This window comes from Poecile atricapillus, chromosome Z, assembly GCF_030490865.1.
Source record: "Poecile atricapillus isolate bPoeAtr1 chromosome Z, bPoeAtr1.hap1, whole genome shotgun sequence".
Taxonomy (NCBI): domain Eukaryota; kingdom Metazoa; phylum Chordata; class Aves; order Passeriformes; family Paridae; genus Poecile; species Poecile atricapillus.
Window position 1 is genome coordinate 7,074,511 of NC_081289.1, and position 144,179 is coordinate 7,218,689.

Sequence of the window (144,179 nt, forward strand, 5' to 3'; positions counted from 1 at the left end):
AGTGGAAGAGCTTTTCCAGGAATATTAATAAGAAACATAATTTATTTTTCTCTTTATTTGCATGCAACTTCAACCAGTATGAACTGGACTCAGTGAAACAAATTGAGAAAGGGAATGAGGAAGAGGAAGATAAAGAGGGTAGGGCAAGGACAAGAGAAGAAGAAAGAGAAGGGGAAGGAATTTTGGTATTCAAATACTGACTTTCAGTCATGGAATTTAAAAACTGAATTGTATTTGCTGTGCTCTTGGCTCAAACAGAGCCTGGCACCCCTGATCTTCCCTTGCCTTTCACCTGGTTCCCTTCCTGCACAACCATGGAAACATTCTTATTCTCCCAAGATGCTTCATGTTAATTTCATAGGAATCACCTACTAGAGAAGATGGAAAAATAGAATAAAGCCTTGAGGATTAAGAACAGGATTCACATCTCCAGGATGATGCTTCCCTGCAAAAACGGTTCAGCCCTCAAAAACATTCATAACTAAACTACTGCCAGCAGCTGAAAGTTCATATTGCTGAAAATGCCTTTTGTACGAAATTCCTATCATGTATTTACAAAACCTCTGCCCCTGCTAGATAATAAGAGATTACAAATTACAAATGAATGCAGCTGTATTTCATTATTAATTGTTACATGTTCCCAAGCTGTTCAGTCTCATGGTCTGCTGATCATGCCTGACCCACAAATGGAACTCTGCAGCACAATAAAATTTCACACACTCTCGGTGTCCTTTCTAATTAGTGGATGAGTCATGCCCTATATCTGCAGAGCGGAACTGCACTTCCTTTCTAAGAGCATCTATGGATCGTCTGCAGATGCCAATTCAGGCTGCAATTTCGGGGAGGATCAGCAGATTGGGGGAGCTAAGTTTTATGCCAATGCTGCCATCAGCTCCACAAGTCTGGGTTTGGAGATGAATCCATCAAAATCTAGTTTGGTATTTCATTTTATCTTGTTATGTTTGGTACTCTTGGGAGGGTTGGGTGAGCCTGAGCACAGGCTGAGTCTGTGCTTGTCCTTTTGCTTGTGTGATAGTAAAGCATCCTTGAGCTTTACTTGAGGAAGGGGCTGCAGGGATGCTGTTTCTGAGGGTGCTGTGCAGGCATCACCACAAAATGTGTTGTGATGTACAAATGCTTCCCCATCTAAAGGGCTCTCTGCTGACAGCCAGGCTTGCTCTGCGACTCAAAGGCTCCCTGCCAAACAGTTCCCCTGTTCAGGAAAAAGAATAGGCTAGTTTAAATAGGGTCATTAAGTCACTTGGCCAAATTCCTATCCCAGGCATTTATCCTATATGTCTCCTCTAATTCCACAGCACAATTGTTAATTGAGAGTTGGATTTTGCCTGAGAGTAATGCAGATCTCACCACACTAGGCTCTCTGAACCACCAGGGAACTTGTAAATCTCAAATGGTGCTGGAGGCCAAAGTGACCCTGTTCCCATACACTGGGGAATTGCCTCATGGCATAGACTTACCTCCCTGGACAACACAATGCATAGGAAGCCAGGAATTTCCCATTAAATTACTCCAGCAAAAGCCAAACCAACTCCTGTAGCAAAACCTTGCAGCTGAATTTCACCTGATAACTGGTGAGAAGGGCTGGTGTGTGTCTGACCTGGCTGGCTGTCCTTCCTTTCTCTGCAGCTGCTGAGTCTCCCTCTCAGCCCACCCATGGCTGAGGAGAGTGGCAAGGGCACAGCAGAAAGGGAAAATAGCCCTAGGTGATGGATTCACTCCAGCTTTATCTGAATTGCTGGACAACAGAAGCTAAATTTTCCAAGTTTTCCAAAAAAGGGACAGTTCTTGAGAGAAACATCAGCTGAACAAATACCACCACTCATGGGTGACTGAATTTTACTACTGGCCACTCCCCAAACCCCAAGTTCTGTGAGAGCTCATGAACCACCTTCTTCTGGGAAGAGGTCTAGGACCACCCAGAAGCTTCCTTTTTTTGGCCAAATGGATGGCTTGCCCATTGCAAAACCTTCCTGCAACTTCAACCTGCAACAAAAACTTCCTGCTCAGCTGTTTTATTCTGATGTTACTTGAATCTATTATCCCTGGGTCATCCCATGGACATAATTATCACAGAAATACACACATTGGCATACTGAGGGTATGCAAAGAGAGATGGAAATTAGGCTGTCGAGGATTTTAATGGCACTAGCATAAATTAAAATGTTATTTTTCTATCAGTCCTTTTCTTTCTGCATTATTTTTTTCTATTAGATGTCTTCTAAAATTACATCTTAATTTAGTTGTGTTTCTCTCAGTTCAGTAAATTTCCCTGGTGGAATTACTATTCTCATTATTATCAGCAAGTGTAGGCTGAAAATGAGAATGAAAGGAAAATACATATAATGCAAGCATGAGACTGAGGTGAGCTCTCACACAAGGTTACCAAGGACTGTCCTCACAATAATGGGCCATAAAGAGAATCACAGAATGGTTTGGGTTGGAAGAGACTTTAAAAATCATGTGGTTCCAACCCCCGTGCCATGGGCAGGGACACCTTCCAGTAGACCAGGCTGCTCGAAGCCCTGTCCAGCCTGGCCTTGGACACAAATATGGAAAAATCAGAGAGTATCCTGTAGCCTGTGCAGTTTTTCTGGGTGCTGTCTGGACAGATGGGACAGCAAGGTGTGGGGATCTTGCTGTGGAATGACAGTATCTGGAGTCTCCACTCATCTGAGTCACTGCCTATCCTTGCTCTTCTCATCTCAGAACTTCCTGAGAATGGCCTGATTCATATAAATACATATAAATACATATAAATACATATACATGCCTTAGTCATCTCTGTATGACTTAGAGTTACATACAAGGAGTGACCCACATCTGCAGTGCTGTCTACATCTCCTGCTGGTGAGAGATTCCAATGGGGATTTTCTTAACGTCATTGGGGGGGAAAAAAAAAAAAAAGGAAATCCATAAATGTTTTCACATGACATGGGCTAAATTCTTTACTAAGACACCCACATAGGATGGCTACCCATTTTCTCAGTCTTACACAGTTAAAATTTTCTTGGTGCTATCACAGGGAAATGTCTGGTTCCCATAATGAAAAGGGACAAACAGAGCAAAACTAGAGTTAATTACACTGTGGTAGATTTAGGGCTGCAGTGATTCAGGTCTGACAAATTTAAACAGGCATTCTCATAATATATGCCTGGAAGAAATCATCTTTGATGCTCCTGGCAGGTAGAAAAAACCCAACCAAACCCTGCTGTTCTAACACCCACTCATAAATTAGGTACACCAAGTCACCAGGTTCAGCACACAGGAGCTCTGAGGATGGATAATCACCCCCATACCTAATACCAATACTAATGTCTTAATATCACAATAATTCTACAAAGATTGGGGAAATGTGCAGAATTTGGTATAAATTTGGAAGATCCTTTAAAAAATACCTCATTAAAATAAATTGGAGTTCACTCCCCAATGCCACAGGACAGAACCAGTAGCCACAGCTGCCTTCTGATAATTGGCAGCAGTTAATGAGGCAAGTCCATTAATAAGTCCATCATTTCCCACTTTAAAATTTTTGTCTAGCATCAAAGGGATGAAAAATAGCTCAGGTTCTTCTCCCTGCCCCAAAGGACCTTGTACTCTCAGTTCTGGTTGAAGGAGTGATTTTGTGTAGGGTAGGCTTGCATGGAGCCACTGCTGAAGTTGCAAATCAATCAGGTTCCTATCTAAAGGCTAAAGTGGGTTGAAATTAATTTTGTTTTTATGAGAAAAGGTTGACACAAGTCCCTCATTTTTCTAATGAAATAATAACTCTGCCACATCCCGCCATGAGCTGTGAGGCATAATGGGCATTTTAAGGTACTTAGTTATTCTGGCAGCCAGAACCATCCATTTATGAGAAATCAGCATCACATGGAGTGAGTTTTGGAAGTCTCCAGGAACTTTCTCCCACTCACCTCTAAGGAGGGTCTGGCCAGCCTCTCCAAGTGTCAGCTGCTGTTGCACCCTTGCTTTTCTCCTCCAAGTTAACCAAGACTGGGTCCCTTTGCCTCTCTATATCCTGACCATCCTAGTGGCCCTCTATTTGGCCCTCTCCAGTTTGGTAATAAATGCTTTCCTAGGTGTAAATATACAAGGTTCCTTCACCCAGCCCAGATGTCACAGCAGAGCTGCCAGACAATTGTGTGCTTGAGAGGGAGTTTAAGTTATTTCATCAGCTTCTGACTCTATTAGCTATATATGTGTCTATTTTAATCTTCTTAAGGCATGTAATTTGGACACCTGGCTTTACAGATGGCCAGACAGTAAAAATATAAAAATATTCTTGGTGCATCTGTTTAAACATTTGCAAAATGGCATCTCCTTAAAACTTATAGCCTATGCAGTTAATTTCTAATATCCCAAAGGTATAATAATTTCCAAAGGCTCCACACAGTCAGGGGTGCTGCTTTCTTTGTGCTGCACTTCCCTGCAGGAGAAAAACTGAGCTATCTCAAAGAACTCAGCCAAAATAGTTTGCAAACCAGGCTACACAAATTGCATGAGAAGACACAGAAGAGGGAGATGGAATATGTTGTTCACAGAAATTGTCAGCTGAAGACCCAGAAAAAAGACTCACAGATCACTCCTTCTGTAGGCCTCCCCTTTTGCCCATCTGCAAGGGTTCATTGGGTCATCTGGAGTGACACAGAAGGCCTCCAGAGTCTTCAGCTTTTGCAAGAATTATGAAACATGAAACAGCAATTTCTGATTTAATTCATTTTTATTCTCTCCCTCATGTATGTTTCTGCTGTGGATTCCTTCCCAGTACTGTGTTAGTACAAGGGCCAATGCTGAACACCATAATGCTACCCTAAACTCCTGGATTTTGAAGGTAATGGGGAAAACACATTCCTGGATTAATTTTATACATGTAAGTAAAGGCAATATTGCTGACCTTCAAAGTGATACTTTCCTATTGGCAGAGCAGACTGGGAGGCTGCAAGGGATTTCAGACTTCAGCAAGAAAGTCCCAGCACCAAGAGCCATCAGGAGGATGTTTGGCACTGCTCGTAGGAGCACAGGGCAGAGGGACCCCTCGACACACAAGCTAAAGATGGGGTTTGCTCTGATGGGCAGTGGTGCCCCATAATCTCATTCAAAGGTTTGGAATTTTTCTCTCTCTTCCTTTATTAGCTCTGTATTTGGCAACCAGCTTAGGTGAAGGAAAGAGGAGTGCAGAAGCCAGAGCCTCACACAGGATCACTGTGTATCAATAGCAGGACTGTGCAGCTCTCTCCTGGGGCTGTTGGGATGACAAACCAGTCAGCTGTCCCTTGGCATATCCAAGGAGCCTGCTATTTATAGCACAGCAGTCCCCCATCCCCTCTTCACATAATCTCTTCATCCCCTGAGGAAGTCTGACATATTTAATCTAAATATGCTTTTCCATACAGGGGAGAGTTCAAATGCAGATGGCTGCACGGATGTGTATGGTCTGCTGGTGTTCCAAGTGTGTGAGTTAATAATTTTCCTACATCTCCTGACATTCATTCTCCTTTTACAGAGGTCCCACTCACTGTAGTTACTGCTGCCCCTCCCTGGTGAATTGTTCTGTCTCCTTGTACTAGGAGCCCAGCAGTAATTAGAAAATCAGCTTTAAGCAGTGGCAGCTCTTTAAAACAAGTGTCAGGTTGGTGTTGCTCAGCCTGGTGTGTTTTAATGACCCTCTCTCCTACCCGTGGCACCTGCTATTGAAATTGAATCAGTTTAAGGCAAAGCAAACCACAGGCAGAATGAGGAGGGACCAGAGAAACAAATCTCTTTAATATATAAAATAAAGCTTTTGATATTGTGATGCCAAATGGATTATCCAGGAGAATGTGCAGAAAGGAAACGAGCATCTCTCCATTCAATATTTATATATCCCTAGATAACAGCCTTCATTGAGATGGATTTGCCAGAGTTACAGTACTGAGCATCCTTTTATGGTTAGTTTCTCAATTTTATGCCTAACAATAAATGGCAGCAAGGCTTTCTATTAGAAACAGAACAACAGCTGGATTTGGCATGAAGTTCAAAACCTGATTCCAAAAACGACTGCAATTTATGAAGCTTTGACAAAAATACATAAATGCAATAAGAAAACATTGATTCTTCTGACTTCCACTTCACGGATTTGACACGTGCACTTATGGCTCAATATAAATGAGTAATAACAACAGTAAGAATGATTCATTTCATTAACTCCTTTCAGACTTCACCTTTGAAACTCTGCATGGCATTTTCTTACCTCCATTATTGTTCAAATTCCCTCGCATTAATCTTTCTTTTAATATTCTTGGTTATTCTGCAACATCTCCAGAGGCTGCAGCAGCTTAAGGCTTCACTGTAAACAAACGGGACCTATTTGTTCTGCTGCCAGCAGATACAATCCCAAACTGAAGAGTTAATGACCTCATAACAGGTGAGACAGAAGTAGTCAAACATGCACAGCATGAGAACATCTCCTATTGTCTGTTGTATTCTGCTTTAATCCCTCATTTCCTCTCTTTTATTCATCATTCCATGGATGGATGGGATTTCTTCCCATTGTCTGTGTACAAGATCTGTATCTGCTCAGTTCAGACCTTATCTTAAAAAAAGATAAAGCTCTTTGGGAAGCTCCTCATTGCCAGCACACCAGAGGGAGACTTGCCCCTGACAGAAGTGTCATCTTCAATTTGGACAGACCCTCAGCATCCACCCAGGCACTGCTCATGAGGGCTGGCACTCATGATTGGATCAATCCAAACCTCACAGCTTCACCTGGACAAGAATCTGTTTGCTCCACAAATGAGTTTAGAGATAATATTGACCAGACCTGCTGATAAGAAACCCTGCTTTCTGTACCAACAGTTTGCTTTGAATTAAAATTTTGGAGTTATAGGATTTTGCTTTATTTTTCCAGTGAGATTTAAAACACTTTACTCTGAGTGAGAACTTCTGATCACTTGAAGAAAAGTGACTTTCCACAGTTCTCCAGATCAAAGGAGGAAGATCAGTGCAGTGAGATCATGCACAGAGGCCAAATCAAGCTGATACAGTTTAAATTCCTTGTCTTCTTATTTATGATTTTTCTTTTTTTTTAAATTCTCATAATTCTTGTGCCTCTTTGATGTTCCTGTAAGGGCATAGATGTTACAGCATGAGAGTTCAGATTCTTGGTCTGGAAATGCAAAGGACTTTAGGAAAACTGGGATTTGCCATGACTTGTGTTGAGTTGGAGACTGCACAGAAAAAATGGCCCATTGGATGTTCTTGATCAGTGCTGAAACTGGGAAAGTCCATAGACATTCCCAGGAGAATTAATTAAAAAGAGGCCAAGGAGCCCTTTTCTAACCACAGTTAAAGAGTTTAGAATAAAGTCTTGTGATTTTTAGCTAGAAATTATACTCTTAAAACTTGCATTTTATTAAAAAGTCTTTCAAATACTGGAAAATTAGCATAAAAGAATGAGTATTAAATGCCTAAGAGGAGAGAAGATTTTTAGTTTGTTTCCCTTTTTTTTAAACAACCAATATACTGAACACAAATATTGCCACCAGGCTCAGAATTTCTGCCTTGTTTTAATGTGTGAGTCCATTATGTTTTATACACCTTGAGGGGAAATTACTCAGAAAAAGCCTTTGATGGAATGACATTATATCCCTACTTTTTTGATAAACATTGAAAAAAAGTTTATAATATGCACCAGAGATCGCTGAGTCACTCTCCAAAATCAAAGTACTTTCTTAATACATGAAGAAGCAGGAAAAAAAAGGCATTTTTTTGATGACAAGCATGGCAAAAGTACCTCAAGATTTCTTTATGTGCATGTAGAGAAGTGAGCTGGGGGGAAAATCCCGGTCACTTTGTTCCTTTGTGAATTACCTTCACCCACTGCAGAACGTCACCCCTGAGCCAGAGGTGACAACTGCACCACGTCTGGTCCTCTCTGCTGATGTCAGTGTTTTCCCACTGCTCCCAGGGAAGGGAGGAGAAAACAGGAGCCCAGCTTTGCCTGAAGCTGCTGGCTGTCCTTGGCTTCAGCCTGAATGTTCTCATCCATTTCAGAGCCAGTCTATCGATTTCAGGCAGGGCTGGCTATTCCTTGTAAAGTGCTCCGAGCTCCTCCGACTGAAACTACTTCTGGAGTGCATAAAATTATTGCATTGGCTTTTGAGGGCGGATGACTGTGAAAATCTATGTTTTAAACCATTATTTTAGAAAGGGAGGGAGGGAGGGAGAACAACAAGCATCTGACAGCTATCTTAATCATACAACTTGCAGCAACAGGGGTTTTTTCAATGCTTCAGGTCTTTGTGTATATTTCTGATGGATCAGTCTACTCACTGGTATTCTGGAGGGGCTCTACAGGAATTCAACTCATATTTCTTCCATCAACACATTTTTTCAGCAACTCCTTAGCATGTCTGATGTATTATGAATATATTGTGGAATGAAAAATATATCGGGAGTGAGACATACACCTCTGACACTTACCATATAAACTGAAGGTATTTTACTCTCATAGGAATCCCAGAATCCTTTTGAGAAATGTCACTCATAAGAAAAGAGAACCCTCCACCTTCCCTACACCTACCACACCTTTTAAATATCAAATATAGCACTTAAACATGTAATTAATTTCCTCTCAGTGCCAGTAGCTCATATAATCCATCTTTGGGTTAGAAAAATGTATTATTTTGCTATAGTAATGAGGTTTGCAGTGCTGCAAATATGAACACAACAAAATCTTGTTTCCATTCAGTTCTATTTCCATATCACCACTTTCTACAGAGCTGAACCCCAGGAAGACCATGGACTTTTCATCTATCAATTTTTATGGGGAAATAAAGGTTTTAAAGCAAATTTGCTCTGTGCTTTTCATGGAAATAAAGTGACTTTTTCTTAGAATTTAGTGAATTTCCTACTGAAAAACCTGTATGTTATCAATACGCCCTCACAGATTAGGAAGCTGCAGGGATGGAAGCTGGAGTTAAATGTGATTGCCTGGGTAAAATCCCTTTATAGGACTGCTGAATATACTGGCTTTATAATGCAGTAGCATCTTCATAAATCCAAGGTACTTTTAAGATAGGCTTCCTTTGCTACAAGATCTGGTTTAGATCTTGCTGTCTAGTTATTACAGATTTTTGTGCAGCTTGAAGAAATGTCTTTGGCTTGCTCAAAGAATAATTGTTGTCAGTGTTTCCAGCTCAGTTTGAACAAAATTTCCTTTGTGATGGGGTCCTTCCTCCCTGGAGAAGGCTGGGCACTGAGTGTTTCAAAGGCAAGCTGGATGGAAGGGGCTGGACCTGTATCAGCTGGAGGTGACTTAGCTCAGCAGCTCAGCTTAAACTGAAGGCTCAGGCTTCCACTTACACCAGGCCTACCACATTCAGAGAGTCAATAATCCCCAGAGAGGGATTCCTGTGCCAGTGCATCATTTCCCCACCTGCATATTTGGGCTGGAGCCCTTTCTCTGAGTGATAAAACCTTGGAGCTGATAAAAGTCTCCATGGGCCCTGCAGCAATGAGGGCTAAGATAACATTCTTTAATGTGGTCTGCTGAAATGGATGTTGGATATTTTTAAAACAGATGATGCTGGATATTAAGAGAGGAGATGAGATGAGGAACTGAATGTTCCTTACCTTCACAGGGCCCCAAACCACCAGCAGCACAGTCACTGCCAAGTCTCTCAATGCCTCTGGGGTATCGTGTCTGGTGGACATCATGTCCAGGATGGATGTGTTTGCCACAGATCTGTCCAGCTTGTTTTCAAACCCAGTTTAACTCTGGATTCCCTAATAACTTGTGACAGAGTTTTGGTGGCATTTTGAGAATATTTATTTCCATTGCTTGTTTAAGATATTCTTCTTATTGTCTTGGAAGGTGACCCCTAAGCATTGTGCAATAAAAGCATAAGATGGATGCAGGAGTCAAGGCCAAAGGAGAGTCCATGAGTTTTCCATGGAAGAGGACAGGGTAGGACACTGAGAGGATTATTATGCCACCCCTGAATACTTTCCCCAGACCCAGGAATATGAAACTTAAAGGCTTCCTGACTCTGACTCAGTACTTTTGTATTATACACTTTTTAAGGAATTTTTCTTCCATCAACTTGTCTAATATCTTTTTGAACCCTTGAAAATTTTCAAAATCATCCTGTGGCAAGAAGTCTGATAATTTAAATCTATGCTGTGTGAAAAACAGCTTAGTCCCTCCAGTGCATTTTGCTGCTGCTCACTCTTACTGCAGTGGTTTTTCATGTGTAACGAACCTGCAGGTCTCTTTTGCAATGCTTGCCACCCAAAGAGAAAACATCTGTGTCTCAGGCACCTTCTTCCTTCCACTGGGACACTGCAGCTTTGCTCACCCCTCTGGCCCCACAGACACCTCTCTTCCAGCTGGAAACTGTCCTTCTGTATCCTAAACACACCTAAAGAGCTCTGACCCCCCTGTGGTGAATTACTTCTCTACAAATGTCATGCATATTCCCTTGATAAATTTATATTTGTGTCCACTCATTATTTTATATTATAGCTTTAAATTATTTTCCTGGTGTGGAAGTCAAATACACTCATCAGATACACTAGTAAACAAATATATTTGCAGTGGTATAGCAAATAGCTATTTCAGTCCAAGTAATAGTTCTCTGGACTCCCTCGAGTCCTTTTTAATGTAGAACTGATTTTTAACAGAATTTCTGCTGATATCACTGCTGTAACCAGTGATAGGTTACACACTGCTGCAGGTAGTTTAGCAATTTGCTATTGGAATTCCTTTAAACTGAAAACTTCCTTTGGCTCTCTTCCATCCACATACCCTTCAGAAGGACTGTAAACCAGGAATCTGGGGCTCTCTGAAGGTGAGCTTGTGCAAATCACAGGGTCCTTTCTGGTTCTAGACAGAATCAGTGGTGGTGGCAGAGCTCGTGTGTCCTCCAAAAGGAACTGACACCAAACCCAATATGAAAGCCAATGCAAATCCTGCATGGGAGCTGCTGAGGGATTAAGTACCAAATCTCACCAAGGCTTGGAAGCAAATGGCTAATGAAGTTGAACCTTTAGACTACGTGTTTTTGGAAGAAGAGTTTCAAGTTACCAAAGCAAAGCTCTGGTCCTTGCTGGGGACTCTCCATGCTACTTTTGGTAGCACTTTACAATCTTGAGAATGCCCCCTGTCCTTTGGAATAAAGGCACATGTCCAGTTTTGATTCTGTTTATGTAAACTAAAATTGGAATAACTCAATTCCTGGGCTCCAAAAAGGGCTACTGGATCCCCATCTGTGTGGCTGGAGGTTTAGGGGGTTTCTTAAACTGTTTGTAGAAACATTCCCAAAACTCCTGCCTTTCAACAAGCCATTGCACAGTATCCCCTTTATCTTGCCCAGAGCAGTGTGAGTCCACAGGGTGTCTGTGTCTCCCGTGCCCTCCCTGTCTGGAAGCTGGTCCTGGTGTGTGGCCTCTCCTTTGTTGCCTGGGAAAGGCAGTGGTGACTGCCTGGAGAAATGGCTTTGGGAAGGAAGCTGGAGAGACACCAGGGCACAGCCCTGTCTCCCTGGCCAGCAGCAATGGGAGGAGTTGGGAGCCCCAGCTCCCTCTTGAGCTTTGTTCTTCACCAGGGCCTGTGCTCCTGCAGCTGTGGCCATCTGGGTGGCCCTGGGCTCCCTGTGCTGTGGAGGGAGAGGTGGGCACAGCCCATGGGCCACGATGAGTCCTCGTGGGTGGTAAATGTCAGGAGTTTCCTATTCCTCTCTTTTGACCAGGCAGGAGGCTTGGGGCAGCTTGCAGACTCTGAAACCCAAACAGGAACATGAATGGAATCAGATTTTTTTTCAGAATTTTTTTGTCCCTACAGATGGGGATGTTTATAGACAGAATAAACAGAGCCACACTTTCCTCAGGGGGCATCTTGGGAAGAGGGACATGTGTGCCACCATCTATCATTAAACCCTTCACACTAGGGACACCTGGGACACAGCTGTGAAGGGCTGTATTTGGACCCTTTAGCCACTGGATTAAATGACATTTGCTACCTTTGCAATCACCCATTGCAAAGCAGGGTACCATGAGCCTCACTCATCGCTCTGCGTGGAAATGACAGCCAGTCACATAAGAAATAATTAGATCTGCACACGTGAAAAAGATCAGATTGGGTTATACCACCAACTCAGCCCTCTCCTAATTTAAAATCCCCAATTTCTTCCCAATTAATGTTCCAAATCTTTATTTGATATGTAGTGTGTGGGAGCCAGATATTCACACATCCATCCTTGTGTCTCTCCACCTCAAGAAAAGAAGTGTCCGTGTGTATCAGACACTTGGATACTGTCTGGGGTCACAAGGATGCCACACACTGACCCCTCCCTCTCCTTGGAGAATCGCCCTGATCAGGGCCGAGTCCTGACAGTCACAGGAGAACAAAGCAGCTCTGCTGCCTCCTTCAGACCTGACACCACACCGGTGTCCTCTGAAGAGCAAGACATTTGCAGATGACAAATAGGTGAGGGAAAAAGGGAGCGTAATGAGGGGAGGAGGTGTGTGGGGGAATAAAGCAAGCAGCAGTGCTCATTAGAGACACAGGGAAACGATGGCTTTCATACCTGCTTCGCTCCCTTTTGCTCCCTCCATTCTTCAGACAGATGAGATACCCACGGCGCACGGGCATGCTTCCTCAATTATTAATGGCAGATGCTTTGTTTTATTTAATGCCGTGGTTTTGATTAGTTTGTTCTCCTGGGATACACCTTTTCTTCTCCCCTCCCTTGTCTCCCTGTTTCCTTTCTTTGATCTACCTCCAATCCACGTTTCCCCCCCCAGGAATGATGCTGCTTTTGCCACCAGGTGTTTTGCGGGCTCAGGTGAGTCAGGCAGGCACAAAGGGCCAGACACTGCCAGAGTCCCTTCTTGGGAGAGAGTGAGCCTTGCTAGGAAATAATGAGAACTGGCAGGTCTGATGATCCAAAGCCGAGAAACATATGCCTGGGCTGCCTCTTTCATCTCTGTAATTGGGTTTTTCTACTCCTGTCAATTAGGGTCTTTTTCCCCTTCCTCCTGCCCCGTGAGTTCCTTTCTCAGTGCAAGAGTGAGTCTGGCTGATCACAGGGGTGGCCCTGGGGTAGCTGGCACCGGGGTGATGCACAGGGATAGGTTTGTACAGCATCCCACTGGAAAATCCTACAGTTCCTTTGACACCAGAGGGAGGCTAGCTCTGCCAGAGAGAGACAACACCTCTGGGCTCAAGGAAGTGCAGGTTTTCTTTCCTCTTAGGAAACAACAGTCTAGGTGCTACAAAGACAAAGCAATATTTTTTTTCCTACTTCCAGCTGTGGAGTTTCTTTCCAGTGGGGCGTTTACAAAGGATTACTCTTAGCCACAGCAAAGCCTACTGCTCCTGCACTGATGGTCAGAGATGGACTTAAAGTAGGCAGCATCTGTTCTGGGAGAGCAGGGTCTGCAGAGGAAGACTCCTCACCTCCCCTCATTTGACTTTGCACCTTTCCTCAAGCCCTGGCTCCAGCTCTTGACACCTGGGGCTGTGAGACTGCAGGCAGAGCCAGGGAATTACACATTCTGCTCTAATCCAGCCTGGACAGCCTGTCTCCTAGTGGGAGAATGTCAAACTCAGCAGCTCAGGAGTTGCTGAAAAAGGTGAGGGCTAAGTTTTAAATTCTGCATAATAATAATTGCTCATCTCATTTTTGAACAGGACAAAACCTCATGGCTTTTATTTCCAACACAAACAGCAGCTCACTTCAAAGGGGAATGCTTCAGCTGACAGGCTGGGGGCATTGACTCTGTCAGGAGTCTCCAGTCTGCACGAGCTGGAAAACATTGAGAATTTTTTCCATTAAGTGGATATGAAGATAATTTTGACCCATAAGAGAAAAAGAGGCAAAAGCTATTAACTTTGAAAATACTTTGAATTTCATGTTGCTTAAGATAGCCTTTCCCCCTCATTTTTATTGTAAAGGTAAAGTGAAAAAAAAAATTATTTTTAGTTTTTCTTGGCAACTGCAAAACAAAATTCAAAAAGGGCTACTTGAACATCAGTATATACAAAAATTCCAGTTATAAATACAGAATCAGCTGCAGAAAGCTGATAAATCGCTTCCATCCTATTACTCTTGCCTTGTGCTTTTAGATCCAGCGTTTGGAATTCTGTTGAAAGTACCTGATATTTTGTGATTCAGGGTAGGAGTGAGCAGCCAGAGAACAGCTGCTCCAGGACCACCCTGGACTCTCATTTCATACTTGTTTGCAGATATGGATGCAGCTGCATCCAAACCCTCTGCAGCCTTCCAAAAGGATGGATGCTGATTTTCCAGAGAATCTATTTCTACAGATTACAGATACTACAGCTAAAGCTCTCCTCTCTTAACATACACAGTGGAGTTACAAATTAGACTTAAAAGATTGCTTTTTGTATATTAAAACAAACAGACATCTGCATGAATTTTCCTGCCAGGCTGTTCCCAAAGGGGACACTTGGGGTAGGTGGCTGTGCATGTCTGTGCATGCAGCAACATGAGCCACATGCTCCTTATCTTTCATCAGTTTTTCACCTGAAAAAAATACTGCAGTGACCAAATACTGTCGTATTTCATACAATACTCATCTTTGAAGAGCCAAATAGGTTTATCTGAGTAGCTGTCAGCAGCAGACATCTGGGGGTACTTTTACATCAGCCTTGCTGCTTAAAAAAAACCAACAAATAAAATGTGGTCAGATTCAGAGAAGACAAATTATTTCACAAGCCTCAACACCAATTAAATGTGCATTTCATTTTCATATGATGTATTGCAGGTGTCTGAGGGGCCTGTTGCTGGCTGTCTCTGTGCACGTGCTCCCCTGGATTCCCCTGGCAGAAGCAGTCAGGGGGATGCAGCAGAGGAGCTCAGGTCCCTGCCCACAGCTCTGCTCTGAGCACATCCTCTGTGCAGGGATGTGATGGTTTTCCAGCCATTCACGGGCCCTGTGAAGAGGAAGCATCATTTGGAGGGCATGGCAGTAATTAATGCTCCTGAAGAGTGAACTCCAAGGAGTCTGGGACTGAGAACAGAGATGCACTGATGTGTCTGCTTAATCAGGGCAGAGTAATGAGCAGATCCACGGAGTCTGCATGGATCAAATTCCACTCGGATGCTGTGACTGAAATTACACCAGACTCTGTTGAATATTGAGGAATTATTCTAATTTAAGACAAAGCACCCCACCTGCAGGGGACTGACACCTCTCCAAATCTCAGGGGAGCAGGTGAAAATGAGAGAAGAAAACTGATTATCACACCTGAAGTCTTTCAATGACACACGACATATAGTTAAGATAAAATCTTTAAAGCTATATCAAGGTGAATATGCTGCTGTTCTTACTGGCCACTCTTACTAGCCACCAGGAACCAAAAGAGTGTGCTATAAAATCACATTTTAATCTGGCCTTCTGTATCTGTCAGAGGACAGTAGCCTGAATAATAAGCTCGGCCTTAAAGCTCTAGCTGATCTCATGCTGCCAACCCGTTCATCACAAAGTGATGATCTGCATAATTGTTTTTGAAGAATTGGCAACAAAACAGGCTATGTCATTTTAAAACATTGCCCTGATTCTCTTTGATAATAAATGAAGGCATAATTTTAAGTTTTGGGGCTTTAAATAGTTTGCACCTTTTAAAACAAATCCACTATTTGTATAATGCTTTACATTTGCTGCTCCTCCCAAGCTTTCTCTTTTATTTCCTCTTCTTCCATCATCTCAGTTACCATAGAAAGTGGATAAATGCCAGTGAAGACAGACGCAGTTTACGACATCTCAGAACGCCCAGGAGGAAGGCGGGTCCCTGGGGGGGCAGGAGCCTGAGCTCAGTGCAAATTTCAGGCGAAGCAGAAGAAGGAGCAGCACCTGGCTCTTTCACACTCCAGAGAATGATCTAATTGCTGGCTATTAGTCCTCTATATGACTCAAAAACCTGTCTGTGTCTCTTACTAAATCTTAACCCAGGACATAACCACTGGGAATTGGAATTAGATGCTGAAATTATTTGCTGCTGTAAAACTGGCAATAGGCAAAGTCAGGGGAAGAAATCTGACCCTGTCCTTTATCTTGTAGTTTGGTTGCCTACAGGAAGCACAGTGACACAGCTTAAGCTTGTTTGGGCACAACAGCCTCAGGACTTTTGGCCCCAATTTTCAGGCATCTGAGGTTCTGCTTTGGCAAGTAGATCTGTTATCCAGAAGTCACTGTTGCTCCAGAAATGCAAACATCAGTTTCAGAATAAGATTCCTGCTTCCCAAGGCTTTGATGCTTTTCTAAGGAGTGTCCCCAGATGCCCAAGTCACGTCTTGTTCTCTTCTAGCCAGTCTCAGACAGCTGCCTTGCTCTCACTTGTCTGAGTGTGGACCCTAAACAAATTCTGACCCCTGGGAACCACCTTTGGCAAAATGAAGGAGATAAAACCACAGAACATAGAGCTTTTGTAGAAATTAAGGGCTTTGCCGTCTCCTTCAAGCTCCACCAACTCTTGCTGAATAATACTCCATGTGCTATAGCCGTAAGAAACAGCAGAGAGGTTGATTTCCCACTGTAGCTCTTTATTTTTTTTATCTTCTTTCCAGCTTGTCTGAAATCCTCTGATCTGCTTCACCACATCTTGACAGCTCCAGCATCTCAGTGGCAGGAGAAGGAGCCCACTGAGGAGCAGCTGATCCCTTGCTGTGTCCAGCGTGGCCCTCCCAGGTGCCCCCTGCTCCCGGCGAGTCCCATCTGCGCTGGCTGCGCTTGCCAAGGGCAGCAATGTCTGAGCAAAGCCAGGTGCTGAGCCTGGCCTGGGCCTGTGGCACAACCCCCTGGCCAGGCTGGCTCCCCTGCACCTGCTGTCCCTTGAGAGGCACATTCCTCTTTCATCCCAGTGAACACGGGGAGGTCACGCTGTGCTGGTGGCAGCAAGGTAAACGCAGCACGGGTGTTCCATAACTGGGAAATGTGGACTCACAGCAGGCAGCAGGGAAGGAATGGCTTTGAAGTTTAGCTTCAGTGCATCCCTCTGGGGTTTTTTTTTTATTTCTTTTTTTTTTTTTCCTTACACTCATTTTTTGCTTTTTAAATATATGTATTTTAAATGGCTATGTAAATAAATGAGGATCTGGGAGAGGATCTGCCACAGCACAGAAAAGAGAGAAGTTTCCATGCACCAGACAAAGAAATAAAACATGAGAGGATGTGGTACAGCCCCTTCCCTTGGTAGCAGTCATTAATAATACCAGGTTGGAACAGTGCATGTTCACATCTTTCTGTGGTGCACTTCTCTGCACCCTTGTGTGTTTGCTATTTGCAGCTCATAATTGAAAATTTTCTCTTGCTTAAAAGCCCCAGGGAGGAAATATCAAAAAAGGAAAAATCTCCAACTAGCTACCAGTCCCAAATTCAGGGGGAAGCCACCCAAATCCCTTCCAGTCCTTCCTATGAGCTGTAGATACATACAGGAGATAGGTATATAGATATATGTAGATACATACATAAAGTATTCCTCCAGGATCTAGAGTCCAGGCAGTTAACAGATACTCTGCAGAAATTTGTCATAAAAGAAAAAGAAGCAGTAAAAAAAGCAGTGAAGGGGGGGGGGGGGGGGAAGAGATTCTTGCTCTAATTCCAGAAGATTCTATTTGTTTCTTAACTGAATAAAAAATCAAAGAATATATTGTCTTCAAACGAAAGCAATTTTTAAAAGTTGTCTTTCTGAATTCATGGGCATTTTAAAAAATTAAAACAAAGAAAAAAAAGTGTTAAATTGCTTAAAACAAACTGAACAATGTGTGGCTGAGATAACTCAGGGCTGTGATAAGCACAGTATTTACTCTTTTATATCGTCTCCTTTCAGACTGGAGACCGGAGAAGGAAAAAAATACTCATTAGATGATGAACAGCAAATCAGAACTGCTTCAACACTAGAGCTCAACACATTCTGAAAGATTTTAAGGTCATCTTGCTAGACAGAAAAGGAAATGATTACAGGAAATATTACACTTCATGCTTCTGCAGCTGGATTAAGTGTTTTATTACTTACCACTGAGGACACTTCTGTTTGACACAAATATATTTGTTGGAGTATTTTATTAAATTACAGCAAACATCTGAATTCAGAGTGGGGCTATTGAGAAGCTAAATGTAAGAAGAATTGACATTACAGTGTCTCAGCAGCAGTAAAGCTGTAATCAGTGTTGACAGATATTACTCGTGTGCTTTAGGCTCAACAAGAAGCTGTTCAGATACCACCATGGAGAAGAAAAGAATGGATTACCAGGAGTTCCCTAGGAACACAGCACCATGCAGAAAGGCTCTCCAGAGACACTTCTCCCTGTTTTTCACCAACAGCTCTACAAAACTGAGGGCTGAATGTAAGTAACTGGTAAATCCTTTGATATTCAGGAAGATTTGGCATATTTGTTAATAGTTCTGCCTCCTGACCATACAAGACTGCATAGACAGCTTATCCATCATTTTCAATGTGTCTGGCCCCTGAAGCTGTAGATGAATTGTAGGCAGAAAATTAAACTATCCCACTGAGCGTTTATCAAGCAAATTTTTAAGGCTTGTTTCATGAATTTTTTTAATTACCATTTGATTTTTTTGAGTGTTTGGAAACAGTCATTTTAGATACTTAATTTTTCTACTTCTGGCAGGAGAATTAGATTAGAAAGGGCTGGTTGCTGGTGCCTGCTGTGCCCTAAGACACCCTGCAACAGCTTGGCAGGACCAAATCCCATGTCAGGGCAGCTGAAGGGCAGCAACCCATTCTTTCCTTCTCCCATGGACATGGGAGGCAGGAAGAGAGGTACAAAACAGTACCAACAGTGGGGGATCCCTGGGGATCCTCTTACTTAAGTAATTGTTAATTCCAGGCCAGAAGGAAATTCAGCAACAATTAAACCAGTGTTCTGTAACAATGTGGGTGCAATATGACCCATTTTTCTGTTAGCTGTCACATGAGAACTGCTGTGTAGGGAACATTTTTCACATCTCCAATATGTTAGAGGAATTTTCAAAGGGTTAAAGGCCTCTTGCTCATCACAGGGCAATGAATTTCCCAGAGGAACATTCTTAGGCTTATCCCTTATTCCTTTCACTCTGCTTTGTAGTCCTGGGAGTCATTAGTGCACAGGTACATCTCAAGACATTTTTGCAATACCTTAGGAATTGCACAACTGAGATTACTTCCTCTCCCCAGCATGCAAATCATCCCTAAAAGGGTTTTCCTGGAAAACAATTCCTTACATTCTTTCCCAAGGGTATATGCTCTTTTATTTGTCAGGGATCAGAATGCTTATGTGGCAATGCACAAGGAGATATTTAAACCCAGAGTACTTTGAGGTGGCAGCAGCTTTTTCTTTGCCTCATTTTTTTCTCATTCTTTTTCCCATTCATCTGCTGAGCCAGAAGCTCAGGAAAAAAAAACCAAAAAAACCCAAACACATTTAAATGGTTGTTCAATGCCTTAACGCTGCAAGATTCACTTGGGCAGCAGATGTTTACCTGTAACTTCTTGCTGTGGACAAGATCTTTTCCTTTATAGACTCCTTGGACTTTTATTCTCCTTACTCAAAGTTTGCATGTAGCCAGGAGTGTCTCTTGCAGTGAGCTCCATCCCACACAGGGCAGCGGGGCAGGATTACCCTCAGATGTCTGCAGCACTTCTGCTGAAGTCTTTTGGCCACAGCAAGCTTGCTCTTTATGTCTCCAGCCTGTAATGAGCTGCAGGTGCCAGATGTATGAAAGAAGGTACTGCATATTTGCTCCTAATTAAAAAATCCTCATGAAGTTTCCAAATCCCTCAAGGATTTCCAGGGATCACACCCAACTGAGGACCCTCACTCAATTGCATCTCTCTGAAGACAGACACAGGCAGTCTTTCCCAAAGTTAAATGTCCTGGGTGGTGGTGTTGGATGCATGCTCATGTTCCAGGGATTTTGTTAGGAATTAAAAGCCAAGACCCAGGTCACTGATAAATTGCAGTTTGGCCATTCACATCAGGACTGAGATTTACATAATTAGGTAAGAGGCAAGGGCTTTGGTGACCAACATACAGAGCATTTCAGTCTCCAGTCTCCAACAGTTTATGAGTTCACACAGACCACCAGCTCTTTGGGCTGGTCCCTGCCGGCTGTGCCAGAGCAGAGGGAGCTGCTCCATTGACTAACCCCACAGGGAGTCCTTCCTCCAGACTCCGTTTCGCTGCTTCACAAAAATAAAACAGTTACAGTTTAGGTGGGATTTCTAGTTCCTGGAAGTCTCCCTCAAAATGAAACTGACTGATAAAATTCTGCATTGTTTTTTTCCTGGTGTTAGCTACCCCAAGACAAAGCCACTGGAAATGGTAGCACCATGTAGAGAAGTTCAAGGGTCTAATGCAACAAAGGACCTGTGTGTTCAGCTCTTTTTCTCCTTTACAGGAGAAAAGGCTCACTCTTTTTTAGTTTCCTCTCTGGAGAGAGCTTTATTTAAAATTCTGTTTGTACATCCTTTTTTTCTTTAGTGCCTCTGGGCCTTGAGAAGTCTGGAAGCTCAAGAATTCAAACTTCAAGGAGGTTGTTTAGAAAAAAACTTCAGTGTGCTACAGCATTTTGTAAACCCCAGATGCAGGCTGGTGTCTTTGATTATTCATACATCCCATTCAGGCTCTGCCCCTGTCAAACATTTTTTTATTTCCACACTATTGGATGAAAAATTCCCCATCCTACAGTTGCCTTGTGAAGCAGAAAATGCTAATGTTTGTGTCTATTGCAATGTACCTCTGGCAGGAAAAACAGAGCCTCTGTGCAGGGAAATCTTAGTGTTGTCAAACCCTTCTTTTCAGGTAGAATATGCACCTATGTCATATTTTTAAATAAACACTATAGGCTGGTCTCAGCAGAGAACAAAGAGCTTAAATTTATGGCTTGCCTGACTGTGGTTGTCCCCTGCAGCTCATTTGACTATTTATCATGCTCCACACCATCAGGCCTTCATACACCTGAGGATGTCACCTATCAGAGGATAAACCCTTTGGTCATGTCATAAATTTAACATTATACATTAAACATCTGTATTATTATAATACTGACATAAGGTGTTTTATATGTATTAAATCTTTAGAACTCTGTGCAAAGAGATTTTGATGGTCACATCCTCCTTGGGCTGTAGCTCCAGTAATTATACAATATTCCTCTTGTATTGGGCCAGACTTTCAACTGGTTCAAAAGCCAAAATCAATGCAATACCACTACAGCAGCTCTGCCATGATGGACTGGCAGCACCTCCCTCCCCTTCATCCCCTGTCCAGCTCTCCAGGGACTGAGCCCCAGCTCAGCTTTACCTGCAGCCTTGGGCAGCACAGCTCATCAGGCAGGGGAAGGAGGTTTGATCCTTGCTGGGCTTGGAAAGGTTGGGCTCCACAGACAGCATGGAGACCTCCACCAGGAATGTTTTCATGGCTTGGGCTGCCATATAATTCCAGCTGCCCCCATTTCTACTCCCCAGGCAACCCTGGGAAGGGGTTTACCTGAGGTGACATTCCCCACTGGCACTTAAAATGGGACCAGACACCAATGTTCAGCCACCTAAAATCCGCTGATGCCTTTACCTAAGTAAGCCCAAAAGAAGAACCCAGAAAAAGAAGAGGTACCCAGCTGAAGGGTGAGGAATGTGAGGAGGCTCTGGAACAGGCTGTTCTGAGAGGCAGTGAAGTCTTCTCCTTGGAGATCATGGAATCACAGACTATCCTGCAATAGAATGGACCCAGAGGGATCATTGAGTCCACTGCCATAATAAAAACTCAGCTGGAGGGGGCTGTGAGTGACCTCCCCTAAGCTGGCCCCTATTTTAGGGTGCATCAGAGACATCCAGAGGTCCCTTCCAACCCGAATTATGCTACCAACTCAGGCTGACAGATGCAATGAGGCCCAGAGGACAGGCAAGTAAGATTGGGGTCACCAACAAAAGGTCTTGCTCTTGACCCCCCAAAAGACAGGGGGAGAGGGATTTGCATCTCAGCCAGTGTCATGTTATGGTTTGATTATCCAGAGAGGAAACACAGCTTGAGAACAAGTGTATTTATTTGATTTCCATTAGCTAGGCACAAAAATAACCCATGTCAGCTGAACTCTCCTTGAGCCTTTCAGTTTTACAGATTTTTCTCAGAAAGCTTCCAAAATTTAGAAATATTCCCAGGCAACCTTCCAAAATTCTGAAAGCAGAGAATATTGAACACTATTCTCCTTCTTCTAGACTCCCTCATTAATTTTAATCAGCAGGGAATATATTTTCAAAGTGGCACTCAGAGGCAGACAAATAATGTTAAAAAGTAAGGGTATTTCCATCCCTAAATCACCATGACCAGCTTTAAATCATACCTGAAGGCAGCTCATTATTCTGCCCAGGCAAAGAGCAAGGCAGAGGAAAACTCTGGGTGCCAGAACAAGCCTGAGGACTTTTGCTTGAGGAACCCATTCTTTGCACATGCCTGAGAAGGATCCCAGGAGCAGGATCCCCATCCCTGGGACTTGTATCTCACTGGAGCTCTGTGTAATCTTCTTTTTGATGCCCACTCCCTGGAGCACCCACTCCACAGAGCATCAGAGTCTTTGTTTCTTAACACAGGGTGAAAGAACAGATGCTAACTCCACAAGTCTACACCTATATGAACAATACATCAGCCAAAATGGCATCTCAATCCATATCTTCTCACTTCACAGACAAGATGTCAGGTTAATTGGTGCTCTGGACTTGTGTTCGCACGCTGCATTTTTGTTTTAATTACACCTCATTAATTTTCACCTTCTAAGCTTACAAAGAGCAGTGAGAAAGCCAGATACTCACTCCCATTTTTCATGCACCTTCATTTCTTCCCACTCTGGGTACATGACATGCACAACACATTGACACTGGAACACTTGGTACCTGAAAACTAAGACCCAAGCACAAAAGCATTTATTCTGCTGAGTTCCTACTGAGCTCAGTGGGATGTTCAGGGTCTCACCAGGAGCAATGAGCAGCAGTGGATGGCTGAATGGGAGCCTTGAGGAGGAGGCCAGGACCACACAGTGAGCTAGAAAGTGCTCCAAGAATAAAACCCATGAGCTTCCTGGCTCTTTCTTCCCCATTCAAGACACAGGATGAGGTTTCCCCTCTCCACTGATTCCATCCAAGAGCAATAAGGGATGACACAGGAGCCCACATGGGTGATTTGGGGATGGCCTGTGCATCTCTGCATTCACAGTGACTGATGTTCCAGGTAAGCAACACAGAAAATATTTGAGGACAGGGATGTAACAAATCTGAACATACCTAACTGAGAGAAAATAAAACTGCACAATTAACTGTCTTGAAAGCTAAGACTAAAAATAATTAACCACACATAGGTCACAGTATTATCTGCTACAGTGATAGTGATGAAAACAATGAACTTCAGGGATTTGATATTTTTTTCGATTTTCAAGTGTACTAACAGCTTTGAATGAGGCTCAACATCACATTTCCTCAACCTCCTTACAAAAAAGGAATGTTAAAACACATGAAAAGGAACACTTGATTTTTTACAGAAGAAACTGTTAAAGTGGCCCTTCATGACACAAAGCCACTCATTAAAACTCTTTTTTAGCACAAAGGCAAAGAACAAACACACATATGACATGACCCAAACAGCTGCCTCTACTTTGTTTTGTTTAATGAGTTATCCTGAGGCAGTTTCCTCCTGGCACAGACACAAAACCTCACTGCACAAGCTCTCCTTGTACTGCTGAGGGCTTCAGTCACATCTCAGCACAAAGCAGAGTCCTGGAGCATCTCGTGGGCAGAGCACCCTCTGCAAACATCTCCAGCACCACTCCCAGCACCTCCTGGAAAATTCTGACATTCACATGCCTGTAATGCAAACATCTCTGAACTTAAATATCAGCTGAGAGATCTCTGAACTGCCTTTGGTGCTCTTTCCATGAGATAACCCCCCACTTCAAAAGAGGTGAAACACAATTATCAGTCAGTCATGGCTGGAGGAAGGATCAAGCATGTCTGCTAGTCCCCTTCTTCCCATGTTTGAGGTAATCATGGCATTTTGAAGACAGTGAGTGATATTTGAAACTTCCTTGGCTGAATACTGGCCTTTATGAAGACAGCTGCTTTGAGGGAGCTACACATAAAAAATGCCTTTACTGAATAACATCATTAAACTATGCAGGCATTTTCTTAGATGATTTCCTCTTATTTGGAAGCTTAGCTATTCCAAATATCTTCAATTTTATATTAGCTTAAGTTTAGGGATGTCATCATTGCTGCATATTAACTCACTGGTAAAAAAAAATCCAATTACAAACTCAGCCTAGAATCCAGAATGAAATGCAGCAGATAGTACTAAAATCTTTAGGAATTAGAATAACCGCTGATAAAAAAAAACCATTATCTTTTCCTGAATGCTTGGTTGCACAAATCCAACTCAAGGTGAGAACAAACAAATTTTGGAGAACTTCTTTGGCATAAACTTGTTGACAAGGACCTATAAAAACAGCTTTTCAGAAGCATTGCTCATGTCTGAAATCTTGCAGCAAGAGGATGAAAAAGACATTCAAGCTACTGAGCCTTAATCCCCTCCTTTCAAGCTCCTCTATGCACAACCCTGTGACTTAGAAGCTGGGAATGGAAAAAATACATGGACTGAGAAAACCACAATTTAACATAGCCTGGCAGGGTTGAAATGCCCTTGCAATGGCAGGTGGAAAGCCAGGATCCCTCACACATTCCTATTTGGATGGGATTGATGAAAGAATGATGCTTTCCCTGGAGAAAATAGGGGATGCAGGATCTCTGGTACCAAGGTGATCTGCTACTGGAACTCCTTCCATTTCACTGGGTAAGTCAGCTCAGGTCAAGGGTTCCCTTCTGGGTAACCATGCCATGTCACTGCTGAGCCAGCTGCTCTTGTCCCTGCCTCTGGAGCATCCCCACGCTGAGGAAAGCAGGCCAGCACCACTGGAGGTGGATGTGGGGCTGGGAAGCAGCAGGTTTCTCAACCAAGACAAGAATATCTGGGCCTGCTTGCTGCTGTTGGGATTGAACAGCCTGGACCTGCTGTGGAGGTTTCAGCTGAAAAAAGGGACAGCTGGGAGTCTCCACTTACAGGACCAAACCTCTCTTTGGTAAGAGAACCCACAACATTTACAGCTTCATTAAAGATATCCTCACTGCTTCCCTGAAGGATGGAAAGCACCACACAAAGGGGCACTGTCCCCTGGGGTCACAGGAAGAACATGTTTCCTCCTGATGGAGAGAGGCAGTAGCAGCTCAGGTTTGTCTGGAGCCTTTTCCCAATTATCAAAATCAGGTTCTGTGAAAAGTCCATCTGGACACCCAGCCAAAACCACTTTGCACCTAAAAGTAATTTTAAAAAAGAAGAGATTGGTAACCTTAGAGTAAGGGAGCTCTTGAATCCAGAAATCCAAGATGAACTGAAAGAGCAGGTTTTAAATCCAAAGCTCCATAGAGAAGTAAATTTATGTTGCAGTTGAGGCCACAAAAAAACCCCAAAATTAACAGTAGCAGATCTACAGTTCCAGCTGCAGACAAGAGTGCAAAAACAGTTCACTGCTAAAAGGAGCAGAAATTGCCATAAGTATTTGAAAGAGCTTTCCAGTTTGCTGGGTCTGAAGTGATTTCACTCCAGTTAGGGTGAGATATAAATTCCAAGGGGCTGGAGAATTTAAAAATGCACACAAAGGTCCTTTTAGGGAACAAACTCTCAGCAGGTCTCTTTGGCTAAGTACCTTGCTTGTCAGACAAAAAATGTTGGAGGAGAACAGCTCCTCAACGTTGCCAGCCCACTCACTAGAGGAGGCTGCACTATTTAATGTGTTTTGTGAAACCCACAGATTTCCCCTGGCCTCCAGCCTAGGAATAGAAAATGTTACAGATGAAGCAACAGCTCGAGCTGTCCTGAGGTGAGAAGATGGCAGAGGATATAGGATCATTCAGGCTGGAAAGGACCTTCAACATCATTGAACCCAAGTGTAAACTAACCCAGCACTGACAAGTCCACCAGTAAATCATGTCCCCAGGTGTCACATCTGCACATCCTTTCAAAGCCTCCAGGAATGGTGACTCCAACACTTCCCTGAGCAGTTTGTTCCAATTCTGGGAAACCCTTCTAGTGAAGAATTTTTTCCTAATATCTGATCTAAGACTCCCCTGGTGCAACTTGAGGCCATTTCCTCCTGTTCCATACCTGGAAGAAGAGCCTTGACTATAGCCCACCTGGCTATAACCTCCTTCCAGAGAGTTGTAGTGACAGGATCCCTCCCTGAGCCTCCTTTTCTTCATCCTCCACTCCCTCAGCTGTTCCTCTTCAGACCTGTGCTCCAGCCCCTGCCCAGCTCCATTGCCCTTCCCTGGACACACTCAGCACCTCAGTGCCTTTCCTGAGCTGAGGGGCCAGAACTGGACACAGCACTGAGGTGTGGCTCCTGGTGTCCCTCCACTCTGGCTTTATCTCAGGAGGCTGTCCTAGGTTTTTTTCCAGCAGGGAGGTTAGAAATCCTTGTGGTGGGCCTTGGGACAGCAGTTTGCCCAAGGAAAGGGCAGCAGAGATGCAGCTCAGGATGAGGAGCCTTGTGCCATACTCTGACACAGAGGAACTCACCCTTTCCACCTGTGACTTCCAGTCTGCTGCTGCCAGCCCAGAAAGGCTTGGAGAAAGCAGTTTTAAGTGGAGCTCATGGTCCAGGGTGGAAAAGCCACCATGAATGTCTGCTGGTAGGGTCCTCAAGGACCTCAAGGGTGGCAGGGCTTGATTCCCTGCTCTCTGTAGGACCAGCAAGCCTTGCCCACAACACCTTGCAGTGACAGAGAGGCTTTACACAGCACCAGTGGGTACTCCCTGGGCTGGATGTGTGGCTTAGGGCAGAGGGCACAGACACCCCAAAACCACTTTAGAAGAAAATTCTTACCCCTGCACCTTTGTGCTAGACACACCTTGCAACTTTCAGGATACAAAAAAACCCTGTGTTCAGGATACAACCCTGAACACATCTTTTCCATTGTATTTCAAGCAATTCTCCCCATTTCAATGAATAATTTAATCTGCATGGGGTTTATGGGCCAAAAGAGTGGTGCTTTATCTCAGAGGGTGTGTGGGACAGTGACTGTGGTCCCGGTCATGTGTGTGGACCCAGCTGGAGGGCTGCAAAGTATGCACAGAGGGGAGAGGAGGCACATGGGGGTGCAGAGGGCCAGCAGCCTCCCAAAGGGAGCAATCTCCCCCTTGCAGGCAGATGGCAAAGACTTGGGGAAGAAGAGAGTGTGTTCACACCTAGGGAGATGATTTGGATGCAGGCAGGGAAATGTGGCAGGGTCTGGCCGATTTGGCTGGGCTGCTGCTCGTTGTTATAGCAACAGGAGGAGTCTGCTGCCAGCGAGAGGATGGAGCCGAGCATGAGGGACATTTTTAGAAAGCAAAGGAGAGAGTTTGAATGGATAGAGAGAGAGAGAAGTTGTAGGTATGGAAACCAAGATGGCAAATGCAGGCTGACGAGTGGGATATGTGGGAATGGAGGATTCTCCCCACCTGCATTCTGATGGTCCCATTGCACTCCTTCCCTGGAGCAGAGGGAGGGTCTGGCTGGGGTCTCTCTCCTGCTGGGAAGGGCTGCCAGGCCACAGAGGGCACATCAGTGCTCTCTGGGGTGCCAACAGGATGAACACCCTGTGGTGAAGGCGATGGAAGGGGGCAGAGGGGGGATAGCACAGGGATGTGCTTGATGATGGATTTGCAGCAGGAGGTAAATCCTCTGCAACGACCCCAGACTGCACCAGCAGTGGCTGACAACACGTAAGGCAAAGGACCAGCTACTGGAGAAGGCTGTTCCAAACACAAGCCCGGCATATTTGGGCTTATCACATCTCCAATCTGTCCTGAGAACGCCTTGGATCTCCGCAGGGATCTGCCGGTGGATAGCCCCGGAGCCATCACAGATGGCAATTTAACACCGGACACCAAACACCCCTTTGTGAATCCAGCTCCTGATCTGAGGTCTTGAAATACTCAGTCAAGGCGTTTAAACACGGCGAATCAGCGATGTCTCAGCGAAAGTGTTAATGACATTTGCATAGAAAAATCACGAAATAATAACGCATTTCCCCAAGAAAGCAGCAGTCATTCAGTGTTGACAGCTCAGCGCTGCGGTGTTTCCAGAGGAAAGCTTTGGAGGGGGAAGGAAAGGCAGCCCCTGGAGCCCGCTCCGCTTTGCCCAGGAGAGGGCAGCAGGCGGTGGGAGATGAGCGGGGCTGCGGGAGCATCACCGGGAGCATCCCTGCGGCATCCGGCCCTGGCAGCCGGGTACGGACCCGGCAAAGGAAACGCCGGCACGGCAAATCCTTCCAAGAGGCTTTTTATGGCTTTAAGGGGCAAGTTGAGTTTCTGCACGCATTGCTTCTATGTATTTAGGCTTTTTGCTAGTCACAGAACGCCTTGGGTTGGAAGGGAATTAGATGATCACCCACTTCCAGCCCCCTGCCACGGGCAGGGATGTCACCCACTAGACCAGGCTGCTCAGGGCTCCATCCAACCTGGCCTCGAACACTTTCAGGGATGGGGCATCCACAGCTTCTCTGGGAAACCTGTTCTACTGACTCACCACCCTGTGAGTAAACTTCTTCCTAACATCTAACCTAAATCTCTCCTCTTTTGGTTTCAAACCATTCCCCCTTGTCCTGTGACTATCTGCCCACATAAAACATTGCTCTCTCTCAATTTTGTAAGATACCTTTAAGTACTGGAAGGCCACAATGAGGTTTCCTCAGAGCCTTCTCTTTTCCAGGCTGAACAAACCCAGCTCTCTCAGCTTGTCCTCCTAGGAGAGAATACTCCTGCCCTCGGATCGCCTTTGTGGTTTTCTCTGCATCCGCTGCAACAGCTCCATGTCCTCCTTGTGCTGGGGACCCCAGAGCTGGATGCAGCATTCCAGGTGGGGTCTCACAAGGTCTGGGGCAGAAGATAAGGAGTCAAGCAACAAATTTTCCCACTCTCCTTTTCATCCCCATAGGGTTTTTCTCATCATGGTCCTTTTTAAGTAGGGCTCTGAGATAAAAGCTTTGAGATGCCGATATTGGTTTCTCATTTATGCTCTGTCAGCCAGCCACTCAATTTTTATTCCCACCTGCTCCTGGTCCCTGCATATCCAGTATTTCCCATCTCCACTCCCCACAAACCAAGGGCTCAGGCTGGGTTTCCCTCCACACTGCAGCAGCCAGCCTCAGACATCCATTTCAGGATCCATCTCAAGGATTTTTTACTAATTAAATGCCATTCATTACAAACCATCCCTGGGAAATAATCCAAAGGCAGGGAGGCCTGAATAGGCAGGAAGAGCTTGGGGTGAAAGGAAACAATAGGAAAGGAATCAAAAACACAATGAGACTTCAGGGGAAATAAAAAGGCACACGGTACATTAGATGTGAACACAGATGCAGGCTGTGTGCATCATCCCCAGAGCTGCTGTTTAACCTTGGGTACAAGGTGGAAACCTTCATCAGTCAGGCACTTGCCTTTCCACTGTATGTTCCTCCTTTTAGCACCTCCTTTTTCCTCCCCAGACAGCAATCCCTGCTTTCCAGCATCAGGACTGAGTGGGTCTAACTGCAGAGGGGGGCTGTAGGTAGTTTGCAGCTCCCCTCTTGTCTGGTTATCCTAACAATTTCCTAATATAAAGGGAATAAGAGTGCGTGGTATAAAGCAGAAGCTACTCCCTTGCAACAAGAAAATGATAAAAAATTCAAGAGCTCTGAGGGGAATTTATTCCTTGGTATTTAAGAAGTTAATTCTATCTATACTAGAAACGAGAGTAAAATTTCCCCAACAAACCAGAGGGTGTGATGTATGTGGCCCACTGGGCTTAGCAAATTCCCCAAATCCACTTTGTTGCTAAGCTCAGCTCATGAAGGTGGTTCCCTGAAATTATATGGAGCAAAATTCACTGAAAGGATTAGCACTGAAACAAAGCTGGATGAAGACAAGAGCTCAAATTGCACATTAGAGAAAATCACCCCTATGACCCACAGCCACAGTGATGAAGGATGTTCCAGGTTTAACAATGTAAATTTAAGGGGTCTCTTTTTCTGCTGCTACTGATGAAAGCAAAATCCTGATCAGCTTTTCATCAGAGAATCTTTTAGGCTTCATTTACCAAAGTAAGAGTTAAAGGACAAGATAACCAGATGGACACAAGCCCTCCCTCCCAGAGACTATTCCGGATGGGCTGGGTTGCCATGTCCTGACTCCAAAGGCAGCTTCCTTTGCCTTTCTATACCAAGCAATGCATACCTTAAATGAACCCCACAAGGGGCTTAGGCTTTCTGGGCACTCTTTAATTTTTGAGCACAATAAAGTAGACTTGGTATTTCAATTGCATTATTAAAGATTTGCTTCTTTATAAAATAGCTGAAGAAGGGGAAAGAAACATGTTTCTCCTTCCCATCTAATCAGGCCAAAGTTTCCATGTGCCAGCCTTGATCTGTGTTAAATTGCTCATGCTATCCACCTGAGAGATTGGACTTGGGTGCATAATGGAAGTTAATTCCAAAAATGATTGCTCAGATAATTAAATACTATGGCTATAGCAGTGGGTGATTGTGGCTGTTGGAACCCTCTCCAGGTGCTTCACATCCTCCTCCTTCCCTCACACCACTGTGGAGCTGTGACTCTCCCTCCTGCTGGTCAGTGCTTGGCCTGGGGCAGGCCCTTTCTCTGCATCCCCCTGCAGAGGCCACGTGTCCCCTCCAAGCACCTGGGCTGACTCCATGGCACCAGAGCCACTGAGCACAGTGCAGAGACAGCCTCTTTATCACATTATGAACCACACAGACATGAAGGGCCAAATTTACTAAAGGCATCCAGGCCCCATCTGTCCTGGGGTGCAAAACTCTGTGAAAAAGAGCAGGTGGTTTGGAGGTGGCATTTGAACTGCCTGGCTTCAGAATCCTTGCAAGGTAGACAATGTTCCCTCTGAGCCAGGCGTTGTGGGCTCCTCCAGTCAAAGGAAGGCAACTACACTCCACAGGGCTGATTGCTCTGCTCTGGTAATGAAAAGTAGATGATCAGCTCAAATACATGTACTTGAGGTTCAGCAAAATCAGCCCAGAAAACAGCAGCAGCCCCTTCCAACTTCAGAGAGGCACCACAGGCCATGGGAGGGACCCAGCGCAGCCCACACCTAGGTCTGAAGCAGTGCCAGAACATGAGCTGAGAACACAAGCACTGGAGTGACAGTGAGGACATCTGTGCTCTATTAGCACAACACTTCCTCTGGCCACAGTTTCCACCAGTTCCAGTGAGAAAAGTCATCCTTAATATTGACAACAGCACCACAAACCTTTGCTCTGACAGACGGAAGATTCCGAACAGGATGAATGGTTCAAAATGGCAGGGGGAAGGAAAAAATATCTTGTATTTCCACTCCTCCAAATCTCATCAAGTGTTTGTACTCATTGCAAAGCCTTAAGAACCCAACTTAGACTCCCATTCTTCCCCCTATAAACATCAGTTCTGATCCTATGGAAACTGCACAGCAGCAGCTCTTTGGCCTCCAGTTATTTCTTAAGTCACCACAAGTGGCACACCACGCACTTTAGGTTACGGACACTATCCACAGACCCTGTAAGAGCAGCTAAGGGACCTCAAGGTACTTCTTTGCACATAGCTATGGCATGACACAACCCATCTGCCTATGGCCACAGGAGCACAGGCAAAGCCCCCAGTGGACCAGTGCTTGCAAAGCCACATGGCAAAACCTATCAGCTCAATGCAATCCAAAAAAGCAGACAAAAGGAGGATCATCTTTTCTTCTGGACATGCTACAAAAGCAGATCACATGCCCTCACCATTTTCTTTCTGGAACTGGGCTGAAATATCAAAGGATAATTCAAAACACATTTGCCTACACTTGAGGTAGGAGAGCACAGGGCAGTATCTCCAACAGGCCATAGAAATTCACCCCTTATTAACTCTCTGTTCTTTTTTACCTCCCCCACATCTGAGAGCTCCTGGAGTGAGTCCAGCGTCATTGCATCAGCAGTACTGCCAGGACCCATTCCACATGCTGAGCAGCTTCTGAAGGAAAAAAGCATTTCCTGACATCTGTTCTGAATTCACTGCTCTCCTCCTCTCCCACTTCATTTTGCCCCATGCTCCTCTCCAGCTCCCCCTCCACTGCCCAGCTGACCAGGGCTCACCAGTGCGAGCTGAGGATCTTTGTGGAGAACTGATGGCACACGCCTCTTCCAGCCCTGTCATCCCCTGCTACCTTCCCTATCTGCTGCTGACACAGGATTTTGCTCTTTGGTGAGCTGTCTGACCCTAACCCAGCAAATCATTTATGTCTGCACCTTCTTTCTCGTGCCTAAGTCTCTCCTACTAGAACCACACACTGGAGCATTGGCAAAATTAAAAGGAGCATTGTAGGACTTGAACCCAGGACCAGGCTCGTTATTCTCTTCTCACTCCCATTTGAAATGGAGCTATTGCAATGCTGATAATTCTAAGGATTGATAGGGAATGATTTCCACACTTACTTGACTCCCATCAGAAGTTTTCCCTCATGCTCTGCCTCACCTTGGATTACCTGAACAGCTGCACATTTCTGTTAAAAACTTTCTGCATCAAATATATTCAAAGGATAATAGCGTATAGAGAGACAGCAAACTCTGTCAGCTTTTGCACATACAAACAGGGATGCAGGGTTTTAAGGAACCAAGAGTCATCATGATCTTCATACTTCCCCCATTCACTGCAGAATTTTAAACAATCTGGGTATCTCAGCGCAGCCCCCAAGGTTTTGTTTTTGGCAGATATGACAGACACCACCACATACACCAAGCATGTAGTAGATTTTATTAAGCATAACTTTGGTTCTAAGTATTCCACCCTCATTCTTGTAATACCTTTAGTTAAAAACAATTATACAAGAGCAAATACAAAAAATATTAAATTATGAAAACAAATCCATTAAGGCTCCCTTTTTATATTTATATATATTTATATATGTACACTCAAACAAGTGCAGATATTAACAGAATGTTAAAGCCACAAAAATGCTAAAAAATTTACTACTATACTATCAAAAGCAAGAGTTTTTAAAAAAGTACAAAGTGGTAAGTAAGCAATATTCAGATCACTGAAGTATTTGCTGGATTGCTTCAAAACCCACGAAGTTAAAGAGCAGAACAGGAATTGCTTATGCTCACTGCCAAGCAGTTTCTTACTTGAGTAGCTGCACAGGACACTTGTGGTATGACTAACTGGCCACCCATTGAAGGGCTGCCCAATCCTGATTTCAAATACAAGCTTTTGCCTGTCAAAATTGATATGAGGGTGGTTTGGGTTCCTAGACTAAAGGATTAGCAGGACTCAAAGATGTTCTAACACACATTGATGTTCTGTTCACACAAAGTTAATTCCAATGAAAAACAAAAAACAACTTCATGCTGTATGTACAAGGGAGTTTTCTGGCCTCCTGTGTTTCAGAAAGAGAAACTCTACCCTGAATCACAAGCTAACCTGGGGAGAAAGCAGACTGCCTTTAGCCTTGAGGGCCCAATCCAACACACCCACTGAAGCCAAAAAGGGGGTCTTTGTCCCCTGTAACTCCCAGTGCCATTGATTTCATGTCACTGTGCATGAGTGGTTGCATTGCCATGATCACCAAGGAGAAATGGCTAATATAAAATGGTCTGCTCAAGCCAAAGGAAGGTTTCCTCACTCACTTCTAGACTTTTCCATACTGAGCAGAAGGTTAATGTGGAGCTGAAACCAAGAGGCAGGATGTTTGGTAGGCTGGGAACAGCTAAGATGAAGCATGAGTGGGGCGCGGAAGGCTCAGACATAGTGCTGTCTCAACAACATGAAACAAAATCAGTGCAAGTGTTGGAATGATGTGTTGCCAGAGAAGATCCTCTCCTGCCAGAAGGGAAGGAGAGAGGGAAGAACCTGCAGCATTCAGGGTGTTCTGTTGTTGAGATAATACATGGAAGAGTCTTATACTTGGCCTTTGTCTTTTGTATGTCCATAATCTGAACAGTCTGTTAGACCATCTTCACATTTAATCTTCTAGACGTGAGTCATGCTGCAAGTCTAAATCAATGGCAATACGCTTATCACAATTCAATTTACCCTCAATCTGATTATGTCCTCACAAAAAATGCCTGTATCTTAACAAATTAAAGTCTGTATCTAGGAAACATTTCTAATTGTGTTTTGTCCCAAGTGCTAATCTGAAATTGTATTTAAAATGTCCAATACTTACAGGAAAGGCAAAAGGAACTATAAAAACCAAACCAACAACCCTCCACCACACCTTTACAATACAAACATGCCACTGCTGATATTAACAAAAAGTTTTCTCAAACAGTTATGTCCAATGTAATTACAAAGTAGAAATTACTGTGTTTAGCATCCTAAGGCAAAGGCGAGGGATTAGATCCTCAGCAGGAATGTATGAACAGTTTCAGTGAGAGCTAGGACTCTTCCAACAAAGGAAGATAAGGATTTCTGCCCAGATTGTGAAGATATATCTGCACCCAATCACACCAGGTAAGAATCCAATTCTATAATCCTACATGAGCAATCTGTTCCCCGCTCCTCATCTCAGGCTCTCCTGGATAACTAGTAGTCATAAGCATTAAGGATCAGATTCTGTCATCCCTGTGCAAGCTGAGCAATATTTTATGTAATAGCAAGTCACAGGGGCAACTTGTGGAAAGGCAGAAGATGACAGAATTGGAGCCAAACTCTCAGCGGTAACACACTTCCCTTCTTTCTTGAGGCTGAATGAAGGATGGGATAAAATTAATTTCATTTTATGCCTCACTTTAGGGAAAAAAATTCCATTTCAGTAGATTCCAGTAATTGGTTTGGTCTGGTTTAAACACTTCTCTGCTGCAGAAACTGCAACAAGTGTCTGCAAGCAAAGAGTAGGAACTGATGGCAGATCAGTTCCAGCAAATGAGTTCAAACCCTACCAGGTGATGTGTTAACACTGTACTCTGTTCAGCATGTCCCTGGAGGAGAAAGGCCACAACACCAAAGTAAGCAGGATTTCAAAATATGAAAAGTAGAAGACAGATCATTTTGCTTTGAGAGGTAAATTCACAGGTAGCACTTCACAGGCCTGTACACAACAGTGTAAGTTTACAGAGATAAATCAGCCTCTGGAGTCTCCCTGTGAAAGGATCATCAGATTTTCACTCTTTCATAGCCCAAATTCTACATGCCAAACAGCAAGAAATGGGCTCTAAGGCTGCTTAACTTTTCACTGCTGGTGAATTTTAAGCATTCTCATCTTGTCCACACCTACCTATCCTAGTGGGGATGGGCAGCAGTAATCAGCACACCTCATATCCTCCTAGATTTAATAAAAATTCCAACTAAACACAAATTATTGTGGGATATACACAAACTGTAGGTCTAGATGGAGGAAATCTACCTGTGCAGCAAAGCTTGATATCACAGGAGGATTTCTGTTCAGTTTTAAAGCAAAATAGAATCTGTGTATCTCCACTAAACGAGGATCACAAGAGTTAAAGCAGTGCAACACTGAAGGAGTATCCCTGGTTAAAATCTCTGAGAAAGCATGTCAGCCTGGTCCATGACACTGAACTGACAAAGACACTCCTCATCCATTGATCTCAGGACTGTATTTGGCAAGTCGATCTGTTTACGGTACTGTCTTTTTAATCCACATGTCCCAGGAATTAAAAATCTCATCTTCAGTAAGTGTCGGCTGAATGCTCTTATTTTTCCTCTTGAGGGGCAAATAAAGGTGAGACAACTTGCAAAAGCCTCTCTCTGCAGGAAAGCTGAAGTCTAAGCAGGCGCTGGCTCTAGGAATCTGGTGCTTCTGTTGCTTCCTGGACCGTCCTCCTCAAGTTGCCCTTGACTTTGACAAATTCAGGCGCATTTTCCTGCTCTTCCTGTATCTTCTGCTTCTCCAGTTCCAGCTTAAAAGGGAATCACATGTTAAAAGTGAAAAAAAAAGTACAGAAAACACATCATTGAAATACAAGACAAAAAACTAAAGGTTTCAATACTGGCCATGCCAAACTCTTTAAATTGCTTCCTTTCTTTGTCTCATGGAAAAGATAAAATCGCCTTTCTTTGGGAGTATCTGTTCTCATAAACCAATAAATCTTTTCAAATCCTTGGCTCTAGCTTGTTCCAGATGTCAACCTTCGCCAGACAGACAAAAATTCTGCAAGCCCAGTACAAGAATAAGATGAAGCATTTTTTAAGAAATTCTTGGACAGCTTCATTAAAGAAACAACAGTAATTCCCTTCTCTGGCTTTACAACAGAACAAGGAAGAATGTGCCTTGTGGGAGAACATATGAACAGCTACTACTGAGGAAACTTGCAGAACACATTTCTAAATGTTTAGGTATGAAGTTCTGTATCTAACTGGAGCCTCTTAAGAGTATCTGGTTTGTCTATCACAAAAATCAATAAAACACCCAAAAATCTTTGTTGGCCCTTAGCCATTTATTTTTGAGAGCCCATTCACTGAGTTTTTAACCAAGCTGGAGCTCCTGCCCATGCAGACACTTGAAATTTCCATGTGAGGAATGGAAATGCTCTATGTGGCAAGTCTGTGCAGTGCCCATCCAGCACAGGCTCACACATGGCACAGAGTATGGATTGCTTAGCAATCCCTAGGGAAGGCAGGTGAGTTGGCAGAATGGGAGAAAAAACCCTTTAGAAAACTAAAAAACGTGTTTTAAAGGAGCTTTCTTTTTAAATAGACCAAGGTCTTCCTGATTAATGGGGACCACATACAGCTCACATAAATAATCTCTCCTTTGTCCCTGGTTCACTGACAAGGGACATGCCTTGTTTCTATAAATGACAACAATGTCCCTCCATGAGTCATGTTGTCAATTTATGCCATTCCTATGATGTTTACAACTTCACAGCACTGTTTGAAATGGGCAGGCTTTTCCTCTTTTTAACAGAATTTTCTAATCTACATAATCTATGCTGGATGGCTCAGTTTCAAATCAAATCTTCCCACAAGCTGAACCATTCAAAGATGGGCCCTTAAGAGAGATAAGAAAAATGACAGGATGATACACTTAAAATACAATAGCTTTCTCCAAAAATATCTCTAAACCTAATTAAAACAAAAAATCCTAACCTATAATAAAACACTAAACCCTATAATGATTGGATTACATGTAATTTTTAACAATAATTATTTGGCTTAATTGATTTATTTTGAGAAACACAGGAGGTACTGTTTTAAAGCATTTATTTAGAGCATTAATTTATTTTAAAATAAATGCATTTCTTGATGCACAGTGACTTCTCTGATGAGCTGTTTCACTGTAGAGATATTTCCTCTCAGGCACACAACATGCTTCCAGAGGCACAGAGACATCTGACTGGCCCTGTGCCTGGCAAAAAGCTTCACCACAAGGAACTCCAACTCTACATTATTTCCATGCACAGGGTCTGAGGACATTTTCTTTGTTTTCTTTGAAAACATCAACGGGCTCACACATTTTAAGACTACAAAATATCTTTTAAAAGTTATCTAGTTTCTTACATAACCCAGGAGAATCAATTGATTTTAATTCATTAAATATAATTTTGATGTACTACAGCCTAATAGCCACTTTTAGTGGATCACAGTTAGACTACAAAATTGACTAAATCATCACAGTTTCAATGGTTCAATAGCAACAGTGCTCCACACATTTTCCTGTTGGTTGGTAAAGGATTCATTTGACCAAAGGCAGACCCATATGCCTGTACATATACTGTTCCTATACAGTGAGTGACAACACGTAATTAAAGAGTGTGATTTGACTTATCCTAAGAGATACCTGAATTTAACTAGGGGAAATATGCCAAAACTTGGCTGCTGCTTCTTTTCTGCCTACAAAGGGAGCCTCAGGTGAGCAGCTCAGATGCAGATGTGTAGATGTCTGTTATTCCTCATCTTACCTGCTCCAGTTTCTGCTGCCTTTTCAGTAGCTCTATTTCAAGATCTGACTTTTTCTTTTGTGCTTCCTCTTCTTTTTGTTGTTTAATAACTTGATCTCGCTTCCTTTTCTCCATCACCTTCTGTAGCTCTGGTTTGTTCTGAGGTGCAAGACCCCTTCAAATTCCATGGGGAGGAGAAAATAGACCAGTATCAATTAGCAGGAATTCACACAGAATTGCAGGAAGCTTTACTAAAATCAAGTACTTGCCTATTTAGATACATTGGGATATAAATAAATAATGAAAGGGAAAAAACATGCAGACATTTGCCTGATTCCTAACCAGTACCCTAAGCTAGAATTTAAGCCATATAATCACCAAAGATATTTGCATGTGCATACTAGTATTTCTCCTGTATACTTCATTAACTTTCATCTTTTATCTTCTCTGTATTCTCTTGATTCCAAAAGAATGGACTGAAAAAACCATCACAGATCAAGACACTATCAGAGCTAAAAACAAATTTTAGACAAGAAGAATTTGCTTGGTGCCTGATAACTCAGGACTGCATTCAGACAGTCCTGTGCAGCCTATTCTGCCCACAGCAGTCTGCATGGACAAAACTAAAAAGCAGTCTGTCACACTGCTCCTGGAAACCATGGATTCTCTCCTTTCCTTGAAAATGTAACAGCTTTACCTATGCCTGGCTGTGAAGCTATTTCCAGTGAGAGCTCCCAGGCAATACAAAACATCACAGAGAGCCTAAGACAACAAAAATCCAGAATAAAAAAGTTGCCATCACCTTGGAGACCAGACAAAGCCTGGAGGATTCTCCCTCTGAAAAGCCTTTAGGTGCTACATGAACTGAATGTTTTAAGCCTGTTCAGCACAAATTGCTTTCCAAGCCAGCTACTCCAGAATGAGAAAGCTCACTCCTTGGGAAGATGCATGACGTTATTTATACAGGCACACACATGGATACTCACTCCTACTTATTTCTGTGATTTCAGCTATTTCTTTTATCTCTGTAACGCTGTGATGGTTTCAAAATTTGTTATAAGATTCAAAGCTCTCCCTGTTATTCAGGTATTAGCGTCACTTAAGGCAGAGCAGAGAAATCAGAAATTTGTCTTAGTTACTGTTGTCTTTCCTATGAAGATGATTATATGAAAGCAGCCAGCATTAACATCAACCATTTTTTATTTCAACTTTAAGAAATTCAATAATCTGAATAAGCTTTTAGAAAGCGTATTTTTCCCTTTCCTACTTGCTGTACCTCTGTGGTTGCCTGATTATTCATTAATATGCATATCTGACAGCATGTCCAATAAAACATTAAAATGCCATTTTATGGTGGCATCTAGGAATTACTCCATATATTATGCAACACTCTATCCCTGTACATACCCTGACAGCAAAATCAAATATTTAGCAACACCAAATGCTTTTCCCTATTTCTCATAATAGATCTCATGGCCTGAGTGCAACACAAGCTACAAGACTGTGTTCATATTTTATGTTTCATGCTATTTTAATTACATTTTAGCACATAGAACTGAAGTCAGGCAGGAAAAGCTGGAGTCATTTTTTACTACTACTGGACTGGTGAGAGCAGAGTCAGTGGAAGTACCACACTGGAAATCAGCAGTCAAAACAGCCACAAACCAGAAAGCATCTGCTAAGTAACATTACTGTTGCTGCTTTTCTTACTGAGGTTGCACCATAACAAAGCAGAGGCACAGACTGGTTCAGATGTGCTGTAACAAAGGGAAGAAGCTACAAGTAAATACAGCCTCACAGTCCAATCAGGTGGGAGTGGCAGGTCTGTAACAGAACTATAAAGTAAATCCTGTTCCCACTCTTATGCAAAAGAAAAGCAACAAACTGGTGGATACTGGATTAACTGGGGTGTTGTATCACCTTCTGGTGAGTGTTCTGGTTAAATTACAAATCCTAAGGCTTTTATAGAGGAAGCAAAGTGTGTTACACCGCAAGTGAGAGCTGATAGGATTAAAACCTCTCGAAGGGACAGCACCAATATTCAGAAGAGCTGAGGATGACTCCTAATAAATAAAAGCAATTTAAGTGACCATTGCCTTGAGGTAGCACCACCGGAATCCTTTTTAATTTTTTCCTCCCCAAAACAACTACCCTTTCTGCAGCTAACTAACTATACCAGTTGTAGACCCAACAAACACTGCTCACAGTGGGCATGGAGAATGACTGCACCAGTACTAAGAAGTATCTTCCAACATCCATTTCTGACTGTTCAGAGCTGATCGGTTCAAAAAGTGAAGCTGCTGATGACTACACTGAGTCTTCATAACAAAATAAGCAGCATGTTAAGCAGACTTCTATAAGAGCACTGGGAGTCCTCCACACATTTGACTGTTTGCTGTAACAAAGCAGAACAGAGCCTAATATCTACATTACTGAAAAGCCTCCTATCAGAGCTAGTACAGTGACACAAAGCACAGAAAACTAACACTCCTCTAAAAGATCCCTATTTTTCTGCTGGTGAAAATCCTCAAGAGTATTCATTTCTGTACCAATAAATAAGAATCTGGAATTAACAGCTACAGATAATCAAAATTACAACAAGAGAAGAGAAGATATTGAGGTCTGAAAAACTTTTCTGTGTAATAGGATATTTTCATAGAAGAAAAGAACTCTGTACTATTTAAAAGTGCTTTATGCTTTCATAAACTTAAAAGAAAAAAAAATAGTCTTAATTTATTGCAGTCTTCACATCCTCTAGATTAAGATCATCAATAAACTTCAACTACTTTTCTTTCAATGACTATAAACTTCTTGGTGCCAGGAACTAACTTTGATGTTTAATCCCATTAACGAAAAATAGGACAAACACCTATTTAGGCCAGTTTCTTCCAATTCAGTTGGCATTTTGTAAAATATCTCTCCTTCTTCATCACTAAAGAAATGCCATATTGTGTATGCAATTCATTTAGAATTAAGTCTGTAAGCCCAGCATTTGTGAGGGTTTTGCTATTACACATAAAAAGATCCCTTCTCCCCTCAAAATAACACAGTGCTAAAGGATTAAAAAAAAAAAAAAAATACAAAAACTGCTATAATGTGGCTCTTCCTGCCAAACAGACAAATCTAGTTGTGCTGGAGTAGCAAAATGCATGGCTTTTTACTCTTCTTTATCAAGGTCCTGGGTCTCAAAAAGTCAGATTGGCTTCTACCACCAGCTTTCTGCTCAAATGGACTCTGAAATACTTTCATTCCACTTCTGTTTTATAGATCCCCACACCGTGCCTTTGAGGAGTTCATTTTGGGTTTCTTCAATGCACCAAATCACCAAATGATATCATAGCTGGTTTCTGTTGGCTTAAACAAAGGAATATTAACAGGCTTAGTGTCTTTTCCTCCACCAGGTGTTCTGGAGTCTATTTTCTAAATGTGTTTTCTAAATTACTTCACTGTTGCTGAAGAGATTTATTAACAGAACTTCAGCTATTTCAGGCCAGGTGCTTGTGTCTCTGAAGTTGACAAAATGAAGACATGGTGGTTTACATCTCTAAAAGCAATATACAGAACAACAGCTGTGCATCCCGTCCCAGAGAGGAGCAGGCAGCATTTGCAAAACATACAAAGAAACACTTGTGCAGCAGCAGAGCAGGCACCAAACTACCACACTGCATTGTGAGACAGATCAAATAAGGAGAGAACAGTTTCATGTCAAATAAACTACATGATTTCTCTGATTTAAAAGTGGCCTCATAAACTCAGTGCACTGGGAATTGTGAAAACCCACAGATTTTATCATCCCACTGTTAATAGCAAAATTTTGTCAAATACTTGATAACATTAAGAGTACAAGACAAATTACAGAGCTCAGGTAACTCATATGAAATGTAATAGAGGAGAACTGAACTGTTTCCTATCAAAACCGACCCTCTGAGTATTTACAAAAACAAAATGGGAAGCCTTCTCAGGCAAGCTTTTACACTGGAATTCAAACAGAAATAACTGCCATGGTTAAGAATCCGAGTCTTTCAATTTACAGGATCTCAATCAACAAAAACTGCCCGCTGGGTTTTGGGGACATCATCATTTTGATGAAACTAAAATTCAAGTTATGTGTTTGGAGTGGGAGAGTGGCACAAGTGAGTTTTAGACTCTTACCTTTTCTGATTCATAAGCAGCTCTCTATGGAGATCTTGATGATTCCGGGATGACTTCACAGGGTTAATTAATTTCTGAGGTCTAATTAATTCAGGATTGTCATCATCTATGTAGTCTGGTTCAGCCATAATCTTTCTTGGAATGGGAAATGGATCTTTGGGTTCAGTGTCCTTGTTCACAGTATCTGTAAAACAGGAAAAACTGTAGTGAATCTACACTGAAAGGCCTTTTAAAAATGTCCTAAACCACAAAGGCAGCATATTACATTGGCAATCGTCATGATTTTGCTGGATTAGTTTTGTCTTTAGAAAGTAAAGGCTCTCAGAGCAAACATCACTAGCATTTTTTTAAATAGGCAGCAATTTTATAACAATGGCATCTCCAACAGCCTTCATCCAGTGACTTGGAGGCAAGATTTTCCCCCAAGATTTGACAAACAATTTAGTTTAAGTGTGTGAAGACCCTTATTGATTTTAATAAGCCTATTCAGATGAAACATTTTTGTATCAGTAGTACTGAGACCCTAAAAGCATTTTAAATACTGACTATATTAAATGCTGTGAATGTGTATCAAAAGCAGAGTCTCATTTTGTGCTGCCAGTGTCATGTCAGCTGTGGGGAAAACACCTCTGTGGATAAGCAATCCCTGAACTGTATCAAGCAAAAGCTTCCATGTGGAAATTGCAATTGTTGTGATGGGGGCCTGATTTCTGAGTGGAAAAGTAGAGGAGAAAAAAGTTAGGTGAGGCTGTTCCTTAAAGGCCATATTCCACCCACAGAAAACCACAGAAACCCACTGACCTGAAGGCAATGAATTCATGATTTATTTTATTTGGAAAAGTGGCACTTTCCTACCTTGCTTATCTACACATCAAATTACAACATTTTGAATCAACAGCTGACAAGTAAACAATGGTTTTCAAATAATTCATATGTGACCATTCATACTCCTTTCCGTTAAAAAGCACCAATCACAAGATGACCAGCATCCAAAACAAAGCACATTCAGGGAAATTCTGCCTCTCTTCACTGCTGTGAAAACCTGCACACAGAATTTGCAGTTGTCAATTTGATGAATGTTGGCCCCTCAAACAGACCCACAAAAATAATCTCACAGCATGTGGGTTTACAGAGACGAATCAATGGGACATGAAAGAAAAGGCGAGAGGCTTCCATCCTCCTGACTGGCAGAACAGCTGAATGCTGCACACTGTACTACGGGACAAATCAGAGAATCACTGGGATTTGCTGTGCTGTTGCCAGTAAAAGCTGAATATGTGCTTTAATTCAGATCTCACTCTTACCAGCCCTTCCCTCCCTTTTTCACCCCACGGGCCACAAAACCTGTGCTCAGACACAATTGAATCCCTGAACTATTTTCTTTCAGTAGGAATCCCACAGTGTTGCTCAGGTCTGATCAAATCCACTTGATACAGCAGAAAGATTTTCACTTAATACTTCAGTAGATTAAAACTGAACAGCACCACCATCACCCAGCTGCAGCTGCTTACAGGTGAGGATGCAAAACATGGAAGTTTTCAGCAGGTACAAGAAGGATACTCTGGGTTTGAAGGCATCTAGTGGACCTGGCAAAGATCTTTTAGATCTTTAGATCTTTTTTTGAATGGATGATATGAACTGTGTTTTAGTGGTGCTACATCTCACACACATTATTTCTGTGGAGCAACTTCAAGGAGGAACAGCTCACCAGTGTGAGCTGCTCTCAGGGTGGCTCCTTCATGAGTTCTTCAAAGCAAGCTCATATGAAGAATTATTTAATTCTATGGGGGGTGTCAGGTATCACAGGGACCTCTGAAACTACTATAGAAATTGTCCACAGTTCGAAACTATGGAAATGTATTGCTGAACATGGCAGAAACTTCTTACTGACACAGATCATGCAATAAGAATACTACTCCTGTCACCCCTTCAGAGTCCTCCTTGCTTCAGTCAAGTAATCAGCTATCACCACATATATACTATGTATATATGTATATATATACACAAATATACAGGATCACTGGAAAACGGGTCAGAAGAAGCTTCAACTTCCTCCTGAGAGCAGGAACAGCTATGAGATCAGAGCAGGTTGCTCAGGACATTTCCCAGTAAGACCCTGAAGATCCTCAAGGTTGCTCAGCCTCTGTGGATGGCCCCTCTTGCCCTTCCTCACAATGGTTCTTCCTTACACCTACATGAACCTCTTGTTTCAGCTCCAGCCTGCTGCCTTTCATGCTCCAGCCACGCTCTCTGGTGAAAAGTCTGGGTCAAACTCCTTGGGAAGCACCTCCCACAGGGGCTGCTGCCAAACCTCTGCTCTGGGCTGAGCCAGCCCAGGTCCCTCAGCCTCCACCACAAGCCCACCTTGGGGGCCCTTGGCTAAACCCACATCTCAGATCCCTCACTGTTCCATAGTATGCCATATAAAAATCAAATGCAATCCCCCCAAACCCCTCAGCACCATGCTGTTAAGGAAACATTTGTAGAGTCTATTCTCTTCAGCACAGACAGTGAACAAACCAGCTGCAGTTCTTTTCTTACAGAAGGACATAACATTTCATCCTTCTTCAGTGCTCACATCAGGCTTATTACAACTAAAATAACTCAAATATTACATATCCAACCTCCACCCAAAGTAAACCTTCTCTGTAAATATTTGTTTTGCTTTACTCCTCTATCAGTTCTGTAGCATTGATGGGCCTTTGAGTCTTCTAGAAGCCATTTATCATCAACAGCTCTCTTTTAAAGTAAATCCAAAAATAACCTGCTGCTTCTTCAACATAATTCTTGTTTGCTTAGGTGGAGATGAAAAACACAATTACTCTACAACTGCTATAAACAATGTACAATTTTCTTGACACAAGCCCCTGAAAAACGATTTGAATCAATCATTTCTCAAAGTATGGTGCCGTATTTTCCAGCACATCAATTTGGTTTGAGCAAGCCCTTAGAGTGAAGTCTATTTATTCCTCTTTCTTCTGTCCCATCACTATTTTTAAAACATGTATTCAACTCAGAGGTCAGGAATTGTGGTTTCCTACTGTAACATGAACTCTACTAGCAGCAAACATGAATGAATAAAAACTCCCCTGGGAAGAGTCTTTCCATGTGTGATTAAGCTGCAAATGACTTCAACTAGGATTTCCAAACAGAGCCAGCGACACAGGGTGCCCAGCTCCCACTCAGTGAATTCTCTCACACCCTCAGCCTGGCTGGTGACCACTGACAAAGTCCTGCACAGACACTGTGTAATATTATATGCAAACAATACAATTAAGATAAGGTGATCTCTACCCACACTCTGTCAAAGCTGACATTTACAAAAGCACAGTCAAGTGTCACATAAAAAGAAAATTGAGGCACAAAGGATTCAACACACCAAAGGCAGACAGGAACACAGCTGCTTATCCCCAGAGTTTCATTCCAAGGTTCAGGCTCACACCATTAAACCAGTCAAGCTCGATGACAGCATCCCTTAAAAGTCCTTAAATAAGTTTAATCAATGTTCAAGCAATAACAATTAGAACATTATTAATTCCATGAGTCTCTAGTGCTCATCACTACAAAAGTCACAGCCCATAAAGCTGCTTTCAGATCATCACTAGGTGCTACAGTGGGACATTAATAATCCAAATAATCACTTAGCAGGAATATGCTGCCTGAAGAGCATCCGAGAGGCTCCTTTTAACCATCTGCTGTTACGTGACCAACTGAGAATGCACAATCCATTGCTGTGTTTCCTCACTACCTTGCTCCAAATGAAGGAGATTTGGATTCAGGGGATGTTTTAGCTGAGCTTGGCTCAGGTTTAGTACACCCACTAATTAGGCAGGTGCTTTCCCAGTGTATTTGCTGAATTAGATGCTGCTGCACAAGCAGCACAAAAGCATTTATCTACCTTGTCGTGCCTGAGTAACTTGCACAGTCTTTTGTCCACATCTTCTTCAGTATATGTGGATTTTGATCCACAGAGAGAAAGAATAAACTGGGGACCCTGCGTGGAAGAGGAATTTTAACTCCTCAAACAACTGCAAAGCAATTTCAACATCTCACCAGACAAAGAAAATGCCTCTGTAGAAAAATTACTTCAAGTATCCTCCTGGACAGAAATTTAATGTTTCCAGACAAAAAATGATGTTCTTGCAGTAATCAAGAAGTACCTCAGCCTGGAAGAGCCAAGACCAAGAGGTCACACACTTGCAACTCTCTCATTTAATTTCCTTGGAACACAAGTAAATTCAGGGAAAACAAAGACCCTTCAAAAGTTGTCCTACTAAAGAGACCTAACCAAACCAGAGCATGCCAGAAGCATGAGTCACATTTGGGGGAACATGTCCAGCAGATACCTTTGCTTCCAATGTTATTTACTTTTTATTCTACCTACAGAGGGCTTTTTTCTACAAAAAGTCCCTTAATGGTATTAACACTGGAAACACACGCACCAAGAGAAATATAGATAGATACCAGTGTTTTTAACAGATATCTTAACAACACCAGGTTAAGGATTCAGCAGCTGCCAGAGTTTTTGCTACAACAGGGCTCCCACATGAGTAAAAAAATTCACAAAAAAAACCCCAAACCCTCTCATGTTTATATGGAATTCAGGGAATTGCATTTATTTTCTATCTGACATTCTTCATACCAGAAATCACCCTCTACATATGGAATCTGAATATAAAAATTCCTGCAAGACACCATATATTTATATTATTACATATATATATGACATTTTCACTCTTCAAATGATTCCCACAATTAATTCCAGCTGTGAAAGCAGAGGTAGAGTTGAGGCCCCTTAAAAAGCAGATAAATAAATGTCTAAAAATGCCAATGGACATGAAAATAATAGCCTATACTAAATCCAAAAGTTTCATTAAGATTAAAGTCCCGTGATTTCCTTTTTACCTTAATAAATTCTTGAACTAATATCTTCCACAGGAGCACTAGCTCAAACACTGAATACCTCCTGAAGATTTTATTCTCAAAAAAGCTTCAACATTGTTCTGAGCTGTACTATAAACCATCAAACACTCTGTTTTAAGACTTGTATTTTTAGCTTTTTTAAACTACTGCACAGACTTGCAGTTTGCTACAAGTAACCCAAAGGCATTCTTCAGGAAAAAAAAAAAAATCTTGTTTTACTCTCCTCCTTCCAATTTCAAGAGGAATTGAAATAAAAATTCTTCAGCATGTCTCTGCTCAGATGTTACACGACCAAGCACCGCCTCACTCCAGCCAGCTTGGGTAGAAAGCAAAAGAGCTGCTTAAATGCAGAGTGTGATTTGCAGGCACCACCTCAGCACTGTTTGCACATGAAAGCTCACACCGCTATCGTCTTTATCTGTATGCTCTCAGTGCAGTAAGAGGCACTCGGCTAGAGAGATTTACTTGATTAATCCTTGATTATAGATATCATTAATAACTTCCCACAGTTCATCCTTTAATTCAAAGTAAGAGTTCCTGAAAACAGAATGCAAAATACTCTTCCCAGCCAAGATGCTCAAGCCAGACATCAACAAAGGAATTTGACTCTTACACTGTCTTTTGTGGCTGAAATGGAGGATGGAGTTTAGGCCACGGCAGAACACAGCTAGACTGCCTGTGGAGGGAGAGGGAACGACCAGAGACATCCTGGTGGGCTGCAGCTCCTCCCAGCCTCTTGTTCTTTGTTCAAAAAGGCTGCCCCTTCCCAGTGACAATAGCTTTGCCTCCAGATCTGAAGAGTAGTATGTTCACCTGCCTCAAAATCAATCATCTTCAGGGCAGCATGTACCTGGGATTTCCCACTGAGTACTATCTTGCTGGCAGGCTATTTACTACGTTACTGTTCCTCAAAATTAACATCATGGACCTTTTAAATCCTTTAGCAGGCATCTGGCTTTTGTTTACTGCTCCACACATAAAAGAGAAGAGCATCTTTGAAACTACCACGGACTTCTGCAAGGCCAGTCTCACTGCTTCTTGTCATGCACTTCAGAATCTCACATCTCATCCCAAGGCTGACAAAGTTCTATCCATCCCATGCCAGGCCAGTTTAACTCACAGCACCCCTCTGACATCAGGTATCATGGCTTCATTAATTCCATGGCTGCCAAAAGACTGACAGACCACACAATTCTCTCAGAAACAAGGGCTCACTTGATTAGGGCAGCCCAAAGCAATCTCAGCGATGTCAAGGATATGGAAAGAAGCAGGGCTTGCTAGTTCCTGTTCCTGTTGTCACCTTAGGTGATATTAAAATGACCTAATCCACTCAAAATCTGAAGGAAATCCAGTTAATACTCATTTTCTTCCCTTAAGTACTGCTGAGAGTAATATCAACAAAGCACAGATGAAACATCCACTAAATGAGAAACCAGAAGAAAGAAGGTCATTTTAAAGATGTTTGCATTGGCACTGACACCTAAAGGAAGGCAGAGTGCAAGATCTGGGGCAGGACTCCACACTGATACAATTCTCCCTAATGCAAAGAGCTGCTCATGGCTCCCATTCAATTTAAACAGCACCAGGCAGTCTCTGTTCCAGAGCTTTGAAGTTCAGTCAAGTCCAGGGTGCGGAGGGAACAACCTTGACCCCCAGAGAGGCCAAGGCCTGGAGAGCAATGCTGGTGAGGACAGAACGGCTCCTTCCTCTTGGTCTATAGTTTACTTGGAAAAGATACGCAAGAAGACACAAACAGTCTTAAGAACAGCCTCATACCTTCCACTTAAAATCCCAGGATCCCAAATGAGAAGAATTTGTATCAATCCTAAAGAATTTTTCCTCAGGCTGCAAGATCTGCAAGGAAGCTCTCTACCATTGGCTTTCAAACCAGCTGAAAGGATCAGCTCTCAATAGCTGCATTTCTTTCTTCTCTTGTTCAGTTAAAATACTGAAGAGGTGTCAAGGCAGCAGTGTAAGAGAAACAGAAGACAGAAATAAAGTGCTTCTCCCCTCCTGCTGCAAGAAGAGATCTACACACAAGGTGCTTTAGGAATACTGGGAGAGGAAAAGATGGAGACCTTCCAAAAGGTCCCCTTTTTGTCAGACACAGGCAAAACTCAGATGCTGACTTGAAGTGCAACAAACTACTTAGCATCCAATTTTTAATAGAGGCAGTAGAAAAGCCAGAAAGACATAGGATGAAGAGCAGCACACTGAACAGCACTCACCTTTCCTAAATCCTGGTTTGTGATCCACCCACTGTAACACCACAGTTCCAGTCTGGGACTAACAGCAGATAACACACACATCTTTTGTCCTTCCTAAATTCTTAAATATTTCTTAAGGACTTTATATTCCCCATACTCATTTTGCTCAGGATCCTGTGATTACCTAAGTCCCCAGACAGGGCTGGGGGTGTGGGAAGACATTCTGATGGCAAGGAGAAGACCTGGTGTTTTGGACACCTCTAAGCCAAAAGGCCCCAAGTGACTATAGTGCTTTTGCCCTGCAGAATAACAGCATTTCAGACACACTCTGCAGTCCTCTCATCTATGTCGGTCCTTTGAAAGGAATAAATCATGACTGGCAAAGGCACACAACTGAATATACACATAACTTTCACCAAAACACTACACAGGTAATTATAACAGCACTGTAACATGATTTTCAGGAGATGATAATTGAAATTATGCCTCTTAGGAAAGGCACTCAGCAGCACAGTTTGCAACCAGATTAATCCCCAAAGGTAACAAGCAATTTATTTAAACATGGGTCAACAGTAATTCATATGCAATTCTGGAATGATGCATTTTTAAAAGAGATTTTAAGAGCAGAAAAGCAAATAAGATCAGTTTATACTCCCGACAGCTACACTCAACACCATCAGTGTTGTAAACCCATCAGTGTGGGCCACTAAATTAAAAATCAGGGCAAGTTTGTTTGAATCAAATTTTACTACATTGAAATATGGGATACTGCATGAAAACTGAGCCTTGATTTTAAAATCAGAAGTCCAGAAGAACGAGGGCAGAGTTTCTTCAGGGCTTCACTGAAGCAAATGTTAAGAACTATCAAACAGTGGCACCCAGTGGTAAAGGACTTCCTGCAAACAGGAGCACGATAGAGAAACTTGGGAGGGAGAAGGGGGAAGACTGACCCAAATCCATGTTTATATACAAAATGATGAATAATTATATATTTATATAATTATACAATTATATACAAAAATGAAGAAAGAACAAACATACTAAATCCCCCACAATTTTAGCAGGCAGTCTTACTTCTAAGTCATTCTATTTCTGTGAACATCAGCATTAGAGATTAGTGATTCTTCAAATACAAAAGGTTTAACATTAAACAGGTATGTCTGAGTGAGAGGAGGAAATCCAGAACAGCCAGCAAAGCCTTATCAACTGGGAGACTGCAAACATTTCAAACATCTGACTTGATACACCTAAAAGAAAACTGGTGAACCTTGAATGCTCTTAAAATCTAGTTCACAGGACTTCAGCAAGACTCCTCCAGGGAAGAGAGAAACATGGAAACATGTTGATAGTGGTTGTTTTTCCACTTGTTCTGTATTTTCTTCACCTCATCTAGAGAGAAAGGGTAGAGACTAATGTGGGGCCAAACAGTGTCCAGGACCAAAGGGTGTACGCCATTCTCCTGGAACAGGAATCCTTTTCTGGGTAGGCAGGCAGAATTATTATACCAGATACAAGCCAAAAAGGTTAAAATTAACTTTGATATATGTGAAAAAATTTGGAGCAAGAGAAGAGGCAGGTTACTTAACAACTCTGTAAACATGACAAACAACAGCAAACAAAATGCACAGTGAACAAAGTTTTCTTTGTTAAAATTAAGGAGTTAAAAAGCAGTAGGAAGAGGAGCATCTGTAAATGGGAGAATGTGTCCTATACTGAGGCTGTTCTAACAGCTCTGCTCATTTGATTTTTAAGAAGTGAAGATTAATAACAGCCTAGTAATTGTATAAGCAACAAGTCTGACAATGCTTTGAGAAATTTTGATGACTGGGTACTGAGGCTCCTTAAATAAGGAGCACGCTTTAAAAAAGTGAGGGGAATAAAACCAACGATTTAGTAAAAGATTTGCGTTCAGCTGCACGGAGAGACCAAATTACAGGATCATAATTATCCCTTCTAGTTCTACAAATTTAAAATCTATGAGTGCAATTAATAAGTGTTTGCATGGGGGTCAGAAGATTAAAATCTCTGCATTAATCAGGTAGTTATGCATTCAGTAGCTACAGCATCAAAAATGAGACTAAGTAAGCAAAGTATTTCTCATGCTGCCTCAGTTACCCCAGTGCTATAAAACTCCAAGTCTTGCCAAAGGAGCACAGCGGGGGTGCTGAACCAGATTTTGCTCCATGCCACGTGCTGTTCTTAGGGCACAGCAGCATCCTGCCTGGAGTTAGGGCACAGCACGATCTGCTGAGCTGTCACAGCTCCCCACCCCTCTGGGGCTTTCTGAATGACAACTTAAAAGGAATTCTAACGACCCATAAAAGAAGGCCATTTGCAACAAGTTTAAATACACTGACATAATGAAAACCACACAGTCCACTGCAGCTTGGCAGCTTCCTAAACAGAGTCATAGGTAGTTATGTAAAAGTTAAGTACTTCTTCAGACCGGGCAGATATGTATCAATTACCTGCCAACTCAACAACTCAAGTTCTTTTCATTTTCTAGGAAGAAAATTTTTCCTAGGAGGGAAAAAAAAAACCAAATCAGCACTAGCAAAGATTGTTTTTTTCCTTCTCTGGCGACAACTAGCTCAGAGCAAGAATCCAGCCTCTGTTTTGATTTTTTAACACAGGGAGATTTCCTAGAAACAGATAAAAGGAAACAAAAAGAAGTAATTTCCTTCAACCTATTGCTACTCCAAACCAACACACTCCCAGCTTAATCACAGGAAAGAAATAAAACCTTCACCTCAAGGAGTTAGTCTTGATTCAGGCAACTACATCCACATTCCAGCCTGCACTGTGTCCACAAAGAGACACCCTTCCTTGCCCAGACCTGTTTTATCCACTCTCAGCTGGCACAGATAAATTTTAGTATGAGGCTCTGCACTGCAACTCCATGGAAAAAGAAACCACTACAAAGGAAGGAAAACAAGACCTGAATGAAAAATAAAAAATAAGGACACCAGTAAAACTGATGACCAATCTTCCAAAAATGAGCTAGAGTAAGAAATTTTTAAAAAAGGTTGTTCCACACCCTACTCATGACCTTAACCAAAAGCGCGATGCTAATGGTTTAAAAGGATTGAGTGGGTGTAAGAATGTATGGCAGCCAGCACAAGCCTCCTGGAAGCTACAAGTGGGCTCAGAACAGCCAAGCCTGATACATACGACTATTAAAATGCAACAGTGATCAACAGGCGTCCTGCAAAGGACAACATACCACAGGGCACGTAGAGGAACATCATCTGCTCACTGTTTGATGGGAAGAATGAGAGGTCTGAAATCCAGGAATTTACAGAAAATAAAACTAGAGAAAAATGCTGACATTCAAACGCATCTGTCAAAGCTTATGACTTTTCACTGGTGCTCTTGATGAGCAGCTACAATCAGCAGCTTCTCCTGCAGGCTCATAAATCAGGAAGCTGTGGCAGCAGGGCAGGGCTGAGTATGAGGCAGAAAGAAGGCTGCACATGAAAGGGCAGCAGAGCAGCCTCGCTGCTCAGGCGGAAGGGCGTTGTTCACTAAAGAAACAAGCCTCCATCTGAACAGGATTGATGTGTTACTCACACAACTGATTTGCCTTTGGCTTCTCAGCCTCCCTGGAATGAAGAGCCCATAACGTCAATACCTAAAACAAAAGCAGTCACAAGCTTAGCACAAACACAAGGGAGATTTTAGCATATGCTCTGGCAGAACAATTTGTTGTGTATGGTGACATGGGACTGTTTCTAGGATGTTTTCTGTCAACTTTTTCTCTATTTTGTCTATTTAGAAAGACTTGGAAAGGTTCAGGAAGGGAGAAACAGACCACCACTCCCTAATCCCTTCAGAAAGGAACTGTTTAACAAATTCCAAGTAGTTATCAAAGAAGAGTAAGAAACTAGAAGGATGACCCCAGTGTCTCCACAAGGGGATTGTTTGTTGAGCTTATGAACTGGTGGCAGGAAAGGAATTTCCTACAATTGTTACCTTTCTGCTTTAGAGACCACCTGGAGGAAAGTCTCAGGCTGCCCTTCCTCAGCAGCACTTGTGAAGAGGGTAAGCTGGAGTTTGCAGGACCACCCACTCTGCTCCTCACTTCTCCAGGGCTTTAGAGAGGGTGGCTCACTTGCTTTATGTCCTACAGAAGTGGAACTGAACTGGACCTAAACCTAAAATGCAAGAACTCTGAAGCTTGTTCTTTGAACAAAAAAAAAACAACTCTCAGTAGTCCTAAGAGGCACTGTAAGGATCTCCATCAAATGGTTAAAACAAACCACCTGCAAAAAGTGACAAACTAGTTTACACTGGTCTCATAAGAAAAAATAAAATGTACATACTCCTGCTTCTTGATGTTCAAAAAAAAAAGAAAAACCTTAAAGAAGCCAAAAACCAAAGGACTACAAAACAAGACTTCATTAGAGCCAAGAAAGGGACTGAAAGTCTTTATCATAACATGCCTACAGCTGTGGAACAAAAGCAGTGTGAGGTCACAGCTTGGCTCTGGCTAGTCAAGGTTCACAAAAACAGCGCACAAAGCTTCCAGAGAAGTGAGTGCCATTTGTCACTCACAGCCAGCCCGGCAGCCACATCTCTGAAAGAAGCTGCTGCCAGCCCCAAGAGAAGAGGGCTTGAAAAAAGCCTCCTCACAAGCCTTGGAGCCCTCTCATTAACATCATTTCACAGGTGACTCAGCTTACTTTACAACAGGCAGGCTGAAAAGCTGTCCTCTAGCTGGGTTTTACAGCAGCAGCTTAATTAATAGGATGAATACCTATTGATAGGCAATCATAACCTCCACTGCCAGCTGCACCTCTTCATGCCTGAAGCCAGCCCTGCTCTTTGTTCTGCTGCTGAAAACAACTTGGGGGGCTCTGAGCACCTGCTGGGCCTGCAACCAAGGAGGGGAAACTTTCAAGCAAGCAAACTTTCTATGTTGGCAATAAACTGCATGTTAAAGACTCCTTAAAAATGTCACCATGCAGTGTCCTCAGCAGACCTTTGTAGAAGGAAGAAATGGCAAGAGTGTTTCTGTCATCCTTTTCCTGATCTCTTTCAATAACTAAATAGGCTAAAAAAAAAAAAACCACACAGAGAAAAATTTTAATTCAAATTCCAACAAGCCCATGTGGCCTCCAAGACTTTTACAAAAGCACACCCCTGTTTTCCAAGCAGAAACCCTCCAACAAATGGTCACAGGTGAATAGTAGCACTCCAGTGGACACACTGTGCCATGGTACATCGCACAAGCACTGCCTCTCATTCTTCTTATCACTAAATTAATTACTAGTTTTCTCTATTACTGTCTAAGCTACCAAGATGTTATGGACTTACTAGAAGAACTTTCTTTATGACTAAGGGTATGTCTTTATGTAGGCACCTCATGCATTGCTAACTCATGGGGTTGGACCCCACTGTGGGAAAGGTGATCTGCAAATGTGAGCACTGTTTCTTAAAAAATAAAAGGAGGTGTAGGCCCCTTTACTGTAAAATCTTGACCTGTTACTAGTTCCATAAACCTGACTAAAACAGATGAAACTGCCATGACACTTTCAAACATTTTAATGCGAGTTGCTCAAGTTCCTACATACACCACAATTTATCATCTTACAACACAACTTTCTCAACCTGCTTGCTTAACAAGCAGTGGAGAACTCCAGACTGCAAAGTAGAATATTCAACATCTGTTTCTTTTTTTAATTAGACAATCATATTTTGCCATGATTCACTGAGGATTTGTATTTTAAAACTGCAAAAAAATTACTGAACAAGGGGAATTCATCAAAATTTGAAGTAGCACTGTTCATTGTAACAGGCTTGGTCACATCAGAGGCTCACTCAGCCAGTAGGGAAGCTGCCCCACAATTACAGTAAGGAACTGAGCCATGACAGAAGAGAGAGGCTCTATTCTCAGCTCTACCAAAAACTGGATTTGTGATGCTGAGCAAGTTGCTGAGCCTTAAATTACTCTGGAAGAAGCTGTGGTTGTCAGTGCAAGACAACATGTTGGATACCAAATGCAGAGAGAGGAGAGCAAGACAGGCCTTTCTGGACGAGCAAATCAGTAAGAAACATGATAAATTACAACACTATGTTTTGTTCTATTATAGCCAACATCTTGTCAGACATTTTGGATTCATTTCACATTAACCACTCTTTTTTTTAGGATTGAACAAATGCTTGCTTTGGAATCAAGGGACAAAATTCAAACAAGTAATTTGCTGAAAGAAGTTTAGAAAACTAAATTGATGATGTTTAAAATAAGGTACAAAGTTATGGATTAAGAGATACACAGAATAAAATTTAGAAAGATGTTAGTTAATAACACAGAGGCTGTGAACTTCTTGGTGCAGCAAAACAAACGCCAGGAATTTATAAGTCTAATGCCTAAAGGATTGACGCTATTTTCACCCCAAGCCTATTTTTATGAATTTCTTCCTTCCCAAGTTATTACCAAAGTCCCCAGTGTTTTGTTTTTTTTTGTTATTTGTCTGTGGATTTATCATCTCAACAACAAAAAGAGACACATTAAACACATGGGTTTTTTTAAGCTACACTAGTAAATATATTCTCAGAAATGACTCCAAGACAAAAATCCACATTGAAAAGCCAGAATGAGAGCTGGGAGCCTGAGGGCTTTCCTATCCCACTGGTGAATACAGCACGTTCTTTTTGAGCATGTTTGTAATAAGACAGAGACCTATTTGTCAAAATCTGTCCTCTTTAAAACAGCATGTATTCCTCAACAGCCTTGGTGCTCAGCAGGGTGTAAATACTGCACCTTCAGCCACTTCCCCAATGTGAGTTTAACATGTACATTAGTGTTTTAGATTGAAGCAAATGTTTGCTACAATTAAGTCCTATTTCATCTAAAAATGTTGTCATCCTTTAATGTGAATGTTAACAAACCAGCCATAACTGTTTTCATATCATCGAGATATGTGATGTTAAACACAGGATTCTGACCTGATACACTGAACTCAGCAGCCTGCCTGCACAGAGGATGTTGTCCCACTGATCCCCACAAAAGATCAGAAAAGCTGTGCAGAAACACAACAATGGCAGCAACAAGATCCACTTCCAGTTTAGAAAGGCATTTGTTTATGAAAGCTAGGCTATCAGAAATAATATCAGGAGCCTTCCCCTGCATGGATTTGTCAGTAATAATTCTTGTTTTCTCGTCTGCACCTTTCCATCACTGCTGAGAGCAGCAACACCACAGGTACCAATGGCAGCACGCTGCAACTGGCAAATGAAAATGGTGAATATGGGCAGAACAGTGTCTGCTCATTCAGATCTGTGTCTTAAGCATCTTTCCAGCAAACAACACTCTGCTCCAGCCAGTCCCAGCTCCTCATACTGGAGAAACTCTAGAGCAGCTCATGCTGTACCTGCATGAGGAAACAGCCCTGCAAGGAATCAAAACCCTCAGAAGAGAGGCACAGTCAACTGGGATTACAGCTTTGTGCAATGTACTAGTGAACATCAGCACAGGGTACAGATATATCTGTATCAGTATCAAGCAAAGCTACTCCAGAGTGGGAACAGCTGTACCAGCAAAAACACAATTGGCTAGTGCAGAGACTCAGATCCCTTGAACCCTACAGAAAAATTTGTATGAAAAGATTAGAATCCCAGTAACTCTGCAATGACAAAATATCAATCCTACTTGAGTTTCATTAGACCTCATGTTATACATTTATTTTACAAATGGCAATTGGAACAAAAATTAGAGCAAGCTCACAGTTCACACATCCTTGAAGGAGTCACTATGTTCCATAAGTCTGTACAGACGATTGAATCATTTTTCCAATTTTATGTACTCTATCTTCCTGGAAGCCAAAGGCCTTTGGGACTTACAAACAGTAGAACTTTTGCAAATTTTACTGACTGCACTCAGCCAACATTGTGTTCTTAGAGAGAGACACTGTCAGCCTGTCTTTCACACAAAGGTAACATCCCACTCACATTTTAAGTAACTGTTGAGTTGATTTCCCAGATGAAAAAGATGTTGTTTACCACCTTGATCCCCAAGCCTGACCTTGTCAGCACCACTGACCCATTTGCTGCAAACTGGGCTGCAAGAAATACAGTATTAAGTGCTTTAGAGCAGGGTGACAGCCACCTCATGAGAGCCCACCAGCATGGCACCATCTCATATGTAGCTAAGTCATCAACCCCATAGTTTTGGGTGAAATGCCCTCTTTTCAAGAGCCATTTCCCTCTTACCAACACACTTAATTACACATACACCTCAGGGCCTTGTGGAATAAACAGCAAGTCTTTGTGTCTGGGCAGGGGTGCAGGTTTTGATTCGGGAAGTGTATGTCTACAAATTAATTTTGATCTGCACCCTACTGTGCTCAGTGCTTTCCTATGGCTTCCATTCAACATAAACATTAACTGCCATTGAAAATACAGTGCTTCCAGGAAAACAATGTTTAGTTAAATTCACACAGTGATAAAAAAAAATTACACTAAGAATATTAAAATTTTGAAATTAATGGATGAATTTTACCACACAGTAACAGCAGCTTTACTAAAGTACATGCCAGCAAATGTATCTACCCACCCTCAGAAGTAGTACTCTCACTACTCCCTCAGTAGGGAGGTAACAAATTTGTAGTTTTATAGTAGAGCCAAGATGGTAAGTTTGTAAAGGCTACAGCTTTACCAGGAAAAGAGATCTATGCAAATGCAGATTTCGGAATGTTTTATCCCATCCAGGGTTTTTTTCTATTGCTGGAAAGTGCTGACATCCATTTAGCAAAAATCCTCTGAATATGTCTTTTAAATATCCTTGTCCAAAAACCCCCCCATGGGACAGCTTCATTACTTCAACAAGTGACTTGAGAAGCAGGAGAAGACAGTATATTAAATGAGTAAGGTAGACTCAAAAGGCCAAGGCAACCAGAATTTCATCCAATTTCTCACACCTCATTCTACCCTTCCTTACATCAGATGAATCAGCGTTGTTCAGCTGCAACTGCCGCCTCTAAATCTTACCCAATACCTCAGCTAAAAACTAAAGACATCAACCTCTTGTCTCTCTCTTGCTTAAGACCTGCTATACATCCCACTCTAACCCTTATTTATACCATTATGATTATTATCTAATTATAAACAATGGCTTGATTAAAACATTCATATTTATAGAAGCATTCATGTCACCTACCTTTAGGCCTTTAACTGCTGCAGCTAAAATGGGAAAGCAAGCTCCTTATAGCATTAGCATGGTTATCCAGAGGGCAAATCAAAGCAGCTATGTTCAGCACTAAAGTCAAATATCATCACTCTCAAGCAGCTTCCAGACACTCTCTCCTTCCTCCTCTGGTTATGAGAACTCCAAAGAATTTAGATTCTCAAACTGCTTTTTTTAAAGCAATGGGTGAGGTCCCTTCAAAAATCAAGAGTTAGAAAGTGCAGCTTAGATTTCATATACTGCAGCAATACTGAACAAATCCAACCTGCCACTGCTTTTTACACCATGCCAGTATGCCCATTACTTCCAGCTCCACATACATATGACGCAAACCCATGGAAAATACTCGGTTTAATAATTTCCTGTATTATTCACCACATTGTGTGCTATAGCTTGTGGATTAATTATCCAGATAACAAAAAGACTGCAAGTGCCATTAATGTTGTCAGTCTGAAGTAGTGATCTACATAATGAGAGCAATGTGCTCCCATGATCTGCAGCTTGAGAGAGACTGAAGAACAACCCCCTCCTAACCCACTACACATGAGTGAAAAAAGACCCTTCCTCCCAGTACAGGAGGAAGGTGAGTAAACCATTAAGCAACTGTGGAAAGTCTCAAAGATTGGGAAAATCAAAAAGAGAAAAGGGCTTAACACCTGGAAGACAAACTGTTTAAAGAAATGGATAGAAGAGTCACCAAGAAATGTTTTATGATGAAGGTGGTGAGACACTGGCACAGGTTGCCCACAGAAGCTCTGGATGCCCCACTGGGCACTGGAAGTGTTCAGAGTCAGGTTGGATGGAGTTCTGAGCAACACAATCAAGTGAAAGATGTCACTACCCACTGCAGGGCAGCTGGACTAGGTGAACTTTAACAGTCTCTTCCAACTCAAAGCCCTCCATGACTCTCTGACTGACAACACTTATATGAGGATGGGATGAACACATTTTGGGGGTGTTTGTACTGGTGCACAGAAGCTGTCCAACAGTGAGAGAGATGCCTCTGCCCTCCTGGACCCCACACATCCACACAGGCAGAGGAAGCCCTTGAGCAGAATTACTGCTCTCCCCAACCACAGATGTGGCCACACACCATTACCCATAACACAGCTGGAAACATCTCATTTCTGTGTGTCCTGATTAAGGAAGAGGCATAAATTTCTGTTTGAAAGCAATCTAAACTGCACCACTGGAAATACCCGTAGAAATATTTCTTTTATTTCCAGGCCACCAAACACAAGCAGCACTCACTAGTTTACTACTCTGGTTTCCAATTTAGGAAATGCCTTTAATGGAAGCATTTCTTGAACACACACCAAATGCCACTGAACATAACTGTACCTAAACTGCACCTCTTAGAGAGATCCATTTTTAAATTAACTCTGAGCATGCTGTAACCTAAAAAGGGAGTAGAGGAGGGAATAAAAAAAAATAAAAGACGAAAAGAGGACGAAAGTCTCTATTGTGGCATTTTTCTGTCTTTGAGCACAGAAATATAAAACACAGGTGTTGGTATTAAGCAGAAAGGAAGACATTTCACAGATTCAAAACCAAGTGCTATCACCAAAAATCATAGATTATTGAGGCAGAGAGAGAGAGGGGGGGAAGTTGCAAAGCTCCTTAACATTTCAAGAAGCTCGGAGGCTTTTCACTCAGTGTTGTAGCTGGGGAAAACAGACGTACACTTTGATTATCATACAGAGGTTTGAATTAGAAGGGAACTTCATACATCATTCAGTTTCATCTTCAGAGATCATTTAGCTCCATCACCCCTGCCATGGGCAGCGACACCTTCCACTAGGCTAGGTTGCTCAGAACCCTGTTTACCCTGACTTTGAACACTTCCAGGGATGGAAACAGCAACCACTTCTCTGGGCAACCTATTCCAGCAATTCACCACCCTCACAGCAAAGATATTCTTCCTAATACCTAACCTAAACCTGCCCTCCTTCAGTCTAAAGCCATTCCACCTTGTCCTATGCCCCTCTTTAGCCACTTCAGGTATTAGAAGGGGCTCCAAGGTGTCCCCAGAGCCTTCCCTTCTTCAGGCTCAACAACCTCAACTCTCTGAGCTGTCTCCACAGCAGAGGAGCTCCAGCCCCCTGAGCATCTCTGGGCCTCTGGATTCACTCCAACAGGTCCCTGTTTCTTATGGGCCCCAGAGCTGGGGTACAGTTGGATTAGCAACTCAGTACCAGCAGTAAAATAAATGAAATGGTGCATCTGTTATTACAATTAAATTAACAAAGCACTGAGAGAACCATGCATGTTTTCCCCTTGTGTACCATGCCCTGGATAAAGATACTCTGTAGCTGTACATATTTCCTGTGTTATAAATTAAACACAAGCCAAATTTACCCTTCCTGCAATCCTATTAAAATCAAGGGCAATTACTCCAGGGATAAATCTGGCCCAGTAATGTTTTTCAACAAAAATGAGTTTCAGAATAAATTCTACTAAAATAAATCTGTGTGGAAATACTTGAAACATTTTCATTTGTGTTCCCAGAGCACTTGTTTAAAAATAAATTGGAACAGAAAGTTCCCAGTATTAAATAGATGGAAAATGTCAAGACAGTGTTTCAGAATACTCTGTTTTCAGGTGATCAACCTGATATTCTTACTGTCAGGTTCTGTGGGGGGTAGTTTTGTTGTGGTTGATGTTTCAATTTTTTTTTGTTTTGTTTTCTGTGTGGTTTTTTGGGGTAGCGAGGGACTGTGGGGTTTTTGATTGGTTTGGGGGTTTATTTCTTTTTTTTTAATACCTAAGTATTTGCAGTCTTAAATAAAGGCAACCTTATATATGCAGCTCAGATTATGAATCATGAATTAAGGAGCTCAGAAACTAGGTGTACATGGAAAATTAGACCTATGTATTCAAGATTTCAAATTTTTACATTGAGATCACACAATCAGACAAAATACAACTACAAATAGCATCAGGTTAGACTCTCAGCTGGCATGAACTGGAGCCAATCTACTAAAATCAATTTATCTTCCTCAGCTTATCTGATTCCTCAGGGAATGTGGGCAATATTATTACTGCAGCTCTCCACAAACTCACACATGCAGAAGTACTGGTGAGAGCAATGGCCTCGGGAAGCCTCACGCGATGCTGCAGACCTGCACGGATGCACCTGTAACGCTGCTCCCACAGGACTGCATCAACTACAGTGATGGAGACAGCCATAAAACATACACAAGTTGCCAAAAGCAATTTATCTACAGCAATTTGCACAGCCAGCAACCACTGTAATCACATTTTTGCAGAAACATGGAAAAAATCAGGCTGGAAGGAACTTCAAGAGGCTCCTCACCCCTTCCCCTGCCCCAGGGTGAGCTGTAGCACACCTACACACCCCTGAAATCTCCTCCTGCCAAAGAAGTTTTTGAGCCAAAAATTTTCATTCTTGATCTCAATCCAAAACAAGATGTGATTTAAACCCAGTTGTTAATCTGACTTTAAGCCTCAGGCATTGACATTTAATGCTAATGAATATACAGAACACCAAACTGGCTGGTTAAGTTCCCATGTGAGCAGAACTGAGCCTTCAGTAGCGCAGGGATAGCAGAAGATATAAGCAGGTAGATTAATGATTTCTTTAGAGCAGGAGTCAAACATAGCAGAAATTTAAAAATCTGTTCAATAGATTTTTTTAAATCTCCACTGCAGGAGATATCTTTATCACTTCTGGAGGAGAACACAGAGCTCATGAGAAAACCTGCAATGCTCTCATTTAGACCACAATCTCCATGACAGGCACTGAGAGACGGAAGATATTCCCACTGCCATACAGAAGAGGCCACTCTGTAACTAGAGAGTCTCCTGCCTTGCACTGACCAAGTCTGGTTCTGACCTCCCCAGCTTTTACAAGCTTGTCATAAAATCCCCTTGCAATGGCAGAGGGGCATGTACCTCTCCTTCCCTCTGTTTTCCCACCAGAAAGTCACAGGCTCAGGAGAGAATCTCATGGAGCAGAGAGCTCGTGGCTCCTCTGCATTCCAAACCTCCTGGGCAACAAATTTGGAGATAAAGAGTCTGTGGAGGAAAGAAAGGGGAAGCTGGCAGGGAAAGCCATTCAATAAGCCATTTTGCAAAAATAGTACTTGGATGGCTCTCAGCAGCAAAAAAGGATCCAGGACTAAGAGCTACTGATGACACTTCAGAGGTAAGGTAAAGGGAGAAGGGTCTGGACATCAGATCCTTAAAAAAGTTTTAAATTATTAAAGCAAGGCCTCAATTCTTGTAACAAGGAACTGCAGCTTATTTAAAGAAAGTAATGCAATAATAAGAACATTTATTTCCTTTCACATCTTCCAGGCATGGAATCACTAGGATCTGTTTGGAAGTGTTTCCACTGCTTCTGCCAGTCCTGAAAACAATCATGTGCTCATTTGAGATGCAACCCAGTTTTCTCATTGTGGTTCTAAACCAGAATATATGTTGCTTCTATTTTTTCCACTATATATTTTTTTTATGCAATTATTCAAACAATTCATACTCCCCAATCTCCTGGGACTCAGTTTATTGCAATAATTGAGAGGGTTTTTTTCTTCTCAGATATTCTGTTTTTCAGGACAAGATTTCTTTTTGTATGTATGATCCTTTTTTAATTATGAAAAACCCAAGTCAAAAGTGTAATAAAAAATGCAATGACTATGTTGCTTATTTTTATACTCTGACATTTTCATTTTGTGTCATTAATGAGTCTAATCCATCTCTCTTGCATTACATACATATCACATTCCTAACCACTAGCAATTAGAAATAGATAGCCATTTGCTTTCTCCCAGAATTGTAGAAAATTCATGCCACTTGTCACAAAAAGGGTGCAGACTACAAAGAGCAACACACAAAACGCTAAGTATTTTAATTTGACACCATTCTTTATGCAGTTCTCAAATCAAAAGCAAGTGTTAAATTCTATTATTAGCCTCCTGCTTGGATCACCACTTTGAATAAAGGCATAAATGAGATGGAGACCTGCAAAGCATTTTCTTAGAAACAAGAGAATCACTAAATCAAACAATTTGGATGTTAGCATTAAAAATCCCCAGTAAATTGTATTCACCAAGAAAAGGCAAAAGTACCAAACATGAAGCATCTGTAGTGGCTCTGTCACTTTCTGTACAAGTGACAGGCAGGCTGTCTCCTGTGACCCACAATAGACATTGTGCCCACTGTGGTCAGGAGCTGCACTGGCAAGTTTCCATCCCAGAGCTCAAACTCTCACAGCTGCCCATGCACAGCACTTTCCCACTCTCCTCCAACACATGTCCCCTTGTTTTTGGAAAGGCGACAAGCACAGTTGTCCCAGTTAAGCCAGAGGTGTCCTGCACCAGTTCATGCCCTCCCAAAGACCCAACCATCCCATTTTGGCAGCTGCTATAAAAACAACTGCTCCCCATGTACAAGGAGCATCCAGCTGCTGCAACAGCCAGCTCTGTCCCAGCTGATGGAAAGGGGAAACAGCAATGTGTCCTTATATTGATTACAGAAGTCTTGCCTTTAATTTCATTTACAAGCTCGTCCCTATCTATTGGATTTATTTGGTGTGTCAGTCACTTATTCCTTAAAAAGTTCAAACACAGGGAAAAAAAGGATGTAGAGGCTGGAGTAACACTGACCTCTTCAACACCTCTATCACTAGAAGTGACTGTATCACATACTAAGTGTGTTGGCCGACCTCAGAGGTCAGAAGGCTGCCCCAGTACCCTTCCCATTGTTGCCTGTTGCTCATCCATGTGCTGTGACATGCAGACTGTGACAACAGCAAAGATGGACAAAGAGCACTGAAGAATGTGATTCGGTCTCAGTTTTCAACCACCTACACAGATGTCACAACCATTTCATAAAAACATCCACCTGTTCTGCATCTGTGTTAATGGGAAGAGAAAAAAGCCGAGTGTTGCAGATGTGCAGAGCTCAAGACAATAAAACAGGTGACTGATCAGAGATACTCTCCAGGAGTATTCACTGTGAAAGACAGCAGAATGTTGTTCCCTCTCAAGGTAACCAGACACCCAGCCAGCAATGCCTACTGCAGAACTGGCTCACAAAAAGCAAGTGGCACCATGTGGGATCCAGAACTTTTGCATACAAAGCCATTTAAGCTGAATCCCATAGAGCATAAGCAGGAGTGGGTGTACAAGAACTGCACAACTGTTAGCTGCCACATTACCTGAATCTCGGATGAAATGCCCATAGCCAGCCATCCCTGAGATTTCCAAGGCTGAAGTAGGAAAGTCTAACAACTCACCAGCTGCTACTAAAACCTATGCTCCATGAAAGGTTTCCATTTCTTCTTATTAGGTCCCAGTTTACAATTGAAGAAAGCAACAAGATTAGGATCCAAGGAGTCTCCTTTATCCCAGATCTCCCTTAAGACCCAGTCTGTCCAAGAGGGACAGAAAGCTTTCAGTAGTGAGTGATTAATCTCACAGTCACCAAAACAGGGAGTTTAATTTAGCACTTGAGATTTTTTATGCCTTTCTAAATTCTTTACAAAATCTGTGCACTAGCAAGCGTAGGCTATAGGTTTTCACTTTCATAAAGTAAACTAAATATGAAAAATATGAAACTGTTAAGACTGAAATAAAAAACTGCAGATTTTGAGTACTGATAGTTATGCCTCAACCATATTTGTATTATCTTCCAAGTGCTGAGTAGATCAAAACCCAGGGACACATACATACTGTAGGTCAGATCTTTCAGCAGGTGTATGGTCTGAACAAATCTTCATATATAATTATGCTGCCAAATACTTGATGAATTGAGTGGATGTCAGCATATGCTTATTGTAAAACAGACAAGAGGATCTTTGTCAGACAAGAAGTAAATTAATATTCACTATAGGAACTGTATCATGCAGTTTAGAAGAAAACCACAAACACATGTGCAGGCCTGAAAATGGGGGTAAAAAGCTTGACCAGAAATGTCAGCTGAGGTCTGTTCCTTGCACAGAAAGAGACTGAACAGCAAGGGATACTATTATGCATTGCATCCAGGGAGCTGGCAAGGCTTGCTGCTCAAAAGCAGCTGCTTGAATATTTAGCTTGAAAGGCAGACTATTCCTTGCATTTTCTCTGGTGTAGCTTTCAGCTGCACAGCAGTGCCAAATGGCATCGGGCTTCCTGAGGGACCAGAGCGCCTTTGGGCTGGGTACAAACTGCACATGGTTTATAGGGCACCCTGAAGGGGAGACCACAGCACTGCACCGATGCCAGAGGGGCCTGGAAGCTGTTGTGGAATTTCTGAGGATGATGGCTCAGAATGTTCATATCAGCAGGGTGGTTGACATGATCCATTCTCAGTGCTGGCTATTTTGTCACAGAGAAAAACAAAGAAGGAAGGAAGCAGTGAGAGACAGCAAAGGGCTCCTACACTGAGAGATGCACACAAGATTGGTCCATGCTTGTCAGAGCTAGGTATGACAGATAGTAACTCCAACAGCCTGAATTAAATAGATACCAGGTTTGAAGCCTACACATCTGCCAGTTTTCTTGCTAGGTACTGAAAAGTAGCATCCATCTAATCACTCACCAGCAGTAACTCCCTTTCCTGCTTCAATCTCCTGTTACATACTGTCACCCAGTCACAGAGACTTAAAATACATGAATTAACAGTATCTGACTTTTGTGTTGGAACAGTGGAACAAATAACTGATAAACTGAAACTTTAAGGAAAAGGGCAACTCATTTAAGTTCAAGAACTGAAAATGACTTGCAAAGCAGTAATTCAGCTTAGTGTGCAATTTTACACACATGCAGAGACATGGGTTTTCCACATATTAAAATAATGTTACTAATGAACAAAGGATGTGCTCAGCTCTCCCTTTGAAAAGCCTACTATGCAAGTAGACACCTAATAAATACAGAGACAACTGTAGTCAGACACAATATGGCAATTTCATTCTAACACAAATCCTGCTGGCACAGAGGCTGAAGTCACACATTTTCAAGAAGAGCTTCCAGACTTTTCCTGGTGTGAATATTTAATGTTTTGAGAGAAGCAATAGGATTTTGTATTTAGAAGCTACTCCACTACAAACATTCACTGTTATCATTAATGTTTTGCTTTCAATTATGAAAAATCAACTTGTAAAACTGCTCACAAAATCTCCACCCCCTGATGAAGCAAACAAGAACTCAATCAGAAAAGCTGCGGGCAAACGGGATTACCAGTCTGACTTGCAAGGGAGAATTGCCTGTTAAAAAAAGGCAGAATCATGTTTCCATGTGGAAAATGTTAAAGTTATTGTAACTAAATATAACAACCCAAATTTTTCCCCTCTATTTTATTTCCAATAATGCACACACTCATCTCTGTTTGTTCCACTAGACAAAAATGGGTAGCAAAATGTTCTTGTTCAGTCATGTTCAAAATCCCCTAGGATTTGAGCCCTCCTTCCCAGGTTCCCCCAGAGGGGAGCAGCAATGCCAGGACCACAAGGAAATAGGCAGGCATGTGCCAGAGAAAGAGGAATAAAAAATATCTGCATGTGGCTTTCAGACCCATCTTCAGCACAAGTCTCAAAATATCCACACAATAGCCAAAATTCCCATACAAATATGAATGAGAGAGGAGGGAGGGAAAGACTCAAGTGTTCCAATTTGGAAATGTCATTAAGAATGACAATTTGGAGCTAATTAAATTCGGGGGGGGGGGGGGGAGGGGGGAGAGGAGGGATGATGGGGAGCATAACAATCGAGCAAAGAATATCCATGTCAGATGTCACCTAGACAGGAAGAGAGAAACATTTATTCTGCCACACTGAAATATTCGATATTCACAGTCATTGCTGCAGTGTTGAATGACGTGCAGGGAAGTGTTGCTGCTTCATCCTTGTACCATTCTCTGTTACTGCACCCTCTGCTATCCAAATTCCAGTTCCTCTCACACCTTTACAAAATGTCAGTGCAGAGACTTTCTAGGAATTTGGGCCAAGTTCAAGAATCCCCATCTGCTCCTGTTGGAGAGGGATGAGATCAGACTGTAAATGAGTGGCAGACTCCTAGCAAGTAGACATGTGAATACAATTTGGACACGTATGAAAGTCGGTCCCAGCCTTCTTCATTTAAATTAAAAACTTTACACTCTCTTCTCTCTCTCTCTGTAATGAAACACTCATATAATCAGTTATTCATCCATTTAGGTTAAGTGCATGTATAGGCAAGTACTCTCAAGACATTTCATTAATCTACATTTATCTTAAAGCTATTTAGAATTGCAGACGTGCATACACAAGATGATTTCTTCAAGACTTAAAAGCAATTAGGTCTTGAGAAAAGTGGCTTTGGTAGCACATGTTCTCACAGTTATTTAAATAAATTCAAATCAAATATAGGTTTAAATCAGCACAAGACTTCTCATTGGACACCAGAGTTTTTTCAAGTTTCCAGAGCTTTTCTGCAGTGCTTTGCACTGTGTATGTAGGAGCGTGCACCTGTGTTGGTAGTCAGCTTGCAGGAGAGCTCCCCTTGCAAGCCTACACACACACACAACAGGGGTTCATAAACTGAATTTATAACACTTTCTTGTTATAGCTGGTAGCAATATGGAAATTAATATACACAGAAGGTGTCAGTTTCTGAAAGTGTTTCTCCCCATCTGACTGGTTTTTACAGTTATAGTCTGACTGGCAGTCACGGCAGCCCAGGGCTAAAGTCAGGAGCAGAAGCATGGTGTTCATCCACTAACACATTCCAATTTACCTTCATGGATGGCACACTGGAGAGCTGAGATTAAGCTTTCTTATTTTTCATGAAGGTGAACATTAAAAAAAAAAATTAAAAAATCCAAATCAGAAATCAACTTACTTGAGGATTTAGGCAGAACAGGAAACTCAAGGTAGACCACAAAAGTCCCATGTGAGCCCTGTAAAATAAACCCTTCTGCATTTAACCAATTCTTACACATCTAGATGAGCAGATCCTGCCTACTTTAACAGAAGACTCATGAATTTTACCTCATTGGAAAAAGAGGACACTAACTCTGGCAGAGAGTATTGGAATTCCTTATGATCCCATGTGTCAATCTTGCTTACATCTATTTGTTTTCCTTTCAGGTCCAAAAACGGACTTAAACGGGGAATAAACAGTGCATTTCTTGGCTACAAATGTGGCCAAGAAAACACAATGTGATTACATTCTGTGTGTGGGTAAGGCCTGCTGGTTTAAAACATATACATAAACACACAGATACATATATGCATACATAGTCACACATACTGCCTTTGTAAATAATCAGAACAGATCTTGATGAATCACCTCTATTTGATATTTTTACAGTGTTTCTTGTAAAAAACATTCTCCAAATGTGCAAACGATTAAGAAAATATGTGAAAAACAAAGTCTGATAGGCAGACTAAAGTTGGAGGCTGAATAACATGTAAGCCTGTTTGGCATTAGTGCCAGGAATCCCTTCTCACTCTAAAAATCTGACATATCATTTTCTTTATTAGTTCTAAATCAACTGTTCATTTAATTTACATTAAAATATGAAATTAAAATTTAATACAGATGATTTAGAATTGAAGTCATGCAAAGACAGTACTTTTATTTTAACTGACTTTTATTTTGGAAGTGAATATTACTGCACACTGCTGAATTCTTACAACAGTCCACGAGGCCAGCACTGGAAGTCTGTCGACACAATGACTAGGATTTCATTCACTGAGAGCTGAGTAACTCAAGTCTTCCTTTTCCACTAATTAATATCACAAAATGCCTCCAATTATTATGCGTTTAGATCTGAGTGTATGAGCAAGGCATGACCATCATACATACCACATAAAATTACAATTTCACAGATCCATGACATGAAACCTTTTTACATCTGGAAAAGAAAATGAAAGGCAAGATAGGCCTTTACCCTAGTCAAAAGGTCACTCAACTCAGATTAACTTAGAATTCATGAAACTGTAGTAAGAAAGTAAAAATGAAAGTCTGACCCTTACAAAGGCCAGATGTCCCATTAACTTCCTCTTATATTTTAGTCAAGCACACAGTTCAGTCACAGAAAAGTTTATTACAAATCACAAATATGCCACCAGCAGAGATCCAAGAGTTTCCCTTCCATACTAGAGACAATTCCCAACAAACAGAAGACACCATTCCAGCATCAAGCCAAATAAAGTGAGCTGATCAGCAGGTCATCAGCAATCCCATCTAATGCAGACAGATTCTCATGCAATGCAGAGAAACAGCTCTGCAGGCAGATCCTGTGGCTGGAACAGCTCCCAGCACACAGGGGTGGTGAACTCCAGCAGAATAGCATTATAGTCACTCCAGGCCCTGCTCACTGCAGGAGCCTTGCTAACATTTGTGTTTACTACTCCAGCTCAGTGCCAACAACTTCAGTCCTCACCTAATGAAAAATACTGTCCCTCTCTACCTTTAACCCCCTCCATGTTTTCACTCTACTACAGACTTCCCTCTTATTCCAAACACCTCAAACTCCGTCCAAGACCATTTTAATCACAAACACGGAGGCTTTCTTCCATTTCAATATTTTTATTCTACATAACTTTAGAAGGGGTTGAAAATCTTCCCTTTCTCAATCTTGACAAAATCCTTTCCTACCAAGTCCTCTCTAACCAGGCAGCAGCAGAGCACCATACCTGGAAATCAGGGGCTTATAATGAAAATGCTGAGGTAAACCTTAGACACAGCATCAAGCTGCATGAAAACCCTGTCAGGGTACTAGAAATAAAGTGTATTTAAAGCCTAAGATGCTCTGTCATCACCATAAAATGCACACACTGCTGCTGCATGCTCTCAAACTTTATAAATGGGCCTGGGCACAACAGCAACAAAGTGCAGCCTCCCCTGACTTCATACAGGACATGGGCTCATTGTCACCAGCAGCAGTGACCATCTCCAAGCTAATAACTATGGGGAAGAGAATATACTAAATTAGAATGAAGTTCTGTGATCACAAAAAGAATAGGGGAACAAAATTAGTCTGAATAGAAGTCAGTGCTGGAGGGTCGCTCTCACTACCTGGCCATTATTCTCTTTGCTATCCTCTACCCAGCATTAACACCTGCCCATTCCTTGAGCCCGGTGACTCTCGTTACCATCTTCATTCCTCTGTTATTACTGAACCAGCCATCCCCTGGGGAAGGTCTGTCAGCTGCAGTGAACACTGCCCACTGTACTTCACATAAAATTTGGGACTTTGAAACTAAGACAGTGAATCACCTCTATCCTCCACACGTAAGAGACAAGTCCAGATGTGACAAAGATCTAATAATGCTATTTTTTAAAACACTAAAAGAAAACTGAAGAGAGGTGAATGAAACTTGGCTTTAGTGAATATCTGAAACTTAATAACTCTACATTAATAACCCTGATGAGGACTGCTGTTAGGAAGACAAAAATCTCCAGGAATTTAACACAGCATAAGTTTTATTAAAACTATACTTCCACTTAAAGTGCTTTGGATTATTTAAGATTTATTTGAGTTAAAGCAAAGAGACCTCATCTAATCAGGAAAATTCTGTAATAGCCCCTGATTCAGAAGCCATCAATTCACTTTGTATTCACAGACTATGTAAGAGACCATAAAAGGAAATAATAAAAAGCAGTAAAATTGAAGAGATGATACGACAAAAAACCCCAAGTAGTAGCAAGGGGGAGAAAAATAATTATGTTTTAAAGACAAAATACCTGCATGAACAATTCTGAAATTTTAACTTCAAACATCCCTACACGTTACTGTGTGAGCTGCAAATGAAACAAAGCAATGGAGAATAACAGGGCCACATTGCCTCTTTTGAGAAGAAAACTTCACCATCATGGAAAGCTAATAAAGAGAATAAAAGCAACAGGCAAGAGTAAGAAAGCAGAGAATGAAAAGTAATAGTATTGATTTAAGTGGTTCATTTTTTATTCATGGATATCCTTTCCAGTGGATATATCAGAAGTATTTTATGTTTAATAGGCACCACTATTGTGCAAATGTTTTCTAAGTAAAAAGTCCCCACTGCACCAAGGCAATAAATGGCTTCATAGCAGACAGCCCTATGAAGAATTCAAGAACCAAAATGGACTTTGGACCATCCGAAACATAAGAAAACTTATCCTCAGTGAAAGCTCTTTGATGTTGAAATGATTTAATAGAAGATGGGTGCTACAGCTGTTATGTTTTCATTTGGTAACCCTAGTTGTCTGTCAGAGATCCTTGACTTCTCAGAAGAGAAGGTGTGCATTACTAACTGAAAAAAAACCCAACAAAACCAAAACAACACCCTCCACTGAATACACAAGTCCTAGTCTCAGAGCCTTAGAGAGAGTTGCTTCTTATGTCTCCCTATTCATTTTCCCCTTTCCACTTCTGGTTTAAATTCTTGCAATAATGATGTTTTGAATATTTATCCCAAATGCAGTCTATTCCAGACTTCAACTATAAAATCTGATTCAGCTAAGAAATTAAATCCCGCTGCTTAAACTACAAATTTTAATCCATAATTAATATGTAAAAAAAAAACCTCTCTATTTATTCCGCATAAATTGTTCTTCTCCTTCCCTAGTCTCCATGACAGAGAATGTTGTTTGCCAATATTTTACTTCATAATCTCATTAGCAACCTCTTCTTCCCTCTCCCATCGGTTAGGTTTTGTATTCAGATAGAAATGTCTTATGATACTGCCTGGCAGCATCCTGGAAGCAATCACATCCAGCTGGAATTGAAAATGTTATTTAGTCTACTGTGTTTTTGTTGATATCAAATATTCAGATTAACAGGAAAGATGGTGGTCGTAGGGAAATTGTAACAGCCTTGGAAATTTCTAACGTACTTGGGACCCATTTCCTTCATTACTGAGCAAACATGCTGCCCCATGGCAAACCAGTGTCAGATGGCTAATAGTCTCTGTGCCGAAGGGAGCCAGCAAGCAGACTGTTAATGAAGCCCAAAAGGTACAGGAAAGAGGCACTGGGACAGGAGTGACAATCTTCTTTCAGAACTCAGATTCTCACTGGTGCAGCTGACCTACATTCTCCAGCTTGGAGCTGAAGGTCAAGTCAAAACATGCATAAATAAAAGAATGGCTCCATTTCAGCGGGCTCTCCAAGCATCCCATGCTGGTGAGAACAAGCCATCTCCTCCCATGCACTACTCCAGCACGAGCCACAGATGCTAAATCTGATCTGAAATCACTCAGTTTTAACTTGCAAAAGGTCCTTTACACAGCTGACAGTACTTGGCCAGAACCTTGTGTTAGACTGCTATTTATTGACTTTGGTTAGTAGTGGTGAGAAATCCAAGGCTTTAAATGACCAACATAACCCTTGCCTTTGAAATCTAATTCGAACCAGTTTTATGACTTCCCTCTTATGAGCAATTCCCTTTATGCAGGCATCTATTAGATTTAAGAAGGAAATAATAGCTAGGTTCAATTTTCAAACTCATTTTTACCCAGTGTAATCTTTCCTTAAAAGACCACAAATTTTCTTCATGATCTGCACATCTAAATACCTTCTTGTACAGCCAGGGGCAATGTCTGCATATCGAAAGCTTGCAGTCTGCGAGTTTCACTGTTTCACATCAAGAGCCAAACACATGCAGGCTCAAAATAATGCCATGCCTCCATTTTTTCTCTTCAGCGAAAAAGGATTCAAACAAGACGTAACAGAGGAGAATGCACTGGTGTTGATTTGTATTCTAGAAGTGAATAGATGCTAAAAAACGAAAATCATTTAAGCAGAAATCTTGATCGCTATTCTCTGTTGAAGGGTTGCTGTAACATGAGCCTTTTGTTTGCTGAAGAGGCAGATAAACTGCACCACTAATTAGTCACATACAACACACACTTACCCAAATTCTTCATTACACATGGAAAATGACTCAGTTCTGATGTTCTAAATGAACACACTTTCAGCTGATATTCCTATCAATGTTGCATTAAGAGAGGTAAGCTAAGGCAGAATAGGTTCACAAAAGCATCAAAGCGAAACTGATTTTATTTACTTAGATAAAACCCCCTGAAGCAGGCTGGGCACAAAGTGGAACAAACATCTTGTTTAAAAAGATTAAATTTATGAAAGTAATTATTATCTCAAGTTCACAAATTGATTATTTTTGGTCCTGATTCCAGATTTTAGAACTACTAGAGCTGTCTTCTTTTATTTTAATCACATTCATGACTTTTCATCACTTTCTCAGCTTTGGAATAACTTTATTGAATTAAAATAGCTAGTTGCAGAATTCATTGAATGTAATAAAAATCAAGAAAATGCCTCTCAATTTGAAAGATTACAGAGACATTTTTCTTGTTTCAAAAAAAAAAAAAAAGAACACTGGTTCTGACCTCTTAACCAGTAAATTTCAAGAGGTAACGGAGGAGGAAGCCTGAAGCTGCTTAGAATGGGGCAGGTAAGGAAGGCTGCTAAACTGAATTATTTCTCTATGGCTAAACTACACATTTATTTAGAATTAATTTACAAATAATATTTTTCACTATGACTTTTATGTATTTCTAGTCCAGTTAAAATTATTGTTTTGAACTGCAGAATCCTAAAGACCTATCCTCATTCATACATTCAACAAAATACTTAGAAGTTATAGTAACATGGACAAAGCAAGCCATTCTGCTGTACAACATGTTTTTGCCAATCCTGAATTCACAGTGAGCACCTAAGTCTTATCACCCCAACTGAGATGCTGAGGAACCCTCCCCTGACCTCACTCCAGTACCACAATAATGGCAGGATTCCTGCATGGAGACAAAGGCACAAACGTAGTGGATGCTCCCAGACACCTCCTGGCACCACCAGCTCAGCAGCAGAGCAGAGAAGACCACAGTGGTACAGCTTTAGCACTCACCAGGCACCCAGAGCAGGATCACAGTCACCTCAGCCTTAGGTCTTGAAGAAAGCCTTCAGGCTCTGCTCACCTGTATTTTTCTGGTCTGGAGAAGTGGATAGCAAATATTCGAGGCACAAGGCCCCACAAGCTAAGGTCTTCTTGCTACAGCTGAGCTACCTGCACTGTGGCAATGGATGCAAGCATAGCATGGCCCCTATTTCCTGCCCACCTTTTATCCCCACCCTTACAGGCAACAACAGAAACCACCTGGCTCCCTATATCAGATAGCACAAGCTGTCCTAATGACCCCACAGCAGCTGCCACCCACTCTCCCACTGCACTCTCTCTTCCGTGTCCCTGCACCAGCCCTGCTCTGTCCCCAGGATGTGAGGGACACACAGCTCCGGCTTGGGAGGTTTCAGTGCCTAGAGCAGTCCTGCACAGAGAGGTGGAACCACCTTGTAATCTCAGCCTGTGTTGGCTCAAAAATACCAAGCAAACATTGGATTGTGCACTTTTGTGTACACATCTGGATACAGGAGGCAAAGATGGTCAAAAAGATACAGCTGCCTAAGTGACTGCAGAGCTTTTGGCACAACTGCAGGTGTGCCACGGACACACGGCAGAGGTTTGGGAAGAACAGCAGATGGACAGCCAAGACAGACTTGTTACAATGAGAGCAAGCATTAGAACACTGCAACAGAGAAACCTGAACTAGTTTAACTGGGTCCTTCTCCTTATAAAATAGTTATAAAAAGAAATGTGAGATTACAGGATCAGCTGAAACTGCTGTGCAAATAAAACACAGGAAACCATTGATCTCAATGACGTTGGCTGAATGCTTACAGAGAAACAAGTCTGCAGGGCTGAAATATCTTACTAGTTCTCATTAAATGTTTTTAGATGTGTACAGATCCTTGTGAAAGTCAAACAAAGCAAGTGGAGAGAATCCACACCCAAATGATTTTGCAGTGATAGTGGGTTTTTTTAAATTCTGACAGCAGAAGATAGCAAAGGTCTTTCTGAATAAATGCAAGACTGATAACTTGAAAAAGCTGTCCACACCCTACCATAGTAACTTAGTATCACCCATCTCAAAAAAAACAAAAGCAACATAAGGAGTTCAGAGAAAAACTCAAAAGTATATACAATTTATTTTTTTCTTCACATGATTCACTGTGCAACACAGATCCCCTTAAGCATCACAAACAGATTAGCCAACAGCACAGAAACCTAAAAAGCAGAACTAGAACACAGAAGGAGAGAGGAAATTTACTTAACAAGGTCAGCAATAGAACCTGGCACAACTCTGCCTCAGGAAAAGAATTTTACAAATGGAAAAGACACGTACCACAGTTTTGTAAATATGGGCTGATGCTCACACACCACCACTCAGCATAACATGCAAAAATTCACCCTTGCCTCATGAGCTCAGATGCACACACACCCCCCACACCCCCCCTCCAAAGTCATACATTTATGGCAGCTTTTGCCAGAACCAGCCGGAAGCTTTTCTTTATGTCCACAACTGATGAAGTACTATCACATACATACCTACCCTATCGTGTCTGAATTCTCCTGGATTTTGAAATGACCCACACTTCCTACTTGGAGCTGGAGTAGAATGGATTGCTAACTCATTTCAAGAAGAGTTTGGTTATACATCTCCCTTGATGAAAAATTTAAATTGTTCAACTAAGAAGCAGTGTCTTTTTACCCCAAGACATTACTCCAGCAGGGGTTCAGTAGATAATGAGAAACAAAACCAGGGAAAGGAACCAAAGGGTTTTGTAACTAGAACAGAAAGGGTTTGGAGTTTGTTTTCACTAAGTTCAAACAGAAGAAGTTTTATGACTCAAGTAAAAGGAGTGCAAAAGGGTTTGGAGAAGGAAGGTTTCCATTCAACAGACTTGAACTGGTTCAACAGTAATTTGAGCTCTATATGAGCTCACTTTTTGCTGTGACACTCTCAGCATTGAAGAAAAACTTCACAAAACACAGGAGGGAGCTGATGACAGAAGAGAGGGCAAGAGGCAATGCAAGGCCAGCTCTGAAATAGTTACTTGCACTGTATTACAGCCTGCCACAACAAAGCCTTTCCCACATTTTTAAAGCTGTAAATGTAAACACCACTTAAAAGGTAATTTACATGAATGGTGAACCAGGGAATGAAAAAAAATGGGCTCGAAAAAAAATGATGAGTTTTCCTGTACCCCAAAGAGCAGCCCTGGAAAGTCCTGGCTCCCAAGAGATAAGTTACCAGCGCTCTCTGTAGGGAGTGGGATTTCAGAATGGTGTTTCCTTCCCTCCACCTTTTGCAGGCTGTCAGGACAGGCTGCTATCAGCTGTGGCAAACCCCGCTCCGGGACATGGAGATGGTACAAGGCAGCTCAGGACAGCTCACGGGCAGAAAGCTTAACTTTTTGTGCTTTTGGGGTCTGGCAGAGACACCTCGGCTCAGGGAGTCATCCTTCACCTGCACTTAAGTCAGTTCTGATTCATGGCAGAATAATCATTTTGATGGTGAAGAGCAGCTACTAAAAATGCTTTCTTGCAACAACACTGCCAAGAAAAGAGCCAGGAGATTCTCTGACAGCATCTGCAATTTATGGGAAATGGGCAATCAAGGAGCTGTTGTGAGGAGGCTCAGTGATGGGTAACGCTGCCCTGAGTTCATCCCCCTCTGCCAGCACCTACACTGCACAAGGGCTACCTGGGCACAGTCCCACCAGTTCCTGCAGCAGGTGATGCAGGTGACCCTTTGGAAAGAGGGGCCCACAATCCCACAGCACCAACCCACAAGAGGGTGACTGGGGGAGAGTCACACCAAATCTGCAGCTGACTGGAGTCCCAACTCCTGCCTGGTGCCAGGGCTGCACTTACAATGGTGTGGATGCTGCCCCTGCATTCTCCCCTTCATGGAACACACAGGACAGCACCCAGGGACCGCTGGGATCTAGAAAAACAAGATGACGTGGTTTGTCTGATGAAGATCTAGCAAGACACCACTTCATCTTGGGCAGCATGGCTCCCTTCTGACAGCTCAATGTTCGATCCACAGATCTGCACCTAATCAGCTCAGTGTTACGATCCACAGTTAAACCTCATTTATTGTCTGAGCCTGAAGATTAGAGACAAAAACCAGAAGATTCAGGAATATAAAGTAAAGCAAGGCAGTCAGAGTCATTTTCCTACTCATTACACATGATTGTAAATGCAGCCAAAGGACATCCACTTGCAGGCAAAACTGATACTGGTTCAATCCCTTCTAGACAGGTGAGCAGGCTGTTACTGGTCTCCAGCAGAAAAAGTTGTGAATTATTAAAAACACACACAAGAAGTTTGGAGCGGGGAGGTTCATTCCTCCTAAGGGAGGCAAGATGAGTCACCATCTGCAGTGGCAGCCCAGCTGCTCAGTTCCTGCTCAGACAGTTTAAATCCTGACTGAGTGGTGAACAGCACTTGCAGCAAGACATCACATCAAGAGAAACCAGGTTAATGGTACAGGAGGAGGCAAAGCACAGGCTTTGCTCAACAGGAGCTCTCCTCTCCCAGGAGTTCTGCAGACGGCATCTTTCATACTGCAGCAAATCCAGAAGATGCTGGAAGTGTTCAAGGCCAGACGGGGGGACACTGACCAAACCTGCTCTAGTGGGAGGTGCACCCCCATGGCAGAGGGGTGCAATTAGATGATCTTTAAAATCCCTTTTAACCCAAACTGCTCTGTGATGCTACAAACCCTGGGCAGACCTTACAAGAATGTCAACAGGAATGCTGCTATGGGACTCATACTTTGCATATATGAAGGCAATTTTAAATATGGATTGGATTGATAAAAGCAACTCTTCAGCACACCAGTGCAAACATGCAAATGTAGGGAAATATAACTGAATAACCAAGTTTTCTTTGCATATTGAGACTTGTCAGCCAATTCTTCTTCAGGCTTCACTGTAAATGGAAACATAAGTATTTTTGATAACCAGTAATAATGACTTAGGAGAATCTCTCTGATTTTTATATATTACATGGGCAAGAAGCCATACAGAACATTTAGTTAATAAAAGTTTCATTGATAGTGGTAAGTGATGCATTTCTGACATCCTTCTTTTTTCCGCCCCTATAGAATGTAACCCTCACCTTCCTCGATGTACAAAGAAAATTAAAAAAAAAATAACTATGTCACTTCCTTCAAGAGCCAAGTAAAAAAGCTACCACAAAAATAAATAAATAACAACCAAGTTCATCATTCCACATAGCCATAGCCATACCCATAGAAAGGCTAATTTGCAGATGAAATGGGAAAGAATCTTGCCTAGGCTGCTAAAGAAAAAATAGATAGATACATTTCAAATAAAAAAACAACGGCAGGAAGTAGGAAAAAATAATGAGATCCTTATAATCTGTAAGTTGGCCAAATGTATCAACCCTTGTTATATTTGGTTTTCATGTGTTACTCACTAGGCATGTTCATGAACTGGGAAGAAAACCAGATAAAACATGTGGTTATTGGCACACAGAGATATCACAGCTAGAATGCAAGCTCAGGTCTGCAGCAGTTTTCCTTAATAAGTATTCTCTATTTAAGCAAAGATTGATCCTACATGATGTGACAGGACACTGATACAAATAAATTGCTTTACGATATGATCTGTGAACAGACAACGGATATTCACTGTGGGCTTACTGAGTTCCATACTAGCGTATCTAAGTTTCCACTTCATGTAAAATCAACTTTTATCTCTCTGTGATATAACCCAGCAGTATGTTGAAATCAATGCTTAGTCTTTCAACCTCAAAGGCCTGCAGCCAGTTTACAACTACATAATTTGAAATAACAGGAGTTTCCGATCCATTCCAATTTTCAAGCCTTTGTGATGCACATGTCACTGAATTGCAGGAATAGCTCGTGCAGTTACAGAAAGCTTCTAGAAGGAAGTGATAAATGAACATTACCCTTTACAGCTGTAACCAAATAACGAGACTGAAATGCACTGGGTTTTTTCTCACCTCTAGCTTTACAAAATTTCATGTGGTTCACTGGTCAGAAAGTCAGCAAGAACAAAATCTTTATCTACTGTTTCCCACTTGCTACCCACAAACTGCCAGTTAAATAATGCTAAAGGAAATCAGCGTGGTTTTCTTGCACAACAGCCTTTCTGAAAGGGTAGCAACCATGCAGTAAAGCATTTGCACACGAGGCAGGACAACTCTAGGATGCCATTCTGATGCCCACATTTTAATGAAATCAGTATGGCTCTAGCAAAACCAGAGGCACCACAGGGAGTTCCCTGGGTACAAAGCAAAGCTGCAAAAACACATTCAGGGAGATTCGTCCATAACCAAAAGCAAATATAGGGCAAGGTCAGGAATCTGTTAAACAACCTTCTTAGATTTCTTGTATGGTAACTTAAGTGTGAACATGCAACCTGCCCCATAACTTTTGACAGTATCAGCCAAATTTTTAAGAGGTTTGAAGCCTCCATTAAATTCCCCTAAACTTCATGTAAACTGGTGGCTGAGCAATGAAAGGTGCCAGGAGTCCAGGCTCTGACAGGCTTCAGTCCTGTGCTGCCAGACAACAATTTCAAGTAACAGCCTTTGGCAGAATGTTAAAAACAACAAACAAACAAAGAATTTGAATCAACAGGAAATGAATTGTCAAAAAAAAAACAAAACCAAGGTTTATGGCAGGCAAAACTCGAGGATCCCCACACTGACCACATGTGAACTGTATTACAACAATTACGCAACACAGAAGAGGTCAAGTTTGTGATGATGGAGTGTAAGATTCACACGAACTTATCTCATACAGCTCAGAAAGAAAGTGCACAGCTTCAGGATGTAGCAGAAATACATATGGTACAAACAGATATACCTTTTTTTTTAGTTATCTCATATTTCACTTTCTTTACAGTATAATATTACAGTCTGACCCATTTTCTTTCAAAATTTATCAAACACTATGAAAGGATCAATTCTAATGTACCTACCTGCCTCGTTCTTACTGTCCTGTAAGACAGTTCTAGCTTCTGGGGCACACTTAAGGAAAAAAAAAACAAAAAACCAAAACCAAACAAAAAAACCCAACCCAAAACACAACAGAAGCCCTCACCACAAACAAAAAAAAGCCCCAGAAGCCAAAATTATTCCAGTTTAAAATAAAAATACCTCATACCATCAATATGATGAACATGATTAATATTTTAGAATCTTTCAAGAACCACATCCAGTCATTTTACAAACTTCCTGTTGTTAATTACAGAATTGGCATCTAAAATCTAATGCATCTTTCACTTTAAGGAAAAAAAAAAATCCAACCTACTAACCTTTAAAAAATTCCCATATATGGGAGGAAACTCTAACTCTGGTGCAATGAGAATAAACCCAGTTTAATCCTCCAAACCCTAGATTAAATTATAAACCCTAGGCAAAGGTAAAGAAAGCCCTTCTCAGAATGCCCTACAATCCCACTTAAGAACTTCAAAGTAATAACAATTAAATTTAGTCTAGACTTTCAATGTCCCAAACTTGAATGATTCAAGCTTTTCAGCTTCCATTCAACCACTCTTCATTCAACAGTTTGTTTACAGAAAGATATTTAAATTGTTCTAAAGAGCACCACAGCTCACTGTAGAACCTTTTGATTCTCTAGCAGGCACTATCACTTATTTACTTTAGGTTTTCCATTACTCGAGTGCTGGCTGGTGCACATTCAAATGAATCACAAACACCAGAACAAACAAGGCAGCTCAGGCAAAACAACACAATTCAAACAACATCCAGTACAGAAGACATTTAGAAGCCCAGAAAACTAGGAAATGTTTGGTCTGCTTTTAACTTAGCATGTTTAGAAAAACAGAAAAAAATATTATTACAAAAGTCTGAAATTTCTTAAAGTTATACAGAAATGCCACTAGAAACTCCTCATCTCTCAATTACTACCAGTGAAACAAAGGAATTGACCAAAATCACTGCAATGAATTCTTTCCAAAATTCCTTCCAAATTAATGTCCAGAGAAGGAGGAGAGAAATCCCAAACCCTGTTACAGGACCACACTGTTCTTCCAAAATGCACAAACACTGGAGTGGTACAGTGAGTGGTACCATGTCTATGCTACCACCTCAAGGGCATGCAATTCAGAGAAATTAGATTCTGCTTGGGGATCCACCATCCTTTCCATTAAAAAAATAATGATCATAAGTGATCCAGGGAACTTACCAAAAGCCAAAAAAAGAAAAGAAAAAAAGAATTCTTCTATGTTCAGTCAAAATTGCAATGAAAATTAACATCTGACCAAGATAGAGGAAAAACTGACATTTATAGAAGCTGCAGTTGGTGACATCCCATAAAATGATGCCAATCACTTGTCTGAGTCAGCTCCATTCTCACATTTAGTACAAGTGCTCTGGCTGACTCACAGCAACCATCTACCTGGGAGATAAGTAAAGTAAATTTCGAGCATGATTTTGCTGCAGCTTTTCATGATGAAGTGTAAATTTGCCTGGTTCTCTTCATTTAAACTCAAATTATTTGAAACTTCAATTTAAATTCTAGCTTGTCTTTAGGAATTTTCTCAGAAGCAACAAGCATTATGGGAATAATGCTGGATGCACAAAATTGGCAAGTAAAGAAATGATCTGGTCTAAACAGATTCTGTTTTCAGTAAGAAGCAGCTTTTTAGGCTGCTTACTTGCCTAAAGGCATTTATGGGAAGATGACTTCTGTATCGGGGGAGTGAGTTTATGCTTGAAATATAAAGTTTATATTATCTTTTCATTATGCCTCCATTTGCCGTGTTTCATCTTGTTTGTTGTTCTCTTGGTTCAAAGTCCCAAGTTCACATTCTATCCTTGCATTAATTAGCTATAGCTTTAGGCAAGTTAATTCAGCCTTTGTTTCTTAATCTGTAAAAGAAGGACAATAATAAATATTTACGTACTTTAAATAGATATTGGAAAGCTGTGTTTACCCTGACACAGTTTTTCAAATACATTATTTTATAAAATTACATGCAAAAATTACCCAGTTTACCCACATTAACTGGAATGGTTGTAATTTCTGTAAATGGCTTGTGGAACTCTCTATCATTTCCTTCCTCAAGGAGACTATTTCCTACAGTACGTTTCAAAAGCCTCCCATGTAGCAAACCATGCTACCCTGAGCTGAGTTCATGGCATCCTAACTATGACAGTCTAAAAAAAACTTTAAAAAAATAAAATAAGGAGTGCATTGGAGAGAGATTTAATCTTAGGATCTGAGTGTATATTATAGTACCAAATTTTTTTCAATTCCTCTTCCTGGGGGAATATACAGAGGATTATCTTTATGCCATTGCCCTTTATGCCATTGCTTTTACAGCAAGAAGTTTTTTGTGATATTCAATGTTTTGTTGACAGGTGTCTGTAATCTGGGCCTTTCTAAATCCAATCTTTGCCCGACTTCCTCGCACGCAAAACATCTGCACTTACAAAATAAATTAAGTACATCTGTGCCTGTTTTATCAGTCATTTAATCAGCTTCCTATTAGGAAGAAAAACACCCTAAACCTAAATGAGATCCTAGAGATAAAATAAAGATGAACCTCAAGCCTTGTGAATCATCAAACCTGAGCAGGAAATCAACTGAGGCTTCTTCATCACTAGAGCTAGAACAGGAATGAATACCACTGGCTCAAACTTTAATTCTTAATTCTACTAGTGCTGATGTTACTTGCAATAAAGAGATTAAGATCCAATACTAAAAAGGGAGGAAGGGGTTGAAACAACCCCTTAGAGCAGTCATTTAACAAAGCACCACTTTATCAATGCATGCCATGCCCAACTTAATTCATTACTTCTATTTCAGTGTTGGAAGGAATAAAGTCTTTGAAAGCACGCATTCCTCTACTTTAAAGCTCATGCTAAATTCTTGCCTTTCAGCGCACAGAACAGGCATTACACATGCAGCACTCCCCTGTATGCCACCACCAGATGCTGTCAGTCAAAAGAATTAAGCATCAAAACAAAGCCTTCCATCAATACAAAAAAAAATCCACAGGGAAGTAGAACAGGTGACATCACCTGTTCTTCAGCAACCAGTCACCTTTTTCTTTCATAATTCTGTGGTGGGGAATGAAAACTAAAATGTTTTGGAAAACAATTTTACTGAAGGCTGATATGAGGATGCTTTAGCAATTAAGAATTTTGTACACCAGACACTGAAATCTTAATTGGTACAGCAATATAAACCTGGGCATCCTTCTGGAGAAAAGCTGTTGTACATCACACACACTGAACCCATCTCACCCTCAGCAGCACAGAAATAAGAGCTTCTCCCTGGCAGCTGCTGCCTGCAGTCATTTCGTGCTACCAACACTGGGATGGCTTTGGGAGAAGGAAGAACTACTTAGCCACAGGAAATCATGGCAGTGGATTAGGAAGAGACTAGACAGACACAGGAATTAAATTCTGAGCAAAAAATTTAGCTACTTAGGTATCCATATGGCCCACTGCCACAGTACACAAGTCCCCAGGACTTAAATACTTCCCCATCCTGAAGTTCTTCCCCCATTTCCTTTAAAAAGGTATCCCAGTATCACTGACCTGACTGACCCCTGATTGCATTTTGAGCCGACTCCCAGTTTGAGAGTCATCAGCTCTAAGATTACACAATTAAAGTGACAGTTCTGGAAATTTTCTAGGAAAAAAGCACTGGTCTAACTTGTATTAAGCCCTACTTTTTTTGAAAATTAGGTTTACTATACAGACCAGTGTTTCTTCTCCAGCAATATTTTTGGCTGAAGCTGGCAAACGGATTACATTTAGCTAAAGGACTATGTTGTCTTGGATCTGTTAATCCTATTAGTTACCTGGAAATAGGTATCAAGGTTGAGGAGATGCTTTTTTAGTGCTTTTATAGAGAAAAAGTAGGCCCTAACTAGCTTTTAAATATATAAATATTTATATTTATATAGAATTATATAAAATATAATTATATAGAACAATCTGGGGCAGCTTACAGTGCTAATTTTTTTTCCTGTAGTGCACTAAACATGAGCAGTGAAGCAGCTTTATCCAGATATGTAATGCTACACTGGAAGTTTAAGTAAAAATCTGTCTCACCATCAAAGCAGCTGTATTGATTGAAAGAAAATCTTTTCAACCCTCACACCAACATGTTTCACGTTTTTCTGTCTCCAATATCCACTCACACACTCTTACTTACTTAAAATGTAGGTTCTTCAGGGCAGAGACTGTCTCTTTAGAACAGTGATAAAGCAAGAAGGACCCTCAGGCCATTGGATAGTTGGCACACTTATTTTCTAACTTGACGTGCTAACTTGTCCTCAAATCCTCGAGCAGAGAAATTTATTTTATTTCGTTTACATAATACACCTAAAAAAAAATCCCAGCCAACAAACCAAAACCAAACCAGTCATTGTACACTCAGTAAGTTGGATTTATAGAGGAAACTTGAAGGTACAGAACATCTGCCCCATTAGGAAAAGGATGTAGCATGTAACATGGCCAGGTGATGCCTCTAACCTCTCCCTCTTCATGCCCAAATGAATCAGTCATTAACTGCAAACAAAGCAAGACAGGCCCAAGAACTCAGATTGGAGCTTCCCTGAAATAGTTTTGATACAATGGCATCTGTAATGCTGCTTTGACCTTTTATACTAAATCCTCCACCTAAGACTGACAGGCACAGACATTCACCAACTCCAGTCTTCATGACAAGCTTCAAGGTTGCCTTTCTAGTTGCTTGAAAATATTTTTAAAGTCTTTTCAGCAGGATTTAGTTTCACACCAAGAGATAAATGCTTTCTGCTCTTCAGAGACATTAATCTTCTTGAATTCCAAAATTTGATTTCAATATATTTTCTGAAAAAGGAAGAATATGTTTGCTCATATTTTGTGCAAGAAGTTTATGACTTGCTCAACCTTCTTGTACTTGAAAGAACAAACAGATAAATAGAGAGTAATGGGCAGGCTAGCACTGCCTTTGGAGAGTCACCAGCTCCCACAGTTGCCATATGTGGTAAAAATCACTCACAGGACAACCCTTGCACAGCCAGGGCTCCCTTCCAGAACACACCAGACTCCCTGTGCCTGAACACTTCTGATCAGGTACTGTGTCACTGCGCTGCTCACTATGACAAAGGACACAGGAGAGTGGTGGGACAGTGCCAAGGCAAGCCACACTCACCTTCCAAAGGTCACCTCTTCATGTGGCAAAGCCCACTGCCCACACCCTCAACACCGGGTACAACCCCCAGCATTTGTTTGCTTCTGCATGTTAGACAGGGATGGCCTCAAATGTACCTGAGGCTGGGAAGAAAAGATTGGTTTACTTTTAGATACCAAAACACCACTTCGCAGACAATGAAAACAGCAAAACTACCATGACTCTTTCCCTATCCTTCCCTCCATTCCCATCCAAGCTCATGTATAAATTTCTGACAGACTGTTTTCAGGGAGCAGCAGTGATGTGCCAGGTATTGTGAGAGTTAAGCAAGTGTATTACAGCTTGCTTTACATGTCATAGATCTTCTTCAAGGACAAGTAACCTCGAAAAGCTCTAGGATGAAAAAAAACCCCTAAGCATAGAACCATAAAAGAAATCATAACCCAATCAACTCCTCCTCCCTATTCTCTCCGAAAATAAACTCACCAAATCTCAGTGGATTCAGATGAAAACTGGCTTTCTTTTTCTACCAGCAGACAAGCCCCAAACTGCATCTCAGGATGAGGCCAAGCACTCACTCTTCCTTGAATGGCACCAAGGAGCTCAACCACTCTCTGAAGAACTTGCATGGCAGCAATGCAATGTGTCATTCAGCAAGTCATCTTTGTTCCTAGTGACACTTCAGAGGAAACTGAGGTAGTAGAGGCATATTTCAATGAAATAGCAGAGCAGTGCACATGTTCAAAGGGCTGCTCAGCAAGTCATCCAGCCAGGAAGAAGAAAGCTTACTTTGACTTAAACTCCTCACTCTTCAGAGGTACTAAACAGCCAAGCTGTACCTCTGTGGTCCTTCTAACATGCAAGGCTACTCCAGACCATTCACTCTGAGCCCTGTCCTTAAGTGCTCCAGTCAGCTGGAGGTGCACTTCACCCAGCTGACAGCATAAACTCCAGCTTCCCTGAAATCTTTTCAGCTTGTTTAGAAGCATCCAGCACAGGCACTGGCCTAGATTAGGAATGCAGTTATGCACACACGAATGGTCTTGACCCACTTCTCGCCACATCGTCCTGGCTACTCAGAGCTGTGAACTCTATTTATTATTAGCACCAGAACAAAAAAAAGCCTGTGTATGTACATGAGGTCTGACAAATGCCCACTCACTACACAGGCAAGGAATGAAAGGAATTGTTCTATTATTTGCCATCATCATCCTCCTCTTGCCAACCCACTGAATGCCAAGACTATTGAAATACCTTTGATGGGTGGTGTTTGCCTCCCCTTCAGGGCAGACACTGCTGACCTGGTGAGGTAGTTAGCACCAGTGGGCATAAGCATGGTGAACTGGACATCCTTCAAGGGGCACAGGAGAACTCTAAATAATCAAGTAAGGAAAAGAAGCTTAAAGTAAGTTCCCCTCTACATCATAACACTTCCAAGACTGAGTTTTTCCTGCCTAAAATATATTATAATACAAAGAAGAGGGACTATTTCAAATAAAGCCAAACATGAGGGCAGTTTCTCCTTCAGAAGCATTCCTGGGTTTCAGCTCTATAGTTTACAAAAAAGGTAAGTAATTCCCCAGTACAAGGTTAAACATCCATCCCACCACAACAAGCAATAAAGTTGTTCTCCAGGATATTAAAACACCCCTCATAGCAGCAGCATTTTTCATGCTTCATCACTACAAGCTCTCTACAGGACTCTAATGCAGCTCACACAGAGAGGCTGTAAATGTAAATGGCTGAGATTTGCTAAAGGACAGCACAGAGGTTTTACAGTTCATCCTGAAAGCACATATGCTGCCAAAAATTGCAGTATAAATGTAAAAATAAAGAAATTGAGCTCATCTAAATGAAAGGGATTTGTCCACTGTTCCTAAATGACTGCACTATTTCTTCCTTGATGAGGAGCGTGTATGTGCACAGAAGGCAACCTTCTGCCTTCATGTTGTCAAAGACATTTTAAAAATGTAAGCAAATCCAGGAGTTTTGCTTCTAGGATAAATAAAGCTAAACAAGGGAAAGGTTATTGCATTTGTGCTCCCTGCTGACATCATAAAACTAGGATCCTTGTCCCAGCTAAGCAAGCTGAAGACCTACTAAAGACTCAGGAAACTCTGTTGCAGACTAGATCTATCCTACAAGCAAACTACACCAAGTCACCACAAAACCTGCCCTTTCAGCTACACACCCAGGCTAAACCAGTGGAGGAAATACTGATTTCAAAAGTTATTTTAAAATGCAACACAGACCAGCAGATAGCACTTCCCACAAATGCTCCAAAATCTTTGCAACTTCTTTTATAGACACAACTTGGAAACACTTCTCCCACCTGTGAGAGTCCCATCCTTCACTGCACAGAACTTAAAGCATTGGCTTAAGCACAAGTAACCAGTAAGCACAAGAACAAAAGTTGTTTTGAAACCAAAGTTACAAACAGGACTGACTTCAAAATTATAACCATCAAGCACCAAACACAGCACTGTAAGGAAAAGCATTACTTCAGTTTTCCCAAAGTTACAGAGCACAGAGGCAGCAGGTAAGCTCAAGTGCTTTGTGTTACACAGAAAAGGGAAGAAAAGACCACATCCTTCCTTTTTTTGCTGACACCAGTGCTCCGTGCTCATATAGCCCCATAAGATATCTGCCACAGGCCACTCCCTGCTGTCGTGCAACACCCACAACCCTTCAAACCAACAACCCAAAGCAGAAAAGCAGCCAGGTGAGAAGGACAGAAGAGAAAAGCAGCTACATGAGTGTCTGTGCATATCACAATGAAAAGCAGCCACCCTTTTAGAAAACACTTAAAAAAAAAAAAAGCACAAGCCTGGTCTCTCAGGGTGGGGATCTGCACTCAAATCACTTCACCCAGCTGCTCGGGTCACAGAAAGACAGTCCTCATCTTGCCATGACCTACCTGACTCCACAAAGTCTCCTCTGCCCTTCTGCTGGCACCTGCTCACACACAACTGTACCGAGGGACAGATAAAGGACCTTCCCAAAGACCCAGCCAGAGACCCATCTGTAAAAACAGCACCCACTTTCTGAAGGCAGGTATAGAAAGGAGAAGAAAAATGATCCTTTCTTTTTGCTCTTCTCTCCTGTGTATGCTAAGTCTCTTTGTTTAAGTACTTATCACTACAAAACCCCTCTGTTTTCCACAGTCTAACAAAGACCAGCATGGTTGTGAAGGAAGAGCAGTCAACCACTGAGTACATCACAGCCAGGTAACCCAATCAATTTTCACACTGTGCCTTTTGGGCTGTGCCTCTTCTCCCACTCCTTCTGGCAGGGGCAGTACTTTCATTTCAACACTAGCCAACAGCTCAGGACATATGACGACAAGTTCTTCCACCACTACACAACTCCTATGTGGTTACAGACAACTCATTTTCTTGCTTGTGCTTTTATTCCCCATCTGCAAAGGGAAGGTGCCTTCCCTACAATGGGAACACATGCTATCCACTTCAGCATGGCTTTAGAAGGATTAATATAAATTATGCATTTGAAGAGATAAGCCTGGCAAGAGCATGCAAGACATGGGAAGTAGAAGTATCACTGATAAACGTAGTTCTAAACAGATAATTTATTTTTCACCTAAAAATATGTTTTTCCTATCAAATTTGCAGCTTTATGCTCAGCTTAGACTGTGAACAATTCTCTTCCCAGATCTGAATCCTTCCACTGTCTTGTGTCAAAATGAAACATCAAAACCCCAACTTACATACCTTTTAAGTAAACACAGAAGAGTTGCAGGCTCCTTGCAACATTATGCTGTGCTGCAAACCATACTTCACTGACAGTCAAAAACACTGTGGCCAGGTCTGGCCAAACCAGAACAAACTTTAGACTAATAACTGAGTTTCTTCCTCTTCACAGTGAAACCATGCATGTATCCTGCTCTTTGACACTGTGTCAGAATGTTATCAGCTGTAAGCTATGTCAAACATGCTCTCTTCCTCTTTGTGTTCTTAGGAGATGCAAATAGATCCAAAGTTGTACAGCACAGAGATGTCAGATACAAAACAGCTCTGCAGAAGCTGAGCATTGAAACTGGCTCTGTTTACAGCTACCACAGTCCCAGAACAGATTAAGAGTTGGCCACATGTATTTAATACTGTTAACCACGTACAAAGATAACATAGCTTTATTCAATAAAATATTTTCTTTGAAACTTCGATTCAGCCAAAGTTCTGTTAGAGCCAATTACTGGTTAAACAGTTCCACTCTTCTTCCCACAGCTAGCAAACATGATTATTTCCTTCACTCTTTCCCCATTTTAACTCCTACCCCAATTTTCAGGTTATTTCCCTGTCCTTATTGAAGTCATAGTGTGTTCTCAAAACCAATTTCTCAATATCCTGAGTATGGGCAGTGTGTAAAAAACTGAGAGACTCCCCCACCCCCAGCCCAGTCTATCACTCTGTCTCAAGCCAGGCTGTTCCACTGCGTGACTGACAAACAATCTGCCAGTTCAGCACACACACTGACCAGAGAGAGCCACCACACAAATCAGATTGTGAAGGAGAGCGTGCACGAGCAAGATCTCCCAACTGCAGCTGCCACACAGCTCCCCACTTACCCAGTCGTGCAGGGGTGGTGCAGGGCTCAACACAGTCTCAAAACCTCTAAATGCTTGGAGGTGAACTGGACTTCAGAGAAACTTCCTAATTTTGAAGAGAGAAAAAAGATGCTAAGACTGAAAAAGAAGGAAGAGAATAAATTAAGGGATGTGAGATCTGAGGCAGAAAGGAGAGAGAAAGCAAATGGGAATATATCATGAGGACCTAATGAAATGATTCTCCCACTTCTAACTTTTGGGAACCATCAGAATACCATTTTAGTTAACAATACTCAAGTGCTGAAGACAATATATTGACACTACTCTTGAGCATGATGGACACAGAAGTGACATTTCACCTGCCAAAATCATCCCTGGCAAAACTCCACCATCATCAGTGGAACTACACAAAGCATGAAATTGGCCCACAGTTGCATTAAGACAAAAAAGGCTTTGTTTCAGGAGATATGGGGCATTTCTGGTTCTTTATAATAAAGCTCAGCAAACAACTGTTTATTGTCCCTAAGCAAATATCACTGACACCAAACAAGCAGCCATCACATTCACAGCACACACTGTCTGTTCATAGGAAAACATCCATCAATAAAGCAACAGATTCCTAGTGTCCTGTTCACATCACAAGGAAATTAGAGACAGTTTAAATGCCTCCCAAATTGCCTACCAGATCCACAAGCAATCATTCTCATTTTCAGGAACATCTTTCCAGACTCCTCTGCCAAGTCAACGAAAGTTGAATGTCCTGAGTGGTGCTACAGGGCTCAGCAGACACACAGACGTACAACACTGAGCAGCTCCACTGCCAGAGTTATTCAACAATACTCCCACCACAAACTATATGTTGCGACCACACTATGCTCACACAGAATCATCTCCTCCTTTTGTTACTTTTTTGTTTGACCATGTGAATTCTCAACAAAATCCCACAAGTTCACGTTTCTGCCATTCTCTAGAGTTCGCCACAAGTATGCCCTGGGCTTACAGGGCTCCAATGCCAGCCACGGCCATACACCACATTTGCACAGTATCGATTTATGCCAGAACTCATTAAGCTACGAAAAAATTCAATAGCTGAGGCAAACAAGTAGTTCAAGCACACCGAGCTCCCGTACTGCATCTCTGCCCCTTATGCAGCCCCACAACGCGTTTCTCCGTGCAATTTCCCTGGCCAGCCTCGCAGCCTTTCAACCCAATGCACAGGAAAAAAACCTGGACATTTGGATTTCGGGGTCCTCGAGGGAAAGTTTGATTAGACCCAGGCAGGAGCGCTGGGAGCACAGGAGAAGCAGCTCCTCGGGGCTTGTCCCACTCCCAGCTTCTACTTGTTTTAAAGATCTGTAAGAAGACATCCACTGCCCACGCCAGAAGTTCAGCTGCTCTGGATGCTCATTTTACAGAGCATCACGTATAGGAAATAATATATTTATCATTTTTATTTGCTTTTCCAACTCCTCTTCCCGTCTACCACCCCCATTCCCCCAGTCCTGCCAGCCTGCACCCACGGATCCCGCCGTACTATGGGGGTGCTCCCACGGCTTCAAGAGTCACCCTAGGACCAAAGCTGCCCACAAGAACACGCCAAAGACCCCACGGACACACCGAGCACCCACCGGCTCCACGGCCCCGGCGAGCCGGGGACACCCACGGGGGCGGCGGGACCGGCAGCACCGCCGGAGCCCCGCACACCCCCGGGCACCCTCCTGCTTGCTCCCCCTTTAATTTATTCAGAGCCACGACGAATTCCCCGTGTTTTCCTTCACGAAGGAAGGCGCGGGAGTCCCCCCAGGCCGGGACCCGCTGTTCCCGCCTCTCCTCCCCGGGACCCGCCGTCCCTCAGCCCCCCCGGGCTGGGATATCCCGTCCCTCCGCGCCAGCGCCTTTGTGTGCGGAGCAGATACAGAACCTACCTCGGTGAGGCGTCTCTGCCTGTCCGGAAGCGCGGGGAACGAGGGCAGGGGGAGCCGAGGAAGGAACGGAGAAGAGCGGCCGCAGCCCGCCCGGTGCCGCCGGAGTGTCCGCCCGGCCCCGCCACACGCGCGGAGCCGGCCCGGCCGCGCCTGAGGGGAGCGGCGGGGCGGGCCGGGGGCGGGCCCGGCGCTGAGTCACCGCCGCGGCCGCCCCGCCGCCTCCTTTGTTGTCAGGCGTGGAAAAATCCGGGGTGGCGGGGATGGCTGGGGGGAAATCCCGAGGGAAATGGAGGGAAAAAGTGGGCCTGTGTGGCGGCCTGGGCCGGACTCCACGGGCTCAGCGCCGTCTTGCCCCGGCAGGGACAACGTGCGTGGGGCAGCCACGGTTCTCAAAGTCCTGCCATGGGTGCGCTGAGCGGCCACGCTCACCTGCGGGAGCCGCCTCTCCCTCCATGGAAAAGAATTTCCCAGCTGTGCCTGCCTGTAACTTTCCCAAGGGGTTCCTTCCCGTATCCCGGTGCCCTTACCCTGTGGATGTTCTCACCGCTCATTCTGTAGGAATTAAGGTCCCCATCCAAGTCAGAGGCCAAGAGCTCACGGCCAGCCAGCCAACACGTGTTCAGTGTACCCAGAATCTGTCTCCGGGTGAGCAGTACGCGATCGGGACATGAGAAACGATCTGGGACGCGGCATAGCGTGCACAAACTTGGGAATGAACCCAAAGACATTCGGGGATGAAATGTATGTTTACACACTGGGGTACACATTGGGATTAAATAGATTTCTTTTGTATATTTATCACTGGGATTATTTAGCGTTTCTACAAAACAGATGACTTGAATCACAGCACTGACTGGAGTCATCACAAGGATGGCAAGCTTCAGCCTGATCTGGGGAGCTCAGAAATTTGGGGACCGAAGCATTCAGCACCCCTTGGGCTGCGGAGACCCTTCCCCCGCAAAACCCCCAGCCCCAGAGGTCCCAGCGGGAAGTGTTGGGTGCTCAGCAGATGGTGCTATTTCCACCGAATTTATCCTAAATAACCCTCTGTCCCAGCACGGGAAGGGCAGCGAGTGAGTTGGACAAACACGCTTTCGGTGAGGCAGGGCTGAAATGCGGGGTGCTGGTGTGTACTAAAAGACTGTTCAGGTCTTTGTGTGCAGCCGCTAGGAATAAACAGCCGGGTTGGAACCTAGGAAACAGATGAAGTCCAGGGCACCAGTGACCATTGTCACATCTGGTTCAATTCAAGCCCGCTGCCAAGCACCTGCATACACAATCAGAGCTGTCCTGAGAATAAATGACATGTTAAAAAATACTAATGCTCCTCCAAAAGTCCCTTGTGACATGTCAATCTGGACGACAATTTGTGTTATCCATTTTCACAGTGTCAGCCCTGGCAATGGGCATCCTCATTCCCCAGCACTCTTTCCTTTACAGGAGTGTTGTGAGATACAGTTTTTCTGTATGTGGTGCTCATGGGCACTGTGGAGAAAACCTCATAAAAATTGATTATTTTTAAATAAATGTGGTAAAATTATGTGCCTGGATGAATGAGGCAGTATAAATATTGATTGATCCCTGGTCTGTGAGCAACCCTCCATCTGAAACATGGGAGGGGGAAATAATTTATGGCCAGAAAATAGCAAACAGCAACGAAATAAAACTATCTGCAAGGCCAGCAGCATGTTGGATTTCCCTGTCTTTTGCATTCCTGACCTTTCACACCTCTCCATATAATTTCTGTATGCAAACATTAACCATTTGTATTCCAAAGACACTTGTGGTTGCCCTCATCAAGTTTTATATCTCTATTGCCTTAGACACTGCACAAGCAGTTGTCCCTGCTATGAAATCTGACACGTTATATCAATGATTCCCAACCCTTCCTCGGCTCAGACAGCTATTTTGTTGTGATATGTATGGTCTTCCCAGCAGAATCTGCACATCCACACCTTTAAATGCAATGTAACACTTTTCTGAAGCAAAATTACAAAAAAGCTCTGGGTATCTTGCCATGGCTTGTCAAAGGAGCATGGGCATTTTTCATGGTGTTTTGTTCCAGAGTTACATTCAGTTTAAGTCTGTGGTTATGGAGCATCGTTGGCAGGTGCAGATTTAGTAAAGTCCACACAAACACATTAATCTTTTGTGCTTTGTGGCATTACTGTAATGCTGTGCAGCCCCTAAGCTGTCTTGGCTGTATCCAGACCTAAAAAATATTGCTGGACAGAAGCGAGAAAGGTAAAGATTTGTGAGGGACAGAAAGTTGAAAGGACTCACCAAGAACACGCCTGAAGACCAGCAATGGCTGAGATGAACCTGTTATCCTGTTGTCTTAATTCCTCACTCAGTGCTTCATAAAAGACAGTGGTCAAATGATAGCTCTGAGTCAACACCTTGTGAGCAATTTAAGGGATAACTTGAGCCATCACATTGCCTGGTTTTGGTGCAAGAGCTGCCTGGTGCCTCAGACCCCTGGCAGGGGAATGAGTCAGTCCAGCTCAGCTGCAGCATCTAAGAGAGGAACACATGAGTGGTCAGCATTGTCTCCCGTCTGTGAGCCACTCAGATCCCTGGAATTCCTATTCCTTCTTTAAGGCACATTGTATGTGCCTTTTGCCTTTTGCCCACATGAAAATTACAGTCCATGGTTCACGTGATGAAGAAATTTGGCCACAACTGCATTTTATTCATGACAAGCCTTCTCCCTCCAGCATTGTGGGTATTGAAACTCTAGAAAGCGCTCAAAAAAGCCTCAGGGATCTTTCTAGATGAAAAGCAATATATGAATGTAAAACATTACCATTTTATTTCAAATGAAAAGCAGTGTATTGGAATAAAAAAAAATTAATAAACTGGCTGCACTTTAGACAGAATGATTCACTGGAAATACTTAATACAAAAAAATTCCCTTCTTGTTAATATTATAGCCAAAATTGCATAGACATTCTATCATATGATCATCAGAGGACATTTGTAATACTACTTTGGCATTTTGATATCACATGAATCAAGTCTTTTGATTGCCTGCTGCTGTTTGTATATTTTTTTAGTCAAACTGCAGAATTAAAAGCAAAATCATCCTTTAATTTAAATCCCTCTTTGTGAGGCAGAGAACTGCATTTTATGTCATACCTGGCCTTTGAGTATTACCACATTATAACCTTAAATAATAGTAATAACAATTTTACTGTAGCAGAAACAAAGGGGAGTGTTTTACAGGGGCAGACACAAGTGGAGTCAGCTGCTGTGGGATTCCCCTTGCTCAGTTTCAGCTGTCTGCACGCAGACGTCTGGTCTAAGCAGGTCATGAAGGCTGGGGAGGATGTAGGTACCCTCAGAGAGAGATTTGTGCCTCCTACCCTAAATGTCTGTATTAGACCTGGGCTAATTGCTTTGGAAATGCTTCTGCTGGTTGTACAAGGCAGCACCTGACCAGCTTCAGCTGGATGCCTTCCTTAGAATTTTTTTAGCTTTATGTAATTCCTTCACCCAGAGTGGCAAAATGCCTCCCTGTTGCCTGCTCCCCTTTGAAAACAGGAGTGCTGCCTCACCAGGATTTTTATTTCATATAATGTGGGGAAACTCTGATTTGAATCACAGGAGACTGGTTTTCTTTATTCCCCCATGGCCACTTTATATGTTTTGGATTTTTTCTAGATTTTAAATTTAATACAAGTAAACCAATGGGAATGCAGGGTGCTATGAATGTTTTTCCATACCATAATTCTTCAGAAACATCGGTTAAGTATTTGAAGAAACATCTGCTATGCACATAGATGAACATATATATAGGAGCTGAACAATATGACTTTGGAGCTTGCAGAGTTTTCTTTACACAAAGCCAGGGGCATAAAAGGGATTTCCTCCAAGTTTTCCTGTGTATTAATAATGAAGATCAGGATGCCACCTTTGCTTCCTCCCCTTCTGAGCATACAGTGAAAGGAAATGGTTCTGGATCGAATCACAAAGTGCAGTGGAAAAAAACAGACTACACTCCATGCTGGCTCTCAGAAGTTTAATTATCCAGCACACTGCATCTTTATGGAAGAAGTAGACAGATAAATCCCATATGTTAATAGTTGGCCCCCTGTGGATGACCTTTGGCTCAAATATTCCATATTGTGATTAATGTCACACAGTTGGATCCAAAACATGCTTATTCTCCAGGCTTCAGAAAAAAAGGGGATTAAATTTACCTTCCAAAAGCAGAATTTCATTTGATCACTTTTTTTGAAGCTGATTTTTTCCCTGCCTGTAGTCTGGGCTCTGAAAAGCTGTTCTGCATTCCCTCTGCTACGACTTAAGACCCAGTTTCTCATATTGCCTCCACTACTGATCTGGGCAACCTGAAATAAGTTGTTTTGCCTCAGGTTCTGGTCTAGTAGAACAGAGAAGATAACTGTGACTTCCTTACTGACACCATTTGAACTTGCAGATAGAAGACACTAAGTGAGGTTCATCTTCAGATAAAATTAAATATTGAGCTCTAGAACCTCAAGGTCTCATAAGATTAGGTCAGAAAATTATAAATGTGCTTGGATTGTGGTTTTCTGGCCACCTTCTCTCCTAATCTTGCCATTTTTATGTCATTGCTTGACTTCTCATGCCATTATAGTGATCTTACATCATTCTGGTAACACAAACTGGCAATGCACAGGTAAGCAGGCACCAAGATCTCTGAGCCTACATGTTGATCCTAAGGGACACAGGATCTGTGGAAAGGATACACATCTTATGTAAAATACAGATACACAGTGCTTAGTATTCTGTGGCGCTTTCCTGGGGAAATCAGATCCTCAAACATACATTTACAGGTGGGCTCAGGGTTGTAATGCAGAACATTTTAACAGACTCAACAACACGTCACTGGCATCCTCTGTAGGACCAAAGCTTTGAGGTGCTGCAAGTAATGATACCAGAATTCCTCCCCATTTGACTTCTCTAGAGTCCTGTCTGACACAGAAAGCCTCATTCAGCTAATTAAACCATTGCTAAAATTGCCACAGCCCTGAAGTTAGTTTAGACTGAGCCTGTATTTCTGCCTGCCTCTTACATGAAATAAAGCAACAAAGCCTCATAAAGGCTTGGAAACTGCTCCTGCTCCTGTGGAGATCATGAGGAGTTTTGCTTTTACCAGGTTTAAAAAGACATGCCCAGATGTCTTCCCAGGGATGACACAGGAAAGTCTGTGGAAATACAGCTGTAATAGCTAGAGACCCAGAAAAACGTGAGACAAAGCCTCTGAGGAGGTCTGTCCCTGCTTCCAGCCAGGACACATCTGGACTGTTGTGCAGGCTGGGGAAATTTTTCCATTCCCAAGCTGGTTTATTTACCCAGGATGACAGGCTGTTAGCAGTATGTGGGGTGGCCCTACAGCAATTGGAACATAATCTCATAGCATTTCCCACAAGAAATAATCAAGTGTGCTGTCTGCTCCATAAAAGGAAAGATGGACAGATATTCTCTGTGTTCTAAACTCTAAAGTACATGCAAATTGCAAGGGACAAGTAGCTTTATTTCTGTCTTTTGTGCAGTAATGATTGCACTCTGGGGACTTTCAATGGGACATGTACAAACTTGCAGAGGATCATGCACATGGCTCAAGATTCTTCAGCATCTTCCAGTGCAGGATCTCAAAGTGCTGGTTAAATCTAACAACTTGGTTGGATTTTGGCTGGGATAGAGTTAATTTTCCTCCTAGCTGATACTGTAAGATATTGATAACCATGGTGTTTGCAGCATACCCATCACCACAATATATAAGCATGTCTAATTTAGCAATGAAAAGCTAGATTTTCAACCTCCAACCCTAGTTGAAGTTAATAAGAGAATTAGACATCACTATGCCTAAAAACAAAGTGAAAAAAAAAAAAAAGAAAAAACCCACCTGCTGGCCTTTGATATCTAAAGCAAAAAGTTGAATCTCTAGGTGTTGAGTTCCCTATTTTTATGTGGGATTTCCTATGCAGAAATCCATGAACATGGATTATGCTGTGCCAAGCAGAGAGTCTTGAGCAAGCTTAGCATCTCAGACCTTCCATGCAGACTCTGCAAGACCGATGAGTCCATGCCAAAATAGTTTTGAATGAATGCAAACCCTCTTGCACAGTCAGGTTAGCAATTTATCATATCACAACAGTTGCTGAGCACCTAGAAATCTTTAATATAGCCAAGATGCTCTGGTTTTCCATAATTTCCACAGATAGAAAAAAAGCCACAGGATGGCAGATGATTTAGAGAAGTGGTAGGGGTGACAGAGACCTCCAGGCCAACACACTGGGCTAGTAACAGTTCTGGGAACAGGATTCAGAGCTCCAGGTTCTCGCTGTCCTAGTAACAGGCAGGTTGCACACTGGAGTGTGTGCCCACCCCAGAACTGTGTCTGTGAGCCCCACAGGGCACCTCCAGCTGGCTCAGGCCTGTCTTAGGCAGTCACACCATACAGTTCTGCCTGGATTATCTCTAGTCCTGCATGCAGTTGGGACTTCTGGGGTCAATCTTCCTGGGGAAGTTGTGCTAAAATAAGTTCAAAGTCTCTCTGATTCTTTCTCAGTGAGTCATTCATCATGGGAGTGCTTGTCTTGGTCCTCTAGACACATGGGGAGAACTGTGGGAAGAAGCTGAAGAGACAAAGTAAATGGGATAGAATCCCAGGAGAAAGCAGAGACATAGCCTGCACTTCCAACCATGGCTGGGAAGCTGGGTTGTGTATTAGTGTGTTGTGTAAATCAAGAAAGAAAATATAGGGAATGCTGTATCACAGCCTTCAGCAATGGATAGTGCAGGCACAGTGTGAGCACAATAGGTCCATTTCAGCTTAATCAGTTTAGAATTTCGGCTGAGTCTTTTGTTACCAATTCTGCTACAAATAGTAATGGAGTAATGACAGCAAAGCAAGCAATTAACTGAAATAGGTTTCAAACTCTTTTCCTGGTTTCCCACTTGAAATAAATCATTATTCTGTCCCCAACTCTTCATTTTTATTGTCTGCTCCCTGTGGTTTAGTAACCAGCTGGTATTCCTTAGGAAGAAATCAGCAGGTTGATTGACACTGTGGCTACCCTGAAGTCCTCTGAGGCTTTCTTATTGACTGACTATATCTTAGATAAGGTTGCCGGTAAATTATAGCTCTGCTTAAGAGCATCTGCCTCAGGGCTGCTATCCCCTCATTATAAATCCTGATCTAATCCTGCATGTCTCCTCAATTATTGGAGAGTACAATTCAAGAAGTGGCTTCCCCAGTGAACATGAAATGAGATAAACTATTCCTACATAAGGTAAACATGGCCACTCAAGAGTGAAGCTAAACATTTTCAGGCCAGTTTCCTGATTTTCATGTGGTTTCCAAAGTAAAAACATATCACCACTCCTGCTAATGTTGACTGTTATTTCACCACAATCAGTTCTAAAAATCAGTTTGAAAGTCCTACCTGTCAGTAGAACTACTTGTAAGTATTTCTATCTGCAGAAACAACATGTATGACAATTCAGGTGACAACCTTAGGAATGGTATTGGGTAAGTCACTTTAGAGTCTCCAGCCTGCCACAGAAACCCTTTGGAGATGCTTCAAGGCCATGCCAAAATATTGGAAAGACATTTAATTTATGAGATCAATGAATATCAGAGAGCAAAATGGAAAAGGGACAAGCTTATCTTAACATCTTTTAGTGTTAGGCAGATAAATTATGTTCTGGATTGCTGGATGAGTTTCAGCACATCAGTGCTAATGGAGATGAGTTAGTCCATCTTACAATGTTAGTCCACGAACAAAAGTATCTCTTTTGTGGAGTCATCCTGTTATACTGAATAAAGGGTGAGGAAAGGAGCCTGTTAGTGCTCCTGTTGGATCAGTATCTGCTCCAAGTTCCAGTAACTGAAACAACTGCTGTCACTTTCTGTGGTCTTACAAACACACCACAGCACCCAAGTCCAGCTTTGCAGGTCCTGCCTGAGCTCTGGCCTGTCTTGAACCTGGCCTTTTGTAAGAACCCTTTCTCTGGAAAAAGCCTTATATTGCATGTTGACTTTGTGCAAGTATAAAAACCGTGTTTGAGCACTATTAGATGTGTGACTTATTTACAGCTTTGTATTTTCACCAGGATAGATGGGAAGAAACAGGATTTATTTCATTCAGGGGAAAATGTACATTTAGGAGTTAAATTAATGAATTCTGTAAACCCACACCAAGGTTACATGGCAGTTTGGCTCAACATAACATTAATGGCTTATTCTAATTATGCATTAATGTCTCAGATTAAGTTTATTCCACAGCATTTCCTTTCATCTAAGACAAGTTTATTGTTCACCCAGCTCCAAATACAAAGTGAATTTTGACATCTCTGGTGGGAACAATCTGTCTCATTGCTGCTGTCATCTGTGTGAGCTGTTTGCTAGATCACGAATTTGTGCCGAGCTAGATTGGGATGTCAGAGAAGCAGTCATCCGAGGGCATGGTGGGACTACACACAGCTCATCCTTCCTCAGCCTATGATGCCAGCACAAGGAAACACTGCCTGTCCTGGGGCAGGCCTCACAGGACCCTCTGGGCAACCTTTCTTGCTCTTCCTCCTGGTCAATCATAGTACAAAGACATACAAAGTCTGTAAAGAGTGGCTGTAGTGTTCAGGTTAAAAATCTGCCACAACCCATTTACAAAAGTAAATTCCCAAGGAGTTCTACAAGAAAAGAGCAAACATACATGATACTCCACTCAGTCTCTAGATACTCAGAGCCTTCTGAACTGACTGCAGATTTCTACTAACTTCTACAAATAGATGAAGATTTCTAGACACAAGCCTCCATTGATCTTTTTTCCCTTGGACCTGTACAGCCTCCCCTTAAATTCATGTGAGACGCTGGCAGTACCTTTTGGCAAGAAATTTCAAAGCTCAATAATCTTCTCATTCTGCACTGGTTAGTAAGGTTTTTTTATAAATGCTAATTACTAGCACTTAGTACAGTTCTTCTTAAGGGAAACATTATCCTATGGTCAATGGAGGCAAACATCTATAGGCTTCTCTGGTGTTAGATCTCAGCAGTATTGCTCAACCCAACCCCCTCAAAATCAGCAAGAGATTCTTAATTTTAGTTAAGTCCACAAATCCTGGCTGACTGGAAAAAATAGTCCAAATTACAATTTAGTCAACGTGAGGTTTCACCTCTCCCTAAGTACCCAGTATCCTTTATTGCAGTACTGGCTTTGTAATCCTGCTTTAGTTTTTAGCAGGATTCATCAAAACAATAATTCACTTCAAAAAAAGCTACAGAGTGTTTTTTAAGGAGAGATGAAAGGCTGAGTGGTGAGTGGGGCTGCCCCATGACAAACAATTACCAAAACAAATAGATCAAATAAAAGGGCTCTGCTCTCATTTACATGGCTACAGGACTCCTCTTGCTAAATTGTGGTTCCTTTTATCAAAGGATTTAAATCTGAATTATCTCCTTGTAATTCCCTCAAATTTATGCCATTTGTATTCTGGTTTTGATCAGCTGTTTCTTCTGTGTTATTAGCTAAGGCAGAGGCACCCTGTAAATAGAGCATACTTCAGTGCACTCCCTTATTTATATACTTACAGATAACTTCAATATTTCCCCAAACAAGATGTGCCACTGTGACCCATAGAGTCAATACATATTGCATTTGCATTCTTTTATAATGCAAGGCAGTTGTAGAATTACGTACAAATAGACCTCTGGGGGCCTGACCTCCCAGCTGTATTAAATAAATCCCCTTAGCACAAAGGAGGAAGAAAGGGAAACAAAAGGCTTCCTGCTGGCTTTTCCTGGAAGCAAAGAAGTGACATAATTCACTTCAGTGTCCTGTGGAAATAAAGGATGTTAGAAAACATCAGAAATCAATCTTTAGAAAAACACAGCCCTAGAAGTGAGAGAATGAAGAACTTGGCTGTGGAGAAGAGTGGAGTTTTCCCACTGTATTCATTCACCATCATGAGTGAAGGCCCTGCAGAAAGCATTTAGTCTTTACTCAGACTAAATGTCCTTGAGCTGTGGAAATCATAAAGGGGAAAGTGCACCACTTGGATGGACATAGTTACAGGGTGGGTTTTGGCAGGAGTTTATATAAACTCCTCTGAGAGGAGTTATACTGAGTTGCAAATTTGTCTTTATTGGTACACATACAATACTCAAGCTGACTCTAATCTGATAAAAACAGCTGTTCAGCCCTAATTTCTGACTTGCAAAATATTTAAACCAAAACTTGAAAACAATTTTGTTTCTGTTTAAAATCAAACACTTTTTTCAGGGTTTGTTCATGTATTAACCAAAACCCACATGCCTTCCTTAAAACTTTAAACAAATATTTCCATTTAATCTGAAAACCTGTTTCTGGGGAGAAAAAAAAGTCTTTTAGAAATACAAATTCTTCTAGCAAAACTGATGTTAGACTTTGGGTGATCCTGGGCAGACCCTGCAATGTAGGTGATTCTGTTTGTTCTTCCTTATAGGAGCCTCCTATGCATTAAAGCCTGGATAAATGGCATTTCCATTGCCTTTAACACCAAGTCCTCCCCTGTGTGCCTCTCATTGTCTGTATTCCCTGGGCTTAATGGCAGTGGAGGGATATTTCATTCATCTCCTATGATGAGTGGTGTTTTTCCATATGTTCATTCCCAGAAAGAGACAGAATGGAAAACCAATGGGTTTTTTTTCTAATTTTTGTATGTGTTAACAGAATGAATTTTGGAGAGGGAAGCTCAGTAGTGCTTACTCATGGCCCCTTGGTTTTGTCCACTGATGTCATTGTCCTGGTCTCACATCATCCAGAGTGGAGACACACATTTTGTTAGCAATTAAGTGAATGGAAAAAGGCTGGTAAAAGCGTTCCCTGTGGCACATTTCATTTCAGAGACCGCTGAGATCAGGGGATCAGAGGGAGCAAGCTGAAGCTTAGCATGTGTCAGCAGCCCTCCTAGGACCTGCCACATCTTGCATTCAAACATGATTTCACCAGTCCAAGCACTGAACCTGGGCCCTGTTTGCACATGACAGCATATGCCAGATTTTTTTTTGTAAAATTCAGAGCGGGAATCACTGGGATAAAATCAAAAGTCCCTGACTGGGAAGTGTTAGACAAGTGGTTCTGGTTCTGGTTTCAATCCATCTCCTTTGTTAATCTTATTATTCAGGGACTACTTAGAGCCATCTCATGCTCATTTAAACTAAATACATAACCCAATTAAAACAATCCTGAGCTATTTAGACCTATGGAATTAGACTAAATTTCAGTGCTTCTGACATTTTAGATCATTCAGGGGTCTAGAGCATGAATATCTATATCATCAGTTTATCTTCTCCCATCTCAATCATCATTAATAAATTGTACATATGGGTTAGGAGATTGTCATATTTCACATATGACACAACAGTTCCAGCCAATTTCTAAATTACTGGATACTGTAATCCCCTGGTGCAGCTCTATGTCTGACTACAGGATACAGGACTTGGGTCTGCAAATCCACTTGGGTTCCTGGGATCTTGGGAATGTGTTGAGGTGATGGCAAGAAAGGACAGAGGAAAAGGGTGGAGCTGGAAGCACTCAGTCCATCATCACAACAGCTTTCCTTGCAGAGCTGGAGTCTTACCAGAGGCCTGATGGCTTTTTTTTTGCTGTAGGAAATAATCTGCTAACTAGAGAGTGAAAGGAAACAAGGAGAAGAGTGTAGTTAAATGAAACAATGAAATGCTTTCCTCATCAACTGTACTTAAATCTAGCTGCAAGTTGATCTGTTTTGTTAGGAACAGTCAAGCAAGGTATTCCCAGGGGATTCTCACAAGGTTGTGATTAAAAACAAGGAATGTGCAAGAAGTTAGTGATAATTTAACTAAAACAAGGGCAAGAAACTCGTGGCAAAGGGAGCTCAGCAGATAATTCCATGCACAATTTATTCCCTGGATTTTTTACTATTCACAAACTATTCATGAACAGATTGCAGAAATTAAGACAAACAAATGAGGAAACATTTATTAATTATGGAATAATGGATATACAGTATGTTATGAGTTAGAGATAATTCTTGGTCTCCAAATTGTATCAGCCAGGGTTGTATGACTCATAATTTGCAGTGTTCCTTTGTCACAAGAATCAGAAGACTCTGCAGGACAAACCCAGCACAATTCATCTCAGCTCTGATGTATCAGAGTGGGGATCTAGTGGAGCTGGAGAAGGTGCAGCAGAAGACAGCTGAAGTCAAGGGGATGGAGCAGCTGCCTCACAAAGAGAGGCAAAAAAGGCTGAAACTCAACTGCAGTTTGGAGAAAAGGCAGTTGGGCAGGGATATGACTGAGGTCTGCCTGTTCACAAAGGTGCTGGGTTAAAGGACAAAGTTATCCATGCATCCCTCCATACTATAACAAGTACAGCACCACAGGAGCTGCTGCTTGGGGGAATCCATGAGCTGAAGCACTGCTGCCAAGGGTACCCTGCCTGGGGACATGACAGCACCAGGGAGGCAACCAGGCCTTCCAGGCCATTTTATAATTTTATGACACCATCATAGATTGGCCCACCTTGGTTTTGGTTTGAAAAATCCATGTCAGATCTCACATCCCTGCTCATGGGCTTGGACTACTACATGGATTCTTTGGCACTCACACAGGAGCTGGGCTTTCCAATATCAGAAGTGCCATGAATTAAAAGTGGTAGGATGTGTAGAATTTTGCTACTTTTATTATGAGAATGAAAGAACATCATAAAGTCAGTAAATCTGATTTAATTTCTGTAGGCTCAGCTATACGACATTCTTGTGCCCAGCTCTTTGGTCATTAGCAGATGTCAAGGGCAAGGAGTTCATTAAATATCACACAGCTCTCCATGTGTCTTTTACCTCCTCAGCTTGCTTTCCTGCTTTCCTGACACAGCTCTAAATTTCTTAAAAGTACTTCTCTTTCTCACCCATGCCTTCTCCTTTCACTCCTCTTTGCCCTTTCACACTCTGAATATGCATTCGAACCTGACAGACACAGATCCCTGCTATGTGACAGGATATATATTGACTTTTTTCTTCCTTTTAAAAAATATTTTCTTCTCTTGTACCTGCAAATTACTGTGAATGTGGTTTTCTGTCCTCAATTATAGGGGAGGATAATTTCGCCTCTCATGGGGCTTAGCAAAACTACAGGAATTGGTTCCTTTGTGCCCAGTTCTGGAAACTAAAATGCACCTGCAGTTGTATGTCCATGAGTGAAAATTATAAGGATAATGCTAAAACAAGACTAGGAACTTTCCAGTGAGATGGATTTTTATTAGAAAACAAAGAAAACTCATCCACCTGAGCTGAAGGGTTTCTGTGGGAATTTTCACACCAATTTCAGCAGCAATGGCATTCCTGGGAAAATCTACACAACATGATAATCAGCTTGTCCTAACTCAGAATAGTAAGAATTCAGAATTTAGGGCATTTTCTTAAGATGAGGAAGCCAAGATCTAATCCTGCTGTGCCTAACTGAGTTCTCACATCTCCAGCTCATGTTCAGCCTGCGAGGCTACCAATGCCTCCTTTCCAGTGTCTTCATTTGAAATTGTCTCACTCAGCTTTAGGAAATCTGACTGCCTCAGCACTCACAGGACTTAGTAAGACTGAGGTTCACAGCTGGGCTTTCATTTAGGGCAAAGTCAGGCCTCCCTTTAGACTGAAAGTGGTATAAAACTTTTCAAGTTCCAAACACATTATGCATTACCCTGTGCATCTCGTCTTATTGAGGCAAAGCCAGAAAAAAGCTTTGCTGGTGGTATTTCTTTTTCAAATGTCTGTTAATAAATAACTTTGAAATTCAGGCAGGGTTAGTTCAGATGGGTCGAGGTGGTCCATGAGTATGCTGTGGGCCTTTTTTCCAAAAAGAGGATACACACAAGCATTATTTTTCTCCATGTGAGAAAATAGTGCACATATTTTACATCCCATTTCCCTCTTTAAGGCTGTAATCATGTGAGAAGAAACCAGCTGGTCTACCCCCCAACAAATAGCCCTGGCCAGCTGTAGTGGAAGGAAACCTGGTAGTGAAGGCATGTGAAGAGCTGTCTGTGGCTCGATGCTGGGCTCCCACTTCCCTTTCCATGCTGCAGCACAGCTGAGGCCACAGCAGGCAGTGAAAACTGTCTCATAGAGCTGCTCTTGCCTCTCAGATTTAAAAGTTCTAGTCCACATCCAGGACCAGGTACCAGAGCACTTTCCCCCAGTGATGCTGCAAACTAATCCTGTCCTCCTTGTAAATTGGCAGTGAAAGCCCTTGGTGAAAGGCGTGAGGAGCTTGGAGGGATGGGGGGGTTTTGTGTGTGTGGTAGGAGCCTCTTGCTTCTAAAGAACTGAACAGGAAACATATTAACTTAGCTGAGTCCTGTGAGCTTCATTGCTCAGTGACAGGTGACATTTCTCAGCCTTTTTAGAAAAGAACACCACTAAATTGAAGCTCTGTCTCATTCTGCTTCATTAGAACATAATGAGGCAAAATGACAGGGTTTGCTGGCACTGCTCAGGAATTCAGCACCATGGCTGTCCTCAAAGCCAGCCAAGTAAGAGCTACCAGCCCCTCCTGTGGCACCTGGCACGGGCTCTGGGGCAGTGCAGAAGATCCACTCAGGCTTCTTCTGGAATACTGAAGAAATCCTCAATACCCCAAAGGGAGCAGGGGCAAACAGAGTAGATGTAGCAGCTGAAGGACACCGGAGCTCCAGCGCTGCCGTTCCTGAGGGCTGTGAGGGGCGTTAATGGGTCCCATGTGCTGCAGGAATGCAAAGCTCTGCGTGGGCTGGGAGATTTATGCTCTTGACACTGGGGGGATTTCCTGCCTAAGAGCTGATTGCTTTGGACTGTGTCTCTGCTCTGAATTACTGTGACTTTATTGAACAGCAAACCTGAGGAGGCAGTAAAGCCTGGGACTGACTCTTGTCCTGTGTAAGATCCTGCTGGTTTAACCTCACATTTCTGAGAGTGTGCAGCAAGAATTGTCTTTGTTTACTGATGTTTCATTTAGTTGTCATTTAAGTGTCATTAAAAGATGAGACTGGCCTCATTATGGTTGTTTTCTATTTTATGTGTTCCACAAGGCCCAGCAGTGAAGGTATGTAGGAACAGAATAAAACTATAATGGATTCCCAGTCCTCAACAAGGTATGGGATGTGCCGAGCCACAGATGGTATCTTTATGTTTTAGCAACCTTCAGTCATTTCAGTGATTTTTATGTATTTTTTTATTAATGAACTCATGTAAACTGCTGGCAGCCCAAACATCCCATAACTCAACTAAACATTGAACTCTCTACTTTGATTTGTACCTGCTGTTTGGGAATATTACACCTCCTACACAGTATTTAGGTGCTGTGTGGGCTGTAGAGTAGTTTGACAGAATTATATACTTCAGACCAACATCAGAGATGCAACTGTCCCATTTTTTGTTCATCTTGGATTGCTGACCACCACATCTGAAGCTGAACTCCCCATGGGGGAAGCACCAATGTGATTGAAGGATCTTCTTGAGGTGAGATCTCCTGAAGATACAGACATTCAGTCATCAGCTCAAGGGCTCAAGAACTTTGCTTTTATCTGTGTAACCCAGTGAGACACTCAACAAAGGTTTGGATGCTCAGACAGTGAGAGGAAACATGAAAGCAGGTAGACTGACTTACTCCAAAAGGAAAGGAAAAGTGTGAGAAGAAAATGAGTGGCTCTGAAAAGATCTGGAAAAGACATATGCACAGAGGTGGAGATGTCAGCAACATAGGTGGAGATGTCAGTGGGATGGAGGGAGGAAAAAGAAGCATAAGGTTCAGTGATTTAGTTTCTGCCTGTGATTTAGGTCTGTGCTTAGCTTGCAATAGTTTGGTTTGAATGTGTACACAGAATAAAGAAAATCACACATTATAAGAACGACAAACCCTGAGGAGAACAAGGCCCCTTCTGAAGGGACCTCGCCCTCTGGCCACCATATGGTTAACAGAACCTTTACTCCCCAGCCCCTTATTAACACAGAATTGTCAGGCTCCAGGGTGAACCTTGAACACCTATGGTTCATTCCTGTGGTTCTCTGAACATTCATACAAGACAGAAATTTAGTCGGGTAACTTACTTAGGAAAGCCTTCTCCTCTTTCCTGTGCTGCTCACATTGCAGTATATTGCTGGCATTATTTAAAGTGTTACTGGCAAATAATATTGCTTTGTGTATTATAAATAGAAATCAGGCAGCAAATGGAATTAAATGTGGACTGAAAGGCATGAATTCCTGAGCAGAACAGTCTGTGTGTCTGACAGGAAATAGACAAACTTTGTTAAGTTTGTCCAGGACTAGCCTAATTTGATCTTGGAGTTTGGGGTTTGATTTTTTTTTTAAATGTGGTTTTATATGTCTACAAAATGTAACAGCTACTCGAAGCTGAAAACAAAGCCAACAAAATAAGATCTCTCCAGGGCATTCCAAATTATTTAAACCTGAGCTTTTCCAGCATTTCTGTGCAACAGATAACAGTAAACAGTAGGTTAAAAATAAACAGCATTAGGATTATACAGGCAAAAAATAACAACAGATATTTGTGAAGGATAGATTAGCAACAAACTGCTGACCTGGATAATGGGATCGAGTGTACCCTGGTAAAATTTGCCAATGACACCAAACTGAGTGAGGAATTGGATGCTTTGGAAGGGAGAACCACCCTGCAGGAAGAGCTGGATAGGCTGAAAGGATGTGCTACCAAGAACCTTGTGAAGTTCAGCAAGGACAAGTGTAAGGTCTCAAACCTGGGAAAACACAATCCAGGAGTGCAGCAAAGGCTGGGACCAGCCCAGCTGGAGAGCAGCTCTGTGGGAAGGGACCTGGGGGTCCTGGTGGGCAACAAGCCCAGGATGAGAGAGCTCTGTGCTGCTGCTGCAAAGAAAGAGCAGGATGCTGAGCTGCATCAACAAGGGCAGAGATGAAAAAGTCATCATCCCACTCTACTCACCACTTGTCAGGCCACACCTGGAATTCTGTGCTCTGTTTGGTCCCCACATCAAAAAGAGGTGTGGGCAGTCTCGAGAGGGTGCAGAGAGAGGCCACAGAGATGACCCAAGGGCTGGGAAGCCTGTTGTATGAGGAAAGGCTGAGAGAGTTGGGTTTGTTCAGCCTTGAGAAAGGGGTTAGGAAAGGCACCCTATCACCATGTTCCTGTATTCAAAGGATGGCTGCAAAGAAATTGGAGACTCCCTTTTTGCAAGGAGTCACATAGAAAAGATGAGTTAGACAAGTTATTCCTGGGGAGATTCCTGTTGGACACAAGAGGAAAACTTTTCATATTGAAAATAATCAGCCACTGAAATCATCTCCTCAGAGAAGTGGTGGATTCCTCAACATTTGACACCTATAGTACTAAACTGGACAGGTTCCTGGGCCATCATAGACCATGCTTTTGCCAAGAGAAGTTGGATGAGATGATCCTTGAGGTCTTTTCCAACCTGGTGTTCTGTTTATTCTAGGATTCTATGACATTCCAATTCTTTAAACTACGTAAAACATCAACTGTGCTGCAATTCTGCAGTGTGCTGGTGGGGAATTGCACCCATGTTTCAGGATTTTCCATCAGGTTCTGTATTACAAAGGCATCTACCACATAAAATATGGAGCAGATGAACTATTTAGTGTCTTCGGTTAATTTTTTTTATATGTTGATTAATTTTAGAGGGTTTTTTTTTTTTTAGTTTTACTTCCAGTTGCAACTTTCAGAAGAACATTGTGGACATTTTTGGTGACAATTAGAGTGAAAAATGTAGAGTTTCCAACATCATCTGTCATTTTCTGCTGGGGTAGCAAGGTCTTTGGGAAGATTAGAATTAATCTTTCCTACTTCCTGGCTCCTAAAGATAGTATCCAAGCTCTCCCCTAACTGCACTGCAAGTTCATTCCACAGCTAAAAGCTCTCCTTATCAAAGATCTGTTCGTACCCCTCCCTCTCTTCTTCCTCGGCTTGTTTATTTTCAGTATTTTAGAACAAGATTCAGCAACCCTGATAGTTTGCATATCAATACTCAGCATCACTGAGTTGCAAAAATCCAGTCTGGCAACAGCTGACTGGGGGTTCCCTCTCCAGGCATCTTTGGGGCTTTTTGTAAACCCCCAGAATAAAAAAATGTTGGATTAGAATCATAAACTTTTCAGTTTTGTATTGCAAACCCTGGAACATTTTAATTTTCTTTGTGAGAGTTACATCACAGATCTCTTGGAGAATGTTTTTCCTCTGAAAACACCTTTTGTTTTTGGAGAAACCCATCTTTTTTCTCCAATTCTGCTGGAAATTCAGGAGGAACTGATATCTCCTTTGCTTTGCTGGGAAAATCTATTGCAAATTCTGCTAGAGGAGGAAGAGCTGCATGTACAGCCAGGGAGGTACATTGAGATCTGAGTTCTTTAACGTAGCTGGGCATGGACCTGCCCTGGAAGCCGAGCATTCCCAAACTCATCTTTGCAAGCAAGGTGCTTCTACTTTCCCACTTTGTGTAACAAAGGAAGAGTCATTGAGTGCTGACACCCAGCAGGGGCACATCAGAGAGGCCCCAAAATCTCAAACAAGGACTGAATCATGCTCAGGACTCTGCTGAAGTCAAAGAGGGTCCTGTGCAGACCCAGGCACCTGGAGCTCATTCCATGATCACAGCCTGGACTCGTGTGTGTGATCCCACACTGTGGCAAAGCTCCCACTGATCTTCACTGTGCAGGATGAGGATATGAGTGAGATGGGACTGAGGAAACACTTAAAGAAGAAGAGACCTTTATAAGTATTTTAATTCCAACCCCTTGCTTTAAAGTTGTAACCATGATCTACGGCAATAATTTATGCAGCAGATTGGTAGTAAAAGTATTGTGCAGTCAGTGTGATACTGCAAATGGGAATTTAATAATTGCTGATTATTTTAGAAATGTTGTCTTGTAAAAAAAGACATAGGAATAAGTGATAATCAAGGGTGAGGGGATTACTGCTGTTGATTTAAAAGCTTGCTGAGGCAGATTTGAAATCCCAAAGCCAGAGCATTTCTTTTAGCAAATAAAATTGCAAAGAGGAACAGACTGGTGGAGTCTTGTTCGAGCAACTGGCAGGCAAGTAGCAGTAAATCATGAAAAAAACATTTCCTAAACTTTCCCTTTTAATAAATTAAGTGTTATTTGTAAAATAGCTTGGGAGAACATGTTAACACAGAACTGCTAGCTAGATAACAAGCCAAATCCATCTCTGCATTTCAGCCCAATTGCACCAGGGATGAATTTGGCTCTGTCTCGCTACAAACATGAATCAAGCTGTTTGCATTTTGTCATTACACTGTCCCTGACCCAAGCATATACATTTCCTTGGCAACAGCAATTAAAAGCCTGACAAAAAACACTACACATTATCTGCATAATTTTTTCTTCCTTAGCAAAAGTTTTATTTTCCCATTCCTGCCCCTCCTTAAGTAAGGAAGATTAAGGGGCCCATCCAGTTTCCTGCAAAACTGAAGATAAAAATTCCTCTGATTTTGACAGCAACAGCAGTGCTTTCTTCATTTAGTGATTATTTATTTGATTGATGGCTGCTGCCCAGGCAGCAGTCCCAGCTCTGTTGACCCTGTGCTTGGCTTATAAAACTTCTCTTGTCCATGGCCAAGCTCATTCTCTTGCAAAGAAAAGAGGAAGGCAGATGCACCAGTGATGCACAGGATGCCTTCTGGGTTCCCAGGTGTTTGGGGGAGATGGCATCAACTCATTGAGATTTCTTTGGGAAATTCACCAAAAGTGAGAGCTGTGTGGTTATTTTGGGACCATGTGTATCTGTTTAACCAAGAGATTCACCATATCTCTCATGGGTTTATTCTCTGTGGAATATTTTGATGTATTTAAACCCCTTTCCTAATCCTTTTCAGATTTCTCTTCCTAATTAAATGCAATCCAAGACTAAATAAAGTGTATAGCTAATAATTTCAGGAATTTCCATAATGGCTTTTCTCAGCTAGATGTTCCAATTAGAACAAGAGAATTTGCATGTACATCAGTTATAATGTACAAGATAATATTTAGTGGGCATCAGCAAGCCTCTGTTCAGAGCAGTGCAGATACCAGTCCATCTTTAAGGAATTTTCCATGCAAATAAGTTGGTCCTGTCAAATTCTCTTATCAGAGGAAATTTAATGAGTGTTTCAGGGTTTGTGCTCCCAGGCTTTTGGCAGTCGCTGCATCTGAGGGTGGTGTATTTATTCCCTTACAGAGAGCTGAGCTGTTGACAATGCAGATTCTAATGAGCACTCACCTCTGCTGGAGATAAAACTTTCCTCTGCTCACTTGGGATGGCTGAGGCTGACTTGTAGCCTTCCAGCTGTGATTGCAAGGAATTGCAAGATGACCAGAGTCATCACACCCACTGCAGTCAGTAGTTTAAGAGAAGACTTTATTTATAAACATTCGTTATTGGCTGCATCTGAGAAACGCACCAAGGTGCCCTGTGAAGTTTTTACCTGACTAATGGTAAGAAAAATAGCAAGAGACAAAGACAAAATTTGTTTTCCTCCTGCCTTGTGTGTTTGCATGGCAACATGACAACCCCACTGCCAGAGTCAGCAGCCCTTTTCCATTAGCGAAACTAAGCAGTCATTACCACCACACCAAAAAAGAGCCCAAATCTGCTTTTTGCAGCTTCTGACAGACAGACTGCAGGGGGGTGGGGGTTGTATTTTCCACATCTGTTTCCTCCATCCACCTCTCGTTTGCTGCTGCAGGGCAGGAAACACATTGCTCCGTGCACCAGCCGCTGACCCCTCTGGGAGCCAGCCTGCGAGCAGGGCTGGAAGTCCTTCACACTTCATCTGGTGGAGCTTTGAAAGCATGGATTGCTATTAAACCCAGCCTGACTTGCTGTGTCAGGGCAGCAGTCTGAGCAGAGTGTGTTTACTTTGGGTATAGTAAAGAAAAAAGGAAAGGGCAAAGAAGAATTCAGTGAAGGGAAGGAAAAACAATGAAAGCTGGCCTCACCAGCAGTATTTAGATAGTTGTGCATGTCAGTGTGAGGAGCTGGCTGCTTCAGGGATATGCCCTGGCTGTCCTTTCACACTGACTTGCAGATCAGTTCTGCCAAAAGTCCCTTTATTTCCCACTTCTCTCTGCTTCATAAATCTCCTTCAGGATGTCCTCTGTTTAAAAGGAGCCATGTTTGAGTCTTTCCTGCTGTGAACAGGTCTCTAGAAGTCCATCACCTGACTCCAACACCTCCCGGTCACACCAAAAGACCCCAGTCCCAAGGCAAGGCTGTCCCCTCTCTGCCCTCTCTCCCCAACTCCCATGAAGTTCCCCTTTAGCCTTTATGTATTTCAGGATACTGGCAATCGAATGACACCACATGATCTGCCAAAGAACTCTCCCACTTGCTCCAGAGCTTCCTTGGGGCATGTGGCTGTTGGAACTTGCAAGGGTGTTTGCCACAGCAAGAATGTGTCTCTATTTATAAGGCTTCAAAGCATAGAAAAAGATGTTTTTCCCCACCCATCCTCTCCTGACAAAGAATGTTTGTGAGCAACTGAAGATAAACACTTGTCACAAAAAAACTTGTCATCTCTTTTCCCAGTAACCTCTCGGCATCTGGCCCCCGTCTCTACTGCAAAGCCAGATAAGTTCTCTTCCTGATTTCATCCAGCTCATTTTCACACTTTCCAAAACTTGAAGCTTGCGCACTGACAAGCCCTTGAGACTGATAGAGAATAGCCTGTGTTAAACAAAAACACCAGCCAGGTCTTCACTGTGCAACAGCCTTTCCCAGAATCTCCCACAGCACCTTATCTAGTTCAGCAGAGGCCAGGGTGTCATTTGAGAGGTCAGCTCTTCAGCTTGGGGCTCCCAGTGTCACTTATGGGGGCCCTACTGAGGCTGACTCCTTCATTAGCAAGGGAAGGGAGACAAAAGGGGAAAGAGGTTGCAATTTTAAAAGATTCCTAGATCCTGCAGCAAAAGAGAGAACGCAGCACTGAATTGTACCCACGAAGAATACGATGGATTCCTCTGTGAAGCAGGCAGAGGGTGCAGGGAGCTGTGCCCCTCTCAGCTGTACCCATGGCTGGGCCACAGGGGAGGCTGTGCCAGGAGGAGAGCGAGAGATGCGAGGAGCAGTAGCAGAGCAAGGACAACACGAGGTGCTCTGAGATGACATCAGGACTCCCTTCAACATTTGTCACGTCATAAGCAAAAATCAGTTTGAGGCAGAGCTGTCTATCTCTCACAGGGAAGGATGTGCTTTCGTCTTCACCTCACCCTCACCTTTTAATCCCCAGCGTTCTCCTTAATGAGACGTGCCCTGAATGCTCAGCAGATACGTGTGCAAATGAATCCCTGGCGTGCACACAACTGCAGGGTTTAGTGTGGGGTGTTGATACAGCTCTAGGATTATATACAATTAGACTGTCTAGACCACATTCAGCAGGGATGTGGATGGGGTGAGGATTACCAGCTGGGAAATCAGATATTCAGTGAGAGGGTGGGCAGCTGGGTTGGGGCAGGGGAGGAAGCCAAGTGGAAATGTAAGAAAGCACTGAATAAATTGCCACCAGGCCGGATGTATTGTACACCCTCAGCTTCCTTGTGCTGGCTGTTCCCCATGCTCTTCTGCAACAGCTCAGCCCTTTACAGTCTTGCACGTCTTTCCTCCTCCAGATCACTGTTAGCATGGAAAGTGGCCTTGCTTGCCATTAACACTGGGTCAGTAAGACACAAATTGGATGATGTTCATAGAATCGTAAAGTTCTTTAGGTTGAAAAAGACCCTTAAGATCATCAGCTCCATCATTAAGCCAGCACTGTCAAGTCCACCATTAAACCATGTCCCCGAGTGCCACATGCACGTCTTCTAAATAATTTCAGGGATTCCTCTGATACAGAGGGACTGTGGCAGAACAAAACCTGAACACAGGTCCCCAGGATGTTCTTCTAATCCTTGGACCATACTCACATGCATGGTTCTTCCCTTCCAGTCACCTGGAATGTTCACCTTGCAAGCAGGTGTAGGAGTACTCCTGTAGAAATCAGAGTCATGATCTATTTGATGTGCCGCAGCAAGTACTTCTCACACTGAAAACAAAAATGTCCTATTTTGTTCCTCTTGATATTCCCTACAGGCAATGGGGCCCAAATCTGCCCCTGCACCAGTGCTGAGTATTGAAGGGGTGCACAGGGGAGGTGACTTGTCCCTCCCCAGCCTCCAGCTCATGGCACAGAGATTGTTTTTCCCGTAGGAAGCAGGTGTGGGTGTGCTGTGGGGACGTGTGTGGCCCTGCTGGGACGTGGTGGGCACAGAGCACCCTGGGTGGATGCCCCTGCTCTTGCTCCTTTGCTTTGGGCTGAGCTTTGCCTGGCACTGGTGTTTTGAAGCCAGATGGTCCTGCAGCTTGTTGCTTCTTGCAGTTGGGCTGTGCCAGCCTGAGCAGACGGATCTGAGGGGCTCAGAGAGAGCAGGAATCTGTATTTGCTGAAGCGTAGGAGCTATTTTAAACACATCAGCAAAGTCTAGCATGGAGAAGACTCTGCTGCCTCAGAAGCATATTTAGCCAATCTGATACAGAAACCTGACCATATTTTACAGAGCACATCATTTACTCTGCTCCAGGCATGGTCTGGGACTGGGATGTTTCGTGCAGTTCCAGCCATTAAGAAGGAGAGGCCTTTCTCCAGCAACCAGTTGAGGAAAAACACAGTTCTTCACTGCATGAGCTGGAAAACCAAGCACCTAAATGCATCTGCTTCTTTATTTACTCCTCCCTCAGTGCAGTTGAAGGATCTTCAGGTACCTCTTGGCACAAATCCTGTACCCTCCCACTCTCCACACTGAAACAGGACAGGAGGTTGGGAAGAACGGGAATTCTTTGCAGCACTGTTCAATCTGTGCTGTGAGCAGCAGCTCTGCTTGGTGGTGTCCTCCCTGCTCTGACCCCAGAGCTCCAGGAACTTTCATCCCTTCCTGGGTAACTACCTCCTCTTATGCTCAGGGCATGGCTTGGTGCTGAGGAGTGTGGGTGCCTTTGTACTGTCTGTAGCAGAAAGAATAGAAATTAATCTCTGTAGAAATTAATCTCTCTCTGCTCTAGTCAGCCCTTACATCACAGATATTACACAGTGTTCAGCTCTTTGTAGTTTCCAGCAGTACTTTTATGTAGCTCCTCAGTGGCTTTCCCTGTCTCCTCTTGGCCCTTGGAGATGTGCTGCTGCTCACTGACATTCCCATTTTCTGCAGGCTGGAGGCAGGAAATACTCTGCTGATCTTTTTGGCTCTAAGGATTCACTTTCCAGTCCAAACAAACCCTAAGAGACTTGAGGTTTTATTCTTGCTGCATGACAAGCAGTAGGAGCCATAGGTGTGGGGTGCTTGGGATGTATCCCACAGCACCACAGCTGGCAAAACAAATCTTTCCACAAAGTTTTCACCACCTGCCCTGCTTCCTCCCCACAGGAAATCCAGCCTCCCCCGCTCCCAGAGACAAGAGCTGGACCTTTGTTTGCAGCTCCCCTTTCACAAATAAAACCAGTGCTGCCTAGTAAACACAGTGCCACAAAATGTGCAGAGCAACACTTGAAGATTGGAAGACAATGGTGGGTTTTTTCTACTGACTTGGGTAAGAGGAGCTGCCAAATCCTTGAACTGTGTGCAAACAGCTCCTTGTTACTGAAATTTGCTTTCCAACAGCACCCTAAGGTGTCTTCTGCCCTCAGTTTGAGAGGCTGGTTGGGATTCTAAGAGGAGAGAATTAGGGACAGATCCAACCTAGATACAAAACTGACCCATCAGGAGGAGTTCAGCTGCAGGGAGTGTGACATGCAAATGTCACTGTGCTGGGTCTGGCCTGAAGTCCAGCTAGATGATAGGTGAATATCTAACCTCCAAATAACTCTGAAACTTATTTGAGCAAGAGCAGATAATAGCAGATAAGCATATCCCTTCAGCTATGAAGATTATATTTCTCTTCTAGAAATGCTGATAGCTTAAACACTCTTAAATTTGGTCTTTTTATATCTGTCCTGCCCTAACTAGCCCCATACAAGTTCTGTATCTCCCAAACTCCCATAAAAAGAGTCTCAAGACTGAAAAAATTAAAGAATTTGAACGTTATATGAGCTTTCATTCATTCATTTCATTCTTTTCAGCCTCCTCCATACACAGTACTTCATTCTCTTGAGTTAAAAGAAAGGAGACTATTAGAAGAAGAAATAAGAGGTTTAGGTTGGATATTAGGAACCATTTCTTCACTGAAAGGCCTGTCTGCTAGAGGCCTTTCAGGACACACAAAGAATCTGCCCAAAGTCTGACTCTCCAGGAGGACAGGAGAGGGAATGTTCCTCCTCACTCAAGCAGATGTGGAGAGGGACAGTTCATCTGGATCCTTGCACACACACTTTCCTGAGATAAGGCATATATTTTTAATATAAAAACTTACTATCTTTTTATTTTCTGAAGTCTTTTTCTAAGACCTGTTAGCTTGGAGCTGCTGGAGAATCCCAAGTGAGAAATAAAAACCTGGACCAAGTCTGTTGTGCCAAAGTGGCTGATCTCTTACTGAGCACAGAGGAAGACCTAATTCTGGAGGGAAAGAATCTGTGGGATACAAAAGGCTAAAGGAAAACTTGCATAAACTTCCAGAAGAGGATTTCTATCTAGCAGCTCTGCCAGAGGTTCAGTGCTCCCTAAAAGCAATGCTGACAACAGATTGTTCTCCTAGAATTTGCTTTGGGAAACAACTTTTATGATTAAAAGCAAAAGCTTTAACTGATCAGAAGTATTGCTGACTCTGTTTCAATGATACTGATATTTTAACTGAGAGCATTAATTCCTCCAGTAAGAAGTTTTTAATGGCTAGGGATCTATGGTGGTCCAAAAGTAGTTTAAATATAAGTGATTTACACTTTCTATAAGAAAAAGCAGAAAGTGAGGAAAGTTTCACTGAGCACAATGAAAGAACTCTGGATTTATATGGAATAAAATAATAACCAGGCTGAACTGCCAAACCCCTTAATGACCACATTCCCTTTCCAGAGATGGAAAAAGAGGAGGACCAGCACCTTTTTTTTTCTTCAACCTCACATTTCCAGGAATCTCTTTGCTTTGTTTTTCACATCAGGATTAGAAGAGCTAGGGGTAAGATATCAAGATAAAGGTCATCCTTAAGTATATTTAGTCTGATTGAAAGTAGGAAATACCAGAAATCCCTTCAGATTCCCAACTCCACTTGGCCATTTCAAGAAACACAGATAAATCCCCCAACATGTGCTTGCCTATCAACCACACCAAAAGGGGGACTGCAAACCATCTGCTTTTTGGGAAGCAATACCCACAGCAGTTTGTTCCTGAGCTGGCTGGTGCCTCAGGCCCTGCATCTTCTCCATGTCAGAGACCAAGGGCAGGGGAGGGACCCTGCAGAGGGACCCCCCCGGCTCCTTGGCTTCTGGGGGAGCTGCCAAGGAACTCTGTCTGCCCCCCTTCAGATGGGCTGTGACAAAGGCTCCTGCTCTCAGGAAAAACAGGTCAGGGTACTTCACCAAAAATGGAAAGATCTGCTCTCTGGTTCCTGACATGTTATATGGAATTTGTATTTTGGATCAAGTCACGTGCACCATGGGTTTTTATTTTAAATTATATTCAAGGTGTGTGCTCTATATTTGCATCCTGGGCTGCAGGAAGGTATTTTTTTTAAGTTCTTATTTTTGTCTCAATGTAAACAAACAGACTATAATTTGAAGGAGCATCTGTGATGTTGCTGATGCTTTGAGCAAGAGAAGAATTTTTGTCAATGGAGGGTAAGCCACATTGAGGGAGCTCCATGTAATAAAACACCTACCCGCCTTGAGCCCTTTCTTCTCTTTTATTTCCAGCACTGCCTGGGATTTCCAGCTTCCCATTCATACATGGCATTGCAGAAGGGAACACAATAACCCTACAATAGGTGCTGTGTAACAGGGATGGAAAAAAAGTCCAGATCTTGCTATGCAGACTCACAGTCCTGTTGCAATGTCATGACTGACTTGGCCACCAGTCACTCATACAAAGAAAACTGCAGTGTGCTTGAGGGAAGTTAATCTGGATCATGAGGTATTTGCTGGTTGGCAAGACCCAAATCAGAGGCTGAAAACTCCACTTTGTACCAGTGAGTTACTTCAGCAGAATACTTTCTTAGGACCTGCTTCATTTACCATTTTTTAACCCATGGCTCCACTTTTGCTCAAGCAGCTTTTTTTTGCCAAGGATAGATACATCTTGTGTGGTTGATGCTTTTATCATGGTAGGTGCTATCTTAGAAAAGGATAATGTTCTGGATCACAAAATATTTAATTCTCTAGTAGCTGTAGAAGGAAGTTGTGGCTTACTGTAGAAGCCCAGTGAGCAGCAGAGAGCCATGAGCAGAGGAGAGACCTTCTGAACCCGGAAAACTGTTTTGCAAAATGAGCAAATTGAGCAAAAATGCAATTGCTTCAGTGCTGGTTAAAAATACCTGTGGCTTGATCCTGCTAGAATTGAAGGAAGTCTTCCCTAGATTAAGAAAGGCATTTTAAATAAAAGTAGTTTTGCAACAGTGCAGATGTTTGCTTTAGTGTCACCAAAGCACAGGCTGACCTAAAAGGCTGCAGGAATAAATACACACCCTTGTCTCACTGGGCAGCTCACCATCCAGAGCTGGCATTTCCATATTCTTTATCACTAGATTTAATCATCTTCCCTGGTGCAGAAGCAGATGAGAAGCACATCCAGTCCTTAATATATTAACTTATTGCAGCTAGATCCACTTGCCAGTTACCTGCAAAGCCCCTGATTTCTGCTCAGAAATGTGCGTTCTGCTTTGCTTGGATCATGGCCAGTTGGCTTGTGGTGCAGCTGTAACCACACCACAGCAGCAAGAAGAGAGGAGCCACCCTGAGGGTTTTCTTTAGCATGGAGCCAGAACATTGTTTTTCCTTCGTTTCCCTTGGTTTCCTACTTTGGCTTTGCTTTCAGGGTTTGTGGAGGAGGGATGGGTGGTTTCTGGCTGGTGTGTGGAGCTGACCTTTCCCTGGATGCTGTGTCCCCATGAAGCTCACAGCCCGTGCCAGCATTGCTCGTGGTGTCTGTGCCGGGAGAGGTGATGGAGGATGGGGCTGGTGAGGTTGCAGTTGCAAGGCAGTGGTGAGGAGGTTGACAAATCTTGTTCTTTGCATCGCACAGGGCTCACATTAGAGCCCTTAGCGGGGATCCCTGTGCCCCAGGTGTTGAGGTCATGGCCCAGAGCTCACCAAAGAGCGTGAGGAGGAGTGTGACAGCCTCCTCTAGCCCAGAGGGTGAAGTGGAGCTGGCTTCCTGCAGGAAGGTTAGCATATTCTAAGATAAGGAATTTGTGGCACATCTTCCCCTACTCTTTCACTCCCCAGGCAGCCAAACACCCTCACCTCTTCCTCCTTGCTCTGCTCCTTCTTCCACTCTTTGCAGCTTGTTGGAACCTACAAGCTCACCAGGAAGGTCCTCAGTAACACATGGGTGCTGCCTGTGGTCAGAGTTAACCCTTTTTTTGCAGTAACAGGCCTGGGCAATCACAGAAGAGGAAGACACTGATCTAGTGCCTACCTGGAGGGAGGTCTAAAGAAGAGCTGAAGGGAAAACTCCCTCAGCCTCACCATGCAAAGCAGCTTCACTGCCAGCCTCCAGCCTCACAGAGCTCTGGATTGGGAAAGGCTGATCTGTGCTGCAGAGTCATCTCTCTGGACATCAAAGTGGCTCCCAGAGCTTTTGTCTCTCCTCCCAGTTCCTCTTGGCATCTTGCTGGTCCTGAACTGAGTTTTGTTCAGATATTCATCCTTGGAAGTGTTCAAGGACATTAAGCAACCTGATCTAGTGAGAGGTGTCCCTGTCCATGGCAGGAGAGTTGGGCTGGATAGTCTTTAAGGTCCCCTCCAATCCAAACCATTCTGACAGTTTATTCTGTTATTTTATGATTTATTAAAAAACAATCCTTTTCTTGTTTGTTTTTTTAAGAGTATTTTCTTCACAAACTTGCCTTTCTATTGGCACCATTCTGTTTTTAAGTCAGGAAAATATATGGGTTTTTATTTTTAAAAAAAGACACATTCCTGTGAGCAATGTTGAAAAACAATAACACAATTATGTCTGAACTTTTCAGACTTTACATGGAAAATATTTGTAATTCATCTGCTTGGAAAATTGCATAAACCTTGCTCATGTTCTCTCTTTGATGGAGGTTAGATAAATCGTGGTTCAGAGGGCTCAATATTGATCTCCACTTGACTCTTGAAACACCAGTCCCAGAGCTGTGTGCTTCTCAAAGTGTCTCTGCTCACTAATTTGCCTGTTGGATTGTAAATGCCAGAGCCAGGAGGTTCACTTTCATTCCTCTACCACAAAAAATAAAAACAACCTTGTGACTGATTGCAAGTGATGAAGGGTAAAAGCTACATCAGTACAAATGTTCCATTTCACTGCTGCACCCTTGCAATGCTGCCATCAGGACATGGCACAGACGCTGCACCTTAGCCCTGTGTGTCCATGCCAGGCTGGTTCAGAGCTGACATGAGTGGGGAACATGGTGTCCCCACTTGGGTTTGTGGCTTTTTTCCGCCTCACATTTTCTCCACATCTCTATCAGCTCAAATGCCATCCCTCAGCAGGTTTGTCCTGATCCCCTGCCCTGACCAGCAGCTGCTCAGTTGTTGCTGTGTTTTCCCCTCTCCAATCTCAGCATCCTAAATCTCAGCATCTGCAGCTGCTGACAGCCATTTGCACCAGGGCTTGTATTGTCATAAATAAACAGAGAATTCAGGCCACAGCACACATATGTCCCAGCACTGGATATTACCAAACAATTAATTCACTTGCCCAGAAAATTTTAAACACCATAAATAGATGACCAGGCAACTCTTTCCAGGGTCCTTTTCCACCTCTGATATCTCACTTGCTGTCTTGGTGGGCCCATATTAAACACAGGCCCCCTTCAATCTATAACCACAGATCTGCTGAGAGTGTTTTATTTTATTTTATTGCTCTGCACACAGCAAACCAGGCAGGGAGGGAAAGGTAGGGGGAAACCCTACACAGCTGAAAGCTGTGCTGTCCTCTCCTTTGTTTTGCCTTGTCTAGAAAGCCACAAGGGAAAGATATAATTCCTCCAGGTTTTGAGTCTACAAAGCAGATACAGCAGCCAGGCCTGAGAAGTGACAGTAACACTGATGACGGATCTTAGAAGGCCTGAAGGCTTCTCTTTGTAAGAAATACCTGTTCTCCACTTCCCCCGACACCTGTCTGGAAGCAGGAGGTGCACAAGGTTCCCAAAATAAATCTGGGCAGGTAAAGGTAGGAGAAGCAGGAACTTCCCACCAAAACAGGCTCAGACTGGCAGAAAAAAAGACTCTGCTGGATATCTTTTTTAACAGATGTTTTGGGAATTGCCAATGATTTTAACAGCAAGATCTACCAAACTGGAGTTAACAACCTTTAGCCTGGCTGTGATTCATGTCCAAAACTTTACAGAGAGGTTTCATGGCCAATCATTTCTTGTTAGCAAAAAGGGAATGAAGTTCTTTATAGGGGGATATGGACAAATTCCTCTTTATTCATGCTGTAAGAACCTGTCTCTGCAGTGTACAGATTGAGGGAGAGATCAAATACTGCATGTACCTATAGTCACTATCTTCTGCAAGGGAGAAGGTGAAAGCCAATTTCAATTGCATTAGCTGCAAATGCCTGACCCAGAGCACCACCATGTTCACAAATTGAAACAAATCCCTAGAGACAGGCAAGCTGTAATAGACATGCAACAAGCTCCAGGCCTGATATCACAGGCATCTCTCCTTTCATTTGCCATGATCTGAATGTCAGCACATTACCATCCCAGCTTAGGCCCATCTAGAAAAAACTGGTTTTAATTTGCTCCACAGAATGGGTGCAAGCTCTGAACATCACTCATACCTGATAAGGGCTCAGACTCCAAGACTGGCAAATCCAGCTGCTTCTGTGGTGACTCTTCTTCATCTTCTTCTTCCTTTTATGTTGCATTTCCCAATAGAAAGCAGAAAAAAAAAAAAGGGAAAATACAAACCATGAAACTGTTCGTCAAAACGAGACAAAATTTTGGATAGTACTAATACCAGACAGAAACATGAATTACATCAAAAACATCTTTCATCAAACAGTCTTGTAACTCATGCCTAGCATGAAAGCAAGGCTCCCAACAGCCCTTGTGTCAGGCATCACCTCCCCATAGTGATGGGTACATATGGTATATATGGAGGAGGTGAAGCTCAGAAATCATGTGAAGCCTCAGAGAACTACACAGAGTCTGACTGAAAAAGATGGCTGGAGCCACCTCTAAATCTAAGATTTAATCTTGACACTTGAACCCAGTGTTGCCTCTCTCATGCTTCAACTGAAATCATTAAGCTTGTATGTCCATTTCAAAAGAGAAAGTTTTACTACAGTTATTCAACTTTTCCTTATTAAAATGCTAACTGCATTCCTTTGAAAAATCCATTGGTGCCAAATACAGAACAAAGCAAAAGGCTGAATTTTTTTTTAATTTTTTTTTTTGTGATTTTTCCCGTTGATAAGTGGGTCATCATTGATAAGTGAATCCCATTGGTGAGTGAATGTCTTCATTCAAAGGAAAAATCTGTTCACAGGCAAACTTCTGATTCGCCATCTCAGATGTCTTGAGCTAGATCAGATGAGCCCTGCCATCTACTGTACCTGCAATAGTGTGTCCAGCAGGAGCAGGGCAAGGATTGTCTGTGTTCAGCACTGGTGAGGCCTCACCTCGAATCCTGGGCTCAGTTTTGAGCACCCCAGGACAAGAAAGACATTGAGGGACTGGAACGGCTCCAGAAAAGGCTGATAGAGCTGGGGAAGGGTATGGAGCCCAAATCTGATGAAGAGCATTTGGGGCAACTGGGGGTGTTTAGCCTGGAGAAAAGGAGGCTGAGGAGGGAGCATCTTGCTTTCTACACCTCCCTGACAGGAGGGTGTAGCAGGTGGGGGTCAGTCTCTTCTTCCAACCAACATGTGATAGGACAAGAGTAAATGCCCTTGAGTTGCACCAGGGGAGGTTTCTTTTGGATATTAAGAAAAGATTTTTTACCATGACAGTTGTCAAACAGTAGAACAGACTGCCCAGGGAAGTGGCTGAGTGCTGGAGGCATTTAAAAGACGTGCTGTGGTGGCACCTGGGGCACAGACATGAGTGTGAGTGAGGCAGCCTGGAGGGCTCTGTGCTGGCAGTGGCAAAACACCACAGAGCCACTGGCAAGGCAGGGAGGCGCTGCTGGAGCATAAAGCAGGCAGATCATATTCGTCTTTCAGAGTAGTATTTCCAGATTGAATATAAGAGGGAAGCTCAGAGAGGTCAGAGGCTGAGATTGACTTTCAGAACGGTGCCTTTGACGTCCAAAGAGGGAGGACAGGCTTATTAAAAATGCAGTGTGGATTGCAAATCTGTCACACACCCAAGCCACCACGTGGAGCCAGAGGATGGATGAGGCGGTTATGGAGAACCTGCTGACAACAACAGCCTCTCGAGTGACGGCTCAGTGAATAGTTTGCTGCTATTCAGCATTGTTTTGACGGAAACTACACAGAGCAACTGTGTGGGGGGCAAGGAGCAAATGTTCTCTTCCACTTGGAAGCTTGTTTAAAATCTTGTGGTGGGGAAAGAAGACCATGAATGAGAATTAAGTTCTGCATTGATTTAGGAAAATCAGTTCAGTGAGGCAGAACAGAGAGGGGAGAGAAGCAAAGCAGCAATCGTGGGGATGGAAGGGAGGAGATGGCAGCAGCAACAGCAGGGAGGAAGAGCAGGCAATGCCACAGGGACATGCTGGGTGAAGGCTCCACCAGCTTCTGCCATCCCCCTGGCTTTCCACTGCTCTGCCCAGTCTGGAGCACACCAGGTTCCACCTGCTGCACCATTTCTTGGCCACAGTGAATGTCCCTGTAAGAGACTAAAGCTGATGGTGTCCAGCACAAAGGTATACACCGAGAGGGAGCCACACCATCTGCACACAAAGGTTTTGTATGTCCTGCACCGTTTGACTCCCTCTCATCATTCATCCCTCAGCAGCTGTCTGAAGGCTGCCTCACCACCATGATGGCAGCACCATTATCTTGCTGCAAATTGAACCTTCCCCATGGGAAAATTCTGGATAGAAAATTCTAAATAGGAAATTCTTCCTGTTTGGTGAAAATGTAAAAGCAACACTGTTCATCAGACACTGAAGGCAGTGACTCTCAAAATGTGGCCAAGATGTCTCACAGGCGTTTCATTTGGGTTTGAGCATATGGATGAATGGGGTATGCTATAAGTGCTCTGTTCTCATTTTTATGTGATAATCTGTCTCTAAAACCATCTCCTTTTTTCAGGAAGTGGAAATTTCAGGCAGATTTTGGGGACACAGAAGGCAGATATCCTGTAAGGTGCAGGTCACAATGCAGTAGGGACTTATCTCAAGTCTCATGAGTCTTTACTGCAGCAGACCAACATTTTTGGTGAGGGAGGCATTTACTGTAGTTGCAGGATGTAGCACTGAAGCATCCAAACAAGTCTAACTCCCTACTACATGGGACCACCACTTTCTCCTGGAAGAGTTTAATCAGAATTAAGTATCTTTACTGTGTTGAGGCACTGGAACAGAGATGCCCAGAGAAGCTGTGGCTGCCCCATGCCTGGCAGTGTTCAAGGCCAGGTTGGATGGGGCAATTCCTTAGTCAGGAGCTGCTGGATGGATCCAAGGGGACAGTGTCACTTTTCCGCATTTTTATTTTTAAGAATTGATTAATTTCTATATCTACCAGAAAAGCAGCTGCCTCAGGCAGTAAAGGGAATCTGGAGAGAAGCTACATGGAGTAAGAGACTCTCTGCCATAAGTGCTGTATCTTCTCCATCCCATCTCCCAAGAACCCTTCTGAGAGAAAGGAAAATGGTCACCTCTCCATCAGGCACAGCTTGGCTTGGATCCAGGTTAACTTTTCCAGCCTATCAGTGATTCTGGAGGTTGCAAGCATTAAGCCCTGTGTTTCTCCTTGCAGGGAGGGTCACACGCTCAACCCAAACCTGGGATCCTGTGCCCAGCCCAAAGGGATCAGAAAAGAACAGGACAAGCAGTGCAGGAGTGCTCCTGCCTGTCAGGAGTGGGCTGATAAGGAAGGGGTGGTGTGGTTAATGACATACCAGGGGCATGAAATAATGTCTTGAATGAAAGCACCGTGATAGGCAAGAGCCATATTTATGGGTGTGCAGGGCAAGTAACATTTCATACATATTTCAGCACTTCCAAGATAAAAAGAAAAGGTTTTCTTACGGGCCTCGTGGAATAGATAAGAGGATTTATAATAGCTACATTTCTGGCCTATAATCCTTGGAAACAAATGTATTTTCTCCACATGCCAACTATGACATAGAGACGAGCTACATGATCAGTTCATTCCATCATGTAATTTGGGCTGTAATAATTAAAGCTGATCTTTCTGTTTCCCCTTGGCCCAGCAGAGCATGCAGCTGTGTCACCCTGCAAAGAAATGGTCAAATGGCTGAGAGCCAGCAATGGTTTTAGCAGTGGGGTGCACAACTCTCACCCCAGGTCCTGGCCCCTTTACCTCTCCCCTCTTCTCTTGTGCCCCACCTCCTCCACCTCCTCTGGCTTCCCACCACCACAACTGGTTTAAATTCTGCAGCACCCTTCTCATGTGAGAGTTATTTGGGAATCCATCCAGCAGGCACTCGGCACCTCCATCCCTCTCCTGCAGCACAGCCGCAGCTCACTGAAAATTTGGGCAGAGGTTTGACATGAGGGGAGAGCTCTGGGGACAGAGCCCTTTGCCCCCACCAGCTGCCCCCACAGACACACAGGCTGGAAGGGCTCTTCTTGGGGAAGAAGTTGAAAAGGAAGCCCAAGGCTCTGGTAGTGGTAGATGACCAACCAAGAAACTTGAACAAAGAGTCACTAAATCCTCCTAATTAATCTCCCAGGTCAATGTCAGGGGGAAGGAGACAGATGGTAGCAGGGCTATGGCTCTGTTTGGACTTTCAGCTTTGATTGTTACATGTTTCTGATGTGCCTCTGCAGCTCATAGACAAACCTCGGAATTTTCTCCCTGGCAGAAGATCTGCCTTTGTGCTTCTCTAACATAGACTGTGTCTCTTCGGTCCCTGACAAAGAGCAAAACCCACAGAGTCTCCAGGGATAAAAGTAAAGCTTGGAGAAAGCTGTGGGATCCTGGAAAAGCCATTGATAACAGGATGCACAGGAAGGATGGAGGTGCATGAAGGGTGTTCACATACATCCTGTCTGCTGTATCTTTCCAGTGCCCACCAGGCCAGCAGGGAGCACTTGATCTGGCAGATGGTTTTCTTCAGCCTGGACAAGCCATGGGGGACATCACACACACCCACACTTCCTAGCTTCCGCTCCCAGGCTCTCCTAAATCCCAGCAAAGAGCCTCACTGACCTTTCACACAAATGCCTGGAGAGTAGTAGCTGCCCTCAAAGTGTCCACATCCTCATGTGAGAGCTATCAGAATTACTGCTCCTGAGCAGAAAGGACTTTCTGGCTTGTTCTGACCAAAGCCCTGACACCTGACATAGACACAAACTTCAAGTGTCCTCTTCCTCGAAGTGGCAAAAAGGTGCTGCTGTGAAGGTCACTCAGAATCCCACATTTATACCGTGATCATCACCACTCTGAGCTTCCAGTAATTTAGAGTGATGTGCATCATTCATGCAAACTTGGGTTTGCCCACAAGGAACACAGGACAGGTGGCAAAAGTCAAACCAGTCCCTAGTCCAGGACCCAGGGTTGGTGAGGCACAGCATCAGCCATTCTGGGTGTCAGAGGTACTGCTGCCTTCTAAGTGGTGGAGAATGGAGCTGTTTATAGGATTCACCTTGAGAAACTCGTATGTCACAACTTCACGTGCTCAGGGCTACAACTGGCTGTAGTGGCATCCCAACAGGTGTTTAATTCTAGGCATATAAAACTTGATATAAACTAAAAAATAAAGTCCTATCCTATTCCATCAGCAAAGGCACCAGCCTCACCTCAAGGTCAGAAAACAGCTGCTGAGCCACTCTGCCACCCATCCCTGACCCAGGTCAGAGCTCCTTGAGCAGAAGATTCCCCTTGTATTTAATTTAAGGTGTGGGTCTAAGGCAAGCACATTTCTCCATGAACAGTGCAAGTCACACAGACAAAAGCATGTGGGAGCCAGAGGCTCTTCTTGATTTGGGGTTTTCAGCTCCAGAAGAAGCTTCCAGATGTGTCATGTGGCATGTATGCTTCCCACTGCTGCAGGATCTGAGCTCTTTCTGCATAAAATCAACAGCAAGACAGTGGGGAATTTCCTGGAGTCATTTGCTTTTTCTCTTTTTAATATACAAATAGGTGCATAGAAATAAATACTACTTCTCAAAATTATATTTGAGAAACTTGGGGTTATTTTTTTTGTTTTTTGGTTTTTTTTTTATTTTATTTTGAGAAGATTCACTTCTCACCTCATTTATTTTGTGTCTGTTAGAATTACAAGGTTAGTGGCAAAGCCAGTACTGCAAAGTGCCTTTGGAAAGGGTCCTCTTTATGGTAGAATGGCTTTTCACAAAGAGGGGTGGCATTTTTACAAAGAGGGGTGGCATTTTGAAGGGGTTTATAGCCAGTCAAACTGGCCTTGCCTGATCTGTTCTTGAAGTTCACTCCCTCTTGCTGGTTTTCCTCAAGGAAGAATGCTTTGTCACAAGCTCTCTCCAGCCCTGCCCTAGGCTTTGTGATCAAATGCTGAAGCCCATGTAAACAGCTTTTGTACTTTCTGCCTGGAAAACCTCTTTGTCCTTTTACAGAAACATTTTCTCACAATTTCTTAGGGCAGAAACCACTTTTCAGTTGAAATAAAAGCCTCACTTTGTCCATCTCTAAGCCTCTTGATTGTATTAAAAGACACTGGATGCATCAACAAATTTTAATTCCACCTCAAGATAAAAAAGGTCTCTCAAACATTTAACTCTAATGTCTCTGCTTGGAATTGTATTCCAGACCCCATCCTGTTTGTAAAAACAGAAAGTCAGTCCTGATCTTCCACCCTCTGGGTCTCAAAGGTAGCCTTGAGAGTAGACTGGGCCTGCAATTATTGTGTGTCTCTAAATAGAGAAAGGGTTTGTAGAAACAAACTGAATGAAGGGGAGGAGGGTCTTACAATAAATGCAGGATTAAAAAAACAACCAAAACCTTACTGGGAACATGTCATTTAATATATTTCTTGCAGAAAAGAGTATGTTTATTGAAAATTTTGAAGGTTTTTGCTTTTGGATCTGTTTGGAGAAAAATCAAATTTTGCTGCTTCTTGTTTTCCCAGGAATGATATACCCACCAGAAACAGACTGTGATTTACAGACAGCTTATCTATAACCAACTCACTGCTACAACACAGCACATTCCCTGGCTAAACTTGTTGATTTCCACGTATTTTTTCTCTCCTGATTTCTGCCTTTCCTGCAAAATTTGCTCTGCACTTGCAAAAAGACACACATGAGCTCATGAGTGCAGGCTGATTCCCACTCACCCAAAACAGAATTTACTGACAATCACCTGAAATAGACACATTTTTAATAATGAGAGAGTGGCTAAATCTGTAAGGAGAGTAGGAGTTATATTAAAGCTACTTGTCATTACTTTAGAAAGATAAGGAGACAGGAGGCTACAACAAGAAGTATTGCTTAATATTTGTGCAAAAGATAAATCCCTTTAAATTACTTTTCTATGACTTTCACAGCACCATCATGAATTTTCCCCAAATCTGAAAGGGAGGGCAGAGCTCACAAAAATTGACAGTGAGTCCATCCAGCATCAAAGAAGAGATGGAAACCCACTGCATTACAGGTGACAAACAGCTAGAGCAAAAAAGGGCCATGAGCTGTGGCCAGGTATTTGCCCCTGAGGAACCTGGTCAAAGTTTTCTCTGCATAAAGGAACAGGTCAGAGGCAGAGCACAGGAGATCCATTCAAAAATCTGGCAGCAAAATATCAACACAGGGTTTTCTGGGTAGTGGGAAGAGGAAATTTAAGATTGGAGCTGAACACAGGCAGAGGGAAGAGCCAGGTCTCCCTGTCTGCACTCAGCAGACATCTGTGTACATTTCTATGTAGAGGACACAAAAATAGATCATGTTTATGACAATAGTGGTATTTGCACAAATTTTTCACAAAGAAGAAGTCATATAGGCTTCTTTACTCATTTCTTTGCTTTCATTGACATTTGCTTAAAGTCTTGTCCTTCAGACATTTAGTTTCCAGGAATAGTTGCCTTCAAATTCCCTTGCATCCCACACTTCTTCTGGTGATCCTGCCAGTGTGTGACTATATTTGAGAGACTGGATATTTAAGGATCACAGTCTAGATCATTTCCATGAATAAAAATATTCCCTCACCTCCTCACTCTTGCTGTGTGTTTTGGTGCCAAGGGAAGATTCTGCTGGATCTGTGGAACTGGAAAAGGAGTAGATGTGGCACTTTGTGATATGGCTTAGTGGGCACAGTGGTGCTGAATCAAAGGTTGGACTTGATCTTGGAGGTCTTTTCCAACCTTAATGATTCTATTATTCCATACCATTATGCCCCATAGCTAGCAGAGACAAGCGAGCAAGTTTGCAAGTTTGCCCAAAGCAAAAAAAAACAAAGTTGAAAGCAAAGGGGGAAGAGGAAGAGGAAAAGAAAGGAAATCCTCATCAAATTCTCATTTATATATTTGTCCTTGATGCAGCAATACTGCCAGATGGCTGAAATGTGAGGCCTAGTTGTGCAATGCTGCAAAGGGCTTTGCAATAAGAATTGAGAAAGCAGAAGCTGCTGGTTTCTGTGGTTAAAGGCAGCTGCCAAACACCCAGGAATGGAAAATGTCCCACAGCAGGGCTATTCCTGCCTACTCTCAGGCTGCTGACATCCCAGCATATACTGCAGGTGCTTCTCCAAACTCACAGGAGAGACCTACAGCGAGGAGCCTCCGTGGAGCCTCCCTTTTCCCTTGGAGTGGCTCTGCTTTGGGGCACCCCCAGACCCACTCACACCACTCATTCCTCTCCCTTCTCTAAAAGCCCCTTTGCTCACACTGCTGCCCCTGGGCTTCTGCAGGGATCAGCTCCAGTATCAGCTGCACATGAACTGCACCAGAGTAGTGGAGGAACACGAAAAATGGCAAAAAGAGGGATCCAGGTTCTGTGTCACAGCACAGTGCTCCTCTGATTGAGATGGGGAGCACTGGGGATGCACAGCACAGCTTCCAAGGAACACAGCTCAATCCACTGACACACCAATAATGGGCAGCAGCACTGCCTTTCCCCAGCTGCACCAGGGGTTCACTGCATCAGCAGAGCTTGGCTATTTTGGTGAGAGGGGTCCCTTCCAGCAGAGCTGGTGGGGCAGGGGAAGGGACAGGTGGAAAAGCTGCAGTGCTCTCTTTTGTTTCTCAGTTGGAATTTATTTAAGAGCAAACAAGTGTTTGCTTGTGCATTTTCCCTTCTCTGTCCAGGCCTTCATGCTGAGGTTAAAAGGGAGGAAACAGGGTGGGAGCAACATTTCACTTCTCAGTTTGATAGAGAACGTGGAAGCTTTAGAGAATTCCAGGTGACTGTACAGGAAGCATTTTCAAAAAATGTGGGATTTTTTGTTAGAAATGTGAAAGTAGCCATTTTCCACTGCCAGGAGTTATGGTCTTAGAGGATCCCCTGACCCACAGACAAGTGTCCATCTCAAGGCAGTGTGGATGGGTGACAGACACAGCACAGGTACTGTGCTTGTGCTGCCTTGGATAGAGAAATACTGGAGATAATCAGATTATAAAAGCAAATCTTGAAATTCTCAGCATTGTCCTTCCTTTCACTGCCCCAGGACAGCTTTCAAATGTTCAATGTTCATAATTTCCCAAAAAGTCATCTCCCAGAAGGTAGGAGCTATAGACACTTGCAGCTGTTTCTGTGCTCCCACACAGCAGGGGAGCAGCTGAGATATTTTTTCTTAGCTTTTCCCTTTGTAGCACTCAGCTGATGTCCCTCAGGCCACAGCAGTGGAAGGAAATGAAGTTGCTCTGGGATGGCAGAGGATGCTGTGTGCACGTGTGTTATGAGAGGAGGCACGAAGGGGCAGGGGGCTCAGTGGCTTGGATGCCATGACATTTTTCCAGCTAAAGTCACCAGTGTTCTCAGGCCTTTTGTGGCACACTAGAGGCCTCAAGTGACACAGCAGTCCAGATGTCACTTCTGTCAAACAGCACTGCAGCGAGGTGCTCTATGGACAGGACATCACAGGATGTAACTGCTTCACATCCCTGGCTTTGCACTGCATGGATGTACACAGCACTACAATTCAGCAGGCAGATCTTCCTGTGTGGATATGTGCTCTGCAGCACCTTGCTGTGTGATATTCACATGTACCACGTTCCCACCAGCCTCCCATACAGCCATCCCCCATGAATTTACATCAGGAGACTTGGCTGTAAAACTCAAAGCAAAAACTTTGCCTGCTGCTCCTCAGAGCACCCCATCTCTGTCCTCTCCAGTGCAAACTTCCCCTACTGATATTCTCTAGCACTGAGGTTCTCTTGCTGGCCCTAAGGACATGTCTTTTGCACATTCCTCAATGGGTTTCTCAACTCCCAAACCCTGGTTTTAGGTGTGCCACTTCACCATGAACTTCCTTCTGCCACCACCCTTCACTCCCAAAGAGCCTCTGCCATCCACCTATCCCTGTGCTTCCAGTGATGTTCTATTCTTAGAATAATTTTTAAAGCCCACCTAAACAAAAAACAAACAAAAAAAAACCAACAACAACAATCCAGAGCAAGAGACACAGAAGACACCAGAACCAATTTTTAAAAGTCTTTGGTTACTTTTGTCTCAGAGCCTGGTGATTCAGATTCTGCATCTCACAAAACTGTCTGGGAGCTAAAAATATGTGACCTCTACAAGGAAAAATACATAAATCTGCTTGGCCTCCACAAGTCACCAAACTTTCAGGGTAAAGGACGTTCTGCAGTCTCTGGTTTATTTTCAACTTCACTTCTGCAGTCATAAAAGTCTATTAGTGCTGAAAACCTGGAATTGAACTGCCCTTCAGAAAAACTAAACTCAGATTAATGTACAGCTTGGTTTGCTCAAAAGCACGAATCAGTCACGCAACATTAAATCATTCAGATAAAAGTCTTAGAAAAGCAAGTACCTTTCGTTCATGACTGGTACTTGGCTATTAATAAATTAATTACCATAATAACTGTGTTTCTTGGCTATCAGTTACTCAGATGGGGGTCACTGTATTCTTGTTCCAAAAGAGAATTGCTTTAAGTCTGTTATAAAGTGGTGGATAAAGACTTCTCCATTCTGCTTTTTCTTGTTGTGAAAGTCTGAGCAAACTTAAGCTCCTTGAATAAGTGTTCCCATTTCCCACAGAGCACAGTCCCATTGTGAGCCTTGGCTGCTGACTGGTTGCAGAAGATACACTCAGAACCAGGGGTACCCAAACCTGCAGAGACTGAAAAAGACCTCTCAGCCTTGATCATGAGAAATGCAGTGAGATGTCATCCCCACAGAAAACCTAATTGTTGTCCACAGGCTGGAAGGAAGAGGCTGGCAATCTTGTGCAGTCAGAAGTGGGGCAGAGAGAGATGCCAGATCATGTCCCTGCATGTGGCAGGGGCACCTGGGTGTGCCCTCCTGAGTCATGAACTGATCAACCCCAAACTCCTCTTCAACCCTACAGAATGGATGGGCCAGCTGGCAGCAAAACAGCAGCCTCTGTGCTCTTATTTCTGCTGAAGCTTGGTAGAGCTTTTGGGGGAGGGAATGGTGAGATCTTTATCAGCAAAATAGCTTTAACAAATCAAATAAATGTTTTGTCTGGCAGAACAGTTCTATGGGACCAGCGCTGAAAGCCGGGAGGGACCCTCAGAGGAGCAAATCAGTTTGGGGTGAGGCTCTTTGCTCAGGCAGTGCCAGCACTGGGGCCCTCTAACAGTTGCCCATCCCTGGTCACTCTGTAAATGCACCAGTCTTCATGCCAGCACCAGGACAGCAGTGTGGGGAAGGAAAAGGGAGAGGATGGACTGCCCTTTTTGGCTTGTGTTAAACAATAACACAGTAAGATCAAATAAATTTGATCTTAAATTTATGTTGTGGGAGCCTTGAAGGACAGTTTCTCAGCCTTAACTACTCTGTCTGTTCCTTTGCCTTGTAGCCTTGTCCTTACAGCTCCTGCTGGCTCAAAATTAGTTCTCCCACATTTTTCCCTGGGATTTGGTAAGGGGAAAATCCTCTTTACTTTTTGGGAACCAGCTGATGGCACACGTACAGTGCAAGGAGGACGGGCAGCTACAGCAGGCTTGGATTCCCTGGACACCCAGCACTCAGATCAGAGGGGCTGAACTCCTCTTCTGGCATTTGACAGGAAAATTAGTCAAAAAGCCATGAAAAACCCTTTTATCTAAACTTCACTAGCATTGGTAGAAATATGATCCAGAAATGTTCTGCTTTCACAAGATGAAAACAAGATGCACAGCGCTGGAGTGCCTTAGTGCAGGGGTTTGTCACGTCCCCCCTTAATGGGCATGTTCCTCCTCAGTGATTTATCCCCAGCACTCCTCCAGCCCCCTCTGTGCAGGTGGCAAGTGGAGAGGCTGAGCTGTGCATCAGCCGCAGAGCAGGAGGCTGAGTACAGCCTGCAGCACAGTGTGAAACATGCAGAAATGATATCTGGGGAGAGACATCCCCTCACTGAGGGTGTATGCAAACCTGGGAGCCAGGAGCAGCCCATATCATGTGTGCTTTGGTGGGGGACACAGCTGTGGTGGGAACTGAGTTGTTAATACTGCACAAGTCATTAAATGCATGTTACACGGGGTAGTAGCAATGTGGAGAGGGTCACTCCCTCCTTTACTGCCCCAGGAAATTCACCTTTTCACCCATGTGCAGGAATGAGAAGAAAAGGTTTGGGGACTCCCTGTCCCTTCCAGCCAATGGATCACTACCTGTCCATGGGAGACACCACCAGCAGCTCTCACATGGGCTGTCACGTGCATTTACAACTTTATATCACCATGAATACAAAGGGTTGGATCCTAGAGCAGCTCCTGACCACGACAAGCCTTGGCAGGGCAGAGCTGGTGATGTGCTCCCACATGTGGGCACTGGCCAGGCTGCTGGGCTCGGGTCCCATCACACTCAACCCACATTCTCTGGCTGCTGCCAGCACCAGCCTTCCTCTTGACTTTGGTCAAGAGATTTTCTGGTCTCTACTTATAAAACCCCCTGAGGGAAGCAGGACCTCACTGTCCAGGACCAGCTCCAGTATGACCCTTCAGTCCTTACAGTCAGTTTAAGCCAATCTGAGACCAGACTGTCACACAAAGATGTGGTCCTGCCTACTCCCTGCCCTGGCTGCATGTTTCTTCTTGCTCCCTTGTGTCAGCACAACTTGTGGTGCAGCTACCAGCTAGCTGGATGTGTTTGGTGGCTCATTTTTCAGCCAGATTAGCTGGCTGACCTGCCTCACCACGTGGTTCCACAGCTGCTAGCCTGGCATAGTGGCAATGGCAGGAATGCATAGCCAGGAATAGGGTCGGGTGGAATGGGACAGGCAAACAGGACTGTTCCTTTTGGCAGCCAGGCAGAGCTGGATTGGTTTGAATTTCTCATGAAAACCTGCTTTTAATTTTCCCTTTGGTAAATACGAATAATTTTCTTTTAATGGTGAAGTTGTGCAGCTCAATTGTGTTTCAGAATCACTCTAACCGCAGCATCTTTCTTCAGATCATAACTGAGTTAAGTGTGTTGAGCAAATAATATTTCAGCTGCTAACAGTTGAGTCAACAGCAGGGTAATCACGATTTAATCTTCTGTTTCACAGGGGGAGACTGCACAGCTATTTTACAAAGCCTTTTTCATCACAATAGGATTCCCTGAATCAAAGGCTCACAGGTGTGATTTTTGGCTGGGAAAAAACAGTTGCATTCCTATCAAATGCATTCTGCTTTCCAAGCACAAATAACTTTCAAATCCTTGGTCCAGAATTGCTTTCCAGAAAAGGAAGGTGTTACCTTCCCACAAGTTCAAAGGCCCATCAGGAATGTGGTGTTTAGGATGCTGCTAACAAGGAATCTTTCATTAATGAGGAACAATTCCCAGAAGTTAACCAGGCAAAAATGCCTACAGGAAGCTCAAACTACCAGAATTTGGAGAAAGAAGCAAATTCAGCCATCAGCAGTAAGAAGAAGGCTGCATCCCCTTTTCTTTTCCTGCAGAAGCTGAATGAAACCCCCATGCTTCTTAGCTCAAAGCAATGCCCTTTCAAAAGTGATGGAGTAAAACAGACATCTCTTTCAAAGACAAGCTGAAAAGCTGCTGAATTTTCTTGTTGGTCTTTGTGGGAATATTGCTATATAATAGCCAAGGCTGTGCTCTTTGGGAGGTTAGATTAGATGTGCATAAAGATTCCTTCTGCCTTCTCAGGCTATTCATTTTGTCATGGATTTCTTTCAGAGCACCTTCTTTTTATTACATCAACATTCTGAAGACAGGCAGTGATTTCTAATTCTCTAGAGGACTTTGCATGACCACATCAGCAGAAATGAGCAATTTTATCCTGCAGGGATGTGGGAGTACCATAAATGTGAGGCTCCCAATATGCAAGATATAAAGGAAAGCAACTTTTTTCCCAGGAATGTGAAGTGATCAAACCTTTAACTGTCAGCTATGGTCTGATTTCAAATATCTCATGAGAGAACAGAGGAATTTGATACAAACTCATTTCTTGGGTGTTTTAGTATTGACAGACTTCCTTGCAGAATTTATGCAAGCAATGGCTTGAGGCCAACAGGTCATTTGAGCCTGCAGGCTGCTTGCCAGGGTATATCCTGGATTAAGGCAGGAAGGTGGAAATACAAGGATGGAGCAGTCCTCCCATGTGGGTGGGATTTGTACATAAGCAATATTGCTCTGTGGGGAAGCCATTCACCCCAACTCATTTAGGACAGCTTCTTATCCTCCAGTTATGCTTGGGATACATTTAGGAGAGACAGGGAGCCCAGCAGAGCGTGGAGCCTGTATCTCAGCAGCCACTGCTGATCACTGTGAACCTCAGTGTCTGCACAGGGTGAGGCAGAGCCCTGTTGCAACACCAGCTCCATCTGTGGGGTTACAGCAGTGAGACTGCTCCTGCCCCACCAAAAACTGCTCCAAACCTCCTGAGTCCCAGCTGTGGCAAGAAACTGGGGAGCAGAGGGGACAAACAAAGAGGGCAGGAGTGCAGATGGGGCAAGGTTGATCCAGGTGTCAACCTACAGGCCAAAGCTGGGAGGAAAAAGGGGTCTTCCCTCTGCAGCCAAGGACTCTGGAGGTAAGGAAGGCTCTGCTGGGGAGGAGGGCAGGTGAGGAGCCACTACACCAAAAATGAAGCATGTGAAGTCTGCATATGCTGCTCTGCAAAGCCTGGGTTAAAAAAAGAGATGCTCCAAAGCCTTAAGATAATACACATTCAATCCAGATTTAATATCCAGAAGGAACAGCCACCCTCATTTTCAGCAGCACCTGGCAAGCTTGGGGTACTGAAGCTGCAGAGTCTTCTCTGCAGAAGGTTTTGCAAAGATAAGATAGGAGATTTTGTTTGTAAGAGTCTCTCTGAAGCAGGGAGAAGGAGAGTGGGTTTCAGAGGTGCTCCATAAGCTGAAAACAAGACACCATGTTCTGTACTACACGTTTTTTCTCAGGCACCTTTCTACTGAAGAGAAACCACTGGCAGGGCTGTAGAAATTTGGGGGTACAGCTATCAGAGATGCTGTAAAGTGCCTCAATATGGCAGGAAGGGGGACAGAAGATAGGGAAGGGGAAAGGGAAGGGGAAAGGAGCTGCTGGGAGGGAGAAGCCACCATGATTTGCTTTTCTGAGCAAGGCAGGGCTTCATGTCTTCTGCAGACAAGGAAGCCGCCTTCCACTGCTGCCCTTTCCAAGCCCAGCTCACTGCAGATAGCAGGGTAATAAATCTGTCAGTCCCTCAGCAGAGAGACAACTCCCCTCTGCATTCCTGTGCAGACCTGCAAAGGATTATTGGCTGAATATCTCCCTTTGAAACCAAAGCTAAACTTCCAGAGCTCCTAATCTGACCCTGGCAGTGTATCAGCCACACAAATCTCCTGATAATAATATACAGGATTTTTATAATTTTCAGTAAGGAAAGCTCTGCATCAGATCCCTGCATTCCAGTTACTTGGGACATTCCTTTCAAACTTCCCCACCCTAGTTTTCAAGCTAGTAAACAGACAAAGATAAAAAAATAAGTTAAAAAACTAAAGTGGAGTAGCTCACTTGTAATTTCTTGTTGAAAAACAGTTGCCTTGCCATATTAGATGGCCCGTGTCCTCTGAAAGACCTGGAACATTAATGACAGATGTTCACCACACTCCCCTAGGGTAAGCAGAAAGATGATGGGATGCCAAACTCCTGCATCAATTCAGTAATTCTGCTAAGTTGCTCCTTATAATTTCACTTACAGACTGATCTGCAATGTAACTGGTTTGGGTTCCTGCCCCCAGCCCCTGAACAGAGCAGGCTGGCAGGAGGAGGGAAGCACAGCGTTGGAAGATACATGCCCATTATCTTCTTACCCTTTGCCATCATCAGAGATCCATTATGACTGAGGTCCAAAATACATTAAAAGCCTTTGAACTGATCATTTACAGACAATCAGCAGCATCACTGTAGCTGGGTATTTCTAGAGGTTGGCTGGTGTCATCCTCACGATGCTTTTAATGACACAACCAGGAAAGACAGAGGAGCAGAGCCAAAATACTTCCACTGTTACCAAACATCAATACTTTTGAAGCCATATTATGAAACTAGAGCTTTCTGACATACAGTCATGGTGAATATTAATAAACTTATTAGAGCTGATCCAAGTTTTCCATCTTGGCTTTTTGTTTTGCTTTGTTTGCCAAACAACAATAAAGATTTCTTTATCAGAAAGAGACATCATTTCAGTTATAAAATTGTATGATTGTGTTTTGGGACAAAGAATAAAAGATTGAAATTACAAAATACATAGTCAGATCTCTGTGCTGCTCTTGTGCAAACCACACTGACCTCGGGAGGAACAGGAGAGGAAGCAGGATCAGGACAGGTTTCAATCACCTCCCAAAACTTGCCACACTTGCAGTTTTTCAGCATCAAAAAACTTCTGCCTCCTGCTGGCCATGCTCTCGGGCTTTCTTGGGTGACAGGCTGGCTTAGGTCTCACACCATTTACTGCTCAGCCCTTCCACGAGTCCATCACCCCGCTGGTTGTGCTTGAACCAACTGCACTGGGTCTAAAACCCAGCTCAAGGAGCTCATCAGCCCAAAAGTTTAAATTATTGGTTTGTTTTGGAGGGATTGGGAAGGAAATGGGATCCTCCAGATCCCACACCTAGCATTTCTTGTTATACATTACATAGGCATTTCAAAAGCCAGGTTAAGTTTTACAACAGCACATGTACTTTAGGGAGAAACATTAAGAAATAAAAGGTGAAAGACAGGCCCAGAGGAGAGGAAAGCAAAAGGTGTGGAAAAGGACCAAAGGGCCAGACCCATGTACTGCAACAGCTATCAGAGCAGAGAGGAAAATCACTGTGACATTTTATTTTAGGAAAGAAACTCATCATGAAAAACCCATCGGGTTAGATTAGACTTCTTTCCTCCAATGCCTTGGTGCATCTTGAAGAGCAGCATGATTTCTTTAAATAATCTGTGCTTTACACAGTTCTGCAGGCTGGGGAGAGAGTTCTGGGTACACAAAAACACTCAGCTCAAACAGTCCCCCTCCCGTGCTGGAGAGTGGAAGTTCATGCACCAAGGGCAGGTAGAGCCAGGGATCACTTTCCTGCATCCACCTCCAGCACAGGGAGATGGGGGGAGCCCAGAGGAAACCCCTCAGCATTTCACTCTGTGAAGGGAGGAGTGGCAGCACATCTCTGGTAGGGGCCCATATGGTGCTGAGACATCACCTCGGCATGTCAGTGTCAACTCTGACATGATCTTGGCTCTGTCTGGCACCCAGAGTCTCCTGGAAGGAGCACACTGGGCTCCAGATGCTTCTTTACATCTGACTGTTTGCATTCCTCCCTCTGGGGTTAGAACCTAACTGGGCTTTGCAATTAGCTCCATGGGAGCTGCCCGTTCTCCCTGCACTTGCAAGAAATGCTGAGCCTCTGACATGAACTGGCTCAGGGTTTGCACTTTGGAGGGCAATATAATAACCAGCTCACTCAATCTGCTTTCTTGCTTATCTGTCCTTTCTTCAGAGCAGAGCAAAGTTTGAGCTCATGCCCTGACAGGCCTGAGGCTAATCCCAGGATATTCCACTGGGGTGCTGTTTATTTTATTACTTCAGATGGCAATCAGGGCTGCTAATGAGCTGAGACATGGCTGAGGAGAGGGGGAGAGCTGCTGACTGGGGGCCAGTGGAACGCCCCTTCCACTTCCCACATCCCTGCTCTCCCTTTCTCCACACCTCTGCCTCTGCAATGCCACTGATTTCTAAGTCTTCCATCTCAGTTCTCTACAGACAGTATCGGTTTCTTTTTATTTTGAAAATTTTATTGACAAATAACGCCTTTAACCAGGCAGATCTTAGTGAGCTATTATGCCTGTTCTCTTCATGTACAATTCTGCTGATTTTGTTGGAAAATCAAGCTCCTTCCTGTTGCTGGTAACATTTGTTCTTTGGCTGAGAAATGATGGCTGAAGGGAATGGAAACAATAGGATTCAATGAGCATTTACTTCCAGCGGGTTTCTTGCCAGTGCAATTCCACAAGCAAAACTAACAATAATAAAAAATGACGTAAGTATTAATATTATCTCTGAGAAGAAGTTAAATTGCACAAGCCTGGGGAGCTGAAAGAATGGTTTAATTAAAATCTGCTTGTGTCTGCTTTCTTCCCTACATGTATGAGCAAAGCCCTCTGGGAAAATCCTCCTACAAGAAAGACAAATCCCTCTGAAAACTGGAGAATTCCTCAAAAACTTATAGCCAGAAAAATAAGGACAAGCAATTGCTTAAGGCCACTGGCTTCAGTCAGAGCCCAAATAACTGGTTCCAGTCCCTGCTGTCCCTGGAGCTGTGCTGGGGCAGGAGCAGCAGGCACCCATGGGCTCTTACTGTGACATTCAGAGAGAATCTGGTTGGCACAAACATTCTCTTCTTCTCCCTATACATTTACCTGTATCTATCATCTCAGGGCCATTTTTGGACCTTAAATACTTTTCTTTTTCACCACTCTAAATTGTATGTGAACAGATTCCATCCTACTAATGAGATTTTTCTGCCAATGGAAGGTGACTCAGCATAAATAATTTTCATTTACTGCTTTGGTGTATTGTTTGAGTTTCCTGAGAGCTGGTCCTGCCACTCTTCCCTTTCAGAAATTGTGCATGATTTCAGACCAGAGGATCTCAGGGTCTGGGACTTGATTTCACACCCTTTTCTTTTAAACAAAGTTATAATACCAGATGAGGAACTGCTGAATTCTTGTGCAATAAAAACAAACTTGTCTTGAAATTATGAGGTTGCAATGTTTGAAATTATTTATATGATTATATTTGGCTGAAACATGAAAAATCTATTCTAGTTGGGTATTTTTAATTTCTCATTTACAAATGTCACAGTTTTTAAAAGCTTCAAAGTGTAGAGGTTTGTGTATAATGGGAATTTTATGCGAGCAGCATAACAAAAACACAGCGTGAATGACTGAAGCTCACTCAGGTTTTGAAGCTGAGTAGAAGGAAGAAGAACTGAAACTGATTTTTGTTTAAGATATATTTGCTTTTAATGTCTAGAAGGTCACATACCCACTCAGCATTGGGACAGTGAGTACCAAGAAGTCTTGGGATATTAAAGGAATGGTTTGCAGAGGTCTGGCAGGTCTGTAGAGGAAGGTAGCAGCAGACAGAAGAGCTTCTGGACAGGTTTGTGGAATCAGAGAACAAATTTAGCTTAATATTAGGACAGTTCCATGGGATTCCTTCCCACAGAGACATCCAAAGAAACTGAACACACATTACTGTGGTCTTAAAAGGGAATAAGGCAAATTTTTGCTCACACAAAGTCTGGAAACTGCCCACTCTAGTGGGAGATGAGTGTCATTCATTGCAGATGTTGATGCCTGGGTCACTTAAGCACTATTCCTAGTGAAGACAACATTCAGTCAATTAAGAATTTGTACCAGTCGTCTGAAATCTCATTGAGCTGCAACCTAGACAGCAAAGTCACACTGCACTTAATTACTTTTTCTTTTTCCCCTGGAAGGTTCTAGATCATGCAGCTCGACTGTGGAAGATTGAGATCTACCATGGAAAAAAGGTCCTGCACTATTACTTTTCATTGCCCCATTTTGCTTAGCAGGGGTTGGTCCCTGTACAGAACAAGTGAAGGACTCAAGTACTCAGTAGCAAGAAATATCTGTTAAAATTTAACTTTAAGTACCTAAAAAATATCTTTTGGCATCTAGCCACTGTCTTTGATACTAAGCCAAAGGACAGACACAAATTCTGTCAGCAAACAGGTCAATTAGATCTTTTACTAACCCCTACTATTTAGATCTGAAATTTCAGAGCAAGGAACACATGGTTTGTGGGACTAAATATCATTCAGCCACTTCTACCCACTGAATTGTTAGCTGTGTTAGATCTGTTTGTGCTTAGCATTTTTTTCATGTAGCCAGCACAGCAGCAGGGCTGGAGGCAGCTTTGTATGGGTACAGGTGAGAGGACAGCCCTGTCCCCTGAGAAGGCATTGTCTTTTAGCCACAGCATCTGTCTGCTTTTGTCAGGGCAGGAGAGCTAAGGGTCCCTTCTGCTACAGAAAAATTATTCATTACAGAAAAAGCACTAATTTAGACATTTCATTACAGAAAAAGCACTAATTTAGACAGAGCAGCTGGAGAGTCCTGGCTGCTGGTGTGTGGAAAAGAGGGTGACAGAACAGAGATACATTCCAAATGTAGAGCAAATATTGTCCCAAATTACAGCAGCCTGCCATTGTTCTCAGGGGTGTTCAGCCTCCACATGGAGTCCTCACCCAACACAAAGCTCCGTGTGCATGTTCTGAAACAAAGCTCCAACAACAGAATTTTGCATCTGATGCTCTGAAATCAATGACAGTCTCCATCGGGAGGGACCCTCCACATCAAACCCTTGGGACTGGCTGTGCTCAGCAGTATTTTTTAGAGGAACAAATGGCCCAAGTGATTTGGGGTTTTGGCACTTTTGGTTCACTGTTTGTGGTCTAAATGTTTCCATTAAAAATAATCAAGAAATTAGACCTGCCTTCTTATGGCTTAAATAATAATTTTCTAAAGCTCAGTATTCAGGTGTGTTGCCTGGGGAGAGGCTGAATGCTGATCTCAGTGTAGAGCTGGACCGCCAAGCCATGGCCTTTCATATCAATATTTTGTTCTAACACCCAGCCCCAGTGCATTAGATATAACAATATCTCTGGCTACAATTGTCCTCAACACATGGCTATTGGACAAAAAAAAAAAAAAAGCAGAAGCAAAGATAAATGCTGTCATGCCAGAAGTGTGTGATGCTACATGGAGTGGACTCTGGAGAACTCAAAATAGCTATACTGCAATCTATTATATATGGATATGATGATAAATTGGTAATGATACACATAGTATGTATATATATTTATATATATAAATAAGATTTATAAAGTTATGGATTTCTTGGGCTCTATGTCTCTGGGCAAATATAAGGTCAGGTTCATGTAAGGCTTGATCTTTAGCCAGAGTCCCCAAGGTCCTGCTGGCCAATGAGTAGTCTGGTGCTGGATCAGGCTCCTCAGGAACAGAACTTCTTAGGTTTCTAAATATAACCCCAAACCAAGAATATTGTGGAGGGCCATATAAAAGGTCTTCCAGAAGTCCAGGTAGATGAGATCAGTAGCTCTTCTCATGTCCACAGGTGCCATCACTCCACCAAGGAAGGACACTTCTATGGTCACTGAGGCACAGCTTGCCCTTGGTGGAGCTGTATCAGCCTTTCTCTTCTGCTTTTGCTGCTGGAGAGGGGGTGGCCATGGCGGTACCAGATGTGAAGACTGCTCAGCAGCCAGCCTTGGATCAGTAAGAATGCACAATATTGACAGAGTTTGCTTCATCAACGACAAAACAGCAGAGCTGTGATGTGTCAAATCATAAATAACTCATCATGGGAAAAGTGTGCACTGTCTGGGCAGGGAGCCACAGCATTCATCCTTAGATATGCATTCAAATCAGTCC

General features: G+C 42.8%; 1 protein-coding gene across 5 annotated transcripts; it reads right to left on the minus strand.

Moving 5' to 3' along the window:
• Window positions 1–32,862: 32,862 nt before the first annotated feature.
• LOC131573615 (protein FAM107B) lies at window positions 32,863–92,043 on the minus strand. Of its 5 annotated transcripts, XM_058827739.1 has the most exons (6): window positions 91,890–92,027; window positions 89,986–90,070; window positions 68,245–68,302; window positions 42,113–42,296; window positions 37,982–38,135; window positions 32,863–35,980 (listed from the first exon to the last, which is right to left on the minus strand). In XM_058827739.1, exons 4-6 carry the CDS (start codon window positions 42,238–42,240, stop codon window positions 35,864–35,866), a joined length of 399 nt encoding a protein of 132 aa, XP_058683722.1. In that variant the 5' UTR covers window positions 42,241–42,296; window positions 68,245–68,302; window positions 89,986–90,070; window positions 91,890–92,027; the 3' UTR covers window positions 32,863–35,863. The 5 variants fall into 5 exon arrangements, with proteins under 5 accessions (XP_058683722.1, XP_058683724.1, XP_058683719.1 ...); XM_058827741.1 differs by lacking the exon at window positions 89,986–90,070 and having other exon boundaries at window positions 91,890–92,043; XM_058827736.1 differs by lacking the exon at window positions 68,245–68,302.
• Window positions 92,044–144,179: the final 52,136 nt, after the last annotated feature.

Coding starts and splice junctions, on each gene's coding strand:
- LOC131573615 (XM_058827741.1), bottom strand. CDS start 42,240: ATGGCTGAACCAGACTACATAGATGATGACAATCCTGAATTAATTAGA. Junction 38,136..42,112: donor CTGCTTATGAATCAGAAAAG/GTAAGAGTCTAA, acceptor TGGAATTTGAAG/GGGTCTTGCACCTCAGAACA. Junction 35,981..37,981: donor GGCAGCAGAAACTGGAGCAG/GTAAGATGAGGA, acceptor TTCCCTTTTAAG/CTGGAACTGGAGAAGCAGAA.